Raw genomic sequence first — 141,933 nt, 5'->3', positions numbered from 1 at the left:
TCCCCCAGAATGTCTGCTTTATATACATTATTTACACAATGGGCCCCACGTGATTGGCTAATTCCGGGATTCTCCTGTAGGCCAATCAGGTTGCGGATTCACTCCCACCTAGAGCTGGATTGGGTGGCTCCTGTGGACCAATGAGACTGCTGCATTCTGGATCCTATTGTTCTAGGACCAATCAGACTGCTGCATTCCAGATCCTATTGTTCTAGGACCAATCAGAATGCTACACTTTGGATCCTATTCAACTCGGTACATAACAGGCAGCCTTTGCCAAACCTGGCGCTCTGCTGATGATGTTGGACTTACAACTCCCATCAATCTCAGCCAACAGAGGTTGGGCAAGGCTATAGCTCTGAAGGAAAGCCAGCTTACTATTTTTAATTTTTGCTAAAGCTATTCTAGGCTGCATCAAGAGAGGTCTAGTGTTCAGATCAGGGGAAGTAATAGTCCCAGTCTATTCCATCTTGGTCAGGCCCCACCAGTGTCCAGTTTTGGGCACCCCGGTTTAAGAAGGATGTTGACCACCTTCTGGAAGGGGTCAGAGGAGTATAACCAAGAGGATCTCCAGGCCACAAGCCTGGGTAGTGTGTATGGAGTTCCTGGACTGCCTAGACAAGTCTCATTGATGTGGTCCGAAGGAAAGCAGAGCAAGATGTTTGACACCAGTTGGCGGCAGGAAGAAGAATAAGAGGAGTTTGGATTTGATATCTCGCTTTATCACTACCCTAAGGAGTCTCAAAGCAGCTAACATTCTCCTTTCCCTTCCTCCCCCACAACAAACACTCTGTGAGGTGAGTGGGGCTGAGAGACTTCAGAGAAGTGTGACTGGCCCAAGGTCACCCAGCAGCTGCATATGGAGGAGCAGGGAAGCGAACCTGGTTCACCAGATTACGAGTCCACCACTCTTAACCACTACACCACACTGCAGAAGTTGCTGGGAGGAGGCAGACAAGGTGCCATCCAACCCCCTTAGGGACCGCATTCTGGATTTGTGTAGGGTTTACTCCTTAGGGTCTGGAAACCAAGCCTTAAGAGCTGAGGTGTACGATTTAATGACAAGCGAAATGAGAATAAATTTGCCACTGGCTAGGAAGCAGTGCTTGGGGTGTGAGCGAGTGAAGGCAGCGTGGAGCATCCTAGTCGTCTTGTGACTCGGGAGGGAGGGCGAGGTGCTAGATGAGTTGGCCTCCCCCATCCCTCTTTCCCTCTCTTCCCATAGTGCTCCCCATGGAAAGAAAATGCTTGTTGCACAAATAGCACGAGTCACGCCGCCCATGATGACCAGTCCTACCTGTACAACTTTAACTGGAACCACTGCGGGATCATGTCGGCTGCCTGTAAACGACACTTCATCCAGGACACCTGCCTCTACGAATGCTCGCCCAACCTGGGCCCCTGGATTAACAAGGTGGGCTTGGGGTTTTGACCTTTAAAGCCCTATGTGGCCTAGGACCCTCGTACCTACGGGACCGCCTCTCCTGGTTTGCCCCGCGGAGGACCTTAAGGTCCACAAATGACAACATTCTGGAGGTCCCAAGTTGCAAGGTGGTTAGATTGGTCTCAACTAGGGCCAGGGCCTTTTCAGCACTGGCCCCGACTTGGTGGAGCGCTCTGTCACAAGAGACCAGGGCCCTGCGGGACTTGACATCTTTCCGCAGGGCCTGCAAGACAGAGCTGTTCTGCCTGGCCTTTGGTTTGGACTCAGTCTGACCCTTATGTTTCCCTCCCCTTATGGTTTTGATCTATGGGCTACTTTTAAAATGAGGCTGCATTTTAAATTGCATTTTAACCTGTATTTTAAATTGGGCTTCCCCCCATTATGTTTTTACTGTAATTTTACTGGTATTAGCTGCCCTGAGCCCAGGGAGGGCGGGGTATAAATAAAATTTATTATTATTATTTTTATCAGCATTTCACCTGTGTACATCTACCCCCCACGCACCCCTAAAAGAGAACCGGGCCAAATTTGCTGGACTTTGGGTGCCCCACATTTTTCCATGTCTAGAGAAAGGAATTGCAGCAGTTGTTCTGGGGGGCCACCCCACCCTGGTTCCATAAATTCACCCCCCAACTCTATGGAATGCGTTATTCAGAATAATGGCTTGCATGACCCACTCAGGAAGGCAGTAACATGAAAAAATGCAAAACCATAACAGCCAATTGTCCATTTATTCAAAATCCAGTTAAAATTATTTAGTTCAATTTGTTTTAAATATATTTTTATTAATTCTCTAGATATTTCAAAGCATTTATCACGCAGTTTTTCTTTAACATACGTAGTTTCTTCTTGACTTCCTACCCTTACTTTCCTGATTTTTTTTTTGCTTTTTTATTAGCTGCCTTATAACACCTGTTTTTATTGTCTAAACCCCAATATCATTGGTTATTTCAATAATCCACTGCTTATACCTCAAATCCTGACTTCATATACGAGTGATAATTTGATACGTAACACTGGGGAACAAAATTTTTGTTGCATTGACACCTGCAGTTGTTCTAACTTAATTTTGATGTGCTGATTTCATATCTGAAGTTGGTTTTGTTCTGTAAGCTCTATTTTTTGCAATTAATGTTTTTCACTTTTCACCACAATCTTTTTCACAATGCAAGAATTCAATATTTTATTAAACACATAGCCAAAGTAGTACAATATGAGTATAAATGTATGTGACTAGAAGAAGCCATGGTCCGATCTGAAAAATACAAATATTTAGGTTACAACACTATAAAAATAAAGAAAAATTAAGTTTGCCAAATAATAATTACCATGTGGTTAGGGCAGATCAACGTGTCAGTGTACACTTATCCCCAGTGTAAACAGGACATATCGGCATAAGTTGGAAATTGAAAGATAACTATAGCATGGACACGAAAATCGATTTCAGATTTGAAATCAGCATTGAAAGAAGAGAGGAGGACAGTTGAAAAATCTCATGCAACAGAAAATGGAAAACAAAAAATGTTCCCCAGTGATTCATCAATGGTCCCCTTGCCTCCTTAAACAGTTCATCATTATGAAAGCTGGATACACAGAGACCTGCTTGCTCTGTGCTGGATCCAAAGCTGTGATGAATGGAGAAGCAAGATCAGTTGAGGTTTTAGTGCTGTGAGCCCCTCCATCTTGTGCCCATGTTGTGTACCTGTGTAAATAAAACCAGATATCCTAAAGACATCGGTCTCTGCTGACCTTCATTCCAAGGAAACCAAACCTGGGCAATCTCCTGGAGTCTCACTGCTCAGAGATTGGGGCGGCATAGAACAACATTTCTTGGGCTTTCGGAGCTGACGAAATTGAGCCGCAAGCTGTGCCGTTAATCTTTGGGTGTGGGGTGCCCCTTCCACTTCTCCCTAACCTTCCCCCATCCCCTGCATAAATCTAACTTATTCCTCCCCGTGCAGGTGGATCAGACCTGGCGCAAAGAAAGGATCCTGGATGTCCCGCTGTGCAAAGAAGATTGTGAGCAGTGGTGGAACGACTGTCGGAATGACATGACCTGCAAGGAGAACTGGCACGTGGGCTGGGACTGGTCCCAAGGTCAGTTGGCGCTGCAGAGAGAATAATAATAATAATAATAATAATAATAATAATAATAATTTATTATTTGTACCCTGCCCATCTGACTGGGTTTCCCCAGCCACTCTGGGCGGCTTTCAACAGAATATTAAAATACAATAGTCTATTAAACATTAAAAGCTTCCCTAAACAGGGCTGCCTTCAGATGCCTTCTAAAAGTCTGGTAGTTGTTTTTCTCTTTGGCATCTGGTGGGAGGGCGTTCCACTGGGTGGGTGCCACCACCGAGAAGGCCCTCCACCTGGTTCCCTGTAGCTTTGCTTCTCGCAGGGAGGGAACCGCCAGAAGGCCCTTGGAGCTGGACCTCAGTGTCTGGGCTGAACGATGGGGGTGGAGACGCTCCTTCAGGTATACAGGACCGAGGCCATTTATGTTATGTAGTGAAGTTTCACCCTGGGCCAGCAGGGGGATACTGTATATAGTTTTCACTCAGGTCTGTAGATAGTTTTCACTCAGGTCCACGTCAGTTATTTTAGGCGGGAACTCTGGGCTGTTGTTGCTACAATGTTGACAGCCGGCTGCCTATAAAAGCAGGCCGGCTGAGCTGTTTGCAGTCAGTTCGATTCCAGCTTGTCTGGAGCTGTGATCCAGCTTTCTTTGGAGAAATCGCTGTGTCGTCTGCTATGTCAACCCACAACACTGGCGATGAGGATGGGATCGATGGACATCAGAGCACAGCCAGATGCGGCCAGCCTCTGAACTGAGCTGAATCACTGAGCTGAATCACTGAGCTGAATCACAGAGCGAAATCACAGAGCGAAATCACTGGACAGAACCAATTCAGAGCTGACTGTTCTGGCTAAGAGCACTGTGTTCCATCCATCGCCCTTCACGCCAGCATCGGAATCATGGCTTCACTTGTGCCTCTACCGCCGTTTGCGCCAGCCTCTGAATCATGGGACTCCTACCTCGCTCGGTTTGACTGCTACCTCCAAGCCAACGAGCTGACAGCAGTATCAAAGGATCGGAAGCGGGGCCTATTCCTCAGCCTCTGTGGGCCTGAGGTGTTCAAGATGGCCCGAGCATTGGTTGCGCCTGAAGCAGTCCAGGCAACACCATGGGCCACGATCCAAGAGAAGCTCCGCAACCACTATGCACCAAAGCCGTCCAAGATTGCTGCCCGCCATGCGTTCTACCACCGGAACCAGGCAGAGGGGGAGTCAATCAACAACTACACCACCACCCTGCGACAGGCTGCAATGCACTGTGAGTTCTGAGACTTAGACGATGCCCTGATGGATCGAATCGTCTGCGGGGTCCGGGACATCCATCTGCAACGGCGTCTCCTCGCCAAGCCAGACCTCACGCTACAGAAAGCCATTGAGGAGGCTGTGGCCTCAGAAGCTGCTGAACGCTCCGCCCAGGAGATCCGCAAGTCCAGCAGCCCGCGTCTTGCTAGGGAGCCAGTTCCGGTGCATCATGAAGAGGCCAGCAGTGATGAGGCATCCTCCAGTGAAGACGATGACGTGCACCAGACAAAGCAGGAGCGCAGGAAGTTCCAACAGAAGTCCAAGGGCCAACCGGAATGTGCCGGCTGCGGAGGCAACCATTCCCGTGCCAAGTGTCGATTCAGAGACGCCATCTGTGTTCCAGAAGGGGCCACATCGCTAAGGTCTGCCGATCGGCTCCGTCTGACACCCCCCCTTCATCGACTCGCAAGTCCAAGTCTTCACTCCAGTCTGCCAAGGAAAGTTGTTTCGCTCTCACCAACTGCCGCTGCCCGTCTGGAACCACGATTGGCCAAACCGACTCGCCTACGCGACGCAAGCTGAACGTCACGGTGCTCATTGAAGGAGCTCCATGTGACATGGAGATCGACACCGGGTCTGCCCTGTCCATCGTGTCATGGAGCACCATCAAAAGACTGGTACCCAGAGTGTCCAAAAGGCAACTCGACTCTCATCGCGTACACCTGAGAGACTACCAGGGAAACGACATTCCCGTGGTAGGCGTTGGCCAGTTCCGGATCGCCTTCAAGGATTTTTCCAACAATTTAGGTTGCAGAGGTGGGACTTCTGGCCAAAATAGAGCCGGTTCACACATAATACTATGCCCCAAAGGTAAAGGTAAAGGTACCCCTGCCCGTACGGGCCAGTCTTGACAGACTCTAGGGTTGTGCGCTCATCTCACTCTACAGGCCAGGAGCCAGCGCTGTCCGCAGACGCTTCCGGGTCACCTTCCCACTAGTAAGCAGTCCCTATTTATCTACTTGCACCCGGAGGTGCTTTCGAACTGCTAGGTTGGCAGGCGCTGGGACCGAGCAACGGGAGCGCACCCCGCCGCGGAGATTCGAACCGCCGACCTTTCGATCGGCAAGTCCTAGGCGCTGAGGCTTTTACCCACAGCGCCACCCGCGTCCCTTACTACGCCCCTAGTTTATTTTAAAACCAAGGGTGTGGAACTAGACCAGGTCAGAGGTTCAGTTCCTTATCTCCTCCACCCAATCGCAGGGTCTAGTCTGAGAGGTGAGTGGGGCGTTGGGTGGCTTATAAAGCTCAATGTTGGGGAGATTCAGGACACAAAAGGACTTCTTTACACTGTGCATGGTTAAACTGTGGAACTCTCTGCCACAGGAGGCAGCGGTGGCCTCCAGCTTTAAAAGAGAATCAGACAAATTGATGGAGGAGGAGGAGGAGGAGAGGGCTATCGATGGCTCCTAGCCAGGATGGCTGTGCTCTGACTCCCCAGAGGCTGGAATGCTTCTGAATCCTGGTTTGCTGGGAACTGCCCGGGAGGGCAGAGCTGACCTTGCGCTTGAATCCTGCCTGCGGGTTTCACTTTGCGGCATCCTGTTGGCCACTGTGAGAGCAGGATGCTGGCCTAGATGGGCCCCCCTTGGCCTGATCCAGCAAGCCCTTGTTAATGTTCTTACAGACCTGACAGTCCAGGTGAGTGTCTATTTGTCTGGCTGTGCACTAATGCAAACTCTTTTTAAAAAATGAATTGTCCAAATCATTTGGCCAAAATCAAAATTGTGGGTGGTATCCAGACAGGCAACGAATGAAAGAGAAGTGTCAATTCAGGGGACGGGTTTATTCTATATATATATATATATATATATATATATATATATATATATACACACACACACACACACACACACACACACACACTATATATATATACATATATATAAAATTAGTTTTGTAACATGCCATTTTCAACAGTAATTAAACATACTTTTACATCTTATTCAATTTTTTGACTTCCATCAGTCCTGTCTGAAAATTTTCCGATATCATCTCTTAGTATGCATTTCTCACTTTCCCCTATTACATTTAAAACTCATAACCAATATCTCTATCTTTATCTACTTTGTAACACTTCATATATTTCTCCTTACAAAACTTCTTGTAGTCCTACTAGCGTAATTTGTTGGTGACAATCGCTCTTCAAATAGTTCATATACTTCCAATCTTCTGTAAATCTCTGGTCCTGCAGGTTTTGAATCCTTCCTGTCATTTTGTCCAATTCTGCATAGTCCATTAATTTCGTCTGCCATTTTTCTTTCGTTGGAATTTCTTCTTGCTTCCATTTCTGGACTAACAATACTCTTGCTGCTGTTACTGCATATAAAAACAGTTTGACATCTTGCCTATTAATATCCTGGCCTATAATACCAAGTAAAAATGCTTCTGGTTTTTTTAAGAATGTATTTCAACATCTTTTTCATCTCATTCTATATCATTTCCCAGAAGTTCTTTACTTTCTTACGTTCCCACCATATATGATAAAATGTTCCTTCTTTTTCTTTACATTTCCAACATTTATTATTTGTCTTATACATTTTAGCTAATTTAGGGGAAGGGCTTTTTCTTAAGGTGGCCGCCCTGGCTGCCGGGGACAGATTAAGTTTTTTTACGATGCCAACCTGATGTCTGGCAACTCTCCGGGATGGGTACCCAGCCAGCTGAGCATCTTGGAACGACAAGCCTTGCTCAGCCTGGCATCTCTTCCCTTCAATTCCAGGGTATAACCGCTGCCCCCACAGGTCGAAGTGTCAGCTGTGGGAATCCGTCTTTCCTAGTCCACAAGACCTGTGTGAGAAGATCTGGAGCAACTCCTACAAATATACCACCTTCACGAGGGGCAGCAAGCGCTGTATCCAGATGTGGTTTAACGAAACGCAGGGCAACCCCAATGTGGAGGTGGCAAAGTACTATGCCAATGCTGGAGTGGGTCTCTCGCCCTGCACGCTCCTGGTTTTGCTTTTCCCTGCCCTCCCAGCAACCCTGCTGTGAACTTTGCAAGGGACTTCTCTGATCCTGAAGAGTTTTGACCCTGCAAGATTGCACTGGGATTTCCCACTTCCTTTATCGCGGTGAGAGTGCTCTCGTTCCAGGTTCCCAGGAAATAACACTCCAGCTTGCCTGTAAGAAGAGTTTATTTTCCGGGACTTCCTCCGAACATTGTTTCAGCTTCTGTTCATTTCTATCACCTCAGCAAACTTGGTCTGCTTATGGGGACATGGAAAGGGATGTGGCTTCTAGTAATAGGGGTGTTTGCAACCCCTGGGAACACACAACTGGAAGAAGGAATAAAAGCCTGGTTCTTCAATTCAATTTGCTGTTGTGCCCTTTGCTTTCATAAATGCAAGGAAGAGGGTCGATGCCTGATTATCAATGCCTAGCCCTAAATACTTGCTTCCTTCTGAAGGGGAGTGGGTGGTGGAGAATTTTATTATTGCTTATTAATATTATCCTGCCTTTTTCCTGGGCTGAGACTCAAGGCAGCTTACTCAAATTAAATCACAGGTAAAATGCAGAAAGCTACAAACTTATTGAAGGTAATAATTAAAGAGTAATTAAACTCTAGTAGATTTAAACCAATATAGCAATAGATGGTAAAAACAGCGCAGTGCTATTTAAATGCCCTTTTCTTTAAAGCCAGCCCCCCAAAGCCTGTTGGAATAAGAAAGTCTTTACCTGTCCATGAAAGGACAAGGAAGGAGCCAATTTACGGTAGCTTTTCCAGGGAGGGACTTCCAAAGCTGTCTGGGAGCAGCCACCACCGACAAGGCCCTGCTATAAAAAAATTGGGGGACCCCCTAAACCCTAGAAATTAATAAATGGCAGGATTTTGATGATTTGGGAGGAATGGTGATTTGCAGAGGAATTCCTACGCAAAAAGACCTGGCCAAGGTAGGGCCATTTAGGAACGAGAGGGGGCCATTGAGAGCTACTGGCAACGGGAGAGAAGAACTGTCCTTCCCCCTTGTCCTGAGGTGTGAACAGAGACTGGGGGGTTGGAAGGATGCCAGGGGAACTGGGTGTTTGATGTGACAGGAAAATGGGAGACTGGTAGCAAGGGGTTCTAGTAAGAAGGGCTGGGAGCCATCTTTGGGCAGACTGGCTGGGAGAGATGCCTTGGAGTCTAGGGTTCACTGCTGTGGGGGGACAAGCCCTCTTGAAAGGACCGCGCTGTAAGATCAGGACCCCCTCCATGCAGACAGAAGGTGTAAATAGGTGAATAAACAGTATTTCTTAGTTGCTATCTGGAAACACTGTTCAGCAGAACTCAGAGTTGAACACCAGAAATGGACATTTGCTGATTATACAAAGCGTTACAAAGCTTGATTTCTGCCAGGTAAAGTCTGGCACCATTCAAGGACTTTCAGAGACTCCAGGTTGATAGTTTTTATGTTTTGCATTATTCCGTAATGTTTTCTATACTGTAAATGTTTCTGGTCACTGTGTTGCTTTCGATATTGCGGAGTCACATTTTGCAACACAGGGGTTTGTTTGTTTACCCTTCCGCATTCCAAGCACTTCTCCAAGTTACCCCTGTAAAAAGAGAGGATCTGCTACAGCCCTTCTGTTCTGGATCTCTTGCTTCTATCTCAGATTCTCCCTGGAAGGCCAACAGAGGGCGCTAGATCAGCATAAACACACACACTCTCTCCAGGCCTGGCTGCAAAACAAAACAGGAGAGTATTAATTTAACTGTGGGCGGGTGTACATTCTTGTGGGCTGCGCGCATACTTTTGGAGCTGGAGGAGTGGGGTGTTCCGCATGCGTGCTGGGGGAGCCGTGCACCCACACAGCCCCAGCGCATTCATGTGCTGGCAGTGGCCTGAAGGGGAGGCCCCCTGCTCTAGATTGGCTGCTTAAGGAGTGGGGCAGAGATTCCTGGACCCAGTGGTGTAGCGTGGGGGGTGCAGGGGGGCCCGGCCACACCGGGCGCAACATCTGGGGTTAGGGGGCACAAATCCACGGGTTAGGGGGCGCAAATTACTTGCCTTGCCCCGGGTGCTGACAACCCATGCTACGCCACTGCCTGGACCATCTGTGGGCCGGATTGAGGTGGTGATTGGACTGGATCCGGCCCCCGGGCCTTCGTTTGCCTACCAATGCTCTAGTGCATGGGTAGGCAAACTGCCAATTGCCTTCTAAATCTGGCCCGCGGACGGTCCGGGAATCAGCATGTTTTTACATGAGTAGAATGTGTCCTTTTATTTAAAATGCATCTCTAGGTTATTTGTGGGGCATAGGAATTTGTTCATTATTCCCCCCCAAAAAAAAAATATAGTCCAGCCCCCCACAAGGTCTGAGGGAGAGTGGATCAGACCCTTGCTGAAAAAGTTTGCTGACCCCTGCTGTAGGGGAACATTGTTATGGCTGTTTGGCCATTATCACCTCCCTCATAACACTAAAACCTGTGGACATTCAATGAAACTGAACACTGGAAGATTCTGGGTAGAGAAATTCCTTCCATTCAACTATGGAACTGGCTCCCACAAGGGCAGTGACGGCCATCAAGCTACACCCTTGTGCAAATTAATTGAAACAAAGCCTGTTTTCTGTCTGTCTTGTAATCCTGTACTGAAACACGAAAAGTCAGTTGGTCATTATGGTGTCGGAAGCCTGCAGCCAATAGAAGGAATGATGCACAATGCTCGCCACAATATATTAAGGTTCTACAAAAGAGAGTTATTCCAGAGCTGGAAAAGAGGTATCCTGACGGTACTGGGATATTGCAGCAGGACTTAGCCCTCTGTCACACATCAAAAGTCGTGAAGAAGTTAATGTCAGAGCAGCAAACACAGGTACTTGATTGGCCAGGAATTCCCCGGATGCAAATCCCATTGAGAATTTGTGGGCTGTATGCAAAAGTTGCCTCCGTTCTGTAGACTGTATGACTGGAGAAGCTCATTCAGGCACTGATTCAAGTGTGGTACAGGGATCCAAAAATCAACAGTGACTGTTCAAAACTATTAAACTCCATGCCAAACCGTATTCAAATGCTGCTTAAAAATAGCGGAGGTCATATCTGTTACTAATATACATATATGCGAGTTTTGTACATGTATACATGAGTTTTGAGGGATGCGGGTGGCGCTGTAGTCTAAACCAGTGACCTTGGGCTTGCCGATCAAAAGGTCAGCAGTTCAAATCCCCGCGACAGGGTGAGCGCCCGTTGCCCGGTCCCAGCTTCTGCCAACCTAGCAGTTTGAAAGCACCCCAAAAAGTGAAAGATTAATAAGTAGCGCTCTGGCGGGAAGGTAAACTGCGTTTCCGTGCGCTGCTCTGGTTTCACCAGAAGAGGCTTAGTCATGCTGGCCACATGACTCGGAAAAACTCTGCGGACAAACGCCGACTCCCTCGGCCTGTAAAGCAAGATGAGCACTGCAACCCCATAGTCGACTGCGACTGGACTTAAATGTCAGGGTACCCTTTACCCTTTACCTTTTATGTGAGTTTTGTACAATAAACAACACTGTTTGTTTCAATTAATTTGCACAAGGGTGTAGATGGCTTAAAATAAAATTAGGCAGATTTACTGAGAAAACAGAGACCTGATGAAGAGAGCGCAGCTGAGGTTATATTTTCTGAGAATCCTCCATAAAAACAATCTCTCAAAGGACCTGTTGATGGCATTTATCTGGCAGGGCAAAAAGCCCAGGATAAGCCATGGTAAGCCATGTGGTGTTAAAGAAGGACAGAACTTTTTTTATGTACGCTACTACAGCAGCAAGGATCCTAATTGCAAAGTATTGGAAGACACCAGATCTACCCACTCTGGAAGAATGGCAGATGAAGATGACAGACTATATGGGACTGGCAGAGATGACTGGCAGAATCCGAGACCAGGACAAAGAGACAGTGGAAGAAGATTGGAAGAAGTTTAAAGACTACCTTAACAAACATTATAAAATTAATGAAGGCTAAAAAGATATGGGTTTAAAAATTAGCGGTTGCAGGGGCGTTGATTAAGGAAAAAGAATAGAATTATTAAAAATTATGGGAATTATGGGAATGGATTTGCTGACAAGAAAAATGAGATTAGAATACAGAAGGGGGAGGTGCGAGGAGGTCGGTGAAAGTTGGTTTTGAAAATAAGATCTGAATTTATACTTGTTTTGTTTTTGTTTTATATGTTGGTTTTTGTATGTTTTTATTGTTTGTATTTGTGTTTTTATGTGTTAATTTGAAATTTAATAAATATTATTATAAAAAAAAAAAATGATGGCATTTTACCATTGTACTGTGGAGAGTGTATTAACTTATGGTCTGTGTGTGTGGTTTGGGAGCTGCATGATCAGGGAAAAAACAATGCTGTCCAGGGTTGTAAAGACTGCAGAGAGAATAATTGGGTGCGCTCTTCCCACCCTGAATCAAATCTATGCTTCCAGGTGCCATAAAAAAGCTGCAGAGATAGCGCAGGATAGTGCGCACCCCGGAAATGATCTCTTTCAGCATCTGCCTTCTAGAAGAAGGTACAGGGTTATAAAGACTAGGACTAACCGCCTGAGAAACAGTTTCTATCCAAATGCGATTTTTTGTTTTAAACACATTGTAAGTAGTCTGTATGGGAGTATATTGTATTTAAAAATGGGATATCAGAGTTTATAGGGGCTAACCAGGCTGGGATAGCTGGGATAGCAGGCTTCTTGGTTTGCGAATGTCTGATGTAGATTTTTTTCAATTTTGTTTTTCTGTGTGGGACAATGACAATATCATGGAGGGAAGGCTATTGTTGGCTCCTAGCCAAGATGGCTCTGCTCTGCCTCCACAGTTGGTTCTGGAAACCAGTTGCTGGAAACCGCAGGAGGGGAAAGTTGCTTTTGCTCTCAGAGCCTCTCCTCTGGTTTCCCTTTGGGGCTTCTGGTCGGCCCCTGTGAGAACAGGATGCTAGCCACCGTGGCGTAGCTTGGGTTGTCAGCACCCAGGGCAAGGCAAGTACCGTATTTTTCTCTCTCTAACACTCACATTTTTTCTCCTAAAAAGTAAGGGGAAATGTCTGTGCGTGTTATTGAGCGAATGTGTGGTCCCTGGAGCTGACTGGCCCGAGTGCAGGGGCAAAAATCAGATCGCACTGCTGCTTTCCTGCATTCTGCCTCAGGGTCTTATTGCCCACCCTCTTCTGTTTTCGGTTGCTTTGTTTACAAAGTTGTAAAAGCTGTTTTTGGTTGCTGTGGTTACAAAGCACAGATCCACATGGATTCTCAGGATTTTTGCATTGGCCTACCCCAAACTCACCGTCAAATCACATATCTGTGGCCACAGCATGAAGCACCAAAATGATACATCCACTGTTTCATTCAGATTTTTTTTTTCTTGTTTCCCTCCTCTAAAAACTATGTGCGTGTTATGATCAGGTGTGTGTTATAGAGCGAAAAATACGGTAATTTGCACCCCCTAACCCGTGGATTTGCACCCCCTAACCCTAACCCCCAGATGTTGTGGCCGGCCCCCCCTGCACCCCACACGCTACGCCATTGGCTGGCCAAGATGGGCCATGGGCCTGATTCAGCAGACTCTTCTTCCTTTTTTTTGGAATAAAAGGTAAAGGTAAAGGTACCCCTGCCCGTACGGGCCAGTCTTGACAGACTCTGGGGTTGTGCGCCCATCTCACTTAAGAGGCCAGGGGCCAGCGCTGTCCGGAGACACTTCCGGGTCACGTGGCCAGCGTGACATCGCTGCTCTGGCAGAGCCAGAGCCAGAGCCAGAGCCGCACACGGAAACGCCGTTTACCTTCCCGCTGGTAAGCGGTCCCTATTTATCTACTTGCACCTGGAGGTGCTTTCGAACTGCTAGGTTGGCAGGCGCTGGGACCGAGCAGCGGGAGCGCACCCCGCCGCAGGGATTTGAACCGCCGACCTTTCGATCGGCAAGTCCTAGGCGCTGAGGCTTTAACCCACAGCGCCACCTGCGTCCCTGCGTTTTTTTGGAATATATGCTTATTAATTTAAAATAAATACATTTATGAAAAAAACAGACGGACAAACAAGTAAACAAACATACAATCAAACAAATAACAGAAGAATCAAACAAACCACCACATTATAAGATACAACAAGATTGATATACGGTAACTATCACCATATATAATCCTAATACTGAAAACAATCATAAAACTTATAGAGAAGAAAATTAAAAATGACTTCCAACTAATCTCACTGTACCTTATCTTTCCATTAGTTTATACTGCAAAGTTACATATTTCTTATATAGTTTCTTTTTACCTCCCTATATTTATACAATACAGGGATCCGTTCAGCAGACTCTTCTTATGCTCATGGTAAACTATGATCTGAGAACAACCAGGGCGCCACACTTACTATTATTATTAATTAAATTTGTATACTGCCCTTTGTCTGAAGATCCCAGGGCGGCACACCACAGATATCCACCTGCAGATGCTGCCAGGAATTGAACCTGGGAGATTCTGTGTACGAAGCAGGAGTCTGGCCACTGAGCAAAATGCATCCCTCCAGATGTTGTTAGGACTCCCATCTGTCCCGGCAAGCCCAGCCCATAGTTGGGAGTTATGGGAGGTGGAGTCCAGCAATATCTGGAGGGCCAGAAATGTCCCTCTGTCTACACTACCAGTTGCAGCCTGACCTATGGTGGGTCCCAAAGCAGCCCCATGTCAGTGCATGGCAAGCAATTATGAAAGGGTCCTCGATGCATTTTTGGCCTATAGGTTGGTTTGGGGTCATGTGTTCTATGAGGGGTTACCTTTGAAGGCTGTTTTTTTCTGCAGTGGCCAACCAGACACCCTTCATGGCCTTCTCGGTAGTGGCACCCGCTCTGTGGAACGCCCTCCCATCAGATGTCACGGAGATAAATAAATATACAACTTTTAAAATACATCTGCAGGCAGCCCTGTATAGGGAAGTTTTTGGTGTTTGATGTTCTATTATGCTCTTCTATTTGTTGGAAGTTGCCCAGAGTGAGGCAGCCCAGTCAGATGTATATTATTATCATTATACATAATATTATTTTTATTATTTATTGGAAGTCCACACGCAAGGCATGAGCAGAACAACACTCCCCACCAATCAAACTTCCAGTTCTCAGCAAACGATATTTGGAAGCATCAATGCCTCTGACTGGGTGGCGGCAGAACACAGCCACTGACAACCTTATTCTCTGTGAATGTATCTCATCCTCTCTTAAAACCGTAAGAGCTGAATTATTTTAGGCCGACATTTGTTTTGTAATCTAACTATCTGAGCCTCTGTACCTTTCTGCGAAGTATAACGGACTTCCAGACGGTTGCAATTTGGAGGTGGAATGTGATTACATACCGGCAAATTCAGGCTGCAGAATTGGTGCTGATTTTCCATTCTTGTGCAACAAATCTGCTTCTGTCCACCCGCCCACCATCCCCGAATCTGATTTTCTGTGATAGGCAAAGTGATGAGGAAATGTTAGGGGAAGTGTGGGCTAACAACTGCTTGAGGCGATGACTGGAAAAAGGCAACCGACAGGGTTGAGGGGATAGAGCGACTCCCCTATGGGGAAAGGTGGCAGCGTTTGCAACCTTTTAGTTTAGATAAAAAGCAAGGAAGAAGCGACATAAGAAGAAGAGGAGGAGGAGGAGTTTGGATCTGATATCCTGCTTTATCACTACCCTAAGGTGTCTCAAAGCGACTAACATTCTCCTTTCCCTTCCTCTGTGTGGGCCTGAGAGACTTCAGAGAAGTGTGACTAGCCCAAGGTCACCCAGCAGCTGCATGTGGAGGAGCAGGGAAGCGAACCCGGTTCACCAGATTACGAGTCTAGCGCTCTTAACCACTACACCACACTAGGTTTATAAAATAGTGCAAGAGATGGAGAAAATGTTTCCCTTCTTTCTCTTAACACTAGAATTTCCTTCTCTTCAAGAGCATAAGAAGAGTCTGCAGGATGAGGCCAATGGCCCATCTAGCCCAGCATCCTGTTCTCACAGGGGCCAACCAGACCTGAGCCCTACAGCCCTCTCCCCTCCTGCATTTCCCAACAGCTGGGATCCAGAAGTATGGCTGCCTCTGACTGCCAAGGCAGAGCAAAGCCCTCCTGAGGAAGCAGCCATCCATAGCCCTCTCCTCTCCTCCTCCATGAAAGGAGATTCTGACTCAAGATCAGGAAAACTTTCTGACAGGAAGAGCCGTTCAACATTGCAATGGACTCCCTTGGGAGGTGGTGGACTCACCACAGTTCAAGAAGGACACTGACAAACTGGAACGTGTCCAGAGGAGGGCAACCAAAATGGTCAAAGGCCTGGAAACGATGCCTTATGAGGAACGGCTAAGGGAGCTGGGCATGTTTAGCCTGGAGAAGAGGAGGTTAAGGGGTGATATGATAGCCATGTTCAAATATATAAAAGGATGTCACATAGAGGAGGGAGAAAGGTTGTTTTCTGCTGCTCCAGAGAAGCGGACACGGAGCAATGGTTCCAAACTACAAGAAAGAAGATTCCACCTAAACATTAGGAAGAACTTCCTGACAGTAAGAGCTGTTGGACAGTGGAATTTGCTGCCCAGGAGTGTGGTGGAGTCTCCTTCTTTGGAGGTCTTTAAGCAGAGGCTTGACAACCATATGTCAGGAGTGCTCTGATGGTGTTTCCTGCTTGGCAGGGGGTTGGACTCGATGGCCCTTGTGGTCTCTTCCAACTCTATGATTCTATGATTCCTTGGAGGTTTCTAAGCAGAGATCGGACGGCCATCTGCCATGGATGCTTTAGCTGAGATTCCTGCACTGCTGGGGGTTGGACTAGATGGCCCACGGGGTCCCATCCAACTCTACAATTCGATGAATTTGTCCAACCTAATTTTCTTTTCTTTTTTTCTTGCACTATTAAAAACATTTAATAGTAAATTGTTTTTACTGAGTTTTAGAAAACGCATAATTAAAGTAGAACAATATATACAAAGTTCATTAGAATAATGTCTAGAGGCTTTTCTTTTAGGAATAGTAGGAAATGAAATAAATAGAATGGACTGTAAACTTTTCCAATATGCAGTAACAGCAGCGAGAATATTATTGGCCCAAAGATGGAAACAGGAACAACTGCTGACGCTCGAAGAATGGAGAATGAAACTGATGGAGTATGCTGAACTGGACAAACTAACAGGAAAGATCAGATATATACAAGATCAAAAGTTCATTGAAGACTGGGGAAAATTTTCAGACTATCTGAAATGTGTATGTGATGAGCAAATAACGCTAGTGGGATTTCAAGAAGTTCTGTAAATGATAGAGGACAATTGTATTGATGAAAACTAAGTGTGTGAAGGTTTATAAAATGCAATATAAAATTAGGAAATGCGTAGTTAAAAATTTGAATAATGGATGATTGTCAGAGAGGTTGAAGGAAGTCTAAAAGAGAAAATATGTGATAAATTTAGATTGGATACTATAAATGTATGTTGGAAAATTTAATAAAAAATTAAAAAAAAATAGAATAATGTCTACAACAGCATTTTGAGTGGTATTACAATAGTTCATATCGCAGAATGTCTGAGGAAGTGTGCAGTGAGTTAGAATACAATTTGGGATACAAATGTTCAATATAAGCAAAAGTTCTTAAGCAGAATTTAGGCTATTGAGGTATGTCCTCCACAATGGAACCTGACTCATTGGAGGTTCCAGTAAATGTCTACCCTGGCTCTGAATGCTTTATTTCTAAGTGTTTGTCGTCTTCTTCTTTTTTTGAATTTTTTTTTAACAATTTCAACATAACAAAGTGTAAAGAAAAAGAAGGGACTTTTTATCATATGTGGTGGGAATGTAGAGAAATTTTAAAAAATTGGGAAATGATATATAATGAGTTGAAGAACATGTTTAAATTAGCATTTGTTAAAAAAACAACCCAGAAGCATTTTTGTTAGGGATTGTAGGAAAAGACCTGCCAAGGAAAAGAAAGAATTTATTTATGTATGTCCAACCTACTTTTCAAGCCATCCAAGCTGGTGACTTCTTATGAATATTATGATTTAGAATGTATACCTATACCTGCAGGTCTCAGGATGGTTCACAGAATATAAAACCTCAAAATACATATGCTGCCTCCTGCGCAATAGGAAGCCCTCTGGCCCTCCCGATCAAATATTCTGCTGGGCAAATATAACAGCAAAGAATCTGAGTCTATTTAAGGATAACTATGAAAAATGCTGGTCGGAAATTAAGAGAGACTTGGATAGCTGGACAAAATTGAAGCTTTCCTTGTTAGGCCGAATTGCTGCTGTTAAGATGAATGTATTGCCAAGAATGTTGTTTTTGTTTCAAACATTGCAGATTGTGGACAAGACGGAGTGCTTCCGGAAGTGGCAGAGAGATATATCTAAGTTTGTCTGGCAGGGCAAAAAGTCCAGAATTAAGTTTAAGATACTAACTGACGCGAAAGAAAGAGGGGGCTTCGCCCTGCCAGACTTAAAGCTGTACTATGAAGCTGCAGCTTTCTGCTGGCTAAAAGACTGGCTACTTCTCGATGACACTGATATATTGGACTTGGAAGGTTTCAACAATGCTTTTGGTTGGCATGCATATCTATGGTATGACAAGGTTAAGATCAATAAGGTTTTTAAGAACCATATTGTCAGGAAAGCAGTATTCAATGTCTGGACAAAATACAAAGACTTATTGGAAAACAAAACTCCGAGGTGGCTTTCACCTCTGGAAGCTAAGGCCCGAAAAAGACTCAATATGGAGGCCAAATGGCCAAAATATTGGGAAATATTAGAAAAAGATGGAGACAATTGGAAATTGCAGAGTTTGGAGAAAATGAAGGATAAAGTGCGAGACTGGTTACATTACGCTCAGATTAAAGAAGTCTTTAAAAATGATAAAAAGGTAGGGTTCCAGGTGGAGAAATCGAAGTTGGAAACAGAATTGTTAGAGCCAAAGACTAAGGTATTGTCAAGAATGTATAACTTGCTGTTAAAATGGAATACACAAGATGAAATGGTTAAATCGGTTATGATAAAGTGGGCTCAGGACATTGGGTATAATATTATGTTTGAGGACTGGGAAAGGTTGTGGACCACTGGGTTGAACTTCACTGCATGTAATGCTCTGAAGGAAAATGTAATGAAAATGATATATAGATGGTACATGACCCCAGTTAAACTTGCCAAAATATACCATTTGTCTGATAATAAATGTTGGAAATGTAAAGAACATGAAGGAACATTCTTTCACCTCTGGTGGACCTGTCCTAAAGTGAAGGCCTTCTGGGAAATGATATATGAGCTGAAGAAGGTATTTAGGTATACCTTTACTAAGAAACCAGAGGCCTTCCTTCTGGGTATTGTCGGCCAGAAGGTGTTAAAGAAGGACCGAACATTTTTTATGTATGCAACAACGGCAGCAAGGATACTCATCGCTAAGAATTGGAAAACTCAAGATCTACCCACACTGGAAGAGTGGCAGATGCAGCTGATGGACTATATGCAACTGGCCGAGATGACTGGCAGGATCCAAGACCTGGGAGAAGAGAGGGTTGAGGAGGACTGGGGGAAATTTAAGACTTATTTACAGAAATACTGTAATTTGGTTGAATGCTAAGAAGGATGCTAGATCATAAATAACTGCCTACCATTGAATTAGATTTGATTTTGATGATAAGTGAGAAATAAGGAAAATATAATTTTTTTTGGAGAATTGTTAGATTTTATCTAAATGAGTGGAGATAAATATTGTAAACAAGTGGGTAATTTGCTTGGAAAAAATCTTCTGCAACGATGTAAGTGGGAGCGGGAGATGAGAGGGAGTCCAAAGAAGAGACGAAACTATGTTATGATATAAGTAATTTTTATTTATGCATTTGTATTCAAAAATCTTAATAAATATGAAATTAAAAAACAAAAACAAATATTCTGCTGGGCATTGCCATTCAAATAGCGTGCGTGCACTGCGCCATGTGATCGATTCTGCGGGACGGGGCTCCCCCCCTCTCCCCCGGGAGGGAGTTTCCCCCCTTCGACTGCGCGCTGCGTCCGAAGGGCTTTCCTCGGAGGCGCCGCGTCCCTTTCGGAGTCCCCCCGGAGCGCGCAGTCTCTCCCGGACCCGAGGCTCCTCCCGCGTCCCTCGCCGTCCCCCCGGGGAAGAAGGAGGGCGACGGGAACCGGCGGGGCCCAGGGCTCGCCGGAGGAGCCGAGTCGGGGCTGCCGCTTCCTTCCCAACTTCTCTGCGCCCCGGTGGGAAGTGGGAACCAACTGGAACCCAAGGGCGCCTGCGGAGCGCGCGCCCTTCCCGTCCGGGTGCGCCCCGGCGGCGCTCGACGGGGACCCGATCCCTGCTTGCTCCTCCGCTGCCCGGAGGAGGAGGTCCCTTCTTACTTCTCCGCTGCCCGGAGGAGGAGGAGGAGGCGGAGGCGGAGGCGGAGGCGGAGGCGCCTTTTCCCCGCCTCGAAGGGGCCGCCGAGCAGCGCGCCAAGCGGCTCCCCTCGCCACTGCGCCTCGCCGGACGAGACGCGCCCCAGGCTCGGGAAGAAGAAGGAAGGAAGCGAGCCAGCGAGCCAGCGCGGCTTGCTGCCTCTCCGCCGCCCCCGCCCCCCCTCCACGATCCCCCGTGGGCGCCCGGGCCAAGAGTCTCCCGCAGCCGCCATGCGCCCCTCGCGGCCCGCCCGTCGGGGGCGCCGCCTCCTCCTGGCCGGGCTCTGCTAAGCGCCCGCCTCGCTTCCGCCGCTCCGCTCCGCTCCGGGCATGGCTGGCGCAGGGGCCGCCGCGCTGCAGCAGCAGCCTCCGCCGCCGCCTCTTCCTCCCGCGGCCGCGCCGTCGTGGTACCACAAGGACCTGAGCCGCGCGGCGGCCGAAGAGCTCCTGGCCCGCGCGGGGCGCGACGGCAGCTTCTTGGTGCGCGACAGCGAGAGCGTGGCCGGAGCCTACGCCCTGTGCGTGCTGTGAGTGGCGGGGCGAAGGGAAGGGGGCGCGGGAGGGAGGGAGGGAGGAAGGGGCCCGTCTCCCCAACCCCCCCCCGGGGAACTCGGAGCAGAGGTGCCAACTTGAACAAAATATTTGATTTTCTTGGGGGGGGGGCGCAGGGAAGCCTCGCCCCGAGGAATCGATCACCAGGCATGGCGCACGCCCGCCCTTGGAATGGCGGTGCCCATCAACTTGGACCCCCCAAATATTTTATGGGGGGCAAGCCGAGGAGTTGGAGACATCCCCTCCAGCCGTTGCTTCCGTGCTGCAGGCGGCCCTCGAGCCGTGCCGGGGGCCGGACGGGTCTCGCCCATTCTGGCGGCGTGTGCGGTGCTGTGCCGGGACCCCCAGAAGCACTTTCCAGTCCAGAGCTAAAAAGTATCAGATTCTCCAAACCAAACTTTTTCAGGGTTTGGAAGAAGAAGCGCTCTCACCAAATTCCAAACCTGGGATTTCACTTCTGAAGTTTGCGGTGGGGTTTTGGGCTTGAGGGTTTAGCGGTGCTCTGCGTCTTGTAAGGCTTTCCTGCCGGGTCTGAGTCGGGTTTCCCGGAGTCCTGCGCGTACTTTCCTAGGAGTGAGTGCAGCGGGGCTTACTCATGAGGAAGACTTGTCTGGGATCGTGCTGTTAGACTAGTTAGCATCTCTGGCTTGTCAGATCTCCTAACTGTTGGCAGCCAAGGTACTGAAGCAGTTGCATGTCATCTGTTGGACGCAGTCAAATATCACAACACCATTGCATGCCAGTTTTTGAAGATATTGTCAGTTCACGACTGCCAAGCCTTGAGGACAAGTCAAAAGCTGGACTCAAAATGTGCTTGGGACTTAAATTCTGAGATTGAAAAAAGAGAGAGAATGTATGTATTTTACCCAAAGAAGAAATGTGTGCACAGTTTTGTAATATAATAATATAATAATAAGCAAACGTTTTGTAAGCAAACGAGGTTTCAACTGGATTGAACAATTCAGGGTTTGGGAAGAGGCCTGTGACGCTTTGAAGGATTGGGGCTACATTTTTTTTTTGGCTGGTGCTTTTAGGGAGTTCCTGTGTCCTGAGGCAATATCCAATGTTTTCATGCTCAGAGCAGACCCACAGAAATAAACAGACCCAGTTATTTTGATCAAACTGCCTGCTTTGAGCCCTGTTAATGTGGGATATCACTCCTTAAAAAAAACCCTCGAGCCTTTGATTTTGGTTCTGTTGAGTGGTGGATGGGAGGCAGAATTAAGTGCAAAGTGAGGTGCAGTCTTCAAAAAGAGGCAGGCTTCTCCACACCAGTACAATATAAGCATTTTTGTGAACAGCCAGGAAGTGATGCTGTTAAAACAACACTGGAAGTGAAGTTGTGAGGAGGAAGGTTCAGGAGGGCAGGACAGGCAGCCAGGCAACCGTCCAGCTAAGGAGGATTTACTGATGAGTAAAAGAGGTAACGGGTAAAAAAGGGACGCGGGTGGCGCTGTGGGTTAAAGCCTCAGCGCCTAGGACTTGCCGATCGAAAGGTCGGCGGTTCGAATCCCCGTGGCGGGGTGCGCTCCCGCTGCTCGGTCCCAGCGCCTGCCAACCTAGCAGTTCGAAAGCACCTCCGGGTGCAAGTAGATAAATAGGGACCGCTTACCAGCGGGAAGGTAAACGGCGTTTCCGTGTGCTGCGCTGGCTCGCCAGATGCAGCTTTGTCACGCTGGCCACGTGACCCGGAAGTGTCTCCGGACAGCGCTGGCCCCTGGCCTCTAGAGTGAGATGGGCGCACAACCCCAGAGTCTGTCAAGACTGGCCCGTACGGGCAGGGGTGCCTTTACCTTTACCTTTAAAAGAGGTAAAAGTGCTTGCTCGTTCATGTAAATGTTATAAAGCCTGGAAGCTGGTTAATGCAAAGGCCAGAGAAGGACTTTGGGCTTTCGGTGACTGACCATTCACTTGGATTCTCCCAACTCCTGATTGTGCCTTAAGCAAATAAGTGGTCAAGGCATGTCAGGAGGTGAGTGCCTGTGTGTTGTCTACGTGATCCTGAGGGTGCCAAAGCAGCCACTGGAGGCTGAAGGGGGGGGGGTGATGGGATTTGTAGTCCACAAACCATCTGGAGGGAACCAGCAGGTTAACGAAGGCGGCTGTCGGAGAACAATCAGTAGTGACCTCCTTTCCTTGGCTGCGCCAGAGCCTGTTAATCTTCCTGGGGCGTGGGGTGGGGTGGAGGTGCTTGTGTGGGTTGCCTGGAGGGTAACAGCTGGAACTCAGCCCCCCTCTTTCTGCCTCTAGCAGCACCCGCATCTGTATGGCAAGCTTAATCTATAGCTGCCCTGGCATATTTCCCTGGGAGATCCCTGGGGGAGGCAAGGTCAGAGTTAACTGGTACTGTAAAGACACAGTGTGGATTCAGAGTGAGGCCATGGACTGAGTGCTAGGGGGTTTGCAGAGAGCGTCTTTTGGGCAACCCCAAGTTAAACCACAGCCTTGTTGTCAAGATAAATTAGATGAAGCTCGTAAAGCAGTTTGTGCATCATTTTTGGGTGGGTGTGCATGGACACCATAGTGCCTCCTTTTGCCTGTGAATATTAAAAAGCAAAACCCTTTGAAGGGGGCTGATCCTGATCAGTAAGGAGGTCTCTTCAGAACTGTCTGAAGCTGTCCAGCTGCAGCCTCCCCCCACTCTCAGGAGAGCACCTGTCACTGTTGGAGAGGTCACCTGTCCCCGCACCTGCTTCTCCTGCTGCTAGCAGAAATGACAGCACCAGCTGCTGCCTTGCCCTGAGATCAAGGCCTACAGCTGCACTTTTGTGAGTTCCTGGATGCAGTGTTAGAAACTCAGATATGTCAGCTAGGCACCCAATGGCTCATTAAACCAAGGTTAAAAAGGTAAAGGGACCCCTGACAGTTAAGTCCAGTCGCAGATGACTCTGGGGTTGCGGCGCTCATCTCTCTTTACTGGCCGAAGGAGCTGGCGTTTGTCCGCAGACAGTTTTTCTGGGTCATGTGGCCAGCATGACTAAGCTGCTTCTGGCGAACCAGAGCAGCGCACCGAAACGCTGTTTACCTTCCCGCCGGAGCGGTACCTATTTATCTACTTGCACTTTGACGTGCTTTCGAACTGCTAGGTGGGCAGGAGCAGGGACCGAGCAACAGGAGCTCACTCTGTCACGGAGATTCAAACCACCGACCTTCTGATTGGCAAGTCCTAGGCTCTGTGGTTTACACCACAGTGCCACCCGTGTCCTTAAACCAAGGTTACAGTTGCCAAAAAGGAATATCTAGTTGCCATTTTGGGGCAAGACGGCTCTAAAGTCTTTATTTTTCAAATGATGGACTAACCATGATTGATTCTCAGTTAAACATCTGGCAGGTTCAGATGGCAACCTTGAGCTAGGTTAAGAGTTTTGAGAACTTAAAGAAGAAAAGTCACTTGATCCAGGGACAGTCCACATATATATTGGTAAGTATAGGGACACAGGTGGCGCAGTGGTCTAAACCACCGAGCCTCTTGGGTTTGCTGATCAGAAGGTCGGCTGTTCGAATCCCCGCGACAGAGTGAACTCCTGCTGCTCTGTCCCAGCTCCTGCCCACCTTGCAGTTTGAAAGCACACCAGTGCAAGTAGATAAATAGGTATCACTGCAGTGGGAAGGTACACGGTGTTTCTGTGCGCTCTGGCTTCCATCACGGTGTCCCGCTTCTCCATTAGCGGTTTAGTCCTGCTGGCCACATGACCCAGAAAGCTGTCTGTGGATAAACGCTGGCTCCCTCGGCCTGAAAGTGAGATGAGCACCACAACCCCATAGTTGCCTTTGACTGGACTGAACCATCCAGGGTCCTTCACCTTTACCTTTATATTGGTAAGTGAAGACAAGCTACAGCAAATAACTTTAACGTTGCTCCCTGCTCCTGCTCAGGCTGCGCAGGAAAAGCATTTTGGTTCCTGAAATCCATTCTGATTGTGCGGATAAAATATAACGGATAGGATTGTACAGGATGTGGTATTAGTGTGTGAAAACAGTCCCGATCCAAGGGTCCCCAGCCATGCGCCTCCAGATGGTGGAGACATCAGGTGCCATCCTCAATCCTAGGCATCTTCACTTAGACAGGTCATGTTCCACACACTGGCTCTACGAAATATTTGACAGGCTCCCTGGATCCTGGCGCTGATTCTGCGCTTGTCAGTGGAGAGACAGTCCTTGCCCTCGGACTTGCAGTGTAAGAGGCGCAGCACAAAAGGAAAAGGGATTGGGAGGGAGAAGGGGGGGAATGAATGCGAGCGCAGTTGCTTGGTGGAGTTCCTGTGATGTGCCGTGGCTCAGAGCAGAGCAGGTGCTTTGCATCCAGAAGGTCCCTGGCAGCGTCTCCCAGTGGGGCTGGGAAAGAGAAACCCCAGGTCTCTCTTCTCTGCTAATCTCTGCTATAGCCCCTTTGTGCCAGGAGCCCCACTGTGACCAATCAGCGGCGCATCCCCCATCTTGTCTGGGAAACCACGTTAAGAACTTAGGAAATTATAAATTATATGGATGGAAAGAGCCCTGGAGATGGGGAGGGGCACCTAAAGGTCATCCAGTCCAACCCCTTGTCAGGGCAGGAAACCCAGCCCCACAGCATGCAGTACGTGGTAGCTTTCAGAGGCTGGTGAACTGGTGTGGATATTATTTGGCTTTTCCGCCTCCGGCTTCAGAGCGGCTCTGCAGTGTCCTTTGGGATAAAAACCATTATCCAGCAACGCCTACCTCATAGGGTTGTTGTGTACATAACGTACAGGAAGCCCGTGGAAAAGAGAGCAAGGCTGCAAAGCCTCGAGCTCTTTGGAGACATTAAGTGATAACAACAATCTAGGATAAGTTAAAAATTAAGGTGCCTAATTCTTAATTAAGAATTAGGCACGACACCCCTGCCCAGTGAGGGCTTATCCCTAGAACCTATCTGCAACAACAAGGGTCCTGGGACATGTGAAGCAGTAATAAGGGAGAGGTCCTTTGGACATGTGCAGAGTGCATTTCCTTTGCCCGTGAAGAACTGCAGGTCACCTTCCCACAGCTGAAATTTGGAGGCAAGTCTTCTGTTCCAGAAGGAGGAGCTTCCAGGCAGAAATTAATTACTGTTTATGCCAGGCCGTATCCGTTGGTGAGATTGTATTTAGGAGCCTGTTCCTGTGGAACTCCCTTCCACTGGAGACCTGGATTGGCTTCTGGTGGTCGGCATGAGAAAAGCTCACGTGCCTGCTTCTCACCGTCCCTGCCGTTATACAATTGGAATGGATTGTGCACACTGAAACAATTGCATCTTGTTTGGGCTACTGCGTCTGAAAACAGCCGCATCGCAAAACCTCCAAAACGCTCCCCTCCCACGCTGCTCATTGCCTTTATTGGTAATAACCTCGCCTGCAGCATCCTATAAATTCCCTGTCATGTTCACATCCGAGTGGTAAAATAAATCTATCTATCTATCTATCATCTATCTATCTATCTATCTATCTATCTATCTATCTATCTATCTAATCATCTATCTATCTATCTATCTATCTATCTATCTATCTATCATGTATCATCTATCTATATCTATCTATCATCTATATCTATCTATCTATCTATCTATCTATCTATCTATCTATCTATCTATCTATCTATCTATCTATCTATCTTGTCTGTCTGTCTATCCATCCATCCACAGGGATCAGGACTTCTGCCCCATTTCTGTTGCACCAAGCCCTGAAATGAAGAGGGATGTTCCTGGGGTAATATCTGTGCACGAGCGTGTGATCTTGTGTGTTTAAGTGGAGACTCCTCCCTAGTTGGTTTTGCTCCACCCGTCGTGTGTGTGCAATAATATGGACGTGGGGGGTGGGGTGGGGGGCGCGTCCGTCATAAATGAAAAGGGCGCATTCCTTGGATACAAAGTTATCCGCCAAGCTCTGCATCTTGTTCTGCTCTCTTCCATAGGAGTCCTCCTTCCTCCCCTTGGAATGTGGTTTCTGTTGCTTCTGGGAAGTGAGGTTTAATCACCACCCTTGGCAGTAATTGGGGTAATTGGGTCACGACACCTACAGAACCTCCCTTTCCATGCCTCCCGCTGCCCTTGTTAAGTTTTCAAAGCAGAGCGCGCACCGACAGGTCTCTGTATTATTTTGCCTTCTTCACTCACCGCATTTGTTATTTCTCCTTAGCAAAAGACGGGGTGGGGGGTGGGGAGCCTGGTCCCGGACTCAAAAGCAAAGTGCTGTGTTCGAATCCCAGGCAGAACTTCACTGGAGCCCTTTAGTCTCATGATAGGAGAAATGTGGGTTAAGTGAGACAAAAGAACCTTTAATATGCAGGATGCAAAGTTACACAGAGCGCTTTCTCAAGCTGAGTATTGTTGTTTTTATGTACAGTGTTACCTCAGGTTACATATGCTTCAGGTTACATACAGTTCAGGTTACAGACTAAAAGTCTGGTAGTTATTTTTCTCTTTGACACCTGGTGGGAGGGCGTTCCACAGGGCAAGTGCCACTACCGAGAAGGCCCTCTGCCTGGTTCTCTGTAACTTGGCTTCTTGCAGCGAGGGAACCACCAGAAGGCCCTTGGAGCTGGACCTCAGTGTTCAGGCAGAACAATGGGGGTGGAGACGCTCCTTCAGGGATAAAGGACCGAGGCCGTTTAGGGCTTTCAAGGTCAGCACCAACATTTTGAATTGTGCTCGGAAACGTACTGGGAGCCAATGGAGATCTTTCAGGACCGGCGTTATGTGGTCCTGGCGGCCACTCCCAGTCCCCAGTCTAGCTGCCGCATTCTGGATTAGTTGTAGTTTCCAGGTCACCTTCAAAGGTAGCCCCACGTAGAGCGCATTGCAGTAGTCCAAGCAGGAGATAACTAGAGCATGCACCACTCTGGCGAGACAGTCCGCGGGCAGGTAGGGTCTCATCCTGCGTACCAGATGGAGGTGATAAACAGCCGCCCTGGACACAGAATTGACCTGCACCACCGTGGACAGCGGTGAGTCCAGAATGACTCCCAGGCTGCGCACCTGGTCCTTCAGGGGTACAGTTACCCATTCAGGACCGGGAAGTCCTCCACACCAGCCCGCCCCCTGCCCCCAAATAACAGTACTTCTGTCTTGTCAGGATTCACCCTCAATCTAGGGGACTAGAGAACCCTCAGGGTCCCTTTCAACTTTGTGATTCTCTGGTCCACTGAAACATAGCTGCGAGGTGCAGTTGGGGAATTCAGATGGTGGAGCCTTCCTGGAGTTAAAGCAATAGGTAGAGCCTTGTGGGGTTTCAATGCGAGCTATCCAGAGCCTAAGAAAAATGGAGAGCAGGTTGTTAATAAAATGTTTGTATACACAGTACATTTGTATCTCGTTCCTTCTGGATTGAACTAGGGTTTCCGAGTGCCAAAGCAGGGCAGCTGACGAATGAAATGGTGGTATTATTATTATTATTATTATTATTATTATTATTATTTGTACCCCACCCATCTGGCTGGGTTTCCCCAGCCACTCTGGGCAGCTTCCAACAAAGATTAAAAATACATTAAAATGTCACACATTAAAACTTCCCTGAACAGGGGTGCCTTCATATGTCTTCTAAATGTCAGGTAGTTGTTTATCTTCTTGACATCTGATGGGAGGGCGTTCCACAGGGCGGGCGCCACTACCAAGAAGGCCCTTTAGTAGCTTTGGGGGGAGCTGATATTGGTAGGAGTACAACCTCCCCAACTGAATTACCCCCAAAGTCCAAGGGTGGGACTTGGGTTGGGCAATGGATACCAGGAGGCATGTCGTGCTGAGTGTCGGCTGCACATCTGCACGCATGAAAAGAAATCAGTAATTATAATATTGAAGTTACATAGGCAGCTGTGCAGCAGGTGTTTTAAACTAGGCTGCGTCTCCGTGGCCATTTATTCCATTTCATGACATTACCCCTCCTGTTAAGGCACTTTCACACCAGGTAACTGGAGCCACAGTGAAATATAGTGCAATATTGGTGCTCGTATCTGTGCTATTTGCTTCCAGGAAAAAAATCCGTTTGCAAAAAATGTGGAAACGAGTTCTGAACATATGCTGTCATTCCAGAAGTGGACTTTACCCTGCGTGGAAGCTCAGGGTAGCTCATGTGGAGATGCAAAGTTAGGGAAACGTTGTGAAAATGAAATCAGCTTTATTTTAAATCTAATGTGGATTGTTTGATGTGCCTCTGAATATTCAGAGCTGCAAATTCCGCTTGGTCCTGGTGTTCCTCCAAAAGATGTAGATTACCTGCTCCTTTCTGACTGGCCAGATTTTTAATGGCCAGTTATTTATTTAAATTGCGCCTTTAGTAAACATTGTTTGCTTATAAGGACTCATTGCTTATGGTAGAGAAAAGCTTTGAAACTTGTCTACATGGAGCCAAGGAAGCAGAGGACTGCGATGTGACGTGCGTCCCGTCGGAGGTTTGGGCTGCCTGTCTGGTTCTGATGCACCAGAGGGATCTGAACCGAATTCTTCTGGGGAAAGCTGGTCCCCAGCAGCAGTGGGGTTTGGGCCTCCCCAGTTCCCTCTGTCCTTAGCTCATGCAGAGACAGAGGGACCCACAGGCTTGCTGTCACACCGCGAAATCCCCTGATATAGCAACAAACACAACAGCACAACAGCATCCCACCCGGGAGTTTGCACTAGATCACATTTGAGGCATCCTTCCTGCTCTGTGCATTGTATCCTCTGAAGAACAGAGGACAAAAATGTTGTGCATATTGTCTTATGGCTATTAGTAATCTTAGAAGGACTCCCAGTTCTTTGGCTTTCTGGTTTTGTTTTAAATAGCAAATTGTGGCCTGTTCTTCCCACAGAGGCAAAAGCCTTCATTCCCGCTGGATTTTTCCTTTTTCGGCCTCCCCTCAAGAGCCTGCTGGTTATAACAGACTGGTGATTTGTTGGGTTTTTTGTTCTTAATACACACACAGCGTGTTTTCGTTTTTTAATACACATGCCTTAAGCTTTCCTAGGAAAAGCGTGCATCTCCCATCACTAAATTGTTGGTGAATTAAGACCCCTTCCTGGTTCTTAGCCACCTGCAAGGCCTACTCCGAGTATCCCTGTCAAAGTTAAAGGACATGGTTAACTTAGCTGCATTAATGACAGTGGGCCTACTCTGAGTAGCTGGCTACAACCCCTTGTTTCTAATGTTGTCAAGCAGATTTCTCCAGAAAGTCCAAAAGCAAAGCAGACTGTTTTCCCAAGGTATTCTGCTCCTGTAAATGGAGGTTCTGTATACATGTTGTGGTTGAAGACCACCAATAGACCCATTCTTCATGAGGAAGATTTATTTAAATGAGACTCCATGAACAGCAATAATAATAATAATAATAATTTATGTTACTATTATTTTGGTGAGGGTGCTGTTACGGTAAAATCTGGGTGCGAGGCTGCTCTGCCACCCAGCTCGTCGGACTAAGTCCGCGGGTCCCTGCAGAGGAAAAATGAGCTCAGCCGGAGACAGGAGCAAGCTGCAGAAGATCCAAGTTTATTGCGCAATAGGTTCAAGACGAGATTGAACAGTGAGAAAGGGGTGACATGAACTTTTGAAACTTCCCTCCATGTCCCAGAATACAGTGCAAAATACATCCCAGTTACATCATGAATACATTAAGAAGAGGTTGGGTTACACAGATTACATCATGAATACATTAAGAAGAGGTTGGGTTATACAGGATTAACATATGGAGGAGGGAGGGGGGAATATGCAGAGCTGGAGATATGTGCAGATAAGCACATCCTGAGTACCAGTGATGAGAAGACAATGGTCCATGTACTGGCATTGCCCGGAGGAAAGGCATGGCAGAGCGATTTGACAGGATTAGGGTATTGACACCTTGCTTGAGGGATTATGGAGGACAGGGGAGGTGTCATGGAGTCCTAGAGAAATTGAGCAAATTGGCACGTTGATTTTCTATGAATTTTATAGATTTTAGTCCCTTTTGACATTGACAATTGGAAATAAATGGATATATTGTAGCGAAGAAGAAGGTGAAGAAGACATGCCCCCCCCTTCCGTATCAGTGCTTAGCCACAAGGGAAAGGGAATCATGTACATATTCATGTTCTCTTTGCTCCTACTTTGCAAGATCCATTGCAGATGAATCAATTTGTGGCTCACTTCCTTTGCCCAGCCCTCTGCCCACACTTTCCGTGCTTTCTGCCAAGGCAAGAAACATTTTTGAATGGGATTAAAACAGGAGGAGATTTCTTGTTCCTGAGATCCAACTCTGGCTGGATCTTGGGCAGGGGAATTTCCTCCAGGGTTCTGGCCGAATCTCACAGGGGAAGGAAAGGTTTCTCTCCCTTCCCCCTCACCCCAGTTTCCTTGTGAACATTTCATTTCCTGGGATTAAGATGGAGGGAGATCTGGAGTTGTGATTAAGAGAAACTGGTAATTTGAGGCTCCCTTTGGGCAGCCGCAGCTGGACATCTGTGTTGGTTGCCACCTATGATCACACTTGGACTCTTTAAAAATAAATACCCCTGTTCCAAGCCTGTTATTTTGTTCGTTGTGTCCCAGGGAAGGGGTGTAGGTGTGCCCCAAAACTTATTTCAGGGACATTGCTTTTGGTCAAGGTTGCAACAGAATATGCATCTCTGTGCATGTGCAGAGAGGTTTTTTTTTAAAAAAGCTATAAATTAATGCAAGGACGTGGGTGGCGCAGTGGTCTAAACCACCGTGTTCAAATCCCCGCAACAGGGTGAGCTCCCGTTGCTCTGTCCCATCTCCTGCCAACCTAGCAGTTTGAAAGCACACCAGTGCAAGTAGATAAATAGGTACCACTCTGGCGGGAAGGTGAACGGTGTTTCCATGCGCTCTGGCACTTGTCACAGTCCTCTGTGCGCCAGAAACAGTTTAGTCCTGCTGGCCACATGACCCGGAAAACTGTCTGTGGACAAACGCTGGCTCCCTCGGCCTGAAAGCGAGATGGGCGCTACAATCCCATATTCACCTTTGACTGAACCGTCCAGGGGTCCTTTACCTTTACCTTTTTAAAAAACAAATTAATGCATTCCTGAATATACTTTCTAAGGTTTAGAGGCCGGGTTCCCAAGTCAGAGGATGTGATTTCATGAGCCATTGAACCCTCTTTCTGAAAAGGCATTATTCTTGTGTGTGTCTTCTGAAGATAATGTCCCTCTGTGGTTTGTGACTCTCCCAGCTCTGGAAGTTCTGCCAAAGTCCAGTCCAGGACATCTCCTTGCAAGCAAACCGACATAAGACAGTTTTTATTTAAGGCACCTATTTAGTGGTAACAGATAAATGTTGGTTTGTTTCAGTGGGGAATTTATTTATAGATACAGCTGTTTTGCATGTGACGGATTTTCAGTTGCCTTTGAGAAAATTGTGCTTTTAAATATATGTTTACCAGTTCTGAGCCTGAAAGGCCCCCAGGCTAAAGAGCTCTTGGGGCCCCTCCAACTATAAATTTCTCCTGTTGCAAACCTCATTGAAACCGCCAGGCATCCCAGCTACTCTGGGTGAAGTGAGAGCGTCTGGTTCGGAGCGGGTGGGGATGCTTTTGCAGTTGTTTCAAATGGACAGTGATAATAATGAGGCCGTGCAGATTTTACGGGGAGCAAGTACCACGGAACGCATTGCCTCTGTGTGTTCGCCAAATACATCTGATTTCTGAGGCTCCCTCTTTTTCCACTCTTGCCTTCGAGAACAAAGAAATGGCTCATATAGAATGTGAAAGGGCACGAAGTATCTTGCCGCTGAGGCTTCCTTTGTGAGCCGCTGTTCTGAGCCGCTGACATTTTTCTGACGTTTCTGTTTGGTTGGCTGTAATAAAGGTCCTGGGGTTGTTCTGCGTGTTCCTTCAGATGCTTGGGTCTCTTTTGTTTAGAGGAAAGACCAGCTAAGAAGGGGCGTGATGGACGTTTGAAAGATTATGCCTGGCATGCAGAAAGTGAGCAGAGAAAGGTTTTTCTCTTTTCCCAACACCAGAACCTGTGGACAAGCTGAATGCTGGAAGATTCAGGATAGAGGAAAGGAAGTTTTTCATGCACTGCACAGTCAGATTGTGGAACTCCCTGCCACAAGAGGCAGGGATGGACACCAACTTGGATGGCTTTAAAAGAGGATTGGAAAAATTCACGGAGGAGGCTATCGATGGCTTCCAGCCAGGATGGCACTGCTTTGCCTCCGCAGTCAGAAGCAGCAATGCTTCTGAATACCAGTTGCTGCAAACCACAGGCGGGGAGAGTTTTGCTCTTGTGCTGGGAACAGCGTTTGAAATTCACCAGGTGCATTTTGCACCTGGCTTTCAGCCTCTTGCGACCGAGTGAAGGTGCCTGGGCACCAGGATCGCACCTGGTGTCTCCACCATCTGGAGGGATCCTCGGATCGGGACTGTTTTCACACATTAACAACACGTCTTGTAGAATTCTATCTGTGACATTTTATCCGCGCAATCAGAATGAGTTTCAGGAACCAAAAAGGCGTATTGAGAAATATGACTTCTGAGCTGTCTGGCCCCCAAATGGCACTAGGCATTGCATTTTGGCGACTGTAACCCTGGTTTATATATCTGCAACCCTGGTTTGTATATCTGAGTTTCTAGCACAGGCTCGGATCCTGCTTGTGAGTTTCCCACAGCATCCTCACCCCTTCCGCCCTGGCACGTAGGAAACTGCCTTAGCTCAAGTCAGGCCTGTAGTCCACCGAGCCCAGCATTGCTTACACTGACTGGCAGCTTCTCTCCAGGCAGGAGAGTCTTTCCCCAGCCCTGCCCAGGAACTGAACCTGTCGCCTTCTGAAGGCCAAGCGAGTGCTCTGCCGCGAAGCTGCAGCCTTGCCCTTACACAGCCCCCTCCCTACCAAACCTGAGGGTGTGGGGGGGGGGGGGGAGCAAGTTAGGTCCCTGAACTGGGTCTGCCCACCCCCGGGTTAGCCTGTTGAGCCACAGCCTGAACATTTGGGCACTTTCCTGTGGTTTAAACAAAACCCCTTTTTAAGTTCAGAAGTCCCAACAAGAGGTGCCTCTGTCTTGCTTCCTTGCAAGGAGAGAAGCACATGCTCTCCTTTCTTGGCACTGGTCTCCCTCCTCTTCTTCCTCCTCCTCCTCCTCCTCCTCCTCCTCCTCCTCGCTGGCCTTTGGGTGTTGTTGTTTTTTTGCAGGGACATCCCAGTGTCTGTGGCTGGAAAACCAATTTTCCTCTTGTTTTGCTAACTGCACCCAAGTGGTGCGGAATGTGCCTGCTTCTGAAGGCTGCTCCGCAATGCCCAGGAGGTTTTGCCCAGCAAGGAGGAACAGTCTAAGTCTTGCAGGAATTTCATCTGCTCCTCCCCCACCCGAACCACAGCCTTCTCCTTGGCAGCTGTTTGGGCTTTATGACACCACCAGAGGGAGGGAGGCAGCTATACCAGCTTAGAGCGCAGTTATCCACTCAGGTTGCTGTTGACTTGAGAAAATTGTGTGCTCCTTAAAGCAATGATGCAGAAAGCTCAGCGCTTGCTAGTTTGTGTGCGCGCGCATGTGTTTGTTTATATATACAGTGGTACCTCTGGATAAGAACGGGATCCGTTCTGGATCCCTGTTCGCATCCTGAAGCGAACGCAACCTGCGTCTGCGCGTGCGTGGGTCGCGATTCGCCGCTTCCGTGCATGCATGTGACGTCATTTTGACTGCGCGAGCAGCAAAACCCGGAAGTTACGTGTTCTGTTACTTCTGGGTTGCTGTGGAGCGCAACCCAAAAGTGCTCAACCTGAATTATATCTAACCCGAGGTATGACTGTACAGTGGGACCTTGGTTCTCAAGCTTAATCCCTTCCGAAAGTCCGTTCCAAAACCAAAGTGTTCCAAAATCAAGGCGCGCTTTCCCATAGAAAGTAACGCAAAATGGATTAATCCATCCCAGACTTTTAAAAACAACTCCCAAAACAGCGATTTAACATGTATTTTGCTATTTAACGAGAGCATTGATCCGTAAAATGAAAGCAGTAATCAATGTACTGTACGATAAAATAAATAAGACACTATTGCAGATGATAAAGATTAAAATAATTTGTTCCCCTTCCCTGCACTGATGATAGTCATTGTTTGGATGGAGGGCTTTTATCCATTTCCGCAGTCACACAATCAATCGACCAGTAGCTGAACACAGTAGCTGAACACAGACACAGAAACAAATTAACCGAAAAAGCCTCAAAAACAAAAACGCAAAACAAATAGCAAAAACAAAAGCGCCAAACTTAATCTTTTCCAGAAGTCGATTAGACTTCGAAATGTTCAAAAACCAAGGCGCAGCTTCTGTTTGGTGCAGGCACCCCGGAAACAATAGCTGACAGCCGCACCGAATGTTCGGCTTCCGAAAAACATCTGAAAACAGAAACAAACTTACTTCTGGTTTTTTGGCGTTTGAGTACCAAGGCGTTTGAGAACCAAGGCACCACTGTATATATAAGTTTTCAACCATGTATAAACAAGAAGTTTTCCCCGTTCCCACCTTCTGGTACGGATGAAGATCTTTGATCCTTTCAGACATTGGCCTGTCACTAGAGAACGAGGGAGTGGTTCTCTTTACCTTGAATGTGTTCCCTTGCGTTCATGCTTTAATGCAGTGTTTCCCAACCTTTGGCCTCCAGCTGTTTTTGGACTACAACTCCCATCATCCCTAACTAGCAAGACCCAGTGGTCAGGGATGATGGGAATTGTAGTCCCTAAACAGGTGGAGACCAAAGGTTGGGAAACACTGCTTTAATGCATGCTTAGGGGCCCAGCTTTTGCAATCTGCATGGGTGACGACGAATGAGGAAATAAGGAAATGCAATTGAGAGATTCCCTCTTTCATTAAGCTGCAGTAACAGGGGCTTTGCCTTTGTGTGCTGTGAATCCAGTCTGCTCCCAGGCAGATACCATCGCCACAGTTGTATCTGCCCTCCTAGGAGGGCGGTCTTGTGTTTTTACTTCCAGCACCAAATTAGCGCTTAAAAGCCCTTTCGGAGGCACCAACCCAAGACCGGTTCCAGAACACTTTCTCCGCAAAGAGCTTTTTGACTCTCTAGAATAGCGGCAGCAGTTATTTTAGGAATGGCTGCGAGTTCAGGATGCTGCAGGTCTGTTTGGACAGCTGGTGGCTCCCAGCTAGAGGGCTGCAGAGAATACACCCCCCCCCCACCCTGTGTTCTTGGGAAAACACATATCTTGGGGAAGGGTGTTTCTTTGGGGATCTGATTGTCTCCTTGCCATCATATCCAGGGATGGGAATCAGATCCCAGAAACTTAGTCCTTCTAGGGCATGGATGTGTAGTGCATACTATGAAGATTGGAGTACCATGTCTTGAGGCAGTGAGTTCCACAGGTAAGCAAAGGATTTGAGAAATAGGTTGGTTACGTTTGGGTCATTGCATGAGACATGGAACGGGCTGAGATTGCTGCAGTTTGTTAAGGGCGATGGGAATTGTTAGGAGATGCCCTCCCAGAGCTACAGTTCCCAGAGTTACAGTGGTACCTCAGGTTAAGTACTTAATTCGTTCCGGAGGTCCGTTCGTAACCTGAAACTGTTTTTAACCTGAAGCACCACTTTAGCTAATGGGGCCTCCCGCTGCTGCCGCACCGCTGCTGTGTGATTTCTGTTCTCATCCTGAAGCAATGTTCTTAACCCGAGGTACTATTTCTGGGTTAGCAGAGTCTCTAACCTGAAGCGTCTGTAACCCGAGGTATTGGTGAAGAGGGATTGATTGTTAAGCCACCCTGGGAATTCTAGCTCTGGGAAGGGATGCAGCAGCAAAAAAAGCTCATGCGATTCTAGGCTGCACCCCCAGAAGTCTAGTGTCTGGATCAAGGGAAGTCATAAAAAGGTAAAGGTAAAGGTACCCCTGCCCGTACGGGCCAGTCTTGACAGACTCTGGGGTTGTGCGCCCATCTCACTTAAGAGGCCAGGGGCCAGCGCTGTCCGGAGACACTTCCGGGTCACGTGGCCAGCGTGACATCGCTGCTCTGGCGAGCCAGAGCCGCACACGGAAACGCCGTTTACCTTCCCACCAGTAAGCAGTCCCTATTTATCTACTTGCACCCGGAGGTGCTTTCGAACTGCTAGGTTGGCAGGCGCTGGGACCGAGCAGCGGGAGCGCACCCCGCCGCAGGGATTCGAACCGCCGACCTTTCGATCGGCAAGCCCTAGGCGCTGAGGCTTTAACCCACAGCGCCACCTGCGTCCCACAAGGGAAGTCATAGTGCTGCTTTATTGATCCTTAGTCAGACCACACCTGGAGTCCTGTGTCCAGTTCTGGGCACCAGAATTTAAGAAGGAGGTTGAGAAGCTGGAAGGTGGTGGGTAGAGGAGGCAACCAAGAGGATCAGGGGTCTGGAAACCAAGCCTGATGAGGAACGGTTGAAGGAGCTGGGTGTGTTCAGCCTGGAAAAGAGGAGACTGAGAGTTTAGCCAACTTCCGATATCTTCAGGGCTGCCAGCTTGTTTTCTGCTGCTCTAGAGGGCAGGACCCTATTTTCAAAAAGGGGAAAAGAGAGGACCCAAATAATTACCGCCCAGTCACAGTCTGACATCAATACCAGGGAAGATTCTGGAGCAGATCATTAAGCAAACAGTCTGTGAGCACCTAGAAAGGAATGCTGTGATCACCAATAGTCAGCATGGATTTCTGAAAAATAAGTCATGTCAGACTAACCTGATCTCGTTTTTTGACAGAATTACAAGCCTGGTAGATGAAGGGAACGCAGTGGATGTAGCCTACCTTGATTTCAGCAAGGCATTTGACAAGGTGCCCCATGATATTCTTGTAAAGAAGCTGGTAAAATGCGGACTTGACTATGCTACCACTCAGTGGATTTGTAACTGGCTGACTGACCGAACCCAAAGGGTGCTCATCAATGGTTCCTCTTCATCCTGGAGAAGAGTGACTAGTGGGGTGCCACAGGGTTCTGTCTTGGGCCCGGTCTTATTCAACATCTTTATCAACGACTTGGATGATGGACTCAAGGGCATCCTGATCAAATTTGCAGATGACACCAAACTGGGAGGGGTGGCTAACACCCCAGAGGACAGGATCACACTTCAAAACGACCTTGACAGATTAGAGAACTGGGCCAAAACAAACAAGACGAATTTTAACAGGGAGAAATGTAAAGTATTGCACTTGGGCAAAAAAAAATGAGAGGCACAAATACAAGATGGGTGACACCTGGCTTGAGAGCAGTACATGTTAAAAGGATCTAGGAGTCTTGGTTGACCACAAACTTGACATGAGCCAACAGTGTGACGCGGCAGCTAAAAAAGCCAATGCAATTCTGGGCTGCATCAATAGGAGTATTGCATCTAGATCAAGGGAAGTAATAGTGCCACTGTATTCTGCTCTGGTCAGACCTCACCTGGAGTACTGTGTCCAGTTCTGGGCACCACAGTTCAAGAAGGACACTGACAAACTGGAACGTGTCCAGAGGAGGGCAACCCAAATGGTCAAAGGCCTGGAAACAATGCCTTATGAGGAACAGCTAAGGGAGCTGGGCATGTTTAGCCTGGAGAAGAGGAGGTTAAGGGGTGATATGATAGCCATGTTCAAATATATAAAAGGATGTCACATAGAGGAGGGAGAAAGGTTGTTTTCTGCTGCTCCAGAGAAGCGGACACGGAGCAATGGTTCCAAACTACAAGAAAGAAGATTCCACCTAAACATTAGGAAGAACTTCCTGACAGTAAGAGCTGTTCGACAGTGGAATTTGCTGCCAAGGAGTGTGGTGGAGTCTCCTTCTTTGGAGGTCTTTAAGCAGAGGCTTGACAACCATATGTCAGGAGTGCTCTGATGGTGTTTCCTGCTTGGCAGGGGGTTGGACTTGATGGCCCTTGTGGTCTCTTCCAACTCTATGATTCTATGATTCTATGACCCGAAGCAAGGGGTTCAAATGGCAAGGTGGGAGGTTCTGACTAAACGTTAGGAATGGTGAAAGCTGATGGACTCTTTCCTTCGTTGGAGGTATTGCAGCAGATAGTGGACGGCCACCTGCCAGAGATGCTGTGGCTGTGATTCCTGCAGAGCAGGGGTTGGACTAGATGACTCTTGGGGGGTCCCTTCCAATGCCACCATTCTCTGATTCTATGTATGGGCACCCCCAGCCCCTCCCTCTGACCCCCAGCCTCCTTCCACAATCTGTGTCTCTCTGCTTTGGTGCCTTTGTAGCCAGAACTGACCCGCCACTCGTCTGCGGAGACAGAAACTCTCTGTTCTCTGCAGAGGCTGCCGCCTAAGCTGGGTTTCCCCCGCTGCAGGCTAAAGATAGCCTCCCCGCCCCCGCCTCCTCCTCCTCCTCCTCTGCCGGCATCCTGGCTTGGGAGCCTGTGTGCTTTTCACTGAGTCACAGGCTGTGCGGCTGACGCTGCAGAGAGAGAGGGGGCAGAGAGGGAGAATATGTGTATATATCTGTGTTCCTCCAGCGCAGATGGGAAAACAAACCGCCACTATGCACTATAAATAGCTCTCGCCAGGAGGAAGAAAAAATGAACTTCATTGCTGTGTCTGCAGAGGCGCTTCGGGGCTTTAACTCTTTGGTGCAGAGGCCGAGGTGTGGGTTTCTTTCCAGAGAGGCTCTCGGCAAATGCCTTATCATTCACAGGACTGGCACAAGAAACTGCCTCCGGTACCATCAGTAAACAAACCGGCTGTGTTCTTAGATAAATAAGGTATACTATTCATTGTTAAAGCTCTGGTTATCCCAGTAGTGATATATGGAAGTGAGAGCTGGACCATAAAGAAGGCTGATGGCCAAAGAATTGATGCTTTTGAATACTGGTGCTGGAGGAGATTCTTGAGAGTCCCATGGACTGCAAGAAGATCAAACCTGATTCTGAAGGAAATCAGCCCTGAGTGCTCACTGGAAGGACAGATCCTGAAGCTGAGGCTCCAATACTTTGGCCACCTCATGAGAATAGAGGACTCCCTGGAAAATACCCTGATGTTGGGAGAAAGATGGAGGGCACAAGGAGAAAGGGACGACAGAGATGGCTGGACTGTGTTCTCGAAGTTACGAACATGAGTTTGACCAAACTGCGGGAGGCAGTGGAAGACAGGAGTGCCTGGCGTGCTCTGGTCCAGGGGGTCACAAAGAGGCAGACACGACTAAACGACTAAACAACAACAAATTCATTGTATCAAATCATAAATTTCAACAGAAGTAACTCATAAAGTAACTCACAAACGAACAAAGCAGAAGATGCAGTGGATCAGATCATTCTCTAGTCGGTTCATGCATAAGGTCCATACATGTATACAGGTATCTATTCCACCTGTCTGTTCGTAAGGTCCACACAATACACATGAAAGGTTGTTACAGTTCCACAGAATCCTTTCGCAGAGTCTAAAGACAAGGATTTCCAGAATATTGGCCTTGTTTCGCCGTCCTGGGCTTCATCAGTAGTTAAAGCTCTAATTAATACAAATAAATACGACATCGTGATCTCATGCATTTTACAGCAAAAATAATATAAAACCATAAATAACTGTACACACCATATGTGATATTACAGGACAGTGGATCTTATGGCACAGTAGTAGCTGCAGTAAGCAGCAACTGCTACAAAGTAGGGTTATATAGACAAGTGCAATATTGATGGAGTTACAGGTGTTTGGCAATCCACAGATACAGAATATCTTTGTTTAAGTGACCCCTGTGGCACAGCAAAAGTAAAACAAACTTAATCCATGTTCAGATGTTATACATATAAACATTAATACAAACTTATACATTAATGCAAACAGTTTTTGGATCTAAAGTAATAGCAATCCATAAATGCACAATTTAGTACTCAAAATATTCCACAGAGGTGAAACAAACTCAGTCCATAATCAATCTCAGTATTCAGAAGAGGTCCATCTCGCTCAGTGTCGTCAGCACTGGCTGGCAGCAGCTTACCAGGGTTCAGGCAGGTGCCAGAGATGGTGTCTGGGACCTTCTGGCTGAAACAGCTGCTCCTTAGAGTTGGAAGGGCTCCCTGGCGGTCATCTAGTCCAACCCCTTTGCAATTCTGGAACCACAGCAGCTTCACACTTCCAGCTGCTGTCCAGGGGTGCTTGGGTGACTGTGAGGAGCTTGGGATTCCCAGAACCTCTGATTTTAGAACTGTTTCGGACCCTGTTTCAGTTCGTAAGGCTGGTCCCCCCCCCCCCACTGCTGTTGGAAAGGGACGGGTGCCATTGCGCTTTTATTTTTCGTGCATGCGGCAGGGAATGGAAGCAGAAAGCCAGACTTCACACCTGAGTGTCTGTGGTTGAATGTTGCATCCTCTCGTTTAAACCTTTTGACTACAGTTGCTGCTATTATACTGCTGAGTTAGGGCCAGTAGGAATTCCTAGCAGGAATTCCCCTTTTGCAAAAGGAAAAAAATAATGAAATGCTTTGTCATTTGCTGGTAGAAAACATTTTGAGATAGATGGCAAAGATGTCCGTTTTACAGATGAGAAACTGAGGCTGGAAGAAAATGACTTGCTTGAGACCATTTTACAGTGGTACCTCTGGTTGTGAACGGGATGTGTTCTGGAGGCCCGTTCTCAACCTGAAAAGCCCGCAACCTGAAGCGCCGTATCTGCGCAGGTGTGGAGTGCGATTTAGTGCTTGTGCGCATGTGCGAAGTGCGATTTAGCACTTCTGCGCATGTGTGAGCTGCGAAACCCGGAAGTAACCCTTTCCAGTACTTCTGGGTTGCCGCGGGACGCAACCCGAAAAGACGTTAACATGAAGCAAACGTAACATGAGGTATGACTGTATTTGTTAAATGATTTGTTTGCTCGTAAGATTCCTTCACTGCTTTTCACCACGAGATCCTGAGTTCAGGTTAGATAACAAGAACCTACGAAGAGCCTTCTGGATCAGGCCAGTGGCCCAGCTAGTCCAGCATCCTGTTCTTCAAGCGGCCAATCAGACGCCTCTGGGAAGAACGCCACCAGCTGCAACTTGGTTTCCGCCAGCTGCAACTCAGAAGCATCGCGGCCTCCGACCATGAAGACAGAATGTGGCTAGGAGCCTTCGATAGCCCTCCCCTCCTCCATGAATTTGCCTCATTCTTTTTAAAATCAATCCCAGTTGGTAGCCATCCCTGCCCAGGTGCCTCCAAGCGAAACATGCAGGCAGGATTCCGGCACAGGAGCATTGCTCTCCCCTCCTGTGGTATCCAGAAACTGAGACTCCTCTGGAAAAATAATCTCTCATAGGACCTGTTGATGGCATTTTACCATTGTACTGTGGAGAGAATAATTGGGTGCACTCTTCCCACCCTGAATCAAATCTACGCTTCCAGGTGCCATAAGAAAGCTGCAGAGATAGCACAGGATAGTGCGCACCCCGGAAATGATCTCTTTCAGCTTCTGCCTTCTGGAAGAAGGGACAGGGTTATAAAGGCTAGGACTAGCCACTGAGGAACAGTTTCTATCCAAATGCGATTTTGGTTTTAAACGCAGTGTAAGGAGTCTCTAGGGACGCGGGTGGCGCTGTGGGTTAAACCACTGAGCCTAGGACTTGCCGATCGGAAGGTCGGAGGCTCGAATCCCCGTGACAGGGTGAGCTCCTGTTGTTCGGTCCCTGCTCCTGCCAACCTAGCAGTTCAAAAGCACGTCAAAGTGCAAGTAGATAAATAGGTACCGTTCCGGCGGGAAGGTAAATGGCGCTTCCGTGCGCTCTCTGGTTCACCAGAAGCGGCTTAGTCATGCTGGGTACATGACCTGGAAGCTGTATGCCGGCTCCCTCAGCCAGTAAAGCGAGATGAGCGCCGCAACCCCAGAGTCGTCCGCGACTGGATCTAATGGTCAGGGGTACCTTTACCTTTACCTTTAAGGTAGTCTCTATGGGAGTATATTGTATTTAATTATGGGGTATCAGAGTTTTTAGGGGCTAACCAGGCTGGGATAGCTGGGATAGCAGGCTTGTTGGTTTTGAATGTCTCATGTAGATTTTTCAATTTCGTTGTTCTGTATGGGACAATGACAATAAAGATTATCATATCGTAACTGGCATTCAGAAGGATTGCTTCCTCCAGGGAAGAACATTGGCATCCCGGCTATAAGCCCTCAGTGGTGCCCTCTCTGCCCAGCATTCGGCCTCTTCTTCCATCATGCATGAGGTGCTATGCCTACCTGGCTTTTTCTTGCGCCGCGAAGGCAGTGTGGGGACCAGGGTCGTAGGCGTGTGGGGTTGAAGACATGCCGTGGCTTCCCCTTCGAGACGAGCCCTGCCTTGATTTCTGGGAAGGGTGACGCTGGGACCAAGAGAATGTACCAGATGCAGAGTGAAGACCTCCCTTGGGGGAACCAGATGCAGTCGTGGGCAGAGGGATGGAGGAAGGAGCGAGCCACACAAGCACATCTCCTGCCCGCCTAGCAGAGTGTGGCAGGCTGCCCCAGTCTCTTTACATCTACATCACACTTTCAAGAAATATATCTGTGCTCAAAGCAGCTCGCCTTAAGAAACAAACACACACCAGTCTAAATACAACAACCCCGTACAAGATCAGAAGCATATGATATCGTTATATCTTTTTTTAAAAAAATACTTGATTTAGAATTCAACAATAACAAAGGAAAAAACCACAGTAGTTGCTACATCAAATCATTACAATTAGCCAATTTTAACAATATATAAATAATAATAATAGAGAAATTACACAACAACACTTTTACTGAAGTTTTCATATTGCACTTTAATCTCTTTATCTCTTTCTTAACATATCAAAAAGAGAAAGACCAAGAAAAGAGACACAAAAAGGAAAAAAGAAGAGGGTGGGGGAGTAAGGGGAAGGGGGGGGAAGAAAAAAAGGAAGGAGAAAAGAAAACAAAAGAAACACATTTGGCTTCCAATTAGACTCATTGTATTATTATTTTTACAATTTTTTCACACACAGTTCCAAGTTATTGTATTTCTTTTTTTGTTTTTGTTAGATACAAAAAAAACATTATATTTGTTGTTTTATCGTTATATCAATGGTTATGATTACTCCCCAGTGGCTTCTGCAGGAAGGGCTGAGAGATGCCCCCTTCCAGAGACCCCTGGAGGACAGCTGCCAGTCAGCGTAGGCACTGCTGAGCAAGGTCACTCAAAGTAGGGCTTCCCAGACTTGGGTCTGCAGCTGTTTTGGGACTACAGTTCCCATCATCCATGACCACTGGTCCTGCTAGTAGGGATGATGGGAGTTGTAGTCCAAAAAACAACAGCTGGAGACCCAAGTTTGGGAAACTAAGCGTGCAGATCAGTCCTGAGATTATAAGAACATGGGAAGAGCCTGCTGGATCAGGCCAATAGGGGCCCATATGGTCCAGCATCCTCTTCTCACAATGGCTAACAAGATGCCTGTGCGAAACCAGCTGGCAGGATCCAAGCACAAGAGAAACTCTCCTTTTCTGCAGTTTCCAGCAACTAGGATTCAGCCATGGAGGCAGAGCACAGCCATCTTGGCTGGTAGCCGCCAGCAGCCCTCTCTTCCTCCATGAATTGGTCCAATCCTCTTTTCAAGCTATCCAGTTGGGGTGGCCATCCCTGCGTCCTGTGGCAGGGAGTCCCGCAGCTTAAGCTAGGCTTTGTGTGCAGAAGGGCTTCCTTTTCTCTGTCCTGACTCTTCCGGCATTTCGCTTCCTTAGATGCCCACCCGCTTAAGTGTTATGAGAGCGGTCTCTGCCCGCTATCTCTGTGCCATGCATCATTCCACAAACTCCTTATCGTGCCTCCTCTTTCCTCACAGTGGAAACAGGGACGCTCTTGGCGCAGCAGCTCCTTGCGAGAGGCGTGCTCTGCAAATGCACAGGAGGCTGTGAGGCAGCGTCCAAAATAGCCCCAGCCTGCGTGGCGCAGGCTGGTAATCCTGCCCCGAGTCTCCCAGCCCTACATGTGAACTCCAAAGAGATTGGTGTGTGTGTTAGAGTAAACAGGCCAGCGATCCGGCAGGCTCTCTTGATGATGGCCTGGGTCATTCCTGGGAAACAGCCTTTGGTGCACAGGGGGCCTTTGTCCCTCTCCTCAGCTGCTCTGCTGCGCTGACTTCTGGAACGGGGCTTCTCTGTCTGCTCAGGATTAGTCACTGGACCAGCCGTAACCCGAACCTCAAAGCATTGGCGTCCAGCGCTGGCGGCGTCCGGCGCTCAGCCCAAAGGCTCAGAGAAACCAGAGCCTGTGGAATGCATATGCTGTGCAGGACTGTTCCTGGCCAGCGGCCCCCACCCCCCGCAAACAAGGCCTTGCCGGGCTGGAGACACACGTCCGTAAGGCTGCCAGGGGTGTCACAGTTGGTGGCAGAGCAGCCGTGCCAACATTTGAGGCCTGGAGCCAGAAAAATGAATTCTTGCAGGTGGAATGAGGCCAGAGCAGCCTTTCTCCCAACCTGGGACTCTCTGGGTGTTGTTGGACTACAACTCCCATCAGCCCTTGCCATGGCAGTCGTGCTCCTATGAACCTCAGCACCATGGCTGTGCTAGCTGATAGGAGTTGGGGGCCCAAAACGTTGATGCCGAAATCCAGCATCGCCTGAGCTCTGCGAGTGTGGCTTTCTCCTGATTGAAGTGCAGAGTGTTTGAGGATTGGGACATTTGCAGGGAAACCAAAATGCTTGTTTACAAAGCTATTGTACTACCAACCTTATTGTATGCTTGTGAAACGTGGACCACTTATAAATGCCATCTCCAACTCCTCGAAAGAGTCCATCAATGGTGTCTCCGAAAAACTTTACACATCACTTGGGAATACAGGCGAACTAATGCCAGTGACCTGGAAGAAGCAAAGATCACCAGTGTCGAAGCAATGATTCTTCAACATCAACTTTGTTGGACTGCTCATGTTGTGCGGATACCTGATGATCGTCTTCCAAAGCAACTACTCTATTCCGAACTTAAAAATGGAAAGCGTAATTCTGGTGGTCAACAAAAGAGATTTAAAGACTGTCTCAAGGCAAATCTAAAAAAATGTAATAAGACCACTGACAACTGGGAAACACTGGCTTACGGGCGCTCCAGTTGGAGAACAGCCTTGACCAAAGGTGTCATGGGCTTTGAAGACACTCGAACTCGGGACACAAGGGAGAAACGTGCCAAGAGGAAGGCACGCTTGACAAACCCTCACCATGATCAAATCCCGCCCAGAAACCTATGTCCCCACTATGGAAGGATGTGTGGATCCAGAATTGGCCTCCACAGTCACTTACGGACTCACTTTTAAAACCGTGTTTATGGAAGTCAGTCTTACCTGTTTAGGGAAGCTTTTAATGTTTAATAGACTATTGTATTTTAATATTCTGTTGAAAGCCGCCCAGAGTGGCTGGGGAAACCCAGCCAGATGGGCGGGGTATAAATAATAAATTATTATAAATTATTATTATTACTCGGCTATGTTTGTTTTGTTTTTTTTAAAAATAATTTTTTTATTAATTTTCCAATTTTTAACAAACACAACAAAAACAACATAGAAACAAACACATAAATTCATAATTTCTTAACCTTATTTCCATAAGCCTCTTTTCTCGGACTTCCCCATACCTTCCCCTTTTTGCATCCTTTTATTTTAACAATTATTCAACAACCCTTTTAGCCAATTAAATATAAATTCATTCTCCCTTTCAATTTCACCCTAAATCAAACAAAATTTACCGCTGTAATTCTACGTCTTCCTCTCCCTTAGCATTTTAGCACTCCTCAATTTTATAGTAGCTCTTAAGATATATTTTAAACTTCTTCCAGTCTTCTTCCACAGTCTCTTTCTCTTGGTCGTGGGTTCTGCCGGTCATTTCTGCCATGTTTGTTGTTGTTGTTTAGTTGTTTAGTCGTGTCCGACTCTTCGTGACCCCATGAACCAGAGCACACCAGGCACTTCTGTCTTCCACTGCCTCCTGCAGTTTGGTCAGACTCATGTTTGTAGCTTCGAGAACTCGGCTATGAGGGATCGCCAAAGAAGAAGGCGAGGCCTAAAACAGCTGGAGTGGGGGAACAGGCCAGGGCAGAGTGGGTATTTGAGGAACCGCTGGGCCTTGTGTCCATCACAGCAAGCATGGCTAATGGGCAGGGAAAATGGGAGTTGTAGCTCAACAAGATCTCCAGGGTCGAAGGTTCCCCATTCCTGCTGTAGAGTGGGGCTAGTTTGTCTGTTCGTTGTGCATGGTTTATCGTTGCTCACGCAGCGCCCTCAAGTGCTGCAGCTCAGGGAAGAGGGAAGAGATACAGGCACTCATAATAATAATAATTCATTATTTATTCCCCAGCCACTCTGTGCAGCTTTCAACAGAATATTAAAATACAATAGTCTATTAAACATTAAAAGCTTCCCTAAACAGGACTGCCTTCAGATGTCTTCTAAAAGTCTGGTAGTTGTTTTTCTATTTGACATCTGGTGAGAGGGCGTTCCACAGGGCAGGTGCCACCACCGAGAAGGCCCTCTGCCTGGTTCCCTGTAACTTGGCTTCTCGCAGGGAGGGAACCGCCAGAAGGCCCTCGGAGCTGGACTCAGTGTCCGTGCAGAATGATGGGGATGGAGACCCTCCTTCAGGTATGTGCAGATGTGCAGAATGTCATAACCTTGGCACTGCCAGTCAAAGATAGCAGGTCAGAGATGCTTGAGAGACACCTGTCTCCACCAGCGATGGTGGCAATTCTGTGTTAGACTCTCCCGCCTCTGCAGGCAGAATGGCAACCGTTCATTTAGAGGGGTGGAGGAAGAAAGGGGCTGTACCCCTTACCTCTTAGCACCCTCCAGCTAATCCTGCCACCCCTTTGGGAACGACAGATCTAGAGGGCAAAGCGGTTTGGCAAGGCTGAAAGTTCTCGCATGCAAAGAAGTCCAGTGCTGTCTTTCTGAATACCAACCTCTGGAAACAGCAAGAGCAAGATAAAGCTGCTGTCCGTTTCAAGACCTCCTTGCTGGTTCCCCACAACGGTCAACTGGTCGGCCACTGTGAGAAAGAACAGGAAGCTGGACTTGATCCCTTTGGTCTGATCCGGCAACCGGCTGCTCTTTTGTTCCTGCTCTTTCCTTTCTGCGGGGCAGATTCCCACTAGATTGCTGCCCCAGCCACTCGCCGGTAGCTTTGCTCCGAAGGCCCTCAATAACCAGCCGGAACAAAAGCGGCGTTGCAAAATGGAGGCCGCAAAAAGAGCCTCTTTTGCCGCCTGCCTAAATTCTGAAGGCTCCTAATAAGAATTCGAGAGGCGCAATGGAGAGCCTTTGCAAAGAAGATAGTTGCGAGGCTTTTGTCCCCTGAAGGGTCAGTGAGACCCAGGCGTTTTTTGGCAGGCTTCCCTGGTGACCGGGGGGTGGGGTGGGGGTGGGGGTGGCGTGGGGGGGGAAGGAAGCAAGGAGGAATCGGCAGCTTCGGAGATGGGAGGAATTTCGGGTTGGATGTTTTAACTCGGAGACGTTTCGCAGGAGCCAAATTTGAGCTTGTGCTGGGGTGCTGACTCAGAGCTTGCTGCTGAATCACCATCTCCGCTTCCTGTCTTGAGTGGGTGTCCTTTTTTCAGAAGACACTTCTCCTTCTGCTTCCGAATTGTGGGGGGGGGGGGGATCGGGGGGCGGGCCGACTGCAAAAGCAGCAGCCCTGCATTTCTTGGGGTCAGGTGGGGACGACCGCGGTTCTTTTCTCTGAAAAGAGTCGTGTGATGTTCTGCAGCAGGCCAGAGGGGGGTGCTTTTACCAGCTCGGTCTGCTTTGCCAACTGCAGCCGTTCCTGGGAGACCCTGACCACACACTGGCTACCTCAAGGCTGGACTACTGTAAGGTGTTCTTTGTGGGGCTGCCCTTGGGGGCTGTTCGGAAGCTCCCCCTGGTGAAGAATGCTGCTGCCAGATTGCTGATGGGAGCTTCTAGTCAAGAACATGTGGCCCTATTGTTGAAACATTGTATTTTAGTGTTTTGTTGGAAGCCACCCAGAGTGGCTGGGGAAACCCAGCCAGATGGGCAGGGTATAAATAAATAAATAAATAAATAAATAAATAAATAAATAATAATTAATAATAGTACCTCAGAGATCTCCTGAACCCTGACATCCCAGCTTGATCACTGAGATCATCCGCACAAGCATCTTTCGTCGTGAGGCTCGTTTGACAATAACCACCTTGGATCAAATCTACGCTTCCAGTTGCCATAAGGAAGCTGCAGAGATAGCTGCAGGATAGTGCGCACTCCGGAAATGATCTCTTTCAGCTTCTGCCTTCTGGAAGAAGGGACAGGGTTATAAAGGCTAGGACTAGCCACTGAGGAACAGTTTCTATCCAAATGCGATTTTGGTTTTAAACGCAGTGTAAGGAGTCTCTAGGGACGCGGGTGGCGCTGTGGGTTAAACCACTGAGCCTAGGACTTGCCGATCGGAAGGTCGGAGGCTCGAATCCCCGTGACAGGGTGAGCTTCTGTTGTTCGGTCCCTGCTCCTAGCCGCCTGAGAAACAGTTTCTATCCAAATGCAATGCTGGTTTTAAATGCAGTATAAGGAGTCTGTATGGGAGTACAATGGTACCTCTGGATGCGAACGGGATCCATTCTGGAGCCCCATTCGCATCCTGAGTAGAATGCAACCTGCTTCTGCGTATGTGCGTGACGTCATTTTGAGCGTTTGTGTGAGTGGCGAAACCCGGAAATAACGCGTTCCATTACTTCCGGGTCGCCGCAGAGAGTAAAAACGCTCAATCTGAAGCATATTTACCCCGATGTATGACTGTATATTGTTTTTTTAAAATGGGGTATCAGAGTTTTTAGGGGGCTAAACAGGTTGGGATAGGTGGGATAGCAGCTTGTTGGTTTTTGAATATCTTATGTAGATTTTCAGTTTCGTTGTTCTGTATGGGACGGTGACAATAAAGAGTATCGTATCGTATTGTTTCGTTTGTGGAAACTTAAGGAGGCGGAAGTGCTAACGTAGAATGGGGTGTTGCTTAGCCATAAGGCTGGGCCTCTGTCGAAGAGACGGACTTGCTGCTGTGTTCCCTGGCTCAGTGTATTCCGCCTTCAAGGTTTGCCGGGGGTGGGCAAGATGACCTTTGGTGTCGTACAGTTCTATGATTCTGTGAGGGCCAGAGGTCTCAGTCCCAGCCTTGCTGCTTGAAATCCCTTTTTCTTTCCGAATGGGGGAGGCTGGAGGCTGCACCTTGGAGCTTCCGCATGCGGAGCAGCTGATTTGCTGCTGAGATAGGAGGCTTCCCTCTCTCTAAAGCTGTTTTGGAGAAGAAAATTGGGCCGCAGGGTGGATGCGGCACAGGGACACATCCTCCCCTTTGCCACGAGGGTTTTGTGTACACTACCCAGCCGCCAACGCCCTTGTGCCTGATTGCCCTCCCTCTGCATTTCTCCTCCCGGGGCTGCAAGCTGGTGCCAATTATTCATCTCCTTTGCCTTCTGAATAATACATTCACCTGTGCGTTAAGTGGGGGCAGGCTGGCCTTTCTCTGGTCAGGAGAGGAGAAAGGAGAAGGGGCGTAATTCTCAGAGTTTGGGAACCGGCTCCCCGTCTCTCTTTCTCTGAACTTTTGCAGAGATCAGAGCTGTGAATGTTCACCTTGTCTCCCGTTGCCTTGCAACATCGTGGTTTTCATTTGGCTTCGAGCAATCAACGGCGGAAGTGCCTTGTATGACACGGAAAATTCATTATACCTGCGATCTTTAATTTGGCTCGTTAAAGAAGATAATCGTCTCAGTTTATTTGTTTTTTTGCTCCGTTTCCTGATGCAACCCCATTCCTGCCAGGAAACTTTTGCCGCCCCGAGTGGCTGGGAGAATCCAGTCATATGGGTGGGGGGGTGGTATAAATAGTGAAATTATTATTTGCCAAGCTGGTGCCTGCAAGAGGGAGCCGGGTGCGAGAGAACTCTCCTGCAGTTTCCAGCAACTGGTAATCGTAAGCATTAGGAATAACTTTCTGATGGTAGGAACCATCAGAACTTCCAACTCTACAATTCCATGATTCTAAAAGCAGCCTTTTGTTTCCATTCAGCTCTGTGACAGAGATGAATTTCCCCCTTTGCTGTGTCTGCATCAGAGGCCAGCCCTGTCTGCAGCCCAGCCCAAGCTTCCCAGCCCCCGATAATTTTAATGTTTAGTTATGCGCAGCCCTCGTGGTTTGCCTCTCATTTGCAAGGACGTGTCAGTCCCGAGCGATGTGTTTTGCATATTCTGTTTTGCATAATTCACCCATGGTGCTCCAAAGCGCCAGAGAGTCTTGCAACAGCAGCTGCCCAGGGTGAAGCTGCCTTACATGTCGTTAATCTTTGGAACTCCCTGCCCCAGGAGACAGTGATGGCTTTAAAAGAGGGATGGATTCAACTAGGACGGCTCTGTTCTTCCTCCATGGGTGGATGCAGCGATGCTTCTGAATCCCAGCTGTTGGAAACCACAGGAGGGGGAGAATTGGGTGTTGTGTTCGAATCCTGCTTTTGGGTTTCCCATAATGGGCATCTAGTTGGCCCCTGTGAGAACCGGTTGCTGGACTTGGGGTGTCACTGGCCTAATGCAGCAGTACTCTTATTATGTTCTTAATCCGCTGGAGGGTTTGCCTTGCTTTCTCCTCCTCCCTCCAGCAGCCAGGGTAGAGCACATCGGGAGCGAGAGGCAGGGTCTTTTCAGTTGTGGCTCCTGAGTTGCGACACAGGGAAGTTCATCTGCCCCTCCCCTGCTTAACTGGTCTCTGGAGACTGTGCTCTTTCAGTGGGTAGTTTATAAAATAATATATAGAGCCCTGCAGTAGGGGTGTGGGCAGCCTTTCAGCCGCTTGGCAATGCTGGACTCCAGCTCCCATCAGTCCCAGCCAGAACAACCACAGGATGCTGGGGCTGATGGGAGTTGTAGTCCAAAATGTGGGAGGGGGTGGCCAGGTTGGCAAAGGTGTATTGCTTTCTTCCCCAATGTGCTGTTTTTATGTCAAGCAGCAAAGACTAAACCCAGGCGCACATGGGGGCAAGAGTCTTTGACCTGCAGTTTTAAAAATTGTTTTCGTTTGTGCAATTGCTTCTTACGTGTTTTTGCACTGTAAATCGCTTTGGGATGCCTCGCAGAAAGCAATTTAATAAAATAATAATAATAATAATAACAACCACAACAGCAGCAACAACAACAACAATAATAATAACAACAATAACAATAATTATAGTAATAATAATATACACCCACTTAAAAATAAATAAATCTCAGGGTGGTTTGCAGCATAAAGTACAAGATAAAAACTCAAGTCAATAATTAAAACAAAGCCCAAAGAGACAGCAGCAACCGCCCCTTTCCCACAGACCCATTTGAAAGGCTGTAGAATATTAATCTGCCCAAGGCCTGGTGGAAGAGGAAGATCTGTGAGTTTGTAAGATCTAGGCAGTGCCTCTGAGCATGTGTTTTTTCTTTCTGGGGTGGTGCTTTTAATTTGCCCCTGATTTAAGTGCAACCCATCCCAAGTTCCCGGAGATCAGGGTTGTCCAGATCTGGGTGTGTGGTGGGTTCATGTAAGGGAGAACAAAGCCCCAAAACTTCCCATTTTGGAGATTTGAGTTCTTCTCTAGCTTCACCTCAATAGTCATTCCCCTGTTCTAAACCTCTCTTTCTCTCCCCAAATCCTTTTGTTGTTGGCATAGATTCCAGAAGCACGTCCACACCTACCGGATCTTGCCGGACGAAGAGGATTTCCTGGCTGTGCAGGTGAGCTCCGTACCTCTCACCGCCTCCTTTTGCAGAGTTTGTGTAGATTCCGTTGCTTCCGGTGACGGTTGCGCATGAAGATCTGTGGCTTTATGTACCCAAAATGCTGTTGTTTGTTCCTGGATGGCATTCTCTGCACACTTTTGAAGGAAATGGTTCGGGGGGAGGGCATAAGCAGTTCCAGTAGCAGGGGAGAATCCCGAAATCAGTTCTGAAAGATGAATGACTCCTCACGGTACACCAGCCTTAGAGGCGCACTCCCAAGATGTTTCGAACTACCCTTCCCATCCGCCTCAACCAGCAGGGCCTGCTCCCATCAGCCTCCCAGTGTCACATGGCAAGTGGTACCCAGGAATTATGGGGGTTGTAGTCTGAAACTCATCTGCCATGGATGCTTTGGGTGAAATTCCTGCTTTGCAGGGGGTTGGACTAGATCAGGCAAACTCGGCCCTCCAGATGTTTTGGGACTACAACTCCCATCATCCCTAGCTAACAGGACCAGTGGTCAGGGATGATGGGAATTGTAGTCTCAAAAACATGTGGAGGGCCGAGTTTGCCTATGCCTGGACTAGATGATCCCGGAGCGGGGGGTGTGGTGGGTGGGTGTCCCTTCCAAATCTGCAGTTCTGCGCTTCTGTGATTATATGAAGTCCAAAATGGCATAAGGCTGCTGTTCATAAACAATGCAGTTCAGTGGGACTCCCTGTTATAGAATCATAGAATCTGTAGAATTGGAAAGGGACCCCCCCCCCAGAGTCACCTAGCCCAACCCCTGCAATACCGGGATCTTTGTGCCCAGTGTAGGTTTCGAACCCACAACCCTGAAACTAAAGAGCCTCATGCTCTGCCGACTGAGCTCTATAACCGTTTAACATTCAGGGCAACGTTTGGCGACGTGCCGAGTGGAAAAGAAGGTGGCCCTTGCCCAGGGGTTTATGCCCAGCCCCTTGGCTGGCGAAGACAGAAGGTTGGGGGGGGGCTCTGCGCTGTGAGCGCAGGCCAGGAGGTCCCCAGGGACGTGAGCGACGCTTCTCCCTGCTGACCGCGGAACGGGTGATCCTTTAGCCCAGCGCTGTCTCCAGGGCAGAGCAGGGGTTGGCAGGAGCACTGCAGATGCCCACACACTGCTAATCTTGGCAGGAAGTCTGCCTGGCTCAGGCGATGGTTCATTTATAGCACAACAGTAACCTCATTGTGCCGTCCAAGCCGGCAGGAAAAAGTGAGCCCTGGAGGGGGGGGGGCTGCTGAAAGGAGGACATTCCCCAGGTCCAACCCCCCCCTTGCTGCCCAGCTTGTGTTGCAGAATCCTAAGCGAGCCCAGGAGCCTGCCCTCTCTGCCTGCGCCGCGGCTGGGGGAAAGGGGGGGTTGTGGTGGTTGCTGATGGGGGAAGGAAAGCTTCTTCCCTCGCCTGGGATGGCCCCCAACCACCAACTGATCGTAGTGGCTTCACCCTGCCCAAACAGGGAATTCTCAGCAGGCATTTCCTGTTTTGGGCTCCAGAGGTTGGCGAGGCTTTTAAATGGTTGGAAACCAGTTTTGTAAGCCTGTCTGTGTCCATACCGCCTTCGGTGGGTGGGTGGGGGGCACGGAGAAGCACACATGCATCGGCAGGGGGTCGGACTAGATGACTCTTGGGGGCCCCTTTTCCCAGTTCTGTGATTCTATGTGGCACCCATCCCTGCAATGCTGAAATAATCTCAGTTCGTTGCACAGAAAAGCCAGCTCTGTGGCTTGAATAAGCAGCAGCCTCTGGTCCTTGGCTTGTGGGAAGGAAAATCTTCTTCAAAGAGGCACTGATTCCACCCCCCTCCGCTCTCTACACTTGGCTTTTGGAGTTATCCGGGCACTGTTTGGCCTCACTGCTTCCGTTTGCAAGCTCTAAGGGCTCAGAATTCGCTTTCTGTATTAAAAAAGCAAAATGGGAAGTGCAGATTCTCAGAGCCGAGCTGGGTGCTAACCTCTGCAAACAGGGGGGGGGGGGGGCTTGGTCCTTGTTTGCCAAGGTAATGAGAAAACTGCTGAGGGTATTGAGTGGGGAGGGTGCTCAGCCCTTCCTCCCTGCCCCCCCCTCAGCAAGTGACCCTCACCACCATTTGGTTTCAGAGCCTGGTTGTGGGAGAAAGCTTTTCAAAACAACATTAAGAGGATTTGGGGCGGGGGAAAGGATTGTTAGGGTCTTAAATTTGCAAGGGAATAAATTAATTTATTTATAAATTAATTTTGGAGGGGTGTATGTCATGAAGAGGGGTTGCTCATGTTTTAATGTATTTTTAATCTTTTGTTGGAAGCTGCCCAGAGTGGCTGGGGAAACCCAGCCAGATGAGCGGGGTAGAAATAATAATATATTATTATTATTATTATTATTATTATTATTATTATTAGGAAGTGGGAGGTTTAGAACCCCCTTTCCCACATGCATACGTCCCCCCCATCTAGAGATGCCCAGGATTAGAGCAAGGGGCTCTAATCTTGCATGCCGCCCCCCCCCCGCCACTGAGCTCCTCCCATGTTTGTGGGGTGAGTAAAAACAACTTTTATCAAGTGTTTTCACTTTAGTGGGGTTCAGGATTCGGGGGCTGAAACTGCTGTGAAGCCCTCCCAGTTCAATCCTGTCTTCATAGGCACAGGTTGTGCTGGGTTCAGGTCTTCTCCCGCCTTGGGAGACCTGCCAGAGGTGTTTTGTGATGGAGCTAGGAGCCCGTTTGCAGTCCCAAGGCACAGACTGATCTTGCGGCGACTGACCTCTGTCACTTCCGGGTTCCTGAACGGTAGCTTCTGTCCTCCTGATCTCCCCCCCAGCGGTGACGCTTGTGGGCTGGCAGTGGCGCTCGAGGAAGTCTGCCTGTGACCTTTGTGCCGTGGGAAGCTGTTTGGCTCAGAGCACGGCCTCGGGGACAAAGGGACCTGGTGGGAGGCGTCATGCCAAACATCCAGGTTGGGAAAGGGCGGTGTGTTTTGTGTACGAGGTTCAAGGAGATCTGCTAGCAGTGAAAGGGTACAATTAAGGGACAGAGAAATGGCTCTGGTACTTGGAGGTCCATGCCCAAACTTCCTCGTTGATGATACTTCTCTGTCTGCCCTGCATTCAAAATGACTGGTGGGTTATGATGGGTGAATTTTGCATTACAGTGATACCCTGGTTCTCAAGCTTGATCCGTTCTGGAAGTCCGTTCCAAAACCAAAGTGTTCCAAAACCAAGGCGCGCTTTCCCATAGAAAGTAACGCAGAATGGATTAAACCATTCCAGACTTTAAAAACAACCCCTAAAACAGCCATTTAACATGAATGTTACTATCTAATGAGATTACTGATCTGTAAAATGAAAGCAATAATCAATGTTCTGTACTATAAAATAAATAGTACAGTATTGTAGATGATAAAATTAAAAAAAAAAAAAAATTCTTACCTGCACTGATGATAGTCATTGTTTGCATGGGCGGCTTTTATCCATTTCCTCAGTCACACAATCAATCAGTAGCTGAACTGGGTTCCACACAGTCGCAAAAACAAATTACAGTGGTACCTCAGGTTAAGAACTTAATTTGTTCCAGAGGTCCGTTCTTAACCTGAAACTGTTCTTAACCTGAGGTACCACTTTAGCTAATGGGGCCTCCTGCTGCTGCGCCGCCGCCGCTGCACGATTTCTGTTCTCATCCTGAAGCAAAGTTCTTAACCCGAGGTACTATTCCTGGGTTAGCAGAGTCTGTAACCTGAAGCATCTGTAACCTGAAGTGTCTGTAACCCGAGGTACCACTGTAACCGAAAAAGCCACCAAAAAGCCACAAAATAAATAGCAAAAACAAAAGTGCCAAACTTAATCCGTTCCGTAAGTCTGTTTGACTTCCAAAATGTTCAAAAACCAAGGCGCAGCTTCTGATTGGTGCAGGCGCCCTGGAAACAATAGCTGATATCTGCATCGGACATTTGGCTTCCGAAAAATGTTCGAAAACCGGAACTCTCACTTCTGGGTTTTCGGAGTTTGAGAACCAAAGCATTTGAGAACCTAGGTAAAAGGTAAAGGTAAAGGTACCCCTGCCCGTACGGGCCAGTCTTGACAGACTCTGGGGTTGTGCGCCCATCTCACTTAAGAGGCCAGGGGCCAGCGCTGTCCGGAGACACTTCCGGGTCACGTGGCCAGCGTGACATCGCTGCTCTGGCGAGCCAGAGCCGCACACGGAAACGCCGTTTACCTTCCCGCTGGTAAGCGGTCCCTATTTATCTACTTGCACCCGGAGGTGCTTTCGAACTGCTAGGTTGGCAGGCGCTGGGACCGAGCAGCGGGAGCGCACCCCGCCGCAGGGATTCGAACCGCCGACCTTTCGATCGGCAAGCCCTAGGCGCTGAGGCTTTAACCCACAGCGCCACCTGCGTCCCGAGAACCTAGGTACCACTGTATAATTCCATCACCCGATATGGTTCTGCAAGGTAACTTGCAGTATTACTTACAAAGTCATTGAGTGAAAACATCTAAAACTCAGTTTTGAAAGAAGATGAAAAACTTCCAAGGGAGACTCAATGTGTTAATGGCTGATTTGAGCTTCTCGCAGCTGGATTTTCTCCCCCTCTCTGTCAATGGCTAGCAGTAGTAAAAACAACAGCTTTCTACAAGTCTTAAGATTCACTTATAAAGTACGTTTACCGCTTTAATGAATATATTTTGTTACTACTCAGCACTGACAAATTCCTCAATGCTATGACATTTTTTTTCTCCTTTTACAATTCCATCTCCTTGTTTCAGGACAGGGGAGGTTGTATAATTTGTTCCTTGCCGACCGCAGCCAGGTGGGGTGGCAATCTCTGCTTAAAATGCAGAAGCTCAAAGATGCTCCATCTCACCTGGTTAACATTGACCCCTATAATGGGTAGCAAACTAAGGCCCGGGGGCTGGATCCGGCCCAATCGCCTTCTATATCTGGCCCATGGACGGTCCGGGAATCAGCGTGTTTTTACATGAGTAGAATGTGTCCTTTTATTCAAAATGCATCTCTGGGTTTTTTGGGGGCATAGGAATTCGTTCATATTTTTTTTCAAAATACAGCGGACGCTCTGGTTGCAAACGTCATCCGTGTGGGATTCACGTTTGCAACCCGCAGCGTTCGCAACCCACGTCTGCACAGGCGTGGGTTGCGATTTGGTGCTTCTGCACATGCTCAAAGCACAATTTAGCGCTTCTGTACATGTGCGACCGTCGAAACCTGGAAGTAACCCGTTCTGGTACTTCCGGGGTTCGGCGGTCCGCAACCTGAAAAACACAACCTGAAGCATCTGTACCCCGAGTTATGACTGTATAGTCCGCCCCCCCACAAGGTCTGAGGGGCAGTGGACCGGCCCCCTGCTGAAAAAGTTTGCTGACCCCTCAATGGCATCCCCCAAAAGAATGTTGTTTGTTAGGGGTGCTGATAGTTGATAGGAGACAGTCTCTTCCCAGAGTTAAAATTATTAGAGAGCGTTTTAACAACCAATTCAACTGGGGAGGCAGAGCATAGTTATCATCGACAGCCCTCTCCCCCTCCATGAATTTGTCTGTTACTATTTTAAAGCCATTCAGGTTGGTGGCCATCACTGCCTGTGGCAGGGAGTTCCGTAGTCTAACTCCATCCCTGACTTCTAGTGCCATGAGAGAGGGAGAACAACGTTTCTCTATCCGCTTCCTCTGTGCCAAGCTTCTATCATGCTGCCTCTTTCTTGCATTTTCTCCAAACCTAAAAATCCTAAACGTTGCGAACTTTCTTCAAGGGGGAATCGCTCCACACCCACCCTCGATCCTCCTTTCGGCTGCCGTTTTCTGAATAATAATAATAATAATAATAATAATAATTTATTATTTGTACCCCGCCCATCTGGCTGGGTTTCCCCAGCCACTCTGGGCGGCTTCCATAAAAACCAAAAATACACTAAAATATTACAGATTAAAAACTTCCCTGAACAGGGCTGCCTTAAGATGTCTTCTGAATGTCAGGTAGTTGTTTATCGCTTTGACATCTGATGGGAGGGCATTCCACAGGGCGGGGGCCACTACCGAGAAGGCCCTCTGCCTGGTTCCCTGTAGCTCTGCTTCTCGCAATGAGGGAACCGCCAGAAGGCCCTCGGAGCTGGACCTCAGCGTCCGGGCAGAACGATGGGGGTGGAGATGCTCCTTCAGGTATACTGAACCCTTTTCCAACATCCTTTTTGAGGTGAGCTGATCAGAATGTCTTTGCCCTGATGGGTCCTGCTCCCTCCTTTCCCTGCAGACATCTCAAGGGGTCCAGGTGAGGCGGTTCAAGACCCTGAGTGACCTCATCACCCTCTACCTGCAACCGAACCAAGGCCTCGTCTGCACGCTGCTCTTCCCTGTGGAACGGGAGAAGGACAAGGAGAATGTGGAGGACAGGGACTACTCAGGTACAAGCACACCTTTGAACCCCAACCCACAGGTGGTCGATCTTGTCTGCTCCCCTCCTGAAAGCCCTTTGCACCAACAGGGACAGGAAGGGCAGTGTTGGCCAAACTTGGGTCTCCAGCTGTTTGGGGACTACAACTCCCATCATCCCTAACCACTGGTCCTGTTAGCTAGGGATGATGGGAGCTGTAGTCCAAAAACAGCTGGAGACCCAAGTTTGGCCAACACTGCCTTAGGGAATCATTATTCTGACCCAGCCGAGGCCTGAATGCCCTTGCCCAATGGGAGGCAGAGAAGCCCTCAAGGGCCAAGTGAGATACAGTGCTTGACAATTTGGGACCAGCTTACCTACAAGATCGACCGCTTCGATCAGCAGAACTGGCCCTATTACAAGCGCCACATAATTCCTGTTCCACATTTGCAAGAACTTGATATTTAAAGGTAAAGGGACCCCTGACTGTTAGGTCCAGTCGCGGATGATTCTGGGGTTGCGGCGCTCATCTCGCTTTACTGGCCGAGGGAGCCGGCGTACAGCTTCTGGGTCATGTGGCCAGCATGACTAAGCTGCTTCTGGCGAACCAGAGCAGCGCACGGAAACGCCTTTTACCTTCCCGCCGGAGTGGTACCTATTTATCTACTTGCACTTTGTGCTTTCGAACTGTTAGGTTGGCAGGAGCTGGGACCAAACAACGGGAGCTCACCCCACCACGGGGATTTGAACCGCTGACCTTCTGATCAGCAAGCCCTAGGCTCTGTGGTTTAACCTACAGCGCCACCCACGTCCTTAACTTGATATGCAAGTGTATATATTTTTTTAAAAATTAAATATACAGATAACTTTGGAACTCCCTGCCTCTTGACCCCAGGAAGGCACCCTCGCTGCCCTCTTTTCGGCACCTGCTAAAAAGCACTTTTGTTCAGAGAAGCCTGCCCACATGTTTAGGAAGCTGGTGTGAGTTTTAATCTGCTTTTAGTTTATTGATATTCCAACTTTCCAGGTGTGTTAATTTATTCCTTCCTGATAGTTTTATTGTTTTGGGGTTTTTTTTGTATTAAACGAAACAACAACAACCCTGCCAGCCCACACATTCTGTTTCAGCCGACCGTTTGCCTTCTGCCTTCCACAGATGGGGAGGACGAGAAGCCCCCTCTGCCGCCCCGATCGGGGTCCACCAGCCTTCCTGTTGGCAGCACTGCCGCCGGCCTGGCTAGCAACGCCCCTGCTGTGCAGGACGGGGCATTCGAAAGGTAAGTAATACCCCTTCCGCATCTCTGGAACTCCCTGCCACTTGACATCAGCCAGCCCCTTTTGCTTTACTCCTTTACTCGGCTAAAAACATTTTTGTTTAGCCTACGCACAAATCCTGATATGTTTTTAATTTATTGCTGCTTTTAAATTTTTTTAAATTGTTCTTACTATTCATTTGTTTTTTTATTTTATTAAACAGCTTTGAGGTGTTTTTTTTTTTAAAAAAACAATCAAGTGGTATGTTTGTATATGTGTGTGTATACATATATAAGGGTGTGTGCCGTTGTATATACCCCATGTGTGAATGTGAGTCTCTGCCGGTGGGGTATGCTGGGTTTTTTTTTGCTGCCCACCCCCCTTGCAGATGTTGGTGGTCTTCATCCCCCCTTCCCAAATTTGACCAGGTCCGTTTTCTTTCCCCCTTTAGATGTGATGGAAGATTATCAAATTGCGAAATGTACCTCTGAAATCGTATTTATCTATTTGTTTCGTTTGTGAACTGCTTCCCATAAAACGGCTTGGTGCGATTTAACATGTACTGAGCCCCCACTGCTCTCGGCACCAAGTAAGAATGTTGAGAGATTCAGGATGCAGCACAGAGTTAAACTGTGGAACTCCCTCCCACATGAGACAGTGATGGCCACCAAATTGGATGGCTTTGAAAGAGGTTTAGACAAATTCATGGAGGAGAAAGCTTATCAATAGCTACTAGCCACAAGCAGCCCTTTGGGGGCAATAATATCCAGAACACCCTTCTTTATACAAAATGATTTTATATTTTTGAATTTTGCTTTGTTTTTAAATTGCTTTGAGACCTTTTTTTTTAAACAAAGCACTCAAAACAAAAATGGATGAATGTATAATAATGGGAAAGTTGCCTTCCCCTCTGTACCTCTGTTATATCGTAAGGACCTGAGAGGAGGCCTGATGGATCAGGCCCACAGGGACCCATCTAGTCACAGAATGATAGAAATGTAGAGTTGGACCCCTAAGGGTCATCTAGTCCAACCCGCCCTGCAAGACAGGGATCTCAACTAAAGCTCTGAACGTGTCCAGAGGAGGGCAACCCAAATGGTCAAAGGCCTGGAAACGATGCCTTATGAGGAACGGCTAAGGGAGCTGGGCATGTTTAGCCTGGAGAAGAGGAGGTTAAGGGGTGATATGATAGCCATGTTCAAATATATAAAAGGATGTCACATAGAGGAGGGAGAAAGGTTGTTTTCTGCTGCTCCAGAGAAGCGGACACGGAGCAATGGTTCCAAACTACAAGAAAGAAGATTCGACCTAAACATTAGGAAGAACTTCCTGACAGTAAGAGCTGTTTGACAGTGGAATTTGCTGCCAAGGAGTGTGGTGGAGTCTCCTTCTTTGGAGGTCTTTAAGCAGAGGCTTGACAACCATATGTCAGGAGTGCTCTGATGGTGTTTCCTGCTTGGCAGGGGGTTGGACTCAATGGCCCTTGTGGTCTCTTCCAACTCTATGATTCTATGATTCTATGATCCCTGGCAGATAGCCACCCAACCTCTGCTTAACACCTCCGAGGAAGGAGAGTCCAGCGCCTCATACTGTCAGAAAGTTCTTCCTAACGTTTAGTCAGAATCTCTTTTTCTTGCCACTTGAACCCCTCGCCTCCTTTGCTCAAAGACAAAGCTGACTGCTCAGTTTCAGGGTGTTCTCTCCCCCCCCCCCCACCATGTGTTGGGATTCTATTCCACTTTTTGCTGCAGATATGTGGATTGTTGCATGTCACATGCCTGTTTACATTCCAGCATGCCTTCAGGACTCTCTGGTCCTGAATGGGGTAAGTGTGCCCCTGAAGGACCAGGTGTGCAGCCTGGGAGTCATTCTGGACTCACAGCTGTCCATGGAGGCGCAGGTCAAATCTGTGTCCAGGGCAGCTGTCTACCAGCTCCATCTGGTATGCAGAATGAGACCCTACCTGCCTGTAGATTGGCTTGCCAGAGTGGTGCATGCTCTAGTTATTTCTCGCTTGGACTACTACAATGCACTCTATGTGGGGCTACCTTTGAAGGTGATCTGGAAACTTCACTGAGATCCAGCACTGAGGGCCTTCTGGCAGTTCTCTCATTGTGAGAAGTAATGTTATAGGGTACCAGACAGAGGGCCTTCTCGGTAGTGGCGCCCGCCCTGTGGAACACCCTCCCAGCAGATGTCAAGGAAATAAGCAGCTCTCTTATTTTTAAAAGACATCTGAAGGCAGCCCTGTTTAGGGAAGTTTTTAATATTTAATGCTGTATTGTTGTTAACACTCGATTGGGAGCCGCCCAGAGTGGCTGGGGAAACTCAGCCAGATGGGCGGGGTATGAATAATAAATTATTATTGTTGTTGTTGTTGTTGTTGTTGTTGTTGTTGTTGTTGTTGTTGTTGTTACAACTAATCCAGAATGCGTCAGGTGGCCTGGTGACTGGGAGCGGCCACCAAGACCACATAACACCGGTCCTGAAAGACCTACATTGGCTCCCGGGACTTTTCCGAGCACAATTCAAAGTGTTGGTGTTGACCTTTAAAGCCCTAAATGGCCTTGGCCCGGTATACTCCACCCCCATCGTTCTGCCCAGACACTGAGGTCCAGCTCTGAGGGCCTTCTGGCGGTTCCCTCACTGCGAGAAACCTAGTTACAGGGAACCAGGCAGAGGGCCTTCTCGGTGGTGGCACCCACCCTGTGGAACACCCTGCCATCAAATGTCAAGGAAATAAACAACTATCTGATTTTTAGAAGACATCTGAGGGCAATCTAGGGAAGTTTTTAATGTTCGATCTTTTATTGTGTTTTTAATATCCTGTTGGAAGCTGGGGAGGCCTGACCAGATGGGTGACGTATAAGTAATACATTATTATTATTATTATTATTATTATTATTATTATTATTATTCCTCTTCCAGCACCACCAACGGGCTCAGCACCGTTTCCCACGAGTACCTGAAAGGCAGCTACTCCCTGGATCTGGAGGCTGTGAAGGCTGGGGCCAGCAGCCTGCCCCACCTGAACAAAACCCTTGTCACTTCCTGCAAACGCCTGCACAGGTGAGATGGGAAAGGGGAGCAGAGCAACGTCCGCCTGCCTGTTGACATAATATGCGGCTGAAGAAACGGTGCTTTGGGTAAACAGAGGTGGAAAGAGGGTTGCTGAGAAGGCCAGCTCTCCAAATCAGGGCTCAGAGCAGCTGGAAACCTCAAAATAAGCAGAAGCGGTTCTTGGCATTGCATGCAGTTAGTTCAGACAATTAAAGAAAATAATAATAATAATAATAAAAAAAGCCTCACAGTCTGACAAATGTCTGGGTTGAAGAGCTAGAGAGAGAATAAGGAGAATCAGGAAGTGTGTGGGGGGGGGTAGCAGAAAGGACTGCTCTGCCGCAGAAATATAAAACCTGGTTCTTGTTCTTCCAGTGAGGTGGACAAGGTTTTGTCTGGCTTGGAGATCCTGTCTAAGGTGTTTGACCAGCAGAGCTCCCCCATGACCTCCCGGATCTTGCAGCAGGTGGGTGTGGCGATTGAAAGCAGAAAACCCCCCCGCCCCCGCAATAACTGAGGGGCTGGAGCACCTTTTTCTTCAAGGAAAGATGAAAAGCGGCTTTTTGGGGTTAGGGCAGTTCGAATCCCCGCGACAGGGTGAGCTCCCGTTGCTCGGTCCCTGCTCCTGCCAACCTAGCAGTTCGAAAGCACGTCAAAGTGCAAGTAGATAAATAGGTACCGCTCCGGCGGGAAGGTAAAGGGCGTTTTCATGCGCTGCTCTGGTTCCCCAGAAGCAGCTTAGTCATGCTGGCCACATGACCTGGAAGCTGTCTGCGGACAAACGCCGGCTCCCTTGGCCAATAAAGTGAGATGAGCACCGCAACCCCAGAGTTGGCCACGACTGGACCTAATGGTCAGGGGTCCCTTTACCTTTACCTAGCGGATTTTACAGAGCTGGAAAAGGTCTAGAAAAGGGAAACTGAAATGAGCAGAGGACAGCTCTTGAGATATTTGAAGATGGCACTCCTATCTCCTCTCAGTCTCCGCTTTTCCAGGCTAAACAGACCCAATTCCTTCAACTGTTCCTCATCAGGCTTGGTTTCCAGACTCTGGATCCTCTTGGTCGCCCCGCTCTGCCCACATTTCAGCTTGTCAACATCCTTCTTAAATTGTGCTGCCCAGAACTGGACACAGGACTCCAGGTTGGGGCTCTGACCAAGGCAGGATAGAGCACAACTATGACTTCCCCTGATCTGGACACTAGACGTCTGTAGATGCAGCCTAGAATAGCGTTAACTTTTTTTTGCTGCTGCATCACATGGTTGATTCATGACTTGTGGTCCACACGACCCCTAGATCCTTGCCAGGTGCCCCCCCCCATTTTATATTTGTGGATCTGGTTCTTCCTGCCTAAGTGCAGGAATGAAAACCACTCCGTTTGGGCTTCAATCTGTTAAGGTCATTTTGAATTCTGATTCTACGACATTAGCTGCCCCCTCCCCCAGTTTGGTGTCCAACCTGCGAACTGGATGAGCACCCCCTCAATTCCTTCAGCCAAGTCATTTAGAGAGGTACATGTTTTGCTCTCCAGGAAGTCCCCCTGAGCCCAAAGGCCTCTGAAAGTGGCCTCGACTGAACCCCAACCGAAGGTGGGCTGCTTTTGAGAACCAGTGTAGTCTAATGGTTAGAGCGTTGGTCTATTTTCTGGGAGAGCAGAGTTTGCATCCCTGCTCAGCCATGACGCTCGCTGTGTGTGACATTCTCTCAGCCCGACCTACCTCACAGGGTTGTGAGGGTTAACTGAAGTCAGGGACAAGCATGTAGGACACCGTCAGCTCCTGGGAGGAAAAGGTTGGGCATAAGTGGAGCCAAATAAATAAATAAAACTAGACATATGAGGGTAAGGCTGTTGCTACCTTATCCTCCCCCCCTCCTATTCATTTCTCTGATTTTATGTATTTATTTACTAGTCATGATGGCTAGTAAATAAATTTATGTATTTTACTGAATCAGAGCTAAAGGTAAAGGGACCCCTGACCATTAGGTCCAGTTGCGGCGCTCATCTCGCTTTACTGGCCAAGGGAGCCGGCATACCGCTTCTGGGTCATGTGGGCCAGCATGACTAAGCCGCTTCTGGCAAACCAGAGCAGCGCACGGAAACACCGTTTATCTTCCCGCCAGAGCGGTACCTATTTATCTACTTTCACTTTTGACGTGCTTTCAGACAGCTAGGTTGGCAGGAGCCGGGACCGGGCAACGGGAGCTCACCCCATCATGGTTTAACCCACAGTGCCACCCACGTCCCTCTCATTCAACGGGACGGAACCTGAATCCCGAAACCTGTGAGCTCATTTCTGTTCCCACCTGTCCTACCTGGGACATCATACGTTGTGTCAGGTGTGGGGCAGGTAAGGGCTCAGCAATTAGCTGATCCTTGGAGCTTGCAGAGCACAGGGTTTTCGCAAGTGCTGATGATGATCAGTTTCACCAAAAAACCTGTGTACAGTGGTACCTCGGGTTATATACGCTTCAGGTTACAGACTCTGCTAACCCAGAAATAGTATCTCAGATTAAGAACTTTGCTTCAGGATGAGAACAGAAATTGTGCTCTGGCGGTGTGGCGGCAGCAGGAGGCCCCATTAGCTAAAGTGGTGCTTCAGGTTAAGAACAGTTTCAAGAATGGACCTCCGGAATGAATTAAGTACTTAACCCGAGGAACCACTGTATCCATTACCAGCCCTTCCTCCGTGTTCTTTCTGGTTTGCTGCTTAGAAAAGCTGTAGAGGCCCAATTCCACAAAGCCCTGGAACAGGACTTGACTCTGGCACCCCCAGAATCAGTTCTTGGGCCCCCAAGCATCTCCTGCCCCTCCTGTGCCAGAAAACTTCTCCCGGGTCTTTGTTTTCCAACCCTCCTTCTTATGGTCCCCAGACGGCCAGCCAAACCGGAGAGCAGGAGCTGGAGAGCCTCGTCCTGAAGCTGTCTGTCTTGAAGGACTTCCTGTCTAGTATTGAGAAAAAGGTGAGTGCCAGACTCCTCACTGACGGGTCTGGTGGCTGTTGCTGGGCTGCAGCCACGAAACCTGGCGAGGGGGACACCCTCTGCTCTTCCCCGTATTCTCTGGAAGGAGAATGGGATGGAACCCCATGCTGGTGCTGCTTGTTAATAATAATAATAATAATAATAATAATAATAATTAATAATAATAATAATAATAATAATAATAATAATTTATTTATACGCCGCCCATCTGGCTGGGTTTCCCCAGCCACCCTGGGCGGCTTCCAACTGAATATTAAAAAAAAATACAGCATCAGACATTAAAAACTTCCCTAAACAGGGCCGCCTTCAGTTGTCTTTTAAAAATAAAATAGTTGTTTATTCCCTTGACTTCTGGTGGGAGGGCGTTCCACAGGGCGGGCGCCACCACTGAGAAGGCCCTCTGCCTGGTTCCCTGTAACTTCACTTCTCGCTGCGAGGGAACCGCCAGAAGGCCTTCGGAGCTGGACCTGAGTGTCCGGGCAGAACGATGGGGGTGGAGACGCTCCTTCAGGTATACAGGACTTAGGCCATTTAGGGTGTTAAAGGTCAGCACCAACACTTTATTATCTGTCCTGTGCCTTAAGCTCCCGGAGTGGGATAGAGCATTAAAACACAATATTAAAAACAGTTTAAGAAGTGAGAAGTGAAGTTACAGGGAACCAGCAGAGGGACTTGTCTGTAGTGGCGCCCGCCCTGTGGAACACCCTCCCATCAGATGTCAAGGAAATAAACAACTATCTGACATTTAGAAGACATCTGAAGGCAGCCCAGTTTAGTGGAGTTTTAATGACTGATGTTTCAATTAATATTTTTAATCTTTTGCTGGAAGCAGGCCAGAGTGGCCGGGGAGACCCAGCCAGATGGTTGTTGTTGTTGTTATTATTGTTGCTGTTGTTATTGTTGTTGTTGTTGTTATTATTAACTCAGCCTGTGGAAATTAGGCGTGCTCTGATAATGCAAGTGTCAAAAGCCAGAAGGTAAAGAAGGGGCGTCCTCAGCATCCTCTGAAGGTGCCAGGCGCAGCTCTTTGGTGAGGGAGTCCCAGGACTTAGGGGCCACCACAGAGGAGACCCTCTCCCGAGCTTACACCCTGCCCGAGCTTCTGAGGGCAGTGGAACTGTCAAGACGGCCCCCTGTGTTGATCTTGGCCCCTGGAAGCCCCCTTTCGTTTGTTTGGGGATTGAGTCGTTTAGGGTTTCAAATGCCAACAGACACATCTTGAATTGAAATGGCCTGGCAACCGGACTTCCGGAGGCAGCGCAAACGGCAATGGCGGTCCTCTTCTTTCTGTGAGGAGGAGCTCCGTGGAAACCGGGTCGTCCGCTACGGCGAAGCGGAGACCCATTCGGGAAACCCACAGGCAGCAAAAGCCTGTGGTCTCGGGACTCGGCGGGCGCCAGAAGCTGCCCCTGAAACGCTGAAGGAACCCCGTAAGGGGCTCCGGAACGTGGAGGGGGTAGCGGCACTGTGAGTCGTTTCACAATCTGCGGAGTGAAGCCGCGCTGCTGCTGCCGGTGAGCGCTGACCTTTTTTCCTGGAAACTTCTGATTCGGAAAAGCAACAACCCGTGAGTAAAGAAGGACTTTAAAAAATTTGAGACTAAAAAATACTGAATTTGGCTGAAAGCGGAGTGACGTAAAACAGGAAGTCCGTCTTCCGCTGCCACTGAACTTCAAAGCAAAGAGCTGGAGGAGTGGGGGCATAGAAAGAACTTTTAACCTAACTGATCTGAGCACCCACTGAACTTTCCTTTAAACGAAATAAGGACTTTAAGCAATTGATATTTGCCCTTTATTTACTTCGTGATACCTTTCTTCTATTGGAACTACAATTTGAGTGAGAAACCCAGGTGCTGGAGCTGCCTGAGACTGAGCTGTCAGTTTGCAAGATCTGGCTACTGTGTATTAAAATTTGCAACAATCTGAGGGGGTTTGGACTTGCTATTTTGAAACATCATTTGAAACACCAGTATGCACTGTTTGAAACAATGTGGCTGTCAACACTAACTCTGTTTAAAACCTGTTATTGAAGGTTCTGGGACATTAAATTTGATTTTAATAATTTTACTAGAATTGGATTCTTCCCTGAAGACATTTTAAGCTCCCCCTAGAGGATTTGGGGATTTACAGCAGTGACATTATTCTACTTTCCTTTTCCCGACCTCCTGTTTGACTGTTTTCCTCTGGGCTGCAGCTTTCTCATGGGAACAACTCAGCTTGACCTTGACTTTTAGATAACTCTGGAATGAGTGGCGCAAGAAAGAGGGGAAGAACTAGACAAACAACTTTAACAACTTTAACCTCAGCCTTGCAGACACGTAGATCATCTGTACCTACTTTGCCTTCAGAGGAAGAAGCTGCTTCTCTGCCACAGGCAGGGGAGGGAGAAACTGAGCAGTTACAATTGGAAGATATGGCCTCAGGAGCAACTGCTTCTATTTTAGAGAAAATATATGAAAAATTGGAATCTCTGGACAAGAGAGTGGAATCTTTGGACAAGAAAGCTGATGAGCAAACAGCTAAAATTGATCAAAATACAGAATGTCTAAATAAATTAACTGGACAAGTATCACAGAACGTACAAGCAATTGGGCAGTTGACGGAGGCCACAGTAGAAAATCGGAAATTGGCTGAGGACACTAGCCAAAAACTTGAAAATTTAGAACAAGAGGTAAGACCACTCTGCAAACAAGTAGGTGAACACCAGACCTATCTTTCTATGATAGAACTGCGGAACCGGGAGAGTAACTTAAGGATAAGGGCGATACCAGAAGTGGAAGAAGGCAACTTAGCTGAGTTTTTGACTAAAGAATTTTCCAAGTTTTGAAATTTAGAGGAAAAGGACTTTAAAATTGTATCAGCTTTCAGGCTTGGAAGATTTGCAAAGAAAGAGAAGCCCAGAGACTGTTTGATAACATTGAGATCAAAGGAGGAAAGGGATAAGATTTTGGGCCTACACTACGAAAAGTCACTGGACATTTTGGATAAAAGAATTGAAATTTACAAAGACATTCCTAAACAACTGTTGGACCTTAGATCTGCCTACCTTGAATTGGTTAGGTTGCTGAGGAGCAACTCAATTATCTTTAGGTGGGAGTTTCCTCAAGGACTATCCTTTACCTTCAGAGGGAAGAAGGTTAAAATTAGAACATTGGAAGATAGAGACAAATTTCTGACTGCATACGGAGAGGACCTTCAAAAAGGAATTGAATCACCCTTTGGGCCGGGAGCACCGGCGGTACCTTCACCCTTGGAACCTGAAGATCCAGCGAATAAGATACCACCCCCAGGAAAATAACCAGATTTATTCAGGATGTCTCTGCAACTCTTGAGCTGCAATATAAATGGCTGCAACATCCCGGAAAAAAGGAGGAAAATATTTCACATATTAAAAAAAGAACAATTGGACATTATTTGTTTACAAGAAACACATGTGACCAGGCTCCATAGAAAAGTGTTAATAAATAAAAGACTTGGCCAGGAATTCATATCTTCGGACAGAGTAAAGAAGAGAGGTGTGGTGATATATGCAAAAGAGAGCCTGTCACCTAAATTTTTATTTAAAGATGAACATGGAAGAATTTTGGCAATTGAGATACAGCATCAAGGAGAGAAGCTTTTGATATTAGGAATTTATGCACCAAATGAGGGGAAATCGGAATTTTACAAGAAGTTGCATGAGACTATGCTGGATTATCTGGACTATAACAACATCATCATGATGGGAGATATGAATGGGGTCGTATCAACTAACATGGATAAGTCACAAAGCCAAAATGTCACAAAAGACGGCAGACTACCAAAGACTTTTTTTGAAATGACAGACAATATGGATCTGATTGACATTTGGAGAACAAAGAACCCCTTGGGAAGAGAGGGAACATTTTTCTCTGAAGCCCAGCTGACCTGGACAAGAATCGACCAAATATGGATATCTAGAGGTCTGGCACCTAAGGCCAGAAAGGTGGAAATCTGCCCAAAGACCTGCTCCGACCATAATGCAGTAAAGATGGACATGACACTACTACCAACCGGCTCCTTTAGATGGAAGATGAATGACAATTTGTTTAGAGATCAGGAGATTATTAAGAAGGCCCAAAAAGTTTTGAAGGATTACTTTGAGATAAATATGAACACTACGGTGGAAAAAAGAATTATCTGGGACGCAAGCAAGGCTGTGATGAGGGGTTTTTTGATACAAAAGAATGCTGTAAAGAAAAGGACACAAAATGAGAGGAAAGATAAGATCTTGGAGAAAATTAAAGAACTAGAGAAGAAGCTAAGATCAAACCCGAAGTCACAGCCGATTCTGAGAGAAATTAAACTTTATCAAGCACAATACTCTAAATTGATAAACCAGGAAATAGAGTGGAAGATTAAATTAATGAAACAAAAAACTTTTGAATCGGTGAATAAATGTGGAAAATTGCTAGCTTGGCAACTGAAGAAGAGACAAAAACTAAATACAGTTACAAATTTAGAGATTGAAGGAAGAAATATTCAGAACCCTGTGGATATTAGAAAGTGCTTCCAGAGATACTTCAAAAAATTATATACTCAAGGGCCGCAAGACGAGGTTGAGATTAAACAATTTTTGGAAAAAAATGGACTACTTAAATTGTCACAAGAAAATAGATCAATCCTGAATTGCAAAATAACACGACAAGAGATTGAACAAGCCATTCAGAACATGCAATTGGGCAAATCCCCAGGGCCAGATGGGCTGACCTCCAAGTATTATAAGACATTAAAAGACTATCTGATACAACCACTGATGGAGGTTAGCAATGAAATTATGGAGGGGAAGAGGGCGCCGGAATCGTGGAAGGAAGCTTTTATCACATTGATACCAAAATTGGAAGCTGAAAAGACACAACTTAAGAACTATCGTCCCATCTCTCTTTTAAACGTGGATTACAAAATATTTGCAGACATTTTGGCAAGTAGATTTTAAAAAGTATTAAATGAAGTAATTCACAAGGACCAGGCAGGCTTTCTCCCAGGTAGACACCTGTTTGCTAATACAAGGAACATCATTGACATTTTGGAACTTTTGCAAACAGATATAAATACAAAAGCAGTGTTAATTTTTATAGATGCGGAGAAGGCCTTTGACAATATTTCCTGGAAATTTATGAAGGGAAATTAAAAGAAATGGGAGTGGGACGGGGTTTTGAGAATGGGATTGATGCAATATATTCAGAACAAAAGGCTAAACTGATAGTTAACAATGTGGTCACAGAAGAGTTTAAAATTGAAAAAGGAACACGACAAGGCTGCCCCATTTCCCCTCTGCTATTTATTTCGGTTCTGGAGGTGCTCTTGAATATGATTAGAGGGGACCGGTTGGTGGAAGGAATTCAGGTCGGAGCGAAACAATATAAACTTAAAGCTTTTGCAGATGACCTAGTTTTGACCTTGCAGGAGCCAGAATCTAGTACGAAAAGAGTATTACAATTGATTCAAGACTTTGGTCGGGTGGCGGGATTTAAATTAAACAAACAGAAAACCAAGGTATTGGGAAAAAATTTGACAGATACAGAGTCAGAACGGTTTCAGAGAGAGACAGAATTAAATGTGGTTAAAAAAGTAAAGTACCTAGGGGTAAACATAACAGCAAAAAATCTGAATCTATTTAAGGACAATTATGAAAAATGTTGGTCAGAAATTAAGAGAGACTTAGACAGTTGGACAAAATTGAAACTTTCTTTGTTAGGCCGAATTGCTGCTATCAAGATGAATGTATTGCCAAAAATGTTGTTTTTGTTCCAAACACTACAGATTGTGGACAAGACGGAGTGCTTCCGGAAGTGGCAGAGAGATATATCTAAGTTTGTCTGGCAGGGCAAAAAGCCCAGAATTAAGTTTAAGATACTAACTGATGCGAAAGAAAGAGGGGGCTTTGCCCTGCCAGACCTAAAGTTGTATTATGAGGCCGCAGCTTTCTGCTGGCTAAAAGACTGTCTACTTCTCGAGGACACTGACGTTCTGGATCTGGAAGGTTTTAACAATGCTTTTGGTTGGCATGCATACTTATGGTATGATAAGGTTAAATCAATAAGGCCTTTAAGAACCATATTGTCAGAAAAGTAGTGTTTAATGTCTGGACAAAATATAAAGACTTATTGGAAAATAAAACTCCAAGGTGGCTATCACCTCTGGAAGCTAAGGCCCGAAAAAGACCCAATATGGAGGCCAAATGGCCAAAATATGGGGAAATATTAGAAAAAGATGGAGACAATTGGAAATTGCAGAGTTTGGAGAAAATGAAGGATAAAGTGCGAGACTGGTTACACTACGCTCAGATTAAAGAAGTCTTTAAAAATGACAAAAAGTTAGGGTTCCAGGTGGAGAAATCGAAATTGGAAACAGAACTGTTAGAACCTAAGACCAAGGTACTTTCAAGAATGTATAACTTGCTGTTAAAATGGAACACACAAGATGAAATGGTTAAATCGGCTATGATAAAGTGGGCACAGGATATTGGGTATAACATTATGTTTGAGGACTGGGAAAGGTTGTGGACCACTGGGTTGAACTTCACTGCATGTAATGCTTTGAAGGAAAATGTAATGAAAATGATATATAGATGGTACATGACCCCAGTTAAACTTGCCAAAATATACCATTTGTCTGATAACAAATGCTGGAAATGTAAAGGAAATGAAGGAACATTCTTTCACCTCTGGTGGACGTGCCCTAGAGTGAAGGCCTTCTGGGAAATGATATATAATGAGTTGAAAAAGGTATTTAAGTATACTTTCCCCAAGAAACCAGAGGCCTTCCTCCTGGGTATTGTCGGCCAGAGGGTGATAAAGAAGGACAGAACTTTTTTCCTGTATGCAACAACGGCAGCAAGGATACTCATCGCTAAGCATTGGAAAACCCAAGATCTACCCACACTGGAAGAATGGCAGATGCAACTGATAGACTATATGGAATTGGCTGAGATGACCGGCAGAATCCGAGACCTGGGAGAGGAGAGAGCTGAAGAAGATTGGAAGAAATTTAAGATTTATTTACAAAAATACTGTAATTTGGTTGAATGTTAAGGAGGATGCTAGATCATAAATAATTGAGCACCACCAAATTAGGCAGAATTAGGACGATAAGTGAGATTGAGGAAAATATAAACCTTTTGGAGAATTATTAGATTATATTCAAATGACTGGGATACAAGAATCTAAACAAGATGATAAATTGCTGGCAAAATTTACAATGATGTAAGTGGGAGCGGGAGACGCGAGGGAGTCCAAAGAAGTTATGAAACTATGTTATGATATATGTTATACTGTTTATTATTTCTGTATTTGTATTTAAAAATCTTAATAAATATATATATAAAAATATATATATTTTAAAACGGGGAAAACATAGTGTGATCTGAACTGGACCCCAGCCAGCGACCCGATTGATGCGTTTCGGGCCAGTTGAAGTTTCTGAGTCGTCTTCAAGGGCAGCCCCACACAGAGCGCATTGCAGTCATCCAATCTGGAAGTTGCCGGAGCGTGGAGTTCAGATAATCTCTGTCCAAAAGCAGCCATAGCTGGTGAATGCGCTGTATCTGGGAAAAGGCCCTCCTAGCTACTGAAACCGCCTGAGCCTCCAATGGCAAGATCGAATCCAAGATGGAGATGGAATTCTCCTATGGCCCGCCAGTCCCTGCCTTCTCCCATAAGGGGGGAGAAAGCATGAGGGGATCAGAGTGCCAGATGGGCAGGGCATAAATTTATTATTATTACTACTATTACTATTATTATTATTATTACTATTATTATTATTACTATTATTATTTCAACAGGGTTGTCTTAACTGTCTAATTTAATTGTCGATATTTACATATTAACATCTGCACAGCTGGTTTTACACCTTGCAGGCTGCTTTAGAAGCCTGTTTTGGGTTTAAGCAGAATATAAATCAACGACAAGGATAATCCCGAGTTATTATTATGATCATACTCTCGACTATTCCCCTTGCAGGCTTTGAAAGCTCTCCAGGACATGAGTTCCACAGCCCAGCCTGGGCTGGCCCTGCCTTCTTCGCGAAAAGCAAAGAGCATTCCTGTCCAGGCATTTGAGGTAAAAGCCAAGTCTTTTCAATCACTCCTTAGGCTCAAGCCAGAGGCTGAGTTGCAGTTGTCTGCGGGCAGAGAAGGCGCAGAAGGAGCTCCAAGTTTTTAGCCCTCTATGTTGCCAAAGGGAACACTTTGGGCTTAATGTCCCAGAAGCCAAAGAGGCCGTCCAAATTCACCCTTCTGGTCACCAGGGGGCCAAGATTCAGTCGCCTTTGCAACTCCTTCTACACGGTGGCAAAAAGGAGAATGTGTATTAACTTTCCGCATTCCCTCCATTCCTGTGAAGCTGCTTGGAGTCACCGTTGGCCCATGGAGCTTAGCATTGCCAACACTGACTGGCAGAGGCTTTCCAGGCTTTCAGGCAGGGGCCCGATCCTCCCTGGAGATGCCCCTGGGACATTCTGTATGCGAAGACCGCTACGGCCCCTTCCCCAATTAATGGAGGAGGCAGCGGCAGTGTAGTGGTTAGAGCATCAAACCAAGGCCTGGGAGACCAGGGCTCAGATCCTTACTTGGCCACAAAGCTCTTTTGCCAGGTGACCTTGGGCCAGCCGCTGACTCTTGGCTCAGCCTACCTCACAGGGTTGTGGTGAGCATCAGCGGGGACGTCCTCCCTCGAGCTCCCTGGAGGAAAGGCAGCCTATAAATACATAAATAGATGCACGAATAATTGCCTTGTGTGTTGAGGAACATCTCATAATACGCTCCACGGAGGACCTTACAGTCTACAAATAATAACACCCCAGCCTCAGAGAGATTAGGTTGGCCTCAACCAGGGCCAGGGCCTTTTCAGCAATGGCCCCAGCCTGGTGGAACGCTCTGCCCCAAGAGATCAGCGCCCTGCGGGATTTGACATCTTTCCACAGGGCCTGCAAGACGGAGTTGTTCTGCCAGGGCTCAGCCTGACACCCCTTTTCACAGGCCCATATAAGATCAGCATAAATAGCTGGGCCAATGAGCACTTACTGTCCCCAACCCTAACCCTGTGGAAAGCCATCTAATTTAATTTGATTTAGACCTGTTTTTAGGAGGCAGTTTAATTATTGTTTGATTTTATACTAATGTTATATATTTGATGTTAGCCCCCCTGAGCCCGACTTTGGCTGGGGAGGGCGGGATATAAATAAAATATTATTATTATTGTTATTGTTATTGTTATTGTTATTGTTATTGTTATTGTTATTGTTATTGTTATTATTGGACATCCTCCCTTCTCCCCATCCCTCCCTCCCTTCCTCCCTTCCTCCCTCCCTGTCAGGTGAAGCTGGACCTGACCTTGGGTGACCTTACGAAGATTGGGAAATCTCAGAAGTACACCTTGAGCGTGGATGTGGAAGGTGGGAAACTTGTTGTTCTGAAGAAGCAGAAGGACTCCCAAGAGGACTGGAACACCTTTGCTCACGACAAGAGTAAGGAGGAGCCCCGAGTGTATCTTTCGCTGGAGACCCCCCGCCAGCAGTGCCCCTCTTGGGGACCGAGTCTCCTTTGCCCTCCAGACGATCAGGTTGTGGCCTTTTGAGGAATGCACCTTAAGGAGCAAGCCCTCTCCAAAGAACTAACTTATTTGGGGAGGGGCGAGGGTTTCTTCGTCATGTTTTGGGGATTCTCCTGCCTCGACTGATGGCCTGAGCTGATCCCTGAAACATCTTCTCATGCATTTGAGAACCTGCCCACAGGGAACACGCTGTCTCAGCCTGGTCCCCTGCCCGGCGATGTGTTGGACTACAACTCCCATGAGCCTCAGCATCTTCATAGAATCATAGAATCCTAGAGTTGGAAGAGACCACAAGGGCCATGGAGTCCAACCCCCTGCCAAGCAGGAAACACCATCAGAGCACTCCTGACATATGGTTGTCAAGCCTCTGCTTAAAGACCTCCAAAGAAGGAGACTCCACCACACTCCTTGGCAGCAAATTCCACTGTCGAACAGCTCTTACTGTCAGGAAGTTCTTCCTAATGTTTAGGTGGAATCTTCTTTCTTGTAGTTTGGAACCATTGCTCCGTGTCCGCTTCTCTGGAGCAGCAGAAAACAACCTTTCTCCCTCCTCTATGTGACATCCTTTTATATATTTGAACATGGCTATCATATCACCCCTTAGCCTCCTCTTCTCCAGGCTAAACATGCGCAGCTCCCTTAGCCGTTCCTCATAAGGCATCGTTTCCAGGCCTTTGACCATTTTGGTTGCCCTCCTCTGGACACGTTCCAGTTTCTCAGTTTCCTTCTTGAACTGTGGTGCCCAGAACTGGACACAGTACTCCAGGTGAGGTCTGACCAGAGCAGAATACAGTGGCACTATTACTTCCCTTGATCTAGATGCTATTCTCCTATTGATGCAGCCCAGAATTGCATTGGCTTTTTTAGCTGCTGCGTCACACTGTTGGCTCATGTCAAGTTTGTGGTCAACCAAGACTCCTAGAGCCTTTTCACATGTACTGCTCTCAAGCCAGGTGTCACCCATCTTGTATTTGTGCCTCTCATTTTTTTTTGCCCAAGTGCAATACTTTACATTTCTCCCTGTTAAAATTCATCTTGTTTGTTTTGGCCCAGTTCTCTAATCTGTCAAGGTCGTTTTGAAGTGTGATCCTGTCCTCTTACGTCTGTGCAGGCCGGGGCTGTTGGGAGTTGTAGTCCAAACAGGTGCTGGGGAGGCACCAGGTCAGCGAAGGCTGCATTCAGCTCCTACCTGTCTATCCAGAAATGCACAGTGGGTGAAGCAGCCTAAAAGTGAATTCCTAAGGGAAGGGTAACTGGAAAGGGGGAAGCCATCATTCCTACACATCGCTTCTGTATTTATTTAATAACATTTATACACCCCTTCACTGTAAAAAGAGAGAAAACCCTCCCAAGCGGTTCACATGAAAAAAGATAAAGCAATAAAACGAAAAGGTTGCAACAATAATTTATGAAGTTAAAGTAGCAATAGACTGAAAATGTTAAAGCTCACACCAGCTTTCTAAACACCTGGGCAGGCTTGTCTAATCCAAAATGTTTTTAGCAGGTGCCGAAAAGAGTACAGAGAAGGTGCTTTCCTGAGGTCAAGTGGCAGGGAGTTCCAAAGTGCAGGTGCTGCCACACTAGAAGATCCGAGTTCGTTCAGATACTGATCCCCGTCTCCCTCTTTCTCCCCAGTCCGCCAGCTGATAAAATCCCAGCGGGTGCAGAATAAGCTGGGAATCGTCTTTGAGAAGGAGAAGGAGAAGACTCAGCGGAAGGACTTCATCTTTGTTAGTGCCAGGGTGAGTATTTGGAGCGCCAGTGGTCAAGATCCCCTTGGCCAGAGGAGCGTGGAAAGGTCAGGCGGAGGGGCAGCAACCGGCCCCAGGTCCCCCCGGCGAACTTCTCGGCCAAGTGGGCGATTTGAACCCTGGTCTCTCCCACGTTCTAAGCCGTTGCAGCACCACGGGCTCTCAAGGTTTACTTATAAATCTTAGAGGTTTTGCAAATAAGTTGAATGGGTTGTCCTTCTGCCAACTGCGGCGCTTTGCAGTCCCTGGCTATGTAGCTCTCTCTCTGTGTCTCTGCTCCCGTCACTGCAGTGCTGGTTTACGTATAAGCTAAACAAGCTATAGCTTAGGGCCCCACTCTCCTGGGAGCCCCAAAAAATTTGAAGGAAAAAAACTGGTTGTACGTTTCCAAAATCTAAGATAAAAAACCAAATAGAATAAAACCTACATACAGCCACAGTGTTTTGTGTTGTGTAGGCTCCTGTGATGTAAGTAATGAGCCCTGCCTGCTAGGCTGCTCCCCAAAATATCACTGGTTTGCTCCTTTCTATATATAGGGTGCCGACATTCTGCATGGACTGGTTGCATGGCAACATGTGCAGATGTCATATACAGTGGTACCTCGGGTTACAGACGCTTCAGGTTACAGACGCTTCAGGTTACAGACTCCGCTAATCCAGAAATAGTACCTCGGGTTAAGAACATTGCTTCAGAATGAGAAGAGAAATTGTGCTCCGCTGGCACGGCGGCAGCAGGAGGCCCCATTAGCTAAAGTGGTGCTTCAGGTTAAGAACAGTTTCAGGTTAAGAACGGACCTCCAGAACGAATTAAGTACTTAACCTGAGGTACATATATATATATATAGAGAGAGAGAGCATATACAGTCACACCTCATGTTACGTTTGCTTCATGTTACGTTCTTCCAGGTTACATCCTGCAGTGACCCAGAAGTACCAGAAAGGGTTACTTCTGGGTTTCGCTGCTCATACATGCGCAGAAGCTCTAAATTGCACTTCGCGCATGCACACAGGCACCAAATCGCGCCACGCACCTGCGCAGATACGGTGCTTCCAGGTTGTGCTCTTTTCATGTTGCGAACGGGCCTCTGAAACAGATCCCATTCGCAACCAGAGGTACCACTGTATTCAACACAAAAAAACAGCCACAATTTGTTGTTGACAACAACATATAAAGGGCCCCATTACTTTCAGTAGCTTAGGGCCTCATCAAACCTAAATTCGGCCCTGCCTCACTGCGATTTCTGCCACAACGAAGGGTTGTTGTTGCTATGTTGTTGTTGTTGTTGTGGCTGCCACTCAGGGACTGGAGCGCATGAGAATGTTGGTGCCCCATCAGTTGCCGTGGTTTCCAGTAACTGGGATCAGAAGCATCACTGCCTCTGACTGCAGAGGCAGAGCAGAGCCATCGCGGCTGCCAGTGGCTATCGATAGCCCTTTCCTCCTCCATGAATTTGTAGCATGAGTGGCATGAATTGGAGCTGAAGAGGGTCGGGGGGGGCAGTGCCCTACTGCTCCTGGAGGGAGGGAGGCCTGTGGATGCGACTGGAGGGGAGGAAAAAGGAGAAAGGAACTGGCAAAAATTCACCAAACATCCAACATTTATTATTATTATATTCATGATTTTCAGTTTTATACTTTTTAATAATTTGACAGTTATTTTGACATTTCAAAACTCGACTTCCTTCCCCCTCTTTCTGCGGTGCCTTAAATTTGTTTTTTACATTTTCTGCAAATTCCAATTACTATTTTCTAATAATAATTTTTATTAGGTTTACATATAATCACATTACGCAACATCACGTCTTCTTATTTAACCTTTTTGCCTCAGCTGAGCCTAATGACTTCCCTCCCTCCCGCCTAATGGTTTACAAACTTAGGTTTTGCTTCTTTCCGTTTCACTGCCTTTCCTATTCTTATTATGTCGTTACCTAAAAAGTTACATTCAGCTACCTGAATAGGTAGCAGTTTCATTTTACAAATCTTCAGATAACCCTGCTAGTGATGTTAATTGCTTACAGTTGTCTTTCAAATATAGTATAAATTTGTTCCAGTCCTTTTGGAATGCTTGGTCTCGCTGGTTCCGGATTCTTCCCACCAGTTTCGCCAGTTCTGCAAAGTCCTTCAATTTCACCCGCCACTCTCCTTTTGTTGCCAACTCCTGATGTTTCCATCTTTGGGCTAACAAAATTCTTGCTGCAGTAGTTGCATACAAGAATTTTTTTTTTTTATCTTGTCTCGGTATTTCTTTACCCACTATACCCAATAAGAAAGCTTCTGGTTTCTGCAAATTCCAAATTAACTTTATTTACTCATTTATTCATCTACTTTAAATGTATACTCTTATAAAACTGCAGGTTATTACAGTAGCCCTGCCAATGTTCTTAAAAGCATCGGCGTTTGTGAGAAGTGCAGCTGGAATTGCTGGTGTGTTCAAAGCCAGAGGCCTCTGGCATCAAGACGAATAGAAACGTGCTGCTTTAAGAATACCGTATTTTTTGCTGAATAAGACGCACCCGACCATAAGACGCACCTAGTTTTAGAGGAGGAGAACAAGAAAAAAATGTTCTCTCCCTCTCTGCTCAGCGCCTCTCCAGCAAAGCAGGAGGAGAAATGGAAGGTGCTCCGTTTCTCTTTTTTTTCCATTTTTTTTCAAATTTTTTATTAAATTTTCCAACATACATTTATAGTATCCAATCTAAACTTATCGCATATTTTCTCTTTTAGACTTCCTTCAACCTCTCTGACAATCATCCATTATTCAAATTTTTTAACTACACATTTCCTAATTTTATATTGCATTTTATAAACCTTCACACACTTAGTTTTCATCAATACAATAGTCCTCTATCATTTACAGAACTTCTTGAAATCCCACTAGCGTTATTTGCTCATCACATACACATTTCAGATAGTCTGAAAATTTCCCCCAGTCTTCAATGAACTTTTGATCTCGTATATATCTGATCTTTCCTGTTAGTTTGTCCAGTTCAGCATACTCCATCAGTTTCATTCTCCATTCTTCGCGCGTCTGCAGTTGTTCCTGTTTCCATCTTTGGGCCAATAATATTCTCGCTGCTGTTACTGCATATTGGAAAAGTTTACAGTCCATTCTATTTATTTCATTTCCTACTATTCCTAAAAGAAAAGCCTCTGGTTTCTTAACAAACGTATATTTCAACATCTTTTTCATCTCATTATATATCATTTCCCAGAAGCCCTTCACCTTCTTACAATCCCACCACATATGATAAAATGTTCCTTCTTTTTCTTTACATTTCCAACACTTATTACATGTTTTATACATTTTTGCCAGTTTCACAGGTGTGATGTACCATCTATAAAACATTTTCATAACATTTTCCTTTAATGCAGTACATGCCCTAAATTTTATACTTTCAGTTCTATCCAATCATTAAACTGTATATTATAACCCAAATCTCTGGCCCAGGGACTCCGTTTCTCCTGCTGCTTCGCTGAAGAGGCACTGCGCAGCTTTCCCTCTCTGCGCAGCGCCCCTTCAGCGAAGCGGCAGGAGAAGCGAAGGCCCTTCCATTTTTCCTCCCGCTTTGCTGAAGAGGCGCTGAAGAGGGAAAGCTGTGCAGCGGCTCTCCAGCGAAGCGAAGCCAGGAGAGCAAGAGGGATGGATCCCTCTTTCTCTCCTGGCTTCAGCGAAAGCTGCGCAGCCTGCATTCGCTCCATAAGACGCACACACATTTCCCCTTACAGTGGTGCCCCGCAAGACGAATGCCTCGCAAGACGAAAAACCCGCTAGACGAAAGGGTTTTCCGTTTTTCGAGGCGCTTCGCAAGACGAATTTCCCTATGGGCTTGCTTTGCAAGACGAAAACGTCTTGCGAGTCTTGTGATTTTTTTCGCTTTTTTCTCCCTTTTTCTAAGCCGCTAAGCCGCTAATAGCCGCTAAGCCGCTAATAGCCGCTAAGCCGCTAATAGCGCTAATCCGCTAAGCTGCTAATAGGGTTGCTTCGCAAGACGAAAAAACCGCTAGACGAGGAGAATCGCGGAACGGATTCTTTTCGTCTTGCGAGGCACCACTGTACTTTTTAGGAGGGGGAAGTGCATCTTACAGAGCGAAAAACAAAGTAACTATGGAAGTGGGGGGATTGCCTAGAAAGTTGGGGATCCCTGGGTGGTTTTGCTGTTTGTGTTTCTCTGAGGCTGTTCTCTTTGTCTTGCTGCCCTCCTGTCGTGTTCCGACCTCCCTCACTACAGAAACGCGAGGCCTTCTGCCAACTCCTGCAGCTGATGAAAAACAGACATTCGAACCAGGACGAGCCGGACATGATTTCCATCTTCATTGGCACGTGGAATATGGGTCAGTCTTGCCATCGAGATGTGTGAACCTTTCCTGGGCTGTCACAGGTGTCGGGGTCGAGAGAGGAGCTGCGGGGAGCAGTCTGCCCTTCTATTTATTCCATAAAATGTATAGACCCCTTGATAGCAAAAACAAAACAAAAAAAAAACTTCAAAGCAGTTTACGGAAAAGGCAAAACACAATTATCAATAAGAAGAATAAATTGCAATAATGTAAGTCTTTTGGAAAGGTAAAGGTAAAGGGACCCCTGACCGTTAGGTCCAGTCGTGGCCGACTCTGGGGTTGCAGCGCTCATCTCGCTTTACTGGCCAAGGGAGCAGTGTACAGCTTCCGGGTCATGTGGCCAGCATGACTAAGCCGCTTCTGGCGAACCAGCGCAGCGCACGGCAACGCCGTTTACCTTCCTGCCGGAGTGTTACCTATTTATCTACTAGCACTTTGACGTGCTTTCGAACTGCTAGGTTGGCAGGAGCAGGGACCGAGCAGCGGGAGCTCACCCCGTCAGCGGGATTCGAACCACGGACCTTCTGATCGGCAAGCCCTAGGCTCAGTTGTTTAGACCACAACACCACCCGCGTCCCTTTTAGGAAAGTTAAAATAAGCTAAAAACAGATTAGAACTCGCATCAACTTTCTAAATACCTGGGTAGGGTTGCCTGTAAACAAGAAAGCTTTTAGCAGGCACCCAAAAGAGAACAGCAAATGTTCCCTGCCTCGTGTCAGTACAAAGCCCACAACTTTTGCACATTTAATTTTTGTGCTTTGGGCAAAGAAAATAACAAAAGCGTCTGGGCGTCTGGAAAAATAGACTTTGGAGATCCCACCCACCATTGCACCCAATATGTTTCAACTACAGTCGTACCTTGGATCCCGAATGTCTTGGTACTTGGACATTTTGGCTCCCAAACGCCACAAACCTGGAAGTGAGTGTTCTGGTTTACGAACATTCTTTGGAAGCTGTACGTCCTGACGCGGCTTCTACGGCTTCCGATTGGCTGCAGGAGCTTCCTGCAGCCAATCAGAAGCCATTTTTTGGTTTCCGAATGTTTTGGAAGTCAAACAGACTTCCGGAACGGATTCCGTTCGACTTCCAAGGTACGACAGTATATGCAATTTTGGCTTTAAACGTAATCCTCGGAACGTAACATCGCTTACCGTAATGCAAATTAAAAATACAGTTGTACCTTGGAAGTTGAACAGAATCAATTCCAGAAGTCCGTTCAACTTCCAAAACATTTGGAAACCAAAGTGCAGCTTCCGATTGGCTACAGGAAGCTCCTGCGGCCAATCAGAAGCCGCAGAAGCCCTGTCGGATGTTCGGCTTCCAAAAATAGTTTGAAAACCACAACAGTCACTTCCAGGTTTGCAGCGTTCGGGAGCTAAAACGTCCGGGAACTGAGCTGTTCAACTTCCAAGGTACGGCTGTAATGCAAATTACACGGTTTCTAAACATTTCCACAGTCTTAAAAAGCAGGAACATCCGTGCTCCTGCCAAAAAGACTAAGAACACTCTCTGCAAAAACATTAAGCGGGAACAAAAATATTGAAGCAGAACCTTTGCCTTATAAGGTCCCAGGCTGGGCGGTAGAGCAAGGCTACGGGGAAAGCTGGTGCGGCTGGGTGGTCCCAGCAGACTCTCTCCCCCAATTCCCCCCCTGCTGCAATGACTGGCGAATGGTTGGACGCCTCTGGGAGAGCCCACTCAGGTGGAGACCCCTGCTGCAGTGAGGCTCCTCACGGGGTCTCTGCCATGGGAGCATATTCCCCCAGTGCTTTACCAACTGCACTGGCTCCCGGTGGAGCACAGGGTCAGATTTAAGGTGCTGGTTTTGACCTCTAAAGTCCTTCACAGCCTAGGACCCTCGTACCTACGGGACCGCCTCTCCCTGTATGCACGCGGAGGACCTTAAGGTCCATAAATAGCAACACCCTAGAGGTCCCAGGTCCTAAGGAAGTCAGATTATCCTCCACCAGGGCCAGGGCCTTCTCAGTGATGGCTCCAACCTGGTGGAATGCTCTGTCCCATGAGACCAGAGCCCTGCAGGATTTAACTTCCTTCCGCAGGACCTGTAAGACAGAGCTATTCCGCCTGGCTTTCAATCTGAACTTAGCCTGATCTTTTATTCCCCTTCCTTCCCTCGCCCTCCCCTTTTTATGAAGATTACCCGCTATGGGATCCCACAGCTCATTCTCCCCTGGTCTCCTCGCTGGCCCAAATAGGACTAATTTAGCCAGCTAGCCCTGGTGATCATCTAATGTTTATTGGATGGATTTCCCCCAAAATTGATTTTTGAATTCTGAATTTACTGTTATTCACGTTTTATACTGTATTTTAAGCTGTTTTTGCTGCATCAATTAAGTGTTTTAAATTTGTTGTTAGCTGCCCTGAGCCCGGCTTTTTGAACCGGGAAGGTTGGGGTGTAAATAAAAAATTATTATTATTATTATTATTATTATTATTATTATTATTATTATTTGCTGGCTCCCTCTTCTCCTCTGCAGGCAGCGTTCCGCCTCCCAAGAACATCACCTCCTGGTTTGCCTCGAAGGGTCTGGGCAAGACGCTGGACGAGATGACCGTCACCATCCCCCACGACATCTACGTCTTCGGCACCCAGGAGAACTCCATGGGGGACAAGGAGTGGGTGGACTTTGTGCGCGGAGTCCTCAAGGAGTTCACGGAAATAGAGTACCGGCCGGTGGGTGCCCAGGAGGAGGCAGAGGAGCTGTCTGGGGGGGCGGGGGGAGCCTTTTCTCTCTCTCCCCAGCCAGGTCTTCCCATAAGAAATGTCTCCTTGCTTGCTTCTTTCCAGATCGCCATGCAGTCCCTGTGGAACATTAAAATAGCCGTCCTGGTGAAACCAGAACATGAGAACCGGATCAGCCATGTCAGCACCTCCAGCGTGAAAACCGGGATCGCCAACACTCTGGGTAAGAGGAGAGCTGTCCGGAGGAAGGCTAGGCTGCCCCAGCAAGAGTCTTGGGTAGGAATAAGCCAGGTCGTTTTAACGGTTTCCATACTGAGTCCATTTTAGAGTCATGCAACGTGCAACATAGGAAGTTGCCCCGTGTGCTTGTTGTAAACAAAAAATTGCCCTTTTCCCTTATGGGGTACCCAAGAGCCCATATAGAGTCCTTACATAGGTTCCCTATTGGTAGGAGAGAATAACAGAGGCCAACCAGAGACTATTGAGAAGCAAAGCAGCTAGTAAGCTTTGATCTTTATTGATCTGTTGCAACAGGGTGCTCCCCTCATACGCAGGAAAGGAGGAGGAACCCAGAACAATGGCGCGCAAGGCCTTGTATGGACTTTTGAAATTCCCATCCTGTAGATCAAGACCACCCCCAGAAACATCATACAGACATCACAGAAGGGGTGTAACATAAGACCACCCCTACATCACAGAAAAGGCGGTCTAAAACAGAAATTTGAATGTTGTTTTTCTCCTGTCGTTGTTTATCTCCTGTTTGGCAGGTTACTTGATTGGATTTCCTGGGGAGCCTGGCCAGTCTTTTGTAGTGATAAATACTTAGTTCCTGGGCCAGGTCACAGGCTCACACCCAGTTCATATCTTAAATGTGTCCTTAAGACAGAATTTGTGAGGAAAGAGACAATGGGGAGGTTTCCCATTTTGACCTTGTAGAGAAAACATTGGATCAGTTTAGGAATCAAAATGGTTCCTGCTGATCTATGTACGTGCTTGGTTGGTACATTTATGAACATTGCCATATATTTAAGACCTCAAATTCCTATCACATGCTCTCAGAGTAGCCCAGTATCAGATGGGCTAGGTACAAATAATAAAATTACTGTTATTATAAAAGTCAATGCAAGAAGAGCCCTGGCTGCTGGGTCAGGGCAAAGTCCAGCATCCTGTTCTCACAGTTGCCAACTAGATGCCCTAAAGCGAAGCCCACAAACAGGAATTGCGCACAAGAACAGCCCTCTCCCCAGCTGGGATTCCCTTTGACTGGTATTCAGGTCTATACCCGCTCTGACTGTGGAGGCAGAATACAGCCAATGGCCGCTTTATCCTCCATTAATCTGCCTCTTTTAATGTTACCCATGTTTGTGGAAAGGGGAAAGTTTCTTTTTTCCTCTTTTTCTTTTTTTTAATGAATTTTTATTAAAATTTTAAAGGTTACAGAAGAAAAATTAAAAAGATAACAATCAAAGAAAAAAGAAAGAAAAAACAGTACATCTAAAGAAAAAAAAAAGAAAAAACATCATCAAAAAACAGAAAAAAGAAGTAAAAAACAAGTCAAACCTTTAACTCACTTAGTTACATTCACTTGTTTCCTTGACTTCCTCACGCCTCCCATCTAATTCAATTAAATATTCCAGCAAATCCTTCCAACTTTGTTTTTATCCTAATAATTTAACTTAGCATACTATAATTTCCCTGGAAAGGGGAAAGTTTCAATGAAGCAGCACTGGAGGTGTTTGTGCAATTCCCCTCTCCTGCCGAAATGCCTGCCTCCCGCATCACCTCAATTATTTTGCTTCCTTTTTTTATAATAAGTCTTTATTGGTTTAAAATACAAGCATACAACATAGGTAAGTATAGCAAAGTTAAATACAAAAAGAAAAGATCATCACAATGTAAAAGCGGGGGGGGGGGGGAATTGAAAAAATAAAGAAGGAAATGAAAAAAAAGAACCAAAATTTTATACAACATCATGTCCGTCAAATAAAATTTTCTGCATAAAACTGCCAATCATTCTCATTATACTTTTTGTTTTGTCATGGTTTTATCGCACAGTTTTATTTTATATCCTTTTCCATATGTTCCACTAAGATATTTGTTTCATTTATTTATTGTTCACAAGTATCATTTTTACAATATAATCTTATATATTCCTTAAATATTTTCCATTCTCCATGTGTTTTGCTTCCTAGGCAATAAGGGGGCTGTCGGTGTCTCCTTCATGTTCAACGGCACGTCGTTCGGGTTTGTGAACTGTCACCTCACCTCCGGCAACGAGAAGACAGCCAGGTAAGTCCTTTCCCGGCCACGCCAGGTAGGCTGGAGGGATCTTGAGCGTTTTGGAATGGGGTTGGGGACACAGCTGCTGGGCTGGAGGAGCCCTTGGCCCAGTATACCTGAAGGAGCATCTCCATCTCCATCATTCAGCCTGGACACTGAGGTCCAGATCCGAGGGCCTTCTGGCAGTTCCCTCCCTGTGAGGAGTGAGGTTACAGGGAACCAGGCAGAGGGCCTTCTCGGTGGTGGTGCCCACCCTGTGGAAGGGTGGTGGTGCCCACCCTGAGAAGTTTTAAATGTTCAATCTTTTATTGTGTTTTTAATAACCTTTTGGAAGCTGCCCAGGTGGGCGGGATATAAATTATTATTATTATTATTATTATTATTATTATTATTATTATTATTATTATTTCAACAGGGTTGTCTTAACTGTCCAATTTAATTGTCAACATTTACATATTAACATCTGCACAGCTGGTTTTACACTTTGCAGACAGCTTTAGAAGCCCGTTTTGGGTTTTAGCGGAGTATAAATCAACAAGGGTAATCCCGAGTTTTTAACGTTTGATGTTTTATCGTGTTTTTAATATTCTGTTGGGAGCTGCCCAGAGTGGCTGGGGAACCCAGTCAGAGGGGCGGGGTATAAATTATTATTATTATTATTATTATTATTATTATTATTATTATTATTATTTCAACAAGGTTGTCTTAACTGTCCAATTTAATTGTCAACTTTTACATATTAACATCTGCACAGCTGGTTTTACACTTTGCAGACAGCTTTAGAAGCCCGTTTTGGGTTTTAGTGGAGTATAAATCAACAAGGGTAATCCCGAGTTTTTAACGTTTGATGTTTTATCGTGTTTTTAATATTCTTTTGGGAGCTGCCCCGAGTGGCTGGGGAACCCAGTCAGAGGGGCAGGGTATAAATAATAATTTATTATTATTATTATTATTATTATTATTATTATTATTATTATTGACGTGTTTCCTATGGAAAGATTCATAAATGAAAGGAAAAAGTAAACTTCGCTGAGAAACCCTGCGGAGAACCGGCTCCTTCTTTTGCCACGCTCACATGCACCTCGGTCCTCATTTTCTCCCATCTGCACTGTCCAGGAGGAACCAGAATTACCTGGATATCCTACGCCTTCTCTCCCTGGGCGACAAGCAGCTCAGCTCCTTCGACATCTCCCTCCGCTTCACTCACCTCTTCTGGTTTGGGGACCTCAATTACCGCCTGGACATGGACATTCAGGTGAGGAAGGGGGGGGGGCTTGTGGCGGGCCACGAGAACAGAAGAAGAGCTTGCTGGATCAGGCCCGTGGCCCATGATCCTGACAAGAGCCCTCCTCTCACCATGGCCAACCAGATAACCAGCATGGGAAACCTGCGAGCAGGATCCGAGCAGAAGAGCATCTCTCTCCTGATTGCGGTTTCCAGCAACTGATGCTTAGAAGCACATTGAAAATGTTGTCTATAAGAATAAAAGGAAATTATTGTAAATTATTATTATTATTATTATTATTATTATTATTATTATTATTATTATAATATTAACATTAAAATTAAAAAAACAAGGAATATTCAGTGTTATGTTGGAGGGGATGCCAGGAAACGGAATTATGTTCACATGTACAATTTTTCTGGCAAAGGGTGTTCAAGGAGATGGCAGAAATCACTGGGTTCAAGCTGACCAAAAAGTCCAGAGGTAGCCTTATTATCAATTTACAATGGGGTGGAAGGTTCGCAGGCTGTGAAGGACTTGCTTGCAGATTTATTGACAGCTGCAGGAGTTATTATAGCTAGGAAGTGGAAGGGGCAAGGTGACTATAAAATGGAAGAATGGTGTAAAGAGGTGTGGGATATAGCTATTAACGATAAATGAACATGTGCCATTAAGGTAAGATGGTGAATACGCAGGAGAAATGATTTTGAGAAGATATGGGGGCTGTTTGTAGAATTTGTACTGTTAAAACGGAAAGGGGCCAAACCATCGCAAGAGGTGTTGAAATTTTGGGAGGTTGGATAGTTACAATAGAATGGTCTCAGTGGTGGGGTGCACATGTTTGTTCTTATTTATTTATGATTATTACTTTGCCGGGGGGACGCAGGTGGCGCTGTGGGTTAAAGCCTCAGCGCCTAGGGCTTGCCGATCGAAAGGTCGGCGGTTCGAATCCCTGCGGTGGGGTGCGCTCCCGCTGCTCGGTCCCAGCGCCTGCCAACCTAGCAGTTCGAAAGCACCTCCGGGTGCAAGTAGATAAATAGGGACCGCTTACCAGCGGGAAGGTAAACGGCGTTTCCGTGTGCGGCTCTGGCTCGCCAGAGCAGCGATGTCACGCTGGCCACGTGACCCGGAAGTGTCTCCGGACAGCGCTGGCCCCTGGCCTCTTAAGTGAGATGGGCGCACAACCCCAGAGTCTGTCAAGACTGGCCCGTACGGGCAGGGGTACCTTTACCTTTACCTTTACCTTACTGGGTCTGTGGGTTAAACCACAGAGCCTAGGACTTGCTGATCAGAAGGTCAGCGGTTCGAATCCCGCCGACGGGGTGAGCTCCCGCTGCTCGGTCCCTGCTCCTGCCCACCTAGCAGTTCAAAAGCACGTCAAAGTGCAAGTAGATAAATAGGTACCACTCCGGCAGGAAGGTTAACAGTGTTTCCGTGCGCTGCTCTGGTTTGCCAGAAGTGGCTTAGTCATGCTGGCCACATGACCCGGAAGCTGTACGCCGGCTCCCTTGGGCAGTAAAGCGAGATGAGCGCCGCAACCCCAGAGTCAACCAGACCATTAGGCCCCGAACTGGACCTAATGGTCAGGGGTACCTTTACCTGGGTCTAGATTGGCCCTGAGATTTGGGGGACGGGGAACGGGACGATCTTCTGCCTGCCTCCACTGCCAGTGGCAGTGAAGGCCTCTGAACATAGCTGTCAACCTTCCTTTTTTTTACGGGAAATTCCCTTATTCCAGCGCCATTTCCCACTGCTTTCCGCTGCTATCCCGGATTGTTAGATATCCCGTAGACTGTCCCGTAGGTGAGGCTGCTGATCCCTTATTTTCAAGGCTGCTGATCCCTTATTTTCAGATCTGAAAGTTGACAGCTATGCCTCTGAATGCCAGTGGCTAGGAATTGCAAGTAAGGAGACAGTCTCAGGTCTCGCTTCCAGGTCTCCCATAATGAGCAACTGGCCAGCCACCGGGAGGACAGGATTATGGGATGTGGTGTGGGGGGGCTCCTTTGGCCTGATCCAACCAACTGGTCTCTCATTATGTTCTTAGGACTCAGAAAGTTTGGCTTCCCAGCAGTTCTTTAGCTGTGGTTCCTGCATTGTTTTGACCTTTAAAGCCCTATGCGGCCCAGGACCCTCGTACCTACGGGACCGCCTCTCCTGGTCTGCCCCGCGGAGGACCTTAAGGTCCACAAATAACAACACTTTGGAGGTCCTGAGCCGCAAGGTGGTTAGATTGATCTCAACTAGAGCCAGGGCCTTTTCAGTACTGGCCCCGACTTGGTGGAATGCTCTGTCACAAGAGACCAGGGCCCTGCGGAACTTGACATCTTTCTGCAGGGCCTGCAAGACAGAGCTGTTCTGCCTGGCCTTTGGTTTGGACTCAGTCTGACCCTTATGTTTCCCTCCCCTTATGGTCTTGATCTATGGGCTACTTTTAAAATGAGGCTGCATTTTAAACTGCATTTTAACCTGTATTTTAAATTGGGTTTTTTCCCCTCCCTCTCTTTCCCCCCTATTATGCTTTTACTGTGATTTTATTTTATTGGTGTTAGCCGCCCTGAGCCTGGTTCTGGCCGGGGAGGGCGGGATATAAATAAAATTTATTATTATTATTATTATTGCGTGGGGTTGGACTAGAGGACCTTTGGGGTTCGCCAACGCTACAGTTCTCTGGTTCTGCGAGGTTCCACACACTGATCTGTGGCATCTTTTCCTCCCCTCCCTCAGGAGATCCTCAGCTACATCAATCGCAAGGAGTTTGAGCCACTCCTCAGGGTGGATCAGCTCAACCTGGAGAAGGAGAAGCACAAGATCTTCCTGCGATTTAGTGAGCAACTGATCCCTCTCCCCTCAACCTGTCCCGCCCCCCCCCCTTTCCCTTCTTTCTCCAACTATAGGAGTTGTGTGTTGCAGCCGCCGTTCTCCAACTCAGCTTTGCGTGATGAGCTATGGGTCCTGGATTGTTTTAAATAACACCCTTTTAAGGGAAGGTTGGCTAGCATCCGTAATAGTAGAAGGCACAGCCTGTGGAACTCCTTGCCACAGGATGGATGGGGAGGGAGGAACAAGCTGAAGCATGGTGTCGCCTCTTGAGATAAAAGGGCTATGTTAGTAATAGGGAATAACACTCATTATCTAAATAGCTTTTCTAACATTTTTGATATACATTATCTCAGTAACTTTTGCAGTCGCCCTGCCAAGTAAGCCAGCCGCATTCTCTTCCTCCTGCCAGCGAAGGACGAGGAGGTTCAGGCTTGAGCTGAGCTTTGACCCTGCAACTTCACGCTTCGCCGTTACTAATTTAGAAAATTCAAACGGCAGCCTTTTAAAGCGTTGGGTGGAAGTTTAAAACCATGCAACAACCATAATGCAATAGTCACTCACGGGAAAATAAATGCAGGATAAAACAGAAGCAGCAGAACCTCTGCATTCATGTGTCACAATAAACTATGGACAATTGTGACTTGGAGACACCTCACCTGGGCTTTCGCTTTCTCCTCTTCTGCTTCGGCATCAAGGAGACTGGAAGCTTTTGCTTTCTATTAAACGTAGCTCAGCATCATGTCTGAACACGATGTGGTGAATGCCAACCTTGGTTTGTTGAACCATGGTTAAGGCTAGCCACGGTTTGCTGGGTTTGTGCAGCAGCCGGTCTCTGGTTTGTCTTCCGCTTTCCCCAGGCGAGGAGGAGATCACCTTCCCCCCCACGTACCGCTACGAGAGGGGCTCCCGGGACACCTACGTCTGGCATAAACAGAAGCCCACTGGGGTAGGTGCTGCCGGCCCGAGAGGGGAAGGGCAAAGTTGGGACAAGGGGGTTGGCCGCAAATGGGAGGGGGTGGGCAGAAATGCTCGGTTGCTGTGTAGGGGGGAGGCAGAGTTCAGCTTGCAGCCTGTCCCTGGGAACATCAGAAGCTGCCTCCTACTGAGCCAGACCCTTGGCCCATCCTGCTCCATACTGCCTGCACTGACTGGCAGCAGGGCTCTCTAGGGTTTCCCGCTGGGATGTCTCCCAGACCTACTCTGGGATTGAACCCCGGGAATCTTCTAAAGGTAAAGGTAAAGGTACCCCTGCCCGTACGGGCCAGTCTTGACAGACTCTGGGGTTGTGCGCCCATCTCACTTAAGAGGCCAGGGGCCAGCGCTGTCCGGAGACACTTCCGGGTCACGTGGCCAGCGTGACATCGCTGCTCTGGCGAGCCAGAGCCGCACACGGAAACGCTGTTTACCTTCCCGCTGGTAAGCGGTCCCTATTTATCTACTTGCACCCGGAGGTGCTTTCGAACTGCTAGGTTGGCAGGCGCTGGGACCGAGCAGCGGGAGCGCACCCCGCCGCAGGGATTCGAACCGCTGACCTTTCGATCGGCAAGTCCTAGGCGCTGAGGCTTTAACCCACAGCGCCACCTGCGTCCCTTAAGCCGGGAATCTTCTGCTTGAGTGCAGATTCCTTAGTCAGAGAAGTGTCAAAAGCAAAGAGCGGATGGTGGGGCTTTCTGCGTTCAAGAGTTTCCTTTCAAACCCTGATTCTTGTTCCCAGGTGCGGACAAACGTTCCCTCCTGGTGCGACCGCATCCTCTGGAAGTCCTATCCAGAAACCCACATCAACAGCAACTCTTACGGTGAGTTCTGCGCTGCGAGGGGAAAAGATGCTCTTGTGTTCGAATCCTGCCTGCTGGTTCCCCATGGGAGCAACTGGTCCGCCCCTGTAAGAACAGGATGCCGGACTAGATAAGCCATTGGCCTGATCCGGAAGAGTTCTCCTGACGCTCTTAACCCTTCTTTGTCAGGATGCACAGACGACATTGTGAGCAGCGACCACTCCCCTGTCTTTGCGGCATTTGAAGTTGGGGTCACGTCCCAGTTTGTTTCAAAGAAAGGTACTGGAGAATGGCGAATGCGTGCGTGCGCTTGAACAGACAGGGATTGAGACAGCACAGGTACAGAGCTGTAGAATTGCAGAGTTGGAAGACACCCCCAAGGGTCAGGTAGTGTGGGAATCTCAGCTAAAAACATCACATAATACCTCAGGTTACGTCCGCTTCATATTCTTTCAGATTACATCCTGCGGCGACCCGGAAGTACCAAAAAGGGTTACTTCTGGGTTTAGCTGCTCGCGCATGCGCAGAAGGACAAAATGGCATCATGTGCATGCGCAGAAGTGGCAAATCGCAACCCGCGCATGCACAGATGCGTCGCTGCAGGTTGCGCTCTTTTCATGTTGCGAACAGGCCTCTGGAACGGATCCCGTTCGCAACCAGGAGTACCACTGTAATAATAATATTATAATAATTTATTATTTATACTCCACCCATCTGGCTGGGTTTCCCCAGCCACTCTTAGCGGCTCCCAACAGAACACCAATAACAATAATAAAAAAGCAACAACGTCAGACATTAAAATCTTCCCAATACAGAGCTGCCTTCAGATGTCTTCTAAAAGTCAGATAGTTGTTTATTTCCTTGATATCTGAAGGGCAGGCGCCACCACCGAGAAGGCCCTCTGCCTGGTTCCTTGTAACTTGGCTTCTCGCAGGGAGGGAACCGCCAGAAGGCCCTCGGCACTGGACCTCAGTGTCCGGGCAGAACGATGGGGGTGGAGACGCTCCTTCAGGTCTACTGAAGAGGTCCAACCTCTTGAATCCAGTCTGCATTTCCCACTGGTTCTTGGCAGTTTGGCCTACCGAGGGAGGGGACCTGTCCAGGGTCTCCCCCTCCAACGCATCCCTCTCTCCCCCCCCCTCCAGGTCTCTCTAAATCTTCAGACCAGGCCTACATAGAGTTCGAGAGCGTTGAGGCGATTGTGAAGACGGCCAGCAGGACCAAATTCTTCATAGAGTTCTACTCTGCCTGCCTAGAAGGTGTGTGTGTGTGTGTTTGGGGTGTGTTTGTGGAAATAGCCACCCTGGCTGGGGTTGACCCTTAACTTCTGTTAAGACTACTGTACTTTGCTCTACGTGGGGCTGCCCTTGAAGCTGTGCCACAAACTCCAGTGGGTGCAGAATGCTGCAGCGAGGCTCCTGTAAGACAGAGCTATTCTGCCTGGCTTTCAATTTGAACTTAGCCTGATCTTTTATTCCCCTTCCTTCCCTCCCTGTCCCCTTTTTATTAAGATTACCCGCTCTGGGATCCCACAGCTAATTCTCCCCTGGTCTCCTCGCTGGCCCAAATAGAACTAATTTAGCCAGCTAGCCCTGGTGATCATCGAATGCTTATTGGATGGATTTCCCCCCTAAACTGATTTTTGAATTCTGAATTTAATGTTATTCACGTTTTATACTGTATTTTATGCTGTTTTTTGTTGTATCAATTAAGTGTTTTAAACTTGTTGGTAGCCGCCCTGAGCCCGGTTTTCTGAACCGGGAAGGGTGGGATATAAATAAATTATTATTATTATTATTATTAACTTCCACCTCCCTCTCCCAGAATTCAAGAAGAGCTTTGAGAACGATTCGCAGAGCAGTGACAACATCAACTTTTTGAAAGTGCAGTGGTCGTCCCGGCAACTGCCGACGGTGAGGCGTCTTTTCCTCCTCTTTCCCCCTTGCCCTCCTGCCAGCATCTGAACAGTTTGGGGGCACAGAAGGTCCCTGATCTGCATGAGGCCGAGAGGGGCCCAGGGGCCTATCGGAACCAGGGGGGGCGGGGAGAGAGGAGCCTCTCCTGAGAGGTACACTCCATCTGGTCACCTGCATTGTGCCAATACCGCTGGCGCCAACCTGAAGTTCGTTGGAGTCGCATTCCAAGGGGCAGGTGTCGCCACGCTAAATGCCCTGCTGTTAGTGGCCTTAAGATATGGTTACCAGATTTTTCCCCCCCAATGAATCTGGGGACACTTTTATTTTTACTTTTTGGAAGCTGAGTAGCAACAGGGAGTCAGTAGTGGGGATGGTGAGGGAAAAGACCCTGGGCCCAAGCACACATGCATATTGTATAAAGGTGCAAAGCCCTTCTTTCGCACCCTGTGAAACATAAATGCGCAGAGTTTTTAGAAAACTGGGCAACGGCCGCCCACATGCAACTCCCGGGCCTTCCACGGTCAGTCAAAACAAAGGGGGAAGGGGGCGGGAGATTGCACAAGACACATCCTATTCGCACAAGACACATCATATGGGGATTTCCGGCGGGGGAAAATGGCGGGTGCCACGGCAGCAAGCAACTCCTGAAGCCAGCCAGAGCCAACTGCGCTACCAGGCTGCCTCCGGGCTGCTGAGACTGCCGCTGCCGAGGGGGAACCGGGGACAGATTTGCAAATCTGGGGACATTCCGGGGACGGAATTTGTCCGGGGACAGATTTGAAAATCCGGGGACTGTCCCCAGGAACCGGGGATGTCTGGTAACCCTACCTTAAGACACCCCTCTGGAGCAAACAGAGCCACCAAGCGTGTTTCCTGTTGAGATTCAAAGGGGCGCACAAAGTATGTAAACTATATGAATGTTAATATGATGCAGGATATTGAGACAATGTGGCATTAGTGACAAAGCTGAAGGAATGTGCAAAGATGTTTCATTAGTAACAAATAAGAGAATCACAGTTTAGTTAACCTAAGGATGGAAGATAAAAAGATGAGTGGATAGCAGCAGGAATGGTTAACTTTAAAAGAAATTAAGACATATTAAATTGGTTAAAATAGGGGGAAAATCTGCTGAAACTAAATTGGAAATTTGAAAACAGAAAAGGGAGATGTGAGGAAGTCCGGAAAGAAAGCTATATGAAACCAAGAATTGAACCTTTTAATTTTGTTTGATTTTTGTTTTGTATTGTTTGTTGTTGTGATGTTTTGCTTTTTGTGTTACTATAAAATTTGTTGAAACTTTAATAAAAATTATTTTTAAAAAAAATAACAAAAAACAAAGGGGCTGACAAAGTAAACCTGCTCCAAACATTTGGTGTGTTGACACTCCCGTTGGCCTCGACTCATCTCCTCTCGTTCTTCCGCCTGCAGCTCAAGCCCATCCTCTCCGACATTGAATATCTCCAGGACCAGCACATCCTCTTGACGGTCAAATCTCTGGATGGCTACGAGTCCTATGGTAAGAAGCGGGGAAGTTCCCGGAGGTGGTGGTGGGGAACCAGGTGCGTGGCAGAACCAGGCACGCTGGACCTAGAACTGGACTTCCGTCCATGCATGGCAGACTTGACAGGAAGGCTGGACTTCAGAGTGTAGCTCTGCAGGATCACAGTCGCTGTTTTGCTACCCGCTTGCAGATTGAATCAGTTTGCTGGTTTCAAGACTCATAGAGTTAAGTTGTGGGCGAACATAGCAGACGACGCAGCGATTTCTCTAGAGCAGCTCTTTATTTGTAAGCTGGACGGAACTGACTGCAAACAGCTCAGCCGGCCTGCTTTTGTAGGCAGCCGGCTGTCAACATTGTAGCAACAACAGCCCAGGGTTTCCCGCCTAAAATAACTGACGTGGACCTGAGTGAAAACTATCTACAGTATCCCCCTGTTGGCCCAGGGTGAGAACTTCAGTACATAACACATAGAATCATAATCATAATAATTTATAATATTAATTTAATATTTATACCCTGCCCACCTGGCTGGGTTTCCTCAGGCACTCTGGTAGGCTCCCATCATCATCATCATCATCATCAAGCGATAAAACACAAGTCATTAAAAACTTCCCTAAACAGGGCTGCCTTCAGGTGCCTTCTAAAAATCAGATTTCCTTGAAATCTGATGGGAAGGCGTTCCACAGGGCGGGTGCCACCACCAAGAAGGCCCTCTGCCTGGTTCCCTGTAACTTCGCTTCTGACAGCAAGGGAACCACCAGAAGGCCCTCAGCGCTGGATCTCAGTGTCCAGGCATAACGATGGGGGTGGAGACGCTCCTTCAAGTATACTGCGCCAAGGCCATTTATGTGGCAAGGTTTACTTTAGCATAGTTAAACAATCCCCTTTATAAGTTTATGCAGCGACCAGCTTGGTGCTGACTCGCCTGATTTCTACTAATAAAGATGCCTTCCTGGTTAAAAATCCCTTTGAATCCCTCTTAAAGAACACACACACGAATCTGATTCATGTTAATATAAAACTATTTTCCTCTCAGATTCATTCAGGTTTACAGAACTTTACCTGGAAGCAGGCTTAGGTTACATAACAAACAAATAAACTATACCAGAGGGACGTTGGTCCTGAGGCGACTGCAACTGAGCAGTTATTTTTCAAAACTACCAGCAACTAACAAACTGGCTGTCACAGCAACCGGTTAGAACATGGAGGCCATTAGTCCTCTGTCGGAATGTGGCACTTGACGGCACCTTCACATGCAATAGTTTAGGGCTTTCAAGGTCAGCACCAACACTTTGAATTGTGCTTGGAAATGTACTGGGAGCCATTGAAGGTCTTTCATGGAATTGCAGAGCTGGAAGGGGCCCAAGGGGTCCCTAATAATAATAATAATAATAATAATAATAATAATATAATAATAATAATAATAATAATACTAATAATAATAATAATAAATTTTTATTTCTAACCCACCCTTCCCGGTTCAAAAACCCGACTCAGGGCGGCTAACAACAAATTTAAAACACTTAATTGTAAAAGCAGCATAAAATACAGTATAAAAACATGAATAACAATAAAATTCAAAGTTCAGAAGTCAGTTTAGGGGAAATAAGCATCAGAAAATCAAGTCAAGTAGAGTTTCAGTGTCAGGGATGTTTTAGCTGGGATTCTTACATAACGGGGTTGGACTAGATGACCCTTGGGGAATCCAAGGCTCCTCGCCTATGATTGTAAATCCCTTCAATGCAAGAGTCACAGCCAAAAAGTCCCCGACAGATGGCCAGCCGACCTTCTTTGAAATCGTCCAAGGAAGGAGAGTCCATCAACTCTGAGGGAGTCTGTTCCCCTGTCAAACAGCTCTTAGTGTCAGATGGGTTTTCCTGATGTTTAGTCAGAATCTCCTTTCCTATAACTTCAAGCCAAGGGTTCGAGTCCTGCTTGTTCCCTCTGCCATGTGACAGCCCTTGAGATATTTGAAGATGGCTCTCACATCTACTCTCAGTCTCCTGTTCTTCAGGCTATACATCCCCAACTCCCACAACCCTCATTGATTGATTGGTTGGTTGGTTGATTGATTGATTAGCGTCAATTCGTTTTTCTTGCGACGCAAACAGATTCTCACACAGAGTCTGAACAAACTCTCAGCTCACCCGCAAAAGCCCAACCCTCGTTGGGTTGATTAAGATTCCTTAAATCAGAGACCTGGGAGAAGAGAGGGTTGAAGAAGACTGGAAGAAATTCAAGATTTATTTACAAAAGTATTGTAATTTGGTCGAAGGCTAAGAAGGATGCTAGATCATAAATAACTGCCTACCATTGAATTAGATTTGAATTTGACGATAAGTGAGATTTAGGAAAATATAAAATTTTTGGAGAATTATTAGATTAAATTAATTGAACGAGATTCAAGAATGTAAACAAGATGATAAATTGCTGGAAAAAGGTCACAATGATGTAAGTGGGAGTGGGAGACGTGAGGGAGTCCAAAGAAGTTTTGAAAAATGTGTTATGATACATGTTACATTGTTTATCATTTTTGCATTTTGTACTTAAAAAAAAAATCTCAATAAATATTTATATATAAAAAAAAGATTCCTTAAATCAGGGGCCAGCTCTAGTAACACAGCCCTGTCAACAGAGGGAGCTGAAGCAAGAGTTTAAACTTCACAACAACCCTGAGAGGTAGGCCAGGCAGACGGCCGTTGCAGTTCAAGGCAGCCAGAGGGCACCAGGTGGGGGCGAGGCTGCTTCCGCCGCGGCAATTGTGCTGGACCTCTCTTGCCTCTTGCCCCATGCCCTGACCCGCCCTGCCTCTCCTTCCCCACGCAGGCGAGTGTGTCATTGCCCTCAAGTCCATGATTGGCAGCACTGCCCAGCAGTTCCTCACCTACCTGTCCCACCGTGGCGAGGAGACGGGCAACATCCGTGGCTCCATGAAGGTGCGGGTCCCAGCGGAGCGGATGGGGACCCGCGAGAGGCTCTACGGTGAGGAGGAGGAGAGGGAGGGGGCTGCCAGCACGAGGGTGGGGGGTTGCGATGGGGGCACCCTCGGCTCTCCACAGTGTGCCCAGCTAAGGTGGGTTTTTATTTTCTGGGTTTTTCTCTGCTGCAAAGCACTTTGGGACCTTCCGCTGAAGACGATGAATCACAGCAGTAATTTATTATTATTTATTCCATCTAAATCAGACTGGCAAAATAAAATAAGAGAGTACGCTGAGTTGGTGAGACTATCAGCAATGCTACGAGACGTTAACTGATGGAAAAATTATCGGAGAGTGGGACTATACAGAGTCTGTGTAAAAGAACATTGTCAAAATATTAATCTGCTGACAGGTTTTGATTGAACTTCGGTGTGCAAATAGGACATTATAAAATAAATTTTATAGTAAGCTAAATAACATGGAGAAAAGGAAGTTAAGAGTGCAAATTTAAGGAATTTAATTCGGGAACACAATGGGAAGATTGGAGGTCATGTTAAATTTAATTACAAGTTGATGTACAAGGCAAGTATCAGTTAAGGAATGAACGATTGTTTATTTTTTGTTCTTCTATTTTGTTTTCAAGGGGATGCAGGTGGCGCTGTGGGTTAAAGCCTCAGCGCCTAGCACTTGCCGATCGAAAGGTCGGCGGTTCGAATCCCTGCGGCGGGGTGAGCTCCCGCTGCTCGGTCCCAGCGCCTGCCAACCTAGCAGTTCGAAAGCACCTCCGGGTGCAAGTAGATAAATAGGGACCGCTTACCAGCGGGAAGGTAAACGGCGTTTCCGTGTGCGGCTCTGGCTCGCCAGAGCAGCGATGTCACGCTGGCCACGTGACCCGGAAGTGTCTCCGGACAGCGCTGGCCCCTGGCCTCTTAAGTGAGATGGGCGCACAACCCCAGAGTCTGTCAAGACTGGCCCGTACGGGCAGGGGTACCTTTACCTTACCTTTATTTTGTTTTCAACATCCATTGAACATTTCTGTTATAAAGCTGTTAACCAATAAAGCATTTAATAATAAAAAAAAGAAGACGATGCTGATAATAACAGTAATTTGTTATAATTTATTGCATCTATATCCCCTAAGGAGCGCCTGTGGCTCACCCCCTTCCTCATTTAATCCCCGTGACAACCCTGGGGGGTAGGCCAGGCTGAGAGGCAGGGACTGGCCCCAGAGGTCACCCACTGACCTTTGTGGGGATTTGAACCCTGACCTCTCCCAGGTCCCGGCCCAGAACTACGCAACGCTGCTGGTGATGAGTGTGAAACCCAGTTGATGACGACGAACGTAATGTTGTTCTGCTGGGTGGGTCAACCTCTAAAGCAGAGGGTGGGGGGCCTCCATCCCATAGGCCAATCCTGGCCCCACTGGCAGGGATGCCCCCGAATGAGAGGGCTTTCAAAGAAGATGGGACAGATTCAGGGAAGGAGAGAGCTTTTAGCCAAGATGCCTCTGCTCCTCTGCCTCCACAGTCGGAGGCAACGATGCTTCGGAATAGCAGTTTCTAGAAAACAGAGCAGAGGAGAGTTGCTCTGTGTTCGAATCCTGCATCTGGTTTGCTGCTGTGAGAACAGGATCCTGGACTAAGATGGTCCACTGGGCTGGGCCAGCAGGCTCTTCTTAACGTTCTTCAATTTTATCAGCCCTGTGCCAATCCCAGTTTTATTCCGATTTGGAGAAATGTATTTTGTGCAAACGGCCTTGATCTACTGCAAGGCGGGGAGGTCCACGCCAGGCTTGGATCTGCACTCAGAGCCTGTTCCCCTTCCCTCCCCACAGAATGGATCAGCATTGATAAGGACGAGACGGGAGCTGCCAAAGGGAAACTCCAGCCGGCAGCAACGCGGACCAACCTTGACTACACCAAGTAAGAGTCTGGGAGCGGGGCTGCCTTGAAGCAGTCTGGGGAGAAGAGGGGCAACTTCCAGGACAGGAACTGCAATGGCTAGGCGGGATCAAAGCAGCAGAGCAAAACCTCTTTCCTTTTTAAAAGCAAAACCTGGTGGCCTGCCTCCCTTTCTTCCCAGTTTCCTTGAAAGGCAAAGACTGGACTGGGGTACTGTGCATTTATTTGTTTATTGCATTTACATTTCGCCTTTTTCTCCTTGGAGCTCAGCTTGGCATACGCGGTTCTCCCCTCCTTCTCTAATCCCCACAGCAACCCTGCGAGGCAGGCTAGGCTGAGAGGCAGTAACTGGCCCAGTGAGCTTCATGGCCATGTGGGGGATTTGAACCCTGCTCTCCCAGGTCCTAGTCCGACACTCTAACCACTGCGCCACACTGCTACATTTTTAAGAGGCTTGGGTGCCCAGCTTTCAAAGGGTGCCATTGCATGCAATCGCCATTTTAAGTCAACCACTTGCAGATATTTTTTGATAAGTGTCCAGTCTTGCTGAACAATAAAATAAAATAAAAGCCGGTGTTGACCAGCTTTTTGCTGTTCTGCTCAGGCCCTGCGTGTGGGGCTCCCACGGGGGCCCCTGTTTGGCCCCTGTGGCCCTTTAGTCTGACCTAGCAGCTAGAAATTCTTACATTCTTCACGTTCCTCAGGAGTGTGATAAGGAAAGAGATTCAGGCAGCCTTCCAGGCCTAAAGGCCTGATCGTTGTGTCTTTTCAAACCTTTCTATCCGCTAGATCTGTGGGGCGCAAACATTCCCCTGGGGACACCCCAGCAATGGCCGCCTGCCCCGTTGGGAAGCTCTTAGATGATCTGGAGAAGCCCGGCACCCAAACAGCCAGTCGCCCGCCAGCTCCCCATCGCGGCACCTCCAGAGACGAGGTGTCTCAGGGCAGGTGAGTGACCTGCGAATGGATCGTGGAATCATAGCAAATGTTGGGTCTTCAGGAAAGGGGTGAACCCACCACAGCAAGGGAAGCGAATTAAGTCACCAGCAGTGTCCCAAATTGACCAAGGACTCACACCTGGTCCTCAGCAGCTAATGTAGCTACCTGCCCATTATCACGGTTGGGGGCGCGGGTGGCGCTGTGGTCTAAACCACTGAGCCTCTTCGGCTTGCCGATCAGGTTGGTGGTTCGAATCCCAGCGACGGGGTGAGCTCCCGTTGCTCTGTCCCAGCTCCTGCCAACCTAGCAGTTCAAAAGCACACCAGTGCAAGTAGATAAATAGGTACCACTGTGGCGGGAAGGTAAACAGCGTTTCCGTGCGCTCTTCCGTGCGGTGTTCTGTTGTGCCAGAAGCGGTTTAGTCATGCTGGCCAGATGACTCGGAAAGCTGTCTGTGGACAAACGCCAGCTCCTTTGGCCTGAAGTGAGATGAACGCTGTGGGAATGTTGCGGGGTAACAGGAGAGGATATGTTGATTAGTATTATCCTTCCTAACTCTCTTAAGAATCTCTTAAGTTCTATTATTTCTGGGAAGACCCTTTGATTCCCTCCTTAAAAGAATAAAGACAGAACAGTCTTGTTCATAAGTAACAAAAAGAAGTTTACTCACGATCAGGCAAAGCACAGTGTGATTGATTCCTGAAGGCAGACTTTAGGCTTAAGGTTACAAATATGTACAAATAGGTTTACCCCATATGGGAGATAGCCCAGGGACTGCTGGCTGAGAGTGCGGTCCAGGTGAAGCAGGAAGCAGGCAGGATGAAAAAGAGAAAGAAAGGGAAGATGGCTGCATGACTTGGCCTTTTACGAGGTTTGGAAAGGTCATGCCCACCTATCGGTCACATGCAAAGGAGGAACAGGAAGTTTGACTGGCTGGACCAACATCCCCTGCATGTCCACTCTAGGCAAACAAGGGATGTTGTACTTGACTGCTCCAGAGGATTACATCCCACAAACGCCGTACCCTGGTCACCTTCGCCTGGACTTAACCGTCCAGGGGTCCTTTACCTTTTACCTTTTATTGTCACAGTGCAAAGTGATTGCTTTGGTCCAAGGAGACTTGGTTTTGCTAATTGGTCCAAGGAGACTCCTGCATTGACCTAAGCACAGAAATAAAATTATCGGATGAAAAAGCTTCGTCTTGTTCCTAATTGTCTCGGCTGTCCCTCCTGTTTCCTGCCCAGGCCCAGGCCGGACGCCCCCACGGATCCCGACGGCCCCCCCCTGAAGAACAGCTTCAACAACCCGGCCTACTACGTCCTGGAGGGGGTCCCGCACCAGCTGCTGGTCTCAGAGCTGCCCCCGGTGACTGCGGCCAAGCCCCCCGCCCCCAGGAACAAAGTCCAGATCACGGTGCCCATCCAGGCTGAGCACCGGCGGCCGCAGCAGCCCCCCTGCCGGGCGGAGGAGAGCTCAGAGGAGGAGGAGCAAGGGGTCCTCAACCTGCCGCCCCCCGACTTCCCGCCACCCCCCTTGCCCAAGTTGGTGGAGTTTGACGTCTCCGGGGAATCCTTCTACACACCTGCAGTGACCCGGGTGGAAGAGCACGGAGCGAGCAAGGCCCGAGCGACCGTGGCCTTCAGCGAGCCCCTGGAGGCCAAGCCCCCCAAGGTGCACCCCAGGCCGGCTCCCTCCCTGGGGCCGGGGTTTCTGATGGAGCCCCCCAATGCCCCCCAGGGGCCCGGGGGTCCCCTGGACGACCGCTCCTGCTCCGTCCTCCAGATGGCCAAGACCCTCAGCGAGGTGGACTATGCCGGCGGCAGCAACGGCGGCGCGCTGGGGAGGGAGCAGTCAGGGCGGCCCCCGGCACACCCCCTGACCAAAGTGAGGCTGGATCTCCCTCACCACCGGTGCCTGCATCCCGACTACAGCCGCCCCATCGCCTTCCCGCCACGGTCCATTCGTGAGAGCATCGAGGAAGACCTGGCAGAAGAGGTACACTCTGGGCGTGGGGAGGAGGGGAAGAGGGAGGGAGGTCCCCCTGCCAAATGGGGGGTGCGCTGTGCCCATTGGGGAATCAGCCCCCCCCCAAATCAAAATGAGTGGGAGAGGGGTGGAGTCCTTGGGAAATAGAGATGCAACTTGCAGAATCCACTTTCTTCTTTGGAAACAGGGACAGAAGAGCAAGCAGAAGTTGGGCGAGGGTCGGGAGAGGCAGCTCTGGGGAGTTTGGGAAAGGGGGTGTTAGGCCCTCTGGCCAGCAAGGCCCAAATTGCCCCAGATGTTCTTCACCCTTGGACCCAAAGCGAAATGGGGAAATCTCCAGGACTGACAGGGTTTGAAGATCTCATCAGGATCAATATTTGCCAGCACTGAATTTCTGCCCTGGCTTCCCAAAAAGGCACTAGCGATGCCGTAAAACCTCGTGTGCATCTCTCCTCCTCTTCTCTTTCCCTCCCTTTCTGTAAAAGCATTTTGATACCACTTAATATTTCAGAAGGGGACGCGGGTGGCACTGTGGGTTAAACCACAGAGCCTAGGACTTGCCAATCAGAAGGTCGGTGGTTCGAATCCCCGCGACGGGGTGAGCTCCAGTTCCTTGGTTCCTGCTCCTGCCAACCTAGTAGTTCGAAAGCACGTCAAAGTGCAAGTAGATAGATAGGCACCACTCCGGCGGGAAGGTAAATGGCATTTCCATGCGCTACTCTGACTCACCAGAAGTGGCTTAGTCCTGCTGGCCACATGACCCAGAAGCTGTACGCCGGCTCCCTTGGCCAATAAAGCAAGATGAGCATCGCAACCCCAGAGTCGGTCACGACTGGACCTAACGGTCAGGGGTCCCCTTTACCTTTACTTAATATTTCAGAAATCAAGGGGCGGTGTGCTGTCTAAAAACAAACTAAACAACGTAACTAAAACTTGAAAACAAAATCACATCCTTAAACCAGTGTAGGCATGGACAAATAAGAGAGACAATGGAGCGCGCCTCCGGGGGTGAACTCAAATCGCTGGAGAATCACAGCACCTGCTGTGGCTGCAGAGACTGGAAACTAATAACTGCTGCCTCCTGTGTTGTTTTTGCTGCATTAGCAGGACCGGAGTGACCTCCCCAGGGTGCAAGTCTGGGCGGTGGGTCTGCCCAGAGAACAAGACTCCCTCTCGGTCTCCAATCACCTGCAGCTGCATGAGACAGCCCTTGAGATATTTGAAGATGGCTATCCTGTCTCCTCTTGTCGAAGCTAAACATACCCAGCTCCTTCAACCATTCCTCACAGGGCTTGGCTTGCAGGCCTTCAATCCTCTAGTCGCCCTCCTCTGCCCACCTTCCAGCTTGTCGGTTTCCTTTGTCTGATGTGTCTGTCTGTCTGCTGCCCCTCAGACCCTTAGCCAGGACGGCCGCAGCAGCTCCAGGCAGAGTGAGTCCAGTGTGGGCGAGTGGCTGAGAGCGATTGGCATGGAGAAATACGAGGAGGGCTTGATCCACAACGGCTGGGACGACCTGGAGTTCCTCAGGTGAATCTCCCTTCCTTATAATAAATAATAATACAGAGGTGCCCCGCAAGACGAAAAATTCGCTAGACGAAAGAGTTTTCCGTTTTTTTAGGTGCTTCGCAAGACAAATTTCCCTATGGGCTTGCTTCGCAAGACGAAACGTCTTGCGAGTTCTTGTGAGTTTGTTTCCTTTTTCTTAAAGCCGCTAAGCCGTTAATAGCTGCTAAGCCGCTAAGCCGCTAAGCTGTTAATAGCCGCTAAGCCGCTAATAGCCGCTAAGCCGCTAATAGCCATGCTTCGCAAGAAGAAAAAACCGCAAGACGAAGAGACTCGCGGAACGGATTAATTTCATCTTGCGAGGCACCACTGTAATTTTTATTTATACCCCGCCTCCCAAGCCAAGACCGGGCTCAGGGCGGCTAACACCCGATATAAAACAAATTGATTGAAATGCAACTTAAAAACAAGATTAAAAGACAACATTAAAACATTAAAATACAGCCTCATTTCTTTTTTAAAAAATATTTTTTTATTGATTTTCCAACACAAATTATAGACAAAACAGCACAGACAAAAAACCAAACAAAAACATATAGACATGTATAATTTCAAAACCTCTTTTTCATAACCCTTGCTTCCCAAACTTCCCCTTACCTCCCCTTTTCTGCATCCTGTTTTAAACTTTTTTCCAGCAACCCCTCACGTCAATCAAATAATAACATTTTCTTATTTTAGTTCCATTCTCATACTTAATCAGTTACAGCTGTAATTCTATATTTTCCTTTCCTTTGACATTTTAACCCTCATTAATTTTGCAGCAGTTCTTGAGATATGCTTTAAATTTCTTCCAATCTTCTTCCACCGTCTCTTTTTCTTGGTCACGGATTCTGCCAGTCATCTCTGCCAATCCCATATAGTCAATCACCTTCGTCTGCCATTCTTCCAGCGTGGGTAGTTCTTGTGTCTTCCAATACTTTGCTAAAAGAATCCTTGCTGCTGTGGTAGCATACATAAAAAACGTTCTATCCTTCCTTGACACCAATTGGCCGACCATGCCCAGGAGAAATGCCTCTGGTTTCTTGTGAAAAGTACATTTAAGTACCTTCTTAATTTCATTATAAATCATTTCCCAGAAGGCCTTAATCCTCGGGCAAGTCCACCAAAGGTGGTAGAAGGTACCTTCAGTCGCATTACACTTCCAGCATTTGTTATTGGGCAAGTGATAAATTTTTGCAAGCTTGACTGGGGTCATGTACCACCTATAAATCATTTTCATAATATTTTCTCTTAAGGCATTACATTCCGTAAATTTTATACCGGTGGTCCATAACTGTTCCCAGTCAGCAAACATAATGTCGTGACCAAAGTCTTGCGCCCACTTAATCATAGTTGATTTAACTGTCTCATCTAATGTATTCCACTTCAACAGCAAGTTATACATTCTTGATAGATTCTTAGTATTGGGTTCTAACAATTCTGTTTCTAATTTTGATCTCTCCAACTGGAAGCCAATTTTCCTGTCTTGTTTAAACACCTCCATTATTTGATGATAATGAAGCCAATCTCTTACTTTAGACTTCAATTTCTCAAAACTCTGTAATTTAATTTTCCCACTGTCTTGCTCTAAAATTTCACCATATCTTGGCCATTTAGATTCCATATTAAGTTTTTTCACCCCCTTAGCTTCCATTGGTGACAGCCACCTAGGAGTTTTATTTTCCAGCAAATCCTTATATCGAATCCAAACATTATATAATGCTTTCCTAACAATATGGTTTTTAAATCCTTTATGAATTTTTACCTTGTCATACCATATGTATGCATGCCAACCGAATCTATTATCAAACCCTTCCAAGTCCAGAATGTCCGTATTCTCAAGAAGTAGCCAATCTTTCAACCAGCAGAAAGCTGCCGATTAATAGTAGAGTCTTAAGTCTGGCAGGGCAAACCCCCCTCTGTCTTTTGCGTCAGTTAATATCTTAAATTTTATTCTGGGCTTTTTGCCCTGCCAGACAAATTTAGATATGTTTTTCTGCCACTTCTGCTGGAATACAGCCTCATTTCAATGGAAACTCAAATCAAAAACTTTTTGGGGGATGAAAACGCCAAGTCTTCACCAAGGCCAACTATCCAGACTGGTCCTACGTGGGCCAGAAAAAATCCAGGGAAGTCCCCAAATAGGAGTTCCATCACAGAAGGAGAAAAGAAAAAGGAAAGAGGGGAAGGGGATCAAGTTGATTCCAAGCCAAAGAAATCAGAGATAAGACCTTGGTAGAAAGGGAGCATGGAAACAGAGGTCCTGGGTTAGGAGTGGAGAGAAGTGAGGCCTGGGAGCTTGAGGTTGGCATTGAATGTGAGAAAATCCCTGGAGGGATATTAGAAGAGGAGGGGTCCCAGCCATGGAGGTGGGAGGGGGTGTCAGCATCAGTGGGTGTGCTTTCTCAGGTGCTGCAGAGCATTGTTTTGGCCACCGGGGGGCACTCGTTCCCCACTCTGTGCAGCATCCGTTCTCTACAGGTGAGCTTGGAGGAAATTCCTTCCAGCCCAAACTTGGTCCATCTTTCTCAGTGATAGCCAGAGCATGCACTGCTCTGGCGAGACAGTCCGCGGGCAGGGAGGGTCTCAGCTGGCGTACCAGACAGGTGGTTCATATGGGAAGAGGCTCCTTCCCAGAGGGGCCCTTGAGTCATGAACCAGGGGGTCTTCCGACCTTTCTCTGGGATGGCATCTTGCGGCGCAGTGGACATCGCTCCTCAGCCCACCCAACCTCCTGGTTTCTGAACCCTGAACCTCTTTCTCTGCTCCCTGCAGCGACATCACCGACGAGGACTTGGAAGAAGCTGGCGTCATGGACCCCAAGCACAAGCGCCTTGTCCTTGAGAGCCTGAGGCTCAGGAAGTAGCCGGAATCTCCCTGCCCCCCCCCCAGGACGCCCCTCCTTCCTTCCTTCTGGTTTTGAGCCCCTTCTCCTTCTCGCCCACCCTGTGCCACGTGTGAGACGTCGGGGCGGCTGGCAAAGCATCAAGGAGCAGGTCTCCCCTCCTCCAGCCCCCCGGAGGGGAGGGACGATTGCAGAGCCAGGCGGACACCCCAAAGGTGTCCCCGAGACTTGGAGCCAACTGTGAGGTTGCCGAAGACCCAGCGCTGGCGCTTCCACGCCCCTCCTTGGCTCCTGCAAGAATCGGGACCCTCCCAGGTGGGGAACAGGAAAGCGCAAGTGGTCCAGGCTAAGCATTTCAGATCAGCACCCTTAAACGCCCCTCCCCTCCTCTTTCTCTCCCCCCCCCCCACCTCCACCCACAACCCCTTTCCACCTCCTCTCTGTGCTGTTGGTTAAATTATTCTTATTTATTACAGCGAAAGAAGGATCCTTGCTTTTTGTTTTGTTTTGCTTTTCCTTTCAAAGAGCCATGTTCTCTCCTTCCTTCCTTCCTTCCTTCCTTCCTTCCTTCCTTCCTTCCTTCCTTCCTTCCAACTCTGGTTTTTCGGGCGGGAGTTCCTGAGCGCCATTCACCCAGCCCCCTTTTACTGATGCCAAGGGGTGGGGGGTGGGGGGGTGGATGGTGTGGGGACAAATCTGCCGGCTGTGTTCCGCTCTGCTGGGTGCGTCTTGGCTTTGTGTCTCTCTCTGACCCAGGAACTGCTTTCGCCGGCCTTTCAGCCTGACTCTGGCCTCCTTGCTGTCTAGGCCCGGTTTTCTCTGGGGCAATGCAAACCGAGATCTCTCCTTGCCCCGGAATCCCTCCAGAAGCCTTGGGGAATTACTTTTGCGCCCAAGGGAGGTTCCAGCCCTGGTTTGCTTCCCAGAGAGGATCTGCGTCACGCTCTTGTTGCATCGCCCCACTTGGAAAGGTGTCTCCTTCCCGTGACCAGCCTTCAGTGGGGCGATGGGGGGAGCCCTCCCTCTTCTTCCTCTCAAGGCTATTTCTTGCCTCCCGAGAAATATTATGCAATCTTCAGGGGCTCACCGGGCAGCCCAAGGTGTTTGCTCATGTGCCTCTTGCTTTTCTAAGCGTTCAGCCTTAAACAGACCCTACCTGCAGCTCTTCGCACAGCCCCGTGAACGACAATCTGCAAAATAACCTCAGGTAGCCCCAAACGTCTGAGCAAGGCCAGAGCTGTAGCTTGGGGGGTGGGGGTGACTAGCCAGGTTTTTTTTGCCCCAGATGAAGCCTCCAGAGGGTCGGCATTGAGGCCCGCAGCCTGTATGCGCATGCAAATGTGCGCAGCGGTGTGTGCCAAACTTGAGTCTTTGACCCGGGTGAAATGAAAGCCTCGCTTTGCCCCGGCAAGAAAGTCTGCCGGGCAAATCCTGTAGGGGTGCTTTGCGGAGATTGCGAAGCTCCTTCAAACGCAGGGGCCAGGTAAGCAAGCAACATCCCAGAGCAGCCAATCAAGTGGAGCCAGCCAATGGGGGTACATGGGATGCCTCCACAAGGCGGGACAAATGCAGAACGGCTCACCTCTGCTGCTAAAGAGAGAGGTGAGGGCAATACTCTGCAAGATCAGTCGCTCTGGGGCAGTGTTTCTCAAACTTGGGTCCCCAGCTGGCCTTAGACTACAACTCCCATCGTCCCTAGCTAGCAGGACCAGTGGTCAGGGATGATGGGAGTTGTAGTCCAGCCCATAGCTGTCAACTTTTCCCTTTTCTTGCGAGGAATCCTGTTCGGAATAAGGGAATTTCCCATAGAAAAGGGGGAAAGGTTGACAGTTATGGTCCAGCCACAGCTGGGGAACCAAGTCTGAGAAACACTGCTCCGGGGAGTGGCTCCCACGCTTCTCCCCGCCGCACGGTTTGTGTCTTGATCAGGTCAACAGGCGAGGGTTCCTGGCTCTGCCCCTGCGTGTATTGGTTGGGGCTGGAGTCAGCAGCCCCCTGCCGCCTTTCTTCCATGGGGTCCTTCCTTTGCAGGCCTTGAAGACACACGCGTGACCCGGGGTGTACAAGTGAGATGTTGTATTCCTCACTTTTCCCCAGGGAGCCGCCTGAGCCCAGCGTCTTTTACCAGAGTCAGCTCTTCCCACGGAGTTTCCTTGTTTTGCTTACTCTTTGTCCTTGATCCGAGGAAAGCGGCTCATGCGATGCCTGTCTCCCATACGGATGCAAACCTCGGTGCCTGCAGGGAGACCGTTCCTTAGACCGTTCCAGGGCGGGGACCTGGATCTTGACAATAAGACAGACTTGCAGAAGTCAGGAAGCAAGTTCTGGGTTGCAGCCTCGGTTCTGCTCAACTTTTCCCCTTGGGTAATTGCTCTAATACCCCAGTGCCTTACTTTATAATATTGCTGGTGAGGGAGTTCTCCTACGTTCGCTTTGCCACAGACCATCTGGGACATTTTCACACCTCGGCAAAGGAGCAGCTCTCTGAAATTAAAATGAAGGATCTCTCTGTGTGTGTGTGTTTTGTTCCTCCTGCGATATTTGCTCCCAGGTGTGGGTTCAGTTATCATTATTTTCATTATTAGCGTTTGGTGTGAGTTCTAACCCTACTAAATTCTACTGTGCCGTATTTTATAGATGTACTTGTTGTTTTAATGTTTTAATTTAATTGTCGTTTGGGACACTTTGTATGCGCTTACTGTTTCGTGGGCTGAACCAGGAATCGCGATGATTTGCCGTCTCCCCCCCCCCCCCAAACAAACCCCGGTGTTTGCATTTCATGTCCTTAGTTTGCCACCGCCTCCATCCTGATGCAATAAAAGGGCTTGTTTGCTTAAAGAAGTGCATCTCGCTGTCTTCTTTTCCTCCTCTCGTTTTTATTGGCAGAATGAATCGCTTCTCAGGAACGACGTTTAAGTTGCACAGTTCCAGGTGTACGCAGTTGGAGGCCAGCTGGTTGGAATTGTGCAAGTTAAATCCCAGCAAGGAGGAGAGCTTAAAAACACTTTTTGCCCTGGGTTTCCCTGGGGTTCCCCAATGTGGAAAGAGCTTTTAAGCTCTCTTCCTTTCTCGATGGGCAAGGCCCACTCAGTACACAGACTCTGGGAAGACACTGCTAGCTGTGGGGTAGGGTCAAAGGCTTGACTGTATGCCATTTTCATGTACAGTGGTACCTCAGGTTACATACGCTTCAGGTTACATACACTTCAGGTTACAGGCTCCACTAATCCAGAAATAGTGTTCAAGAACTTTGCTTCAGGATGAGAACAGAAATCGTGTGGCAGCAGTGGGAGGCCCCATTAGCTAAAGTGGTGCTTCAGGTTAAGAACAGTTTCAGGTTAAGAACGGACCTCCAGAACGAATTAAGTACTTAACCTGAGGTACCACTGTACACACAAACCCTTGGAACTGAACCCCCATGTCTGGTGCCATTGTACTGTATTTTCTCATACAGTGGTATCTCGGGTTGCATATGCTTCAGGTTACATACACTTCAAGTTACAGACTCCGCCAACCCAGAAATAGTACCTCGGGTTAAGAACTTTGCTTCAGGATGAGAACGGAAATTGTGCTCCGGTGGCACGGCGGCAGCAGGAGGCCCCATTAGCTAAAGTGGTGCTTCAGGTTAAGAACAGTTTCAAGTTAAGAACGGACCTCTGGAACGAATTAAGTACTTAACCCGAGGTACCATTGTATTTATCTCTGCCATGGGGCCCAAGGTGTTGAGCATCTGATTCTCAAACCTTCTTTACTCCAGCCAAGGTGCTGGCTCTCTGCGACTTCAGACCACGCCAGGGACCCAATCCTAAGGGGCTTGGAGGCGCCCCAGCAGAAAGTGTTGCAATTTTGCATACACCATTTTAATTGACGTTTGGATTATGAGAATGGGCAGAGGGATGCTGCGGCTTCTTCCTTGCCGGCCAGTGTGTTTCGAAGTCCCCTCTTCCTGCTCTCAGGGCTGGGGCTTAGGCTGCCTTCGGCCAAATATCCTTCCCCCCCCCCCCCCGAATTCCTTCTCTCAAAAGGAGCACTCGCACTTGTGAGATTTCTTCAATAAATTAAGTTTATTTAGATTAGCATATTTTGCAAATGAGTTCAATAAATTACAGAACAGTTGTTGGTTTTAAAAAACAATAAATGAAAAAAACAAACAAGCAAAACAAAGCCTGGAGAACCATCATCTGACAAGCAGCCACAGAGCTGAGCCCTGGGGGCTTGGAAGCGGCCCCTTCGTGGAGTCGGGGGTGCCCCTTCTTCCCTTAGGATGCTACGGTCTGGGCCCAAAAGGTACCCACTCTTGAGCAGGAGGTGCTGCTCGCTTGCCGGCTCCTAAAGCCCCACATTTCTGTGCGTTGACATCCTGATGCTCCCCATATCGCCCTCCTTTTCGGCCTGAACCTGTTGCCCCTCTCTCCAAGGCCCAGATGAGCGCCGCAAGCTGAACCTGTGTTTTAGCTTTCCTTTGGGACAGGTTTGGAACCTGTTTTTCCCATGGCTCGGGGAGTCCCAAAATTGCGTCATTTCCTACAATGGTGCCACACGGCTGCCATTGCCACTTTTTCTGTCTCCAGCTATGGGTGGGCCACAGCTCCCCCCCAGCCCTGGCGTTACTGAGGCCACGTGGAGCCAGGAGTCCTGTGAGCCCAGGTTTCCCGTAAGGACTTCACATGGCATGTGGTGGCAGTTCCATGCTGCTGTCCCCCAACTGTTGCTGTTCCACAATGAAGCAGACCTCAGGTGGACCCCAAGAAGGCCTAGACAGCTAAATAATGGGACAGAAGCCCACCTGCCAACACAGCGCCAATCATCACTGAGCCCCAATGAAACCAGCCGTGAGGCACTTGGAGTCTTGGTATCTTGAATCCCACCTGTTGCAAAGCCTGCTTAAATTTTTCCCCAATGGTATGAAAAGAGTCTGGTGGATCAGGCCAACGATGGTCCATCTATTCCAGCATCCTGTCCTCACAGGGGCCTACTAGATACCCGTGGGAACATGGCAAGCAGGGTCTGAGCAGAAGAGCAACTCTCGCCTCTTGTGGTTTTCAGCAACCGGCGTTGAGAAGCATTTCTGCCTCCGATTCTGGAGACAAAACAGCCCTCCTGGCAAATGGCCATCGATATCCGTCTCCTCCATGAATTTGCCTCTTCCTCTTATCAAAGCCATCCAGGTTTGTGGCCATCGCTGCCTCCTGAGGCAAGGAGTTCCACAGTCCAGCTATGCGCTGCATTAAGAAGTAATTGGCTAGAGGTTGCAGGTCCCCAAATGCTGAAAGGGTCTGCAGGATATAAAGCCAAAATATCTGTTGATGGGAAGGGGCATTGGTCAGGACAGGGGTGCAACAGAACTACTCGCCCCCACACTTCTCCCCTCGCTGCAAAATACACTCTGGAGATTCTGAGACACATGTCGCAAGCCACCATTTCAGGAAAATACTTTCTCTAACAATGAAAACCTGGAATGCATTGTTTCCCCAACAGCTTGGCTACGAACACAAAATCCTCCTTTGAACATTCTGTGACATAAAAGAGACTCGTTCTCCAGCCCACCTTGGGCCTTGAGCAAACACCACCCTTCCACCTTCCTCAGTTGCGGCGGCATCGTGGGCACGACCCACAAGGAAGTTCTCCTGGCCCACGGACTTGGACGGGAGTTGTGCAAGAGCACTACTGCGTTCTTGCACACTTGCCTTGTCTTTTCACTGGGCCTCATGTGGGTTGTGCCACCTGAACCGGCACAATGGCCGCAGAGCCTCCTCCATTTCAGCTGCACACAAAGCCTGCAAGGCTGGAAACCCCCTAAATCTGAGTTGTGTGATGTGGGGCCCACTCAGTGCCGTGGAGCTCAAACCCCCCGTGTCTGGGCCCAGAGTCTTATCAGCATCTGGTGGCACCTGGTTTCCTTAAAGGTGAACCAGTCCTGATAGCAAGAGCCCACCCACATCCAGAGGACCACATGTTCCTCATCCCCTGCTCCAGTGATACAGGTTTTCCCAAAAGCAGCAGAACCAGGAAAGGTGTCTCCATGTATCTTAGCAACATGTGACACTAGACTCCAAAGCATTCGTGGTCTGGCTCGATATAAGGCAGCCTCGCCCAACCTGGGGGTGTTTTGGACTACAGTTCCCATCAGTCCCAGTGAGCATGGCTGTAGAAGTCTGGGGCTGATGGGAGTTGTAGTCCCAAACTCCAGGAAGTGGCACTAGGCTGGAGGAGATTGATTTAAGGCGACTTCATTTGAGTGCTGATTCACTCGTCTGCTCAAGCAACCCTTTGCAATTGCGGGTGGGGATAACCCAAACCAGTGCTGGGCTGTATCTGCCTCTCATCAATCCAGTTCCTGCCGCCACCACCGCTCCTCCCCGGATTCCTTTCTCCAGAGGGAAATTGACTGGTCCGGAAGCTGCTTGCAGACTAGTCAATTCCACTTGTGACATGTGGGGAAGAAGGTGGGGCTGGGTCGCTGCCACTTAAATGGGGTCGGAAGGACGGGGAAGGTGCCCGCGGCGTTGATCTTGTTTGTTTTGCTCTTTTTGAAAACGACAATCTGCACACAGCCAGGGACTGCAGGGTGAGATCATATATTCAGGCGGACAAAATACCTTCTCAACATCGAAAGCTACTTGAGAGGCTGTCTGCATCTGGACAGGTGTCTCTTAAAAGCCCGGAGGCAGTCTTATCTATATAGTCCGTGGAATACACTTTCTGTGGGTGGGTTTGCCAGCGTGGACAGAGGCTGGCATCTCACCACCTGCCCTGGGCAACCTCCCTCGATCCTTATGGCTAAAGCAAGGTGAATTGTCAGGTCCCTGGGCAAAGGGGTTCTGTGAGCGGTGGGCGGCTGCTTCTTCCGAGGTTCCTCTGAGCATGGTTCACGTGGGTTGAAGATTGTGGAGAGACACTGGGAATTCCAGCATAAAGAGCTCATCCATCTTCCTTCAGGATCTGATGGAGATCCACTAATTCTCGCCCATAGCAAGCAAGCAAAGGCAGCGGCGTCAGGAAAGGGATACATGTTGGCCCAAAGAGGCTTGCCCCCTTTTCACCGGACAGCGTCAGGTCTGACCCCCATCTTGGGGGAGTCTGGCCATCAAGGAGACCATACGGCCAGCCTGCAATCCTGGTCTGCCAAATATCCCCGAATTTCTCTTTCTCTCTCCAGTTGGGCTGCTCAACCAAAGTGCCGTCCTTTATTCCAGAGGCAGCAGGCTGGGGGGTGACCGGATGGCTCACAAAACTGGCCTCCCATTTGGGAGAAAGGTCAGGTCCGAAAAGTACCGGGGGATGCAAACAATTTACAAATTCCATCTCCATCTTCCTGCAGTGGGGAGTTCCTACCTGAGCTGCAAACGCAGCCGAGTGTTCGTAAGTTAAAAGGAAGCGCCGAAGTCTCAGAAAGAGGTAAATAAAGAGGCCTGGAAATTCTGCAGGGCAGGGGGGAGATCAGCCCTCCAGCTTGTGTGGGGTGGTCCAGTGTTCCCCACATTTCTACTCGGTCTCTCGACTCCAGCCCAAAATTCCTGGTGAGTTCATGAAAAGGAAGCAGAGCTCGCCTCCCCCATCACTTGCTGCTCACCTGATCGCCTCTGGAAATGACATAAATGGGGTTCCTTTCTGCTCATTCCCTCCTTTGCTCACTGATGTCCACTTGGCCAAACTTGATTTTCTGCGGAGACGGTGAAGCACGGGGGAAACCACTGTAACAAAGCCCTTACGCTCTTAGATTCCACATCGTCATCAGGGACCACTGGCTGGTGAGACCCTTCGTGAAAAAAGCTGGGGTCAGGAGGGACTCCTCGCTCAGAATCACTTGACGTCAGGAAAAGGAAACAAATTCTCCTCTCTTGAGGACAAAATCTCTCACAACACGGAAACCAGCCAAGGTTGGAGACCAGGGCTGGGAGCAGCTGTGTCCCTTCAGACCGATGCTTGCTGGACTGCAACTCCCATCAGCTAGGATGATGGGATTTGTAGTACAGCAAGATCTGGAGGGCCTGCGCAGAAGTTCCCAATACCTGATACAAGCAAGACTTCATTTTTCCAGACAGAGTTGGGAAACGGGTGATGCCTTGAGCAGGCCAGGTGACTGGCAAGACCTGCCATTCGCAGCCTGGGAGAAGAGGACTCCGTCCAGCCCAGTGAGACGAATTCATGGTTGCCCGGCGAGATGATGGCTGTTGTTCCCTTAAGGTTGAGCCGGGCCCCGCCCCGCAGGACGAAAACTAGCAGCTACAGGAGGAGCGGAGGAGGGTGGAGGGGAAGCTATTCTGTGGGGCACCCAGCAGAGGAGGCTAGTGGCGCTCAGTCCAAGGCAGTTAGAAGAGGTTGGCCTTGAGGGGGTTGGGCTTCCGGTGGAAGGAGGAGAGGACCCCAGAGAAGGGGCCCGACATGGTTTCGGCCGGCTGCCAGGCCTTCAGGAGGTCGGCCGTGTTGGTGGGCCCGTTGCTGGTGCTGACCCCGGCCCACAGGGGCGCCTTGAGGGCCTGGGTGGCGTGGCCAGGCCCCAGCCCCTGCTGCCCCGTGCCCGGGCTGGGGCTCAGGCTGTTGCCGGGACTGTTCAGGCTGCCCGCGATGGGCAGGGAGGCGGTGCTGTCCGGGGTGGGGCTGCAGTTGGATTCCTTGGACTCGTCGTCCTCTGAAGAGGAGCGGGGGTCCGGCTTCTTGCTGGCCGAGGGGCCGCCGTTGCTGCCATTCTGGCCCTTGGCGTTGGCCGCCCGCTCCTGCTTGCGGAATTTGGCACGGCGGTTCTGGAACCAGACCTGGATCAGAGGAGGAGGAGGGGAGGGCAGGTGAACAACAAGCAGGCATTGGGGTGGGATAGAGAGGGGGAGAAAGGGCTGCAGCTCAGTGGCAGAGCAGCTGCTTGGCATGCAGAACGTCCCAGGTTTGATCCCCAGTGATAACTCCCGTTAGGGCTAGGAGAGGCTCCCTGCCTGAAATTATTTCATCATCATCATCATCACAGCTTTTGGGAGCTGTGCATAGGTGACCACCCTGGTGAGAAGAAGGCCTTTTTAAATGAGATTCCTTCACTGAAGCAGGTTGGACAAGATGATCCTCAGGATATCCTCCAACTCTACAATTCAGCCGTTCTATGATTCTGTGAAAATACATAACGGAAACAAGAACAGAAACTAAAACCAGCTCCCAGGCCTTCTCTGCATGCTCTCCCACAAACACATTTTAAAAGGAATAAAGGTAAAGGTAAAGGGACCCCTGACCGTTAGGTCCAGTCGCGAACGACTCTGGGATTGCAGTGCTCATCTCGCTCTATAGGCTGAGGGAGCCGGCGTTTGTCTGCAGACAGTTTTTCTGGGTCATGTGGCCAGCAGGACTAAGCCGCTTCTGGCGAAACCAGAGCAGCGCACGGAAACGCCGTTTACCTTCCTGCCAGAGCGGTACCTATTGATCTACTTGCACTTTGACGTGCTTTCGAACTGCTAGGTTGGCAGGAGCAGGGACCGAGCAATGGGAGCTCACCCCGTTGCGGGGATTTGAACTGCTGACCTTCTGATCGGCAAGTCCTAGGCTCTGTGGTTTAGACCACAGTGCCACCCACGTCCTTAAAAAGGAATACAAGAGGTTAATCAGCCCAAGGCCTGGTGGAATGGGTTTTCTCCTGGTGCCTAAAGGTTCTTAATGACTGCTGCCAGTCAGTGTGGGCAATACTAAGGTAGATGGACCAATGGTCTGACTCAGTATAAAGCAGCTTCCTGTTTAATTCAGCTCTCTCCCCCCTCCCCGCACCCCGAACCATGAGGACTAGAATACTGAAATTTATTTTTAGGGGCAGGGCTGCAGCTTTGCATGCAGAAGGTGCCAAGTCCAATCGCTTGCAGGGTTGGAAGGGCTGGCAGAGCCTCAGAGTGGCCCCCAAACTGGGGGGGGGGTACCTAGAGGAATGCTAAGAGGCAAGGGGGCAGCAGGGGGCACTGGGTGTGTAAATGACTATCCAACTTTGACAAACTGGATTTTGAATAAATGTGCCATTAATTGTTACTGCTTTGAATTTTAGTGTGTTCTTACCTTCCCTAATGGAAACTGCTATTTTGAATCATGGTTTTTTAAATATAGGGTAGAACAGTGGGCACTGGGGATGAGTTCATGGAACCAAGGGGGCAGGGGTTCAAAAAGGTTTGGGGACCACAGGGGGGAGACAATATTGAGCAAGGTAGGCTTTCTCTGCAGTGACCCACAGGGAAATGAGAGGCAGCATTACATAGTGGTCAGTGCCGGATTTACATATAAGCTAAACAAGCTATAGCTTCGGGCCCTGCTCTCTTGGGGGCCCCAAAAAAATTAAAGGGAAAAAAACCTGGATGTACATTTCCAAAATATAAGATAAAAAACTAATAGAATAAAACCTACCTACAGCAACAGTGTTTTGTGTTGTGTAGGCTCCTGTGATGTAAGTCATGGGCCCCGCCTGCTAGCCTGCTCCCTAAAATATCACTGGTTTGCTCTTTTCTATATATAGGGTGCCGACATTCTGCATGGACTGGTTGCAGGGCAACGTGTGCAAATGGCTTTAGATACCTATTAGGTCCATAAATTACCATATAGCATATATTCAACACAAAAAACAGCGACTGTTTGTTGTTGTCAAAGGACAGCTGGACATATAAAGGACCCCATAACCTTCAGGAGCTGAGGGCCTCATCAAACCTAAATCTGGCCCTGATAGAGGTTAGGACCTGGGAGACCAACGTTCAATTTCCCACTGGGCCATGAAACTCATGCGGTGACCTAAGACCTCTTAGCCTAACCTACCTCACAGGGTTGTTGTGAGGATAAAATGGGGGGGGGGATTATGCCCCCAGCACCCTGGAGGAAAGTTGGGATATAAGCACAATAAAGACTAGAGATAGCTCAGTTGGTAGAGCACAAGACATGGGTTTCAGCCCATATTGGCCAAAAGATTTCTGCACTGCTGGGGGTTGGACTAGATGACCCCCAGGGTGCCTTCCAACTCTATGGTTCTAAGATATTTTAATTTAAATGCAATAAATAAATTGCTCAGAGCAATTGGGGCTTTCACAGTAGATCAGCCACTGTCCCCCCTCCTCCATCTCCAGGAAAATGATTATTATTTTTCCCCTTTTTAAAAAAGGGGTCAGCATTGTAGCTGCCAGGAAAAGCCTCTCACCTGCACCCTGGCTTCTGTGAGGTCTATTTTGAGGGCCAGCTCTTCCCTGGTGTAGATGTCAGGGTAGTGGGTCTCCGCGAAGACTCTCTCCAGCTCCTTCAGCTGCGAGCTGGTGAACGTGGTGCGAATCCTGCGCTGCTTCCGTTTCTCGTTGATGGTGGAAGGGTCCGAGAAGAACTTGTAGGGAACTGGTTGAGGAGAGAGAAAGAGCCCCTGGCTTAGAAGGAGGAAGACGGGGTCACGTGGCATGAGAGTGGCACAGTGGCCCACGGCATTCCTGCACTGCAAGGGGTTGGACTAGAGGACCTTTGGGGTCCCTTACGACTCTGCAAGTCTATGATTCTGTGCTGCTGAGCTCACCCCTTGTCCATTTCCAGTATTGCGGGTTGGGAACAGCCTTCCCCAACCTGGTGCCCCACAAGATGTTCAGGACTGCAATTCCCATCAGCCCCAGTTGGAACAGCCAAGGCTGGGGATTATGGGAGTTGTAGTCCCAAGACCTGGGGAGCTCCATGCTGTGGAAGGCTAGCTTGGAAGGTAACCGAGGTTCCCCTCTGCATCTCCTTTGGCTTCAACTGTAAAATGAGAAGGTGGCCCTCAGCCAGTCACTGCCTCTCAACCTCACGTTCCACCACCCCAAATCCACAGAATGGAGATAATTCTATGATCCTACCTTACAGGGTTCTTGTAACAATCTCTCTGTGTAAAGCACTTTGTACACTGTAAACAGTGAACTACCAGGGAGATTCACAGCGTTAGGACTAGCATACAAAGCTCTAAACGACTCGGGACACAAATACCTACGGTATGTAAATAACAATGATCTTGGATCCTATGTTCTATTGTATTTTTAATATTTTGTTGGAAGCTGGCCAGAGTGGCTGCGGAAACTCAGCCAGATGGGCAGGGTATAAATAATAAATTATTACTATTATTATCATTGGCAGGTGAGGCCTTGGGGGTTGTGTGGCAGGGCCTTTTCGGTGGTGGCTCCCCATTTGTGGACTGCCCTCCCTGGCAAGGTACCTCCATCTCTCATTGGTGGCCGAAGGATACTGTTCCTAGCAACCCTGAAATTTTCAGCTGGGAAAACGTGATTGTTTTAAAGCTGTTCTTAGAAGTTTTCTAATGATGCTGCTTTAAATATGTGTTTGCCACCCTGGACTCCGTTTGAGGGGAAGGGCAGGATACACACTGAATAAACCACAATGATGGCAATCAATAATATAAGCACTAAGTATAATAATAATAATAATAAATAATAATAATAAATAATAATAATAATAATAATAATAATAATAATAATAATAATTAGCAATCATACCAACCAAGTGGCTTAGAGTTCAGAACAGGATCCTGCAAACTGACCGGAGCCCAACATGTGTGTAGGGAGGGGTTCTTTCCCCACCCCCAATATCAATAGAAGAAATAAATTTTAAAAGTTGAGATGCTAAACTGCAAAACTGGTACCCAAGCTGATGCTTGCATAATTACAGTGAAGATGCAAATGTATATCGCTGACCATCGCTAGGGGAACAACTTAATAATACAACCGCTAAGATAATATAATCATTTAATAATATAGCTGCTTCATAATATAACCACCAACTTCTCTGAAGAGTGGGGAAGTTAAATTAAGAAGTATGCATAGGTTTTCTAAATTATACCAGTATTTTAAAAGCATGTGGCAATTCTGCCAGCAGCCAAGATAGCCTCACCCCTCAAAATTCATTGTACATACTTAGGAGAGCTGTGGAAGAGACAAAAACTGCACCAATGGCTGTTCTTTTAGAGTTAGACAGAATTACACAGTTAGAGTTACACAGTAATCTTTTAGAGTTACACAGAATTCTTTGGCTAAATGAGTCATGAAACTTTTCCTCGGACAACACCTGCAGGTGCTGGACAGACGTCTTCAGACAGCCCCCAATGCTGTCTACAGCCAGTCATCAATGACATACATAAATATAACCGAGAAATCATTTTGTTTTATCCTCTTCTGACTATTTAATATATTTTATAATTAAATTGCTGGGAGTTTGTCAGCAGCACTCAAGTAGATGTGCTGACATAGACAGGCATGCTGTAAATTTCTTAAACTATGGAAAGAAAGGTTGAGTTTTGTAAGGAAGATTAGGTGAAATATTGCAAGGAAGACTATGAAGAGGAATTATTAGTTAAGGGAATTAAAAGTAATAGAGAAATGCAGATTAAGTGATAAAGAACGGAAAATCTTCAGAGGTAGTTGACAGAAGTCTAAAATATTGTGTAAGATAAGAATGTATGTTAAATGACTGTTGGAAATGATATGTTGAAAAATTAATAAAAATGTATTTTGAAAAGGAAATAAAGGTTGGCTTTTAAGGGCACACCCGAAACAGGAATTATCCAGCTCTGCTCAACTCATCCAACACCTCCTCTAGAGGCCAGGGATTAAACTTGAATTCTTCTGCAGGCCAAGCAAATTTTCTGCCATGAACCACGCACAAATGCAACAGTTGTGTTGGGTGTGTGTAACGTGGCTCATGGTAAAACATCTGCTTTGCCTGCTGCAAAAGGACCCAGGTTTACTCCCTGGCCTCTTCAGGGTGGTTTGGGGGCATGGAGTAGAATCTCCTGCTGCCAACCAGTGCAGGCTATATAGAGGTAGGTGGATCAATGGGCTGGCTCAGTTTTGAATAAGGCAGCTTTGACTTCCCCGTGTCAGGAAAAGGGTGTGGGGGAAACCTCCAAGGAGAAGGATGGCGCCTTCCACTTCTAGGCCTCCCTGGAGAGAAAGTACCAAAAAATTGAGACGTTGTTGTTGTTGTTGTTTAGTCGTTTGGTCATGTCTGACTCTTCGTCACCCCATGGACCAGGGAACGCCAGGCACTCCTGTCTTCCACTGCCTCCCGCAGTTTGGTCAAACTCATGCTGGTAGCTTCGAGAACACTGTCCCACCATCTCGTCCTCTGTCGTCCCCTTCTCCTTGCGCCCTCCGTCTTTCCCAACATCAGGGTCTTCTCCAGGGAATCTTCTCTTCTCATGAGGTGGCCAAAGTCTTGGAGCCTCAGCTTCAGGATCTGTCCTTCCAGTGAGCACTCAGGGCTGATTTCCTTCAGAATGGATGCGTTTGATCTTCTTGCAGTCCATGGGACGCTCAAGAGTCTCCTCCAGCACCAGAATTCAAAAGCATCAATTCTTCGGCGATCAGCCTTCTTGATGGTCCAGCTCTCACTTCCATACATCACTACTGGGAAAACCATAGCTTTTACTATACGGACCTTTGTTAGCAAGGTGATGTCTCTGCTTTTTAAGATGCTGTCTAGGTTTGTCATTCCTTTTCTCCCAAGAAGCAGGCGTCTCTTAATTTCGTGACTGCTGTCACCATCTGCAGTGATCATAGAACCCAAGAAAGTAAAATCTCTCACTGCCTCCATTTCTTCCCCTTCTATTTGCCAGGAGGTGATGGGACCAGTGGCCATGATCTTCGTTTTTTTGATGTTGAGCTTCAGACCATATTTTTCACTCTCCTCTTTCACCCTCAATAAAAGGTTCTTTAATTCCTCCTCACTTTCTGCCATCAAGGTTGTGTCATCTGCATATCTGAGGTTGTTGATATTTCTTCCGGCAATCTTAATTCCGGCTAGGGATTCATCCAGCCCAGCCTTTCGCATGATGAATTCTGCATATAAGTTAAATAAGGAGGGAGACAATATACAGCCTTGTCGTACTCCTTTCCCAATTTTGAACCAGTCAGTTGTTCCATATCCAGTTCTACCTGTAGCTTCTTGTCCCACATAGAGATTTCTCAGGAGACAGATGAGGTGAACAGGCACTCCCATTTCTTTAAGAACTTGCCATAGTTTGCTGTGGTCGACGCAGTCAAAGGCTTTTGCATAGTCCAAACCTAAAAGGAGAAAGACGACGCCTTCCACTTCCACACCTCCCTGGAGAGAAAGTACCAAAAATCGAGACGTTGTTGGGGAAAGCCAAATAGCTGGGGTCTCCTGGGTCTCCTGAGCCCCGAGGTGTCAGCCCAGGCTCCTGTGGCAGCCGCTTTGCGATTCTGAAGCCCACGCGGGCGCAAATAGCGGGTGGTGGGGAGAAGGAGACCCGCAGGCCAAGCCTTTTGCTCGGCCTGCCCCACCGCTGCATGGGCGGCGGCCCAGCAACGTCTGGGTGACGCGATCTCGCGCTAGCTAGCGCGAATCCGGAGTGACTCCGGTTTACACTGATGACGATGATGATGATGAGAACGTGAGAAGAGCCTGCTCGGCCCATCTAGACCAGCATCCGATTCTCACAGTGGCCGCAGACATTGCGGGGGCCTGTAAGGAGGATACGAGCGCAAGAGCCCCCCTCTGCCCCCTCCTGAATTTTACACCAACTGGGATTCAGAAGCATCGCCGCCTCCCACTGTGGAGGCAGAACAGAGCCATCCTGGTTAGTAGCCTTCTATAGCCCTCTTCTCCTCCATGAATCTGTCTGATCCTCTTTTAAAGCCATCCTCTCTTAAAGCCACCGTTGTCTCCAGTGGCAGGGAGTTCCACGGTTCAACTCTGTTGCTTGAAGAACGGCTTTCTGCTATGCGTCCTGAATCCTCCGACATTCACCGAATGTCCGCGATTTCGTGCGTTATAAGAGGAGGGAGGAGAGCTTTCCTCCATCCAATTTCTCCAGGTCATAAGATTCTCCAATCCACGGTGACAACTCCATTTCTGCAGCCCTTATATCGGGATTCCTTAAACGCGCATCGCAAGAGCGGCGAGTTTTCAGTTGCAACCCAACTGTCTTTACTCCGCCTCAACTGGCTCCAGTTTGCTGATGCGCTACCCGCGCTTACTCGGGAGTAAAGCCCTCCCAACCCGCCGCGCTCTGACTTGGAAGCGGACGGGCTCCGCCTGCCGCATCCCTCCCTGGGTTTCAGGCGGAGCTGCTGGATCGGCGATGCGCTTCCGCTGGGATCCCTCTGCGCGGCTCACGTGGACTCGGAGGGAAGGGATCCACGCTGGGATCAGGGCCCAATACCCCTGTTGTCCCTTTGGCTTTGCTGAGATGATGTTAAAAATGATCCCAGCGAGGTCGGGAGTCGCGATTTGCTCCCCGCTTCTTAACTCGGGGTTCAGTCGGGGCCACTTTTCGGAGGCCTTTGGGCCCAGGAGGACTTCCTGGAGAGCAAAACATGTACCTGTCTAAATGACTTGGCTGAAAGAATTGAGGGGGTGCTCATCCAATCTGCAGGTTGGACACCAAACTGGGGGAGGGGGCAGCTAATGTAGTAGAATTGGAATTCAAAATGACCTTAACAGACTGAAGCCCAAACGGAGTGGATTTCATTCCTGCACTTAGGCAGGAAGAACCAGATCCACAAATAAATAAAATAAAATAAAATAAAATAAAATAAAATAATAATTTATTATTTATACCCTGCCCATCTGGGCGGCTTCCAACAAAATATTAAAATACAGTAGTCCATCAAACATTAAAAGCTTCCCTAAACAAGTTTGCCTTCAAATGTCTTCTAAAAGTCTGGTAGTTATTGTTCTCTTTGACATCTGGTGGGAGGCTGTTCCACAGGGCGGGTGCCACCACCGAGAAGGCCCTCTGCCTGGTTCCTTGTAGCTTTGCTTCTTGCAGGGAGGGAAGAGCCAGAAGGCCCTCGGCGCTGAACTATGCTGAACAATGGGGGTGGAGACTCTCCTTCAGGTATAATGGACTGAGGCCATTTAGGGCAGGCATAGGCAAACTTGGCCCTCCAGCTGTTTTGGGACTACAATTCCCATCATCCCTGGCCACTGGCCATGTTAGCTAGGGATGATGGGAGTTGTAGTCCCAAAACATCTGGAGGGCCGAGTTTGCCTATGCCTGGTTTAAAGCAGTGTTTCCCAACCTTGTGCCTCCAGCTGTTTTTGAACTACAACTCCCATCATCCCTGACTAGCAAGACCAGTGGCAAGGGATGATGGGAATTGTAGTCCAAAAACAGCTGGAGGCACAAGGTTGGGAAACACTGGTTTAAAGGTCAGCACCAACACTTTGAATTGTGCTTGGAAACGGGGTTGGGGGGGCACCGGGCTTACTAGCAGGTCAAGGAGCTAGGGATCTTGGTGGACCACAAGTCATGAATCAACCGTGTGATGCAGCAGCAAAAAAGGCTAACGCTATTCTAGGCTGCATCTACAGAAGTCTAGTGTCCAGATCAAGGAAATACATATTCCTGCTCTGTCTTGCCTTGGTCAGAGCCCCAACCTGGAGTCCTGTGTCCAGTTCTGGGCAGCACAATTTATGAAGGATGTTGACAAGCTGGAAGGTGGGCGACCAAGATGATCAAGGGTCTGGAAACCAAGCCTGATGAGGAACAGTTGAAGGAGCTGGACATGTTTAGCCTTGGAAAAGAGGAGACTGAGAGGAGATATGAGTGCCATCTTCAAATATCTCAAGGGCTGTCACATGGAAGAGGCAACAAGCTCGTTTTCTCCTGCTCTGCAAGGTAGGACTCGAACCCATGGCTTCAAGTCACAAGAAATGAGATTCCCATTCGACATCAGGGGAAAGTTTCTGACAGTAAGAGCTATTTGACCATGGAGCCGTCTCCCTTGGGAGGTTGAAGAGTAGATTCTCCCTCCTTGGAGGTTTTGAAGCAGAGGTTGGGTGACCATCTGTCAGGGACGCTTTAGCTGAAATTCCTGCATGGTAGGGGGTTGGACTAGATGACCCTCGGGGTTCCCCACCCAACTCTACAATTCTATGTCTGACGAAAGATAAATTAAACCAACTTTATTTTGGTTGCTTTTCGACCTGACTGGCTTTTGTTTTCCATCTAAGATCAGGCGATCCATATTCGTCCAAATGCTCAGCAGGGCTGGGGAATCCGGGTTCCTCAAGAATGTCAAAGTCAGAAGTCCTTTTCTCCCGTCCCCGCCCTCACTCCCGTTGCTTAAAAGGCGAGTCGCTCCTGATTTGGGTAGAGGGTTGTATGTAGTCCGGATTAACTCAATCCGAATTAACGCAGACGGACTTTATGCAGATCGATGAGTTCTCATGCAAGAGAATAGGATGGTCCTTAGATTGTTAAAATTTAAATAGAATATTTTTTTAAAAAATAAATTAAAATAAATTTTAAACCCTGGAACATTTATTAATAGGCAGCGGTGCCGTTATGTTGCCCGGTGGCACCAGGGCTCTAAGGTGGTTATCTGTTTATTTAACTCTGCCCGGGTCGGAAGGAAAATGAGGGGTCGGATCCTGCTGCAGAGATGGAGGAAGCATTCCCAAACGGGACCCTCTCTCTCTTTCGGGCTGAAACCCGATGGCCATTTTTGTGGGGAATAAGCGGCGGCCGCCCGTTGCATTCTGCGCAGTAGGCAGAGTCTTAAACAATAAACAAATAAAGCATTAAAATAATAAATAAAAATAATTAATTTAATTTTAAAAAATTAAATTGAACATATCGTTGGCGTCCTAGCTGTTTCCTGGGTGCCGTTTTTTTGGTCATCATTCTGTTTGAGCAGACGTGCTTGGCCGCAATGCTACGCGCCCTTTCCCCGGGGAGGAAGTCTCCGTGGAACCCAATGAGGTTTACTTCTGAGTAGACTGGCCTAGGCTAGCGCTTGGGGGACGGAACCCAGAGCAGTGCTCTCCTCCAGAGGCGCCCAGGTGAAGACATCGCCGCCTCCTCCTCGGTCTTGAGGAGTGGAATTCCCCCTGGATGGCATTTATTGCTCCGGATACGGGGAAAAACGTGCAGCCTAGTGGTTAGAGCGTCGGACAAGGATCCGGGACTCCAGGGTCCCGATCCCCCTATCGGCCATGAAACTCACTGGGTGCGGGTGACCGGGGGGTCAGTCATTGCCTCTCTCAGCCTAACCTCCCTCGCAGGGTCCTTGTGAGGATTAATTAAGGAGAAGAGAGATAGGCGGGGTATAAATAATAAAAAATATTATTATTATTATCCTTGGTGGGGAAAGGCGGGCTATAAAGGCAATAAATAAATGCAATAAATAAGAAATAAAATGGTGATACTGCTGGAAAAGCAGGCAGCCGCGTCGGATCAGACATTTACTGATAGCCGGGGACTTAATAAATGATTTCCCCAGATGTCGCCCGCCTGACGCGCCCGCCCCTGCTTTCACTCCTGAATTCTTGAACACTCGCCCGCTTTACATCTATACTTCGACATTTGCAATAATCCGACTTGGCAACGACGCGAATTAAATCTGAGCGGCCCACGGTCGTCCAGTCATTCTGTTTTAAACTGAAGCAACGAAAGTGACTCCTCTGTCCCCAAATTGTTGGTTACTTTTTCGGGGTTCGCCAAGTGAAACTCTCTTTTTCACCCCGAGGTCGATTTCAAGTTTGGTCATTTACACAGCTGCCTTGAAATCGACTAGGAATTCATTCTGACCGCATCATTATAAACCAGATTCATTTTCAGGCGTGTTTCCCTTGCAAATATGCATATATTTTAAATCTCAGGTAAGATGCTTAGGGACCTCAAGGGTCTCGCTTTGAGGAGTGGGCCGCCTCCCTTATTTCGGAGTCTTGTTCCTTCAAAACAAGAGACCTCAATGTTTTGATGTTTGTTGCTAAATCCGGATTCGTTTCCTATTTGTTCCTAAATCCGGATTAATTTCCTACTTGTTGCTAAATGCGGATTCGTTTCCTATCTTTACTAGCGAATGAGTGGGTTGGAATGGCTAAAAGGTTGACGAAACCTACATTCGGTCCTTGCAAACCGACTATCATTGCAACCAGTAACAAAATCCGGATTGTGTTTTGCTCTCGCCAGAAATGAAGGGGGAATGAAATAATCCCGATATCGCGCAAAGTCGCTTTAAGGCGGTACATCAGGGCTCGTTTCCAGGTCCATTAAATTCAACTGCAGGCTTTTAAATATACTTCACCCTCTCTCCAACCCCATTGGATTCAATGAGACATTAAGGCCAAACCCCGACGCCCATTTACTTAGGGGGAAAACTTACTTCTCTTACACGGCTAATATCCGATTATTAGATCCTGCCCAAATTCTCCCAAACCGGAATGGCATTTTAAAAGCGCCCCCAGAATGGTGAGATGCGCCGGCGGCTTTTCAAGCACAATGTTACCGGAGGATAATCTCACCCAGCTGCATTTCCCCCTCCCTCAAAAAGCACAGGTGGGGGTGGAGACACACACGTGGGAAAGAGATGGAGATTTTGAGTTTAAATGGTCGTGGTCCTGTATTTCATTTCCTTGATTTTACATCGCAATATCGCCCAGGTGGGCTCATCCCGGGTTGGTCGCAGATCAAACGCGCTGCTTGCCAGAGAAATGAGGCGTATGCAAGGTTTGGAGTCACACAGAACGCTTCGTCGGTGGCAGAATAAATAAAAAAATTAAGAAATTTCCCAGTGGCACCTTAGAGACCAACTAAGTTTGTTCTGGGTATGAGCTTTCGTGTCCACGCACACTTCTTCAGATACCGTGATATTCGTCCGTGGCAATTATTGCAGAGGAAAATAAGAGGAAAGTGGAAGGGGTGTGTTGTGAAGAGTCCCTGGAATCTTGCGCATTGCCCAGCAGAGATTGGGTTGGCTTGTAACAATATCTTTATCCTTGATAGTTTCATTCACGGCATTCCTAGCTTACCTTTTGCTCCGAAGAGCTGGGGGGGCACTCAGTCCCCTCCTCATTTAACTCCCACAATAACCCTCTGGGGTAGGCTAGGCTGAGACTGAGTGACTGCCCCCCCCCCCAAGGCCACCCAGTGAGCTTCGTGGCCGAGCGAGAATTTGAACCCTGGTCTCCCACTCTAACCGCTACGCCACACTGTCTCTCCGTGTGTATGTGTGTGAGTGAAATTAACACCCTGTCTGCCTCTCTCGAAGGGCTCCTGGCCTGTTGGGTGGCGTCTTGCCTATATTTACACAGGAGGAGGCCGAACGAGAATCGCGTCCTTCTTCCACCGCGGAGAATAATTCCGGCGCACCATACGCATTTCGAAGCGTAGGCGCGGATAAGTCACGCAAAACCCAGAATTTCTTTTCAGGGTAGGGGAAAGAATTGCCTTAAAAGCGCCTGGGTTTTCCTCTAAAACCCAGCAAACGTCTTCTGGGGTATCTTAAAGGCAAAACAGATTACCTGTGGCAAAGGTAACCTGTTCGTCTCTAGGATACCATCAGATGCTTCGCCCTTGTCGGTTTTTTTGGGGTTTTTTGCAAACACAAATTAATCCATCAAATTCCACATTGGGGGATTTCTCTTCCAGATACTTTGTAAACGCAAACCCTTTCTCGTCAATTTCCAGCAGAGTTTTAGTTAGTTACAAATTTTGCTTTGGGAATTATTGCAATCGGAGCGCTACAAGGCATAACATAGATTTCCTTTTTTTAAAAAATCCCCTTTAGGCTGCCCGCGTGCTCGACGATGCTCAGCGAAGAAACCAGGTCCTCGACGCTTTCAGCCCTAACCGGATCGCGCCCTTTTTTGTAAACTAGATGAACCTCTCCCCGCCAGCCTAAAAAACCGCCAGCGACGGACGCTTCCTTCCTCCAGATTAATAAATTCCATAAAAAAAATAGTATATTTATTTTTCTGGGAGCAATTTCTGCAAAATATCGAATTAGATTCCTTGATCTAATCCTTCCATTTGCTCTAACCCGATTACGCATTAATTTGTTTTGGCTGTGAACAGAGGGGCGACGGAGCCCTTTAACTCGATTAGGCACAAATGTTATATCTTTATAACTGCATTTTGCAAAATTGGTTTATACCTGGTGGGTTGCGAGCTCCCCCCACCCTCTGCGAAGGGGGGAAAGGAAATAAAGCGGCGAGGGTCGGGCGGGTTGCAAGACAAAAATTGGAACCAGGGAGAGAGAGAGAGAAGGGGTGAGAACCAGCCAGAGACTCTGGGCTTCTTTTGGGGGGTGTATCTGCCTCCCCAATCTTCCGAAGGAGGAGTCCCGCGCTCCTGGCCCCTGGAACCAGCGGACCCCCCTCCGGAGCGGCTTCCAGGCGGGCCGGCCTGAGCCTCCCGCGGGCCGGCCGAAGCCGCGCCTCCGGCCCGCGGGGCAAACCAGCCCGGTGCCCGTCTCAGGCCGGGGGTGCCCTCCTCCTGCGCGCCTCGGCAACGGAGCCCTCGTCTCCTGGAGCCCTGGCTCGGGAGTGGTACCCGGCGGTCATCCATCCCAACCGGGCGGCGCCCTTACCTGTGGCGTAGGGCGAGGGCTGGTGGTCTCGGAGGGCGCCCAGGGTGCAGTTGGCGGTGCTGAGCGGCGGGCAGGCCGGGCTGGCGGCGAAGCTGCTGCGGATGGGGTTGTACTGGAAAGTGTTGGCTTGGCTGCAGGAGTTGAAGTCCGCGTACGCCGACGCCTCCATGGCCGCCATGCAAGAGTCGTACGAGTTCAGGTAGGAGTAATCCATCTTGTACATGGGGAGCCGGGCCCGGGATCTGGAGATCTGCAGGGTGGCCGGCAGGCCCGGGGTGAGAGAAAGAGAGAGGGAGAGGGAGAAAGAGGGGGCCCCCTCGGCTTGGACGGCGGCAGCGGCGGCTGCAGGTGCCTCGTTGCGCTCTGGAGGCGCACCGACGGGGCGGACGGGTGATATAGTTGGCGGCGCACGGGGAAACAAGGGACGAGGCGGCGGGTCCTTTGCATGACAATCTCGCCGGGAGTCGATTGGGGGGAGGGAGGGGCGGCCAGGGAGGGGGGGCTGTCCGCCGCCCCGCCCACCCACCCCTCCCTCCCTCCCTCCCGCCGTCGCTCAGCCAGCCCTTAACCCTTTCGGGTGGCATCTACAGAGCAGCAGGAGAGGCTGCAGGATGAGTCCGTTTGCTTCCCCTGCCAGAGAAGTTTCGCCACACAAGCTGCCACGTATCCCGTGTTTAAAAACGTTAAGGGCACCACGAGAGCCCGCTGGATCAGGCCCATCTTTCCCCGGTCCTGTTCTCATGGGGGCCAAGCAGCGGCTCATACCCTAAAAAAGGGGTAATTTCTGACAGGAGCACTGCTGTAAGGATATAAGAGGAGCTCTGCAGGATCAGGACCATGGTCAGGAACCCCAACTTGGGGGATGGAGTAAGCCCCACCCCGCATAATCTGTCACAAGACTTTGCACAATGCACAATGTTTGCATGGTGATGCCCATCAACTTATGGGACGGTCTGAAGGGGCCTCGGCCCCTTTGGCGTTATCTCCTGTGTCTATGGCGCACCGATTCCAGCTCCCTCGATGTGCTCAGCCAGATGCCCGTTAAGGGAAGCCAGCGAGCAGGATCCAAACCCTAGAGCAACGCTCTTCTCTCCTGGGGATTCCAGAAACTAGAATTCAGAAGTATCTCTGCCTCCGACGTTTGCTGGCCTCGCCCCCAACCTCCTCTGGTCCAAAGGGGAGATGATAAAGGACCCACACATCTAGCTTGGCTGTCTCCCTCTCCTTCGCTGGTGGGAGGGAAACATCCTGGCCTGCCTTGCAGGGCTGTTTTACGAGGAGGGCTGTGCGCAGAGCCCGTGCTGAAACCTCTCCAGCAACGAAATCCTGCGCTCCTCCTCCTCCTCTCTCCCGCGCCCCGTTTGTTTTCTCAGCGTTGACTAAGAAAGGACTTTGCATCCTAGAGCGGGAAGGTACCCCAGGGGACATCTAGCCCAACCCCCGGCAGTGCAAAACTTGCCCAAGTTGCGAAGAAACCGGGGAAAACCGGGGGCGCGTGAAAGTGTAGCTGGGCGCGCGCAACGACAAGGGGCTCCTTTGGCCAGTTGGGCTGTGAAAACCGATTCTCAGGCTAATATGGTTCACGCCTACCTGGCTGGGCACAAAAAATATAAGCGATTTAAAAACTTGGATTTTTTTACTGTCCCCTCCTCTGAATGGTAATCTCTGCATGGTCAAAAAGGGAGGGTAATTTTCAATATTATATGATTTATATATTCACAATGGCGAGGTGCTTGCTTCTGTCGGCTCGCGGGAAGGAGCGCCTGGGGTGGTTCAACAGGATGTGGCTTACTTCCGAGTAGACCTGCCGAAGGTTGTAGGATGAACGGCAGCAGCCGCGGGGGTGGGGGTCCCGTGTGTTGGGGGTGGGGGTGGGGAAAGCAGGTCAGAAGGGGGACCCCAAGCCTGGCACCCAACGTCCAGGGCTTTTTGTTTCTTTCTCAATTTGTGATTCTCAGGCTAAGACGCCTGCCAGACTCCACGAGCGCATCGCTCGCTCGCTTATTCCTTTATTTCGTGCATCTAGCCCAGCTTTTTCTCTCAAGGTGACGTGCGTGGTTCTCTCCCTCCTCGTTTAAACTCTACAGCAACCCTGCGAGGTAGGGGAGGCCAAGATGCCCAAGATGCAGGAACTGGCCCCCAAAGTCACCCATTGGAGCGGTGGATTCGAACCCTGCTCTCCCGGGACCTAGTCCGACGCTCTAACCACTAGGCCACGCTTCTCTTCCCTTCTGTGCAGCAGCGTCCTGTTGGGAGGTCGAGGCAGATTTCTTGGCGCATCCTTCCGTCCAGCTGGGCTCCTCTTGGGTTGACTCCAGCCGAGAGTGGCCTTGTCACCTCTAGCTAAGGGGATCCGGGAGCAGATAAGGGGGAAGGCGCTTCCCTTCTCTTGACACCTAGGAGCACAGGGTGGCCGAGACTGCCTCTTACGCTCTGAGTCTTTGTCCATCTAGTTCAATAGTGTCTGCACTGACTGGCAGCCACTCTCCATTTTTTCCAGGCAACCTGACCTGGAGATGCCACTGAACTGGGGTTTTTTCTGCATGCAAAGCAGGTGCTCTTGCCGCCCTGCTAGGGCCCTGAATCACAGAACTGTAGAATTGAAAGGTACCCCAAGGGTCATCTAGTCCAACCCCCCCCCCCCCCGCCGCAATGTAGGAATCTCATCTAAAGCATCCAAGAGTCTGATCTGGGATGAGGCCACTTCCTACCTTCCTGGCAGGGCCGGATTGAGGTTTGTTGAGGCCCTCAGCTCCTGAAGGTAATGGGGCCCTTTATATTTCCAGCTGTCCTTTGTCAACAACAAATGGCCGCTGTTTTTTGTGTTGAATATATGCCAGATGGTAATTTATGGACCTAATAGGTATCTAAAGCCATTTGCACATAACAAAAGATGTATTTTATCAAAAGAATTGTTGAACTGAAATACAATTAAGAAGTATATTAATAGTGAATTTTTTGGGGGCGGGGTCCCAAGAGAGTGGGGCCCTAAGCTATAGCTTGTTTAGCTTCTACGTAAATCCAGGACTGCCTCCTGAGCCTAAACCAAGCTGAGAAGGCTCAACACAGCCAGCATGCCAGACCTTCAAGGCATCAGCAGGCGATGAGAACTATCCTCTCTCTCTCTCTCTCTCTCTCTCTCTCTCTCTCTCTCTCTCTGGCTCTGGAGACCACATCCCTCTGCAATCGCCCCTCAATGCCTCTGTTTCTTCATGCGGTGCACAGTTAAACTGTGGAACTCCCTCCCACATGAGACAGTGATGGCTAGATGGCTTTAAAAGAGGGTTAGGCAAATTCATGGAAGACTATCAAGGGCTTGCATAAAGGAATGCCAAATTATATATATAATGAGCTTCTAGTTCAAATCTCAAGTTATGTCTAATTTTATCCATTATCGCTATATTCTAGAGGGAATGTGGTACCAGTGTAAGATTTTCGGCTGTTTTCAGCTGAGTTGCAATTGCTCTTTGAGCTGCCAAGATCATATAGAAGACCAATTATTTTGACAAATAGATCTATATTGGCCTAAGTAGTTTGGATACACACTTGTAGCAGTAGCTGTCTTGAGGACTGAACAAAATTTTAAAAAATCCTTCCAGTAGCACCTTAAAAAGGTAAAGGGACCCCTGACTATTAGGTCCAGTCGGATATAGGTCATGATATTATGTTTGCTGACTGGGAACAGTTATGGACCACCGGTATCAAATTTACTGCATGTAATGCTTTAAAAGAAAATATTATGAAAATGATCTACCGGTGGTACATGACCCCAGTCAAGCTAGCAAAAATTTATCATTTGCCTAATAATAAGTGTTGGAAATGTAATGAGACTGAAGGCACTTTCTACCACCTTTGGTGGACCTGCCCAAAGGTTAAAGCTTTCTGGGAAATGATCTATAATGAAATTAAGAAGGTCCTTAAGTGGACTTTTCCTAAGAAACCAGAGGCTTTCCTCTTGGGTATGGTGGGCCAAGTGGTGTTAAGGAAGGATAGGACTTTCTTTATGTATGCCACTACAGCAGCAAGAATTCTACTGGCAAAGTATTGGAAGACGCAAGAACTACCTACTCTGGAAGAATGGCAAACAAAGGTGATTGACTTTATGGGACTGGCTGAGATGACGGGCAGAATCCGGGACCAGGGGAAAGAGACAGTGGAAGAGGACTGGAAGAATTTCAAAATATATCTTAAAAATAATTGTAAAATTGAGGAATGTTAGGATGTCAGGGGGTAAGAAGTAAAGAATTGCAGCAGTAAACAAAAAAAACTTAAGAAATATTTACGAAAAGGAACTAAGACAATGGACTTAAGGGTTGCTAAAGAATTATTAAACAAGGATGCAGGGATGGGGAGGTATGGGGAAGTCAAAGAAAAAAGGCTATGAACCGATGAGTATGAAGTTATATTGTGTTACACTGTTCTTTATTTTATGTGTGGAAAATTAATAAAAATCATTATAAAAAAAAAAAACTATTAGGTCCAGTCGTGGCCGACTCTGGGGTTGCGGCGCTCATCTCGCTTTATTGGCCGAGGGAGCCGGCGTACAGCTTCTGGGTCATGTAGCCAGCATGACTAAGCCGCTTCTGGCGAACCAGAGCAGCGCACGGAAACGCTGTTTACCTTCCTGCCAGAGTGGTACCTATTTATCTACTTGCACTTTGATGTGCTTTTGAACTGCTAGGTTGCCAGGAACAGGGACCGAGCAATGGGAGCTCACCCCGTCGCGGGGATTCGAACCGCCAACCTTCTGATTGGGCAGTCCTAGGCTCTGTGGTTTAACCCACAGCGCCACCCGCGTCCCTAGTAGCACCTTAGAGACCAACTACCGTATTTTTCACTCTACAGCATGCACCCGACCATAACACGCACGTAGTTTTTAGAGGAGGAAAATCTGTAGGCATGCCACCCGTAGGCATTTCCTCCATAACACGCACAGACATTTCCCCTTAATTTCTAGGAGGAAAAAAGTGAGTGTTATGGTGCAAAAAATACAGTAAGTTTGTTATTGGTATGAGCTTCTGTGTGCATGCACACTTCTTCAGATAGGACTGTCTGAACAAGAGGACTATCTGAACAAGATAGGCCTAGCTTGGCAAGGACCTTTTGCAGAGAAAAGGAGTGTTGGTGATGTCAGAACAGAGACCCAGGGAAGCCTGGGGGGGGGGGCTATCTCTCTTTTTAACACACCCCCTGACCCCACCATCAGATGCTGACCTTCCTTCCTTCCTTCGCAGACACCATTGAAAGTTCTATTTTCTATGGTGATGTGTGTTTGTGGCAGAAATCTCCCCAATAAAATATAATTTCAAGTGCACCTTACGATAACCCAAAAGAAAGCAAAAATGGGCAGCCCACCCCCCCAGCCTTTCTCCTTAGAGGTCCCTTTGCATATTTGGCGCAGAGAAATAGTTGCCTTTATACAAACCCTTTTCTGTAATGTCTGAACCAGGTCCCTCTGGCCATGGAGTGGGGTTGGCGGTGTTGCACAGGGGGGAGCGAACTTTGACATTGCAAATGCACAAATACATCTTCGAAATTAGAAATGGACAGCCCGAGTGTCTGGATGTTCGGAGAGGGGGGAGAGAGGAAAGCAGGAGGGTGGAAGGTGGAGGAAGAAGCAGCTCTTTCCCCTCTGGTCATTAAGTGGTTAATGTTTTCCTTAATTCCCTTTAAAGGCAAATATCTGCCTTTCAATCTTGGCACTAAGCAGTCCCTGGCCCTCCCCGCTAATTCAATCATCCCCCCTCCCATGCCATCAGACCCCCAGGACTCCATTGTAGGAGAGCAGAGAGCAAGCTTTGGTTTACAGACGCAGAAGAGGGGGGGGGAAGTTCCCATTTCACCCCTCATTTACGCACCTGCCGCTGAGGAAAGGGAGCCAGGGAAATGTTAACATTTGGGGAGGGGTGTATGCAGAGACCCAGGCCTTTCATTGCTATTAATGGCATTTTTATTATTATTGTGAACTGCCTTTTAAAAATTGCTGCCTCGAAGGACTCTGCTGTTGAAAAGAAGGGAGAACGAGGTGGGTTTCATTCTTCCACCTTTGGCTCCAGCTGAGCAGAGGACATCCTCAGATCATTTATTTATTCCCTATCAGGGATGAATAAAATATGGGGAGGGGAGTTAAGCCCCGCCCCACAAAATCAATCGCATGATGCTGTGCACACACACTGTTTAAAAGGCAATGCCCATCAACTTTTTTGGGGGGGCCAGGCAACCCCCTGCCCCCTAGGAGTTGGCTCCTATGTTCCCTGTTACCCGACCATCAACCCCAAAAGGCTCCCAGCAATTAACACATAAGAACATAAAGAGAGTTTGCTGGATTTATCTACTCCGGCATCCCATTTCCACAGTGGTCGACCACTGTGTAGGAAACTCACAAGCAGGATCTTATTCCAGAATCCCAGAAAAAGAGAAATCTCTTTCCGGTCTCCCATTCACTTTTTATTTTTTTTAAAGCAAGCTGCTGAAGGTCAGTGTAGACAATACTGAGCTAGATGGACCGGTTGCCCCATCTTTTGTGAAAGCAGGGAGCTGTTTTCTACCAACATGTTCCACCTTAGGGCCTTATTCAAATGTCAGCAATATTCCCTACCCTTTCCTTACTCCATCCTACTGTAGATTCTAAGATCATGCTGGGATTTTGTGTGTGTGTGTGTGTGTAATTTATGGGTTTCTGGCCAGGACATACCACCCAGTTTGTTGTTGTTGTTGTTGTTATTTAGTCATTTAGTTGTGTCCGACTCTTTGTGACCCCATGGACCAGAGCTAGGAAGAAGCAAAAATCCTAGCATTACTAGCAAGTTATTATTTCTGTGAATGCAGGAGTTGCAGTTTTCAGGTAACAGTATTCAGGATGACTTATAGCCCTGATCTTACCTCTGTGTCCTACAAAGCAAATCTTCCTAAACCAGCCTTCCCCCAACCTCTTACCCTCCCGATGTTTTGGAATACTATAGACCAAAACATCTGGAAGGAGTCAGACCAGGTTGGCAGAGGCTGAATTAACAGCTTTGCTCTACATAATGGATGCAAAGCAGGACACTGGCCTCCTCCAGCCCAGATGTTTTGGCTACAGCTCCCAGGCTGGTGGGGGGCTGATGGAGATGTAGACCAAAACATCTGGAAGGCAGAGAGTTGGGGAAAGGTGGCCGGAGCTCTTAGAGTTCACTTCCAGAAAAAGGATAGAAATCCAGCCTTAGAAACCAGGCAGGGTAGCAAACGCCGCAGACACAAAATGTTATTCATAGATGCAAAATGGAGAAAATAGATAGAGAGAAGTTTTCCTCCCTCTCTCACCCTGCTATTTATTTATCTATTAAATCTGCATATCGCCCTTCATCCGAAAATCTCAGGGCGGTTCACAGCATAAAAATGCAAAATAGAAACACAAAATTCATGATAAAAACAACATAAACCAAGAACCTTCCCTCCCACAAACACTAGATGTTGGGGACCTCCAAAGAAGCTGAATGCTGGAGAATTCAGGGCAAATAAAAGAAAGCCCTTCTTCACAAAGTGCATATTCAGACTATGGAACTCCCTGCCACAGGAGGCAGGGGTGGCCACCAACCTAGATGGCTTTAAAAGAGGATGAGACAATTCCATGGAGGAGGATACAGTTATGCTGGTTGGGGCTGAGGAGAGTCGTGGGCCAAAACATCTGGAGGGCACCCAGTTGGCAAACATTGGTGTAGGTTCATCGCCTTCCAGCCCTGCTGTCGAGTCCTTTGGATGGCCATTGTCAACATCTGGATGGATGGATTTGTTGGCGACACTTCGGCAAGGCAAACACACCTTCTTCCTGAAGCAAGGGCTGGGCTAATTTGGGTCAGTGGTTGAGGAATAGTTGGGAGCAGGAAAAGCCAAAGGCCCTGATCCTCCTGGATCACTGGCTGTGCTGCTCCATGGCCCCAGAGTGCCTCCCTCCAGTTGTGGGGAGAGAAAGGTCTTGGGCCTCCCTCTCTTGTCCCAGTCCTCTGTGTCTTCATTAGTCCCCTTGGCCTCAAAAGGGACAAAGTGAAATTGACCAAGGAGGGAGGAACCCGATTGATTGAGCATCAGTTTCCGATCACTCATCCTCTCCCTTCTGCTTCTCCATCCATCCATCCATCTTCCTCTGCTCTACCTTCTCTATTCACTGCAACTCGGGGAAAAGAATCTGTCTTGGTTCCTGTCAGCCAAGACATCTGCATCTCGGCCTCCTGCTTTGAGACATCTCTCCCCGTTGGCTCCATTGTGCTCCTTCCCTTCCCATTTGTCTTTAATCAAAGGCGCATCTATCTCGGCCAGCCGCTCCCCTTGAGGCAGTGGCCAAGGCTTCAGAGGGGCAGGGAGACGAGGACACCTTCCTTGCAGAATCTGAGCCCCAGAAAGTGTGGCATTAATCCACTTACGACACGGGTGCATCGTCTGAAGAAGCACAGCTGCCCAAATCTCCGAAGACCACTCCTGGATCTTTCTGCCGATGCTTGTTACAGAAGGCTGAATCTCTTTGCTGAAGACATCAGCTTAGCAGGCTCAGATGGGGCGAATGTTGCCTGGTCTTCCATTTTCCCCATTTTCCCCAAACCCATAACGAGGGATGGGTGTGTGAATCAGGCACCAAGAATGGATCTTGGGAAGCACAAAACAGCAGAAAGGTTGCAGCGCTTGAAATTATGCACGGAACGGAGAAAGCAGATTGGGAAAAGCGTTTCTCCCTCTCTCATAATGCTACAACAACAACAACAACAACAACAACAACTTATTTATACCCCATCCATCTGGCTGGGCTTCCCCATCCACTCTGGGCAGCTTCCAACAAAACACTAGAATACAATAACCTATTAAACATTAAAAGCTTCCCTAAACAGGGCCGCCTTCAGATGTCTTCTAAAAATCTGGTAGTTGTTGTTCTCTTTGACATCTGATGGGAGGGTGTTCCACAGGGCGGGAGCCACTACCGAGAAGGCCCTCTGCCTGGTTTCCTGTAACTTGGCTTCTCACAGCGACGGAACCACCAGACGGCCCCTGGTGTTGGAACTTAGTGTCTGGGCTGAATAATGAGGGTATAGATGCTCCTTCAGGTATACTGGACCAAGGCCGTTTAGGGCTTTCAAGGTCAGCACCAACACTTTGAATTGTGCTCGGAAATGTACTGGGAGCCAATGTAGGCCTTTCAAGACTGGTGTTATGTGGTCTCGGGGGCCGCCCCCAGTCACCAGTCTAGCTGCCACATTCTAGATTAGTTGTAGTTTCTGGGTCACCTTCAAAGGTAGCCCCACGTAGAGCCCATTGCAGTAGTCTAAGCAGGAGATAACCAGAGCTGGTAGACAGCTGCCCTGGACACAGATTTGACCTGCGCCTCCATGGACAGCTGTGAGTCCAGAATAACTCCCAGGCTGCGCACCTGGTCCTTCAGAGGCACAGTCGCCCCATTCAGGACCAGGGAGTCCCCCACACCTGCCCGCCCCCTGTCCCCCCAAAACAGTACTTCTGTTTTGTCAGGATTCAACCTCAACCTGTTAGCTGCTAGAACTCGTGGACAGCCGATGAAGCTCAGTGCTGGAAGATTTGGGACAGAGATAAAAGAAGGTCCTTCTTCATGCAGTGCATAGTCAACGATGGAACTCAACCCCCTGGGAGGCAACTTGGATGTGTTTAAAAGAGGATTAGAGAAATTCAGGAGGAGGAGAGGGCTCTGGAGGGCTACTAGTCACAATGGCTTTCCTCTGCCATCCACAGTTGGAGGCAGAGATGCTTCTGAATGCCAGTCTCTGGAAACCACAGGAGGGGCGGCTGGCCTTTGTGCTTGGATCCTGCATGCTGGCTTCCCTGTTGGCCACTGAGGAGACAGTATGCTGGACTAAATGGGCCATTGGCCTGATCCAGCAGTCTCTTATCATAGAATCATAGAGTTGGAAGAGACCACAAGGGCCATGGAGTCCAACCCCCTGCCAAGCAGGAAACACCATCAGAGCTCTCCTGACATATGGTTGTCAAGCCTCTGCTTAAAGACCTCCAAAGAAGGAGACTCCACCACACTCCTTGGCAGCAAATTCCACTGTCAAACAGCTCTTACTGTCAGGAAGTTCTTCCTAATGTTTAGGTGGAATCTTCTTTCTTGTAGTTTGGATCCATTGCTCCGTGTCTGCTTCTCTGGAGCAGCAGAAAACAACCTTTCTCCCTCCTCTATGTGACATCCTTTTATATATTTGAACATGGCTATCATATCACCCCTTAACCTCCTCTTCTCCAGGCTAAACATGCTCAGCTCCCTTAGCTGTTCCTCATAAGGCATCGTTTCCAGGCCTTTGACCATTTTGGTTGCCCTCCTCTGGACACGTTCCAGTTTGTCAGTGTCCTTCTTGAACTGTGGTACCCAGAACTGGACACAGTACTCCAGGTGAGGTCTGACCAGAGCAGAATACAGTGGCACTATTACTTCCCTTGATCTAGATGCTATGCTCCTATTGATGCAGCCCAGAATTGCATTGGCTTTTTTAGCTGCCGCGTCACACTGTTGGCTCATGTCAAGTTTGTGGTCAACCAAGACTCCTAGATCCTTTTCACATGTACTGCTCTCAAGCCAGGTGTCCCCCATCTTGTATTTGTGCCTCTCATTTTTTTTGCCCAAGTGCAATACTTTACATTTCTCCCTGTTAAAATTCATCTTGTTTGTTTTGGCCCAGTTCTCTAATCTGTCAAGGTCGTTTTGAAGTGTGATCCTGTCCTCTGGGGTGTTAGCCACCCCTCCCAGTTTGGTGTCATCTGCAAATTTGATCAGGATGCCCTTGAGTCCATCATCCAAGTCGTTGATAAAGATGTTGAATAAGACTGGGCCCAAGACAGAAGGTTCTCATTAGGTTCTCATGTAAAATGAGCAGTTTCAAGGCACCATTTCAGCCCAGGTGAGGTTGCAGCAGTGAGACTTGGCCCAAAGGCCCCTGTAAACAGATCATGGCTTCCCAACACCCTCCTAGCCAGACAATTTTGTGTTTGGCAAAGAGCGGAGGTCGTGCGGCAGACAAGCCATGGCAGAAACGGGTCTGCGGACACAGGGTATTTGAACCCTGCTGGACTATAATACGCTAAGGACCATCTCCCCATATCAGAGGTGGGGAAACTGAGGCCTGGGTATCAAATCAAGCCCTCTAAGCCTACTTGGCCCTTGGGAGCTTAGAGAGGTGTAGAAACTATGGAACTCCCTGCCGTAAGCAATTCTCCCTTATTGTCTTCTGATACTCCTTGCTCCTGAAATTAGTTTACTTTGCAGAATTTTCTTGAATTCTGATTTTTCTGGATGCAGTTGAAGATTGGAAGCTACTTTGAGCACTCCCAGTTGGGGTGGAAAGACAGAGTAGGCAAATCAATCAATCAATCAATCAATCAATCAATCAATGTCCAAATGCAAGAAAGGACAGCAAAGTTCCTGGACCTTTGATGCTGGGTTGGTAGGAAGGGGACTTCAGCAGGTGCTGCAATTTGAGATGGAGCTCCAACCCCCTGTCTACGTGAGCGAACACTAGCCTTAATGCTGAAAGTCTGGGCATCAGTTGTGCCTGAAAGGCTCTGTGCTGTATATAATATTTATTAATAAATTACTATTATCATGACATTTGTATCCCAAATTAACCTCCAAGGAGCTCAAGGTGGCAACATGGTTCTTCCCACCACCACTTCATCATCTTCACCACTTCAACCTTTAAAGCCCTTTGTGGC

The 141,933-nt window shown here is 48.1% G+C and overlaps 3 protein-coding genes across 5 annotated transcripts in view; 2 read left to right on the top strand and 1 right to left on the bottom strand.

Annotated features, from left to right (window-relative positions):
- The window catches only part of LOC307215024 (folate receptor beta-like), a 9,902-nt gene extending 1,765 nt beyond the window's left edge, over positions 1-8,137 (top strand). For both annotated transcript variants that reach the window (XM_079974174.1, XM_079974175.1), the window contains exons 3-5: positions 1,226-1,414; positions 3,406-3,541; positions 7,548-8,137. In XM_079974174.1, the coding sequence (XP_079830300.1) occupies positions 1,226-1,414; positions 3,406-3,541; positions 7,548-7,819 (597 nt within the window). In that variant the 3' untranslated portion in view covers positions 7,820-8,137. The remainder of the gene's footprint in view (positions 1-1,225; positions 1,415-3,405; positions 3,542-7,547) is intronic.
- Positions 8,138-20,260: 12,123 nt separating this feature from the next.
- On the top strand, positions 20,261-110,666 carry INPPL1 (inositol polyphosphate phosphatase like 1). Of its 2 annotated transcripts, none has more exons than XM_079973373.1 (28): positions 20,261-20,678; positions 52,196-52,259; positions 58,494-58,644; positions 59,770-59,890; positions 62,796-62,936; positions 63,303-63,393; positions 65,799-65,888; positions 73,888-73,986; positions 75,241-75,391; positions 77,113-77,219; positions 81,457-81,559; positions 84,061-84,257; positions 84,372-84,489; positions 86,459-86,555; positions 87,663-87,801; positions 90,499-90,598; positions 91,452-91,540; positions 92,309-92,390; positions 92,559-92,648; positions 93,515-93,628; positions 94,194-94,282; positions 95,714-95,801; positions 98,613-98,768; positions 100,539-100,626; positions 101,395-101,553; positions 102,789-103,539; positions 104,924-105,057; positions 107,848-110,666. In XM_079973373.1, exons 1-28 carry the CDS (start codon positions 20,491-20,493, stop codon positions 107,936-107,938), a joined length of 3,888 nt encoding a protein of 1,295 aa, XP_079829499.1. In that variant the 5' UTR covers positions 20,261-20,490; the 3' UTR covers positions 107,939-110,666. The 2 variants fall into 2 exon arrangements, with proteins under 2 accessions (XP_079829499.1, XP_079829498.1); XM_079973372.1 differs by having other exon boundaries at positions 20,261-20,687.
- A 4,306-nt stretch (positions 110,667-114,972) lies between these two features.
- Positions 114,973-130,619, bottom strand: PHOX2A (paired like homeobox 2A). Its single transcript, XM_079974136.1, has 3 exons — positions 130,228-130,619; positions 119,061-119,248; positions 114,973-116,673 (listed from the first exon to the last, which is right to left on the bottom strand). Exons 1-3 carry the CDS (start codon positions 130,448-130,450, stop codon positions 116,230-116,232), a joined length of 855 nt encoding a protein of 284 aa, XP_079830262.1. The 5' UTR covers positions 130,451-130,619; the 3' UTR covers positions 114,973-116,229.
- Positions 130,620-141,933: the final 11,314 nt, after the last annotated feature.

This window comes from Podarcis cretensis, assembly GCF_951804945.1.
Source record: "Podarcis cretensis genome assembly, chromosome: 4".
NCBI classification, from domain to species: Eukaryota; Metazoa; Chordata; class Lepidosauria; order Squamata; family Lacertidae; genus Podarcis; species Podarcis cretensis.
The sequence above is the reverse complement of the archived record's forward strand: the minus strand, read 5'-3'. Positions and strand labels throughout refer to the sequence as shown.

What these genes read in the sequence shown, in the direction of transcription:
- INPPL1 (XM_079973372.1), top strand. Translation starts at nt 20,491, where the DNA reads ATGGCTGGCGCAGGGGCCGCCGCGCTGCAGCAGCAGCCTCCGCCGCCG. An exon ending in CCAGTTTGTTTCAAAGAAAG is followed by an intron (nt 92,649 to 93,514) that starts GTACTGGAGAAT and finishes CCCCCCCTCCAG; the next exon opens with GTCTCTCTAAATCTTCAGAC. An exon ending in ACCAACCTTGACTACACCAA is followed by an intron (nt 100,627 to 101,394) that starts GTAAGAGTCTGG and finishes TCTATCCGCTAG; the next exon opens with ATCTGTGGGGCGCAAACATT.
- PHOX2A (XM_079974136.1), bottom strand. Translation starts at nt 130,450, where the DNA reads ATGTACAAGATGGATTACTCCTACCTGAACTCGTACGACTCTTGCATG. An exon ending in GCCCTCGCCCTACGCCACAG is followed by an intron (nt 119,249 to 130,227) that starts GTAAGGGCGCCG and finishes CTCCTCAACCAG; the next exon opens with TTCCCTACAAGTTCTTCTCG. An exon ending in TCACAGAAGCCAGGGTGCAG is followed by an intron (nt 116,674 to 119,060) that starts GTGAGAGGCTTT and finishes CCTCTGATCCAG; the next exon opens with GTCTGGTTCCAGAACCGCCG.